Source organism: Haemorhous mexicanus, chromosome 5 (assembly GCF_027477595.1).
Source record: "Haemorhous mexicanus isolate bHaeMex1 chromosome 5, bHaeMex1.pri, whole genome shotgun sequence".
NCBI classification, from domain to species: Eukaryota; Metazoa; Chordata; class Aves; order Passeriformes; family Fringillidae; genus Haemorhous; species Haemorhous mexicanus.
This window is the reverse complement of record NC_082345.1, coordinates 70991735-71135913: the sequence shown is the minus strand read 5'-3', so window position 1 is coordinate 71135913 and position 144179 is coordinate 70991735. Positions and strand designations below refer to the sequence as shown.

Here is a 144179-nt window from a genome sequence, read left to right as displayed (position 1 = left end):
GGCCAGAGAACAGAAGGTTTGAGGTGGTGGGGGGGTGTTGATGCTGCCATATTTCCTCATGCAAGGTCATTGTGGTTGATTTATCAGCAAACACTGTTAATCCTGCAGAGGAACAGCCTGGCAGCTGAAGGATTTGTAATGCTCAGGGCACCAACAGCAGCTTTGGGCAGCAAAGTGAGGGTTTGCTATAAGGGTATAAGGGTTTGCTATAAATGGGCAATTTCCACAATATTGGAGTCAGTGAGAATAATTCTAGTGAGCTTTGGGAGTTTAACTTCTGTGTCAGAATAGTCCAATAGGAAGAATACAAGTGACAACAATAGAAAGTTCATAAGCTAATTGAATATGTATTTCATAGAAAAACCCCCCACATCTAACATTCTTTCCAGGAAACATACACAAGAATAATGATCTAGATATTAACTTATGAAATGTTGCCTACAATAAGTTACTGTTGCGTGTCGTTTTACTGCAGGCAAAATGAATGGGAGGCTTTGACTTAATATAATGAAAATTTTCTGTATTTTCCTCAGTTGAGAAGCTTCATTGAGACTTTATATTAGTGTTTCATTATATGTGAGATGGGAGAGAAATCTACCTGCTTTTCACTGCCAAGTCTTTTATCAGACGAGTACATGTATTTCTGCAGTCGTGTGAAACAGAATTGCAGATGTTCAGAGCCTGTATCCAGAAGTCACCCTTTTCTTGAGGACCCAGCACAGATTTCTATCATATCTATCAGCAGCTATTTTAGTGCTAGCAGGGACACATTAGGACATGTCAGGGTGATAATGTGTTGCGTCAGCCCTGGCAGTTGTGTAAATGTGTGTGAAAAAAAAAACCCAATAAAACCAAATCAAACAAAAAAGATTCTGCTTAAATTTCCATCACTGCAGAGTCATGCTCTGAGGATTTTGAAGAGAATAAGAACCAAGTGTTGAATAAAAATATGGTAAATTAAACCTCATTTATACTTGGCAAATTCTGCATGGTTTTATTCATATTAAGAAATATTACTGGCTGCTCACATTGAGCAATGTGCCATTTTCTTCTCAGAAAAAAAAAAATCTAAATATCTTTAAACTTTGCAAATTGCAGGCTTTGTAGTAAACTTCCCTCAAGTGTAAACAATTAACAATTAACTGCATCTATCCAGCTTGTATTTATTACCTATTTGTATAGTTCGGAAGTAATAGTTGATAGGGCACTTTATTAATACATAAATAATAATGGGATGGAAGAAGTTTTTCATGCTAAAGTCATTCCCACACACAGTGCTGTTAAATTTTGTAGTGTGATTTGAAGATCGTAATAAAAACTGCTTTTATTAAAACATATGTTTTTTGTTTTCCAACAAGCAGACACTCCGTTTAGGCTTCCTTGTTGTCTTCAAACCACCTGATTTGACTTGCTAAGCTGTAAATGGTGAGGAGTCAGAAACTGCTTCACAACAAGAAGTGCTGGACACCTTGAAATCAGTAACTTTTATCAGCTCACCTGGGTAAGCCAATATCCTTTGTACACCCAATTTCAGAGCAATTTTAAAATGAGTTTTTCAAATCAGGACTTCCAAAGCATCCAGGAAAATTCAGCATCCAAATGACACCAAATTTCAGTGCAAGCTCTGAAAATGTTTCTGTGCCTGGGGTTTATGTGGCAAGGCTTTAGTACCAGAGGAGGCAGGAGTGGCACCTGTGAGATGACACCAGAAGCTGCCTGAATGTTGGACAAAGTCAGTTCCAGACATCACCAGGACAGACCCAGAGCTGTCCAAAGCTGAGCCTTTCACAGCCATGGCAACACTTCTGTGGTAACATATTTAAGGGGGAAATAAGAATGACAAAATGTGAGAGTCACCCATGTCAGTGAGGAAAGAGGGGCAGGAGCTGCTCCAGGGGTCAGAGCAGAGATTCTCCTGTAGCCCACGGTGAGGCAGCTGTGCCCTGCAGGCCATGGGGGTCCATGGGGGAGCAGAGATCCACCTGCAGCCCATGGAGGAGCCCACATCAGAGCTGGTGGATGTGCCCTGAAGGAAGCTGTAGGTCAAACTATAGTGGATTCCCAGCAGGAACTGCAACCTGTGGAGAGGAGCCCATGCAGGAGCAGGTGTTCTGGAAGGGTTTTTGTTGAAGAAGTGCAGCCCATGGGGAGGACCCACACTGGAGAAGTTCATGAAGGACTGTTTCATGGAAAGGAACCCACTCTGGAGCAGCTGAAGAGTGTGAGGAGGCCTGTGCAGCAGGGGAGAAGAATCATGAGCTGAACACAACCTCCATCCCCATTCCCCTGTGTTGCTCAGGGGTAGAAGAGTTGGGAGTGAAGCTGAAGCTGGGAAGAATAGAGGGAGGAGGGAAAGGTATTTTTAGTTTTGTTCTCATTTCTCCACTTCCACTGTTTCAGTGGCAATAAACTACATGAATGTCTCTAAGTCAAATCTGTTTTGTCTGTGACAGTAATTTCTGAGTGATCTCACTCTCCTTACCTCAAACCATAAGCTTTTCATTGTTTTATCTCTCCCTGTCCTATTGAGAAAGGGCAGTGACAGGGCAGCTTGATGACCACCTGATTAACAGCCAAGGTCAAACCCACTACCTTACCTTAGAATTCAATGAAATCTCTTCCTCAACCCTTCCTCTCTCCCACAAATCTCTAACCACATCACTGGCTGAGCCAAGCTGGACCCTGCTTGTCCTGCAGATGCTGAGACAGAGGGGGATCCTCTGCAGGTGTGCTCCAGCCTGCTGGGCATGAGGAGCACAGGGTGGCTCTGCTCCCATTCCAGCTGATTCATGGAATTAATTGCCCAGGCAGTGGAGTGAAAACGAGCCCTGGTGCTTTCATGGGCACCCCCTGGACTTTCACAGGATGCAGTGTTGGGTGCTCACCTCAGTCCCACAGAAGACACTCACTGCCCCAACCCCTCTGAAGGCAGAGGGAGCCTCATGACTGTTGTCATCTTTAATAATTCAGATTGCAGATTATGTCAGGATACCACCATTCATTACACCAGTGTATTTGATTCAGTTATTCCACTAGCTGTGCCTTAAAAAGGCAAGTGGGAACACACTGCCCTGTCAAAAATACACATTTTTTGGTAATTTATCTTTGAGACACTACAGTATTTAATTACACATTCAGCTACTGCATCTCAAAAAACCAAACAAAAAAAAAAAAAAAGAAAAAAACCCAAAAAAACCCAAAAAAAAACCCAACCAAACAAAAGTGCCCAGCACTACCAGAAGGAAGGGAGAGCACATACAAATATCACTATTCATCTACTAGACCTGAAACTGTGCTTGGTTTGTCTGGTATTTCTGCCTCCAACACAATATATGAGCTGCATTAACATACTATTACTAAAAATATAAGGCATCTCACATAATGGGAATAGAACTCATAATCTTAAAACCTGCCCAAGTCTTAAAATATTTAAATCATTAAATCTATCTCCATCTCTCACTCTTTCAGCAGGTAGTAAGATGTATACCCACACTGTGAATGTGTTAAGCAAAGAAAAGAAACACAAAATTAAAAGTTAAAGATATTTGCAAAGCCCAAAAGGAGCCATTTATTGCTGTAGGAGAGAGAACAAATTGCTGACATTTTTTTTCTTTTTTTTTTTTTTTTTTTTTACAAATGGCTGGGAATGTTATAATGTATTTGATTTTTTTTTTTTTTTCTAGAGGTAATCTTAGATGTGGAGTGAATGAAGTGAAGTCTGTTATCAATCCATAACATCTGCTGCAGTGTCAAGTGATGAAATGGGTGACTCCAGAGCCCAAGACAGCTGGGATGGCTTTCTTAATGCAGTAGGGTATTGTGCAAACAAACAGGCACTGATACCGTCTATGGTTGTCACAATTATTCAAGCTGGTGATACATCTTCCTGTATTAGCTGCTTGAGAAGCCCTATTTCTTTTAAAAGTAAACTACTGTATAACAATCACCCATTCTGGTCTCTACCTCAGCTGAGTGCAAACATAATAAAACATTGGAAATAAAAATAAATTAAAATTTGCCACCAGAGCAGTAAAGCATAGCAATAGGTATATATGAGCTTGGAAAAAACTCAGCCTACTCACAGTTTATAGAGCTAAGAAATAATGTATACCTTTATAGCTGGATCCATACTGGCAAAATTATTCTGCTTCTATGGAGTGCCTCCCAGTTCTTGGCAAATCCAAGACATTGTTCAGAGAAGTAAAAGACCAAGAGCCAAAAAAACCAAACCCAAAAAATTATGGATGGTGACAAATATACCTTTGCCATTGCAGGATCATTACTGAGATCACTCAGGGGATTTCAGATTAAGGCCAATATACAAGTGTTGCAAACAGAAAGAAAGATAATTAATTTAGATTCAAGATCCTAATATAAATAATCATTAGTCAGTATAGCATATTCTGCTTACAGAATACATATATGTAAAAAATGCATAAAATTTCAAGAGACAGTTGTTATGAAAGAGTAAAACTTAGTAACTAGTTTTCATGAAAATCTGAAAATTATAATTTGGATTTGAATTGCATCACTTAAGTGCAGAATGTAATCAAACAGTCACTTTCATTCTCCAAAACTAAGAAATACCAGAAAGAAATTTTAAATTTTTTCCAAAATGCAACTTTTGCAAGCAAATAAAACAACACTTGCTTTTGGAAATTAAAGTCAATTTGTGAATTTTTAAAGAACAGAACTGAAAAGAGATTTTTTTCATTTGCATTTAATAATATCATCAACCTAAATATAATAAATTTAATATGTATATAATGCACATGTTATATGAATAATACATAACATATATAATTTATAACATATATGTATATGCTATTCTTAGGCTGAAATATGACAGGTTTTCTTTATTTTAGCTCAGGTATCAAATTAATTCTTTTTTTTTTTTTTTTTAATAAACCAGATATTTACTGGGTACAAAGTACCACTTCAAGAACAAAATTTTAGATTTTCAGACCAAACTTTATCTGCTCTTCTTCCTTCTTTCTCAGAAAAACAACAAATCTAGCACAACTGACCACTGTGATCATGGCATTGAACTCTCTCTTGTACATGTGGGAGAGAGGGCACACAGACCTGTGGAACTGGTTCCAGCCTCACTGGTGGTGATGAGCTTGTGGTGCAGAATGGAAGTTGCAACACCAAGGGCTGAAGGGGATGGGAGCAGGGTGCTTGCCTGGATGCTCTGCCTGATACATTTTCCACTGCCTCTCTCTTGCTCTGGATCAGACCCACACAGCCCTTTCTGGCTGAGTCCCCTCTCATCTCTGCAGGCATCTCAAAAACATTTGTGTTCAAGCACAGAGGGTTGGGGTTTTTTTCCTGTTAACTGAAGCTGGTGAATAGTTTTGAGGCTGAGGATTCTCCCTCCTGTTTCCCAAGATGATAATAAATTACCAAAATGCCATTTTTATGTTCTCATGCATTCCTGACTTAATAAAGGTGCCTTATTTGCCTAGAAGTGTAGTGTTGGCTATTGTTTACCAGGAGGCTGGAAGAACCCAAAGAAAGATTAACAGATTGTGCCAGTTTAATTTGGTGTGATCTGATTCTGTTAGATCTTCTCATCTGATTTCGTTTTTCGAAGCACTGAGTGGAGAGGGCAGTTTTCCAGCATATGACCTTTCAACAAACCTTAAGCTGCTCCTGGAACACCAAGGATTACACATCCACAGAGTGTGGTGGTTATCAGGAAATTCATCAAAGGGCTAGACAAGAATCAGGCTGGGGTGCCCCAAAATTGCTGGTCATCTGTCAGGAGCCAGAACAGTCAGTTTTGTCAGTGAGATTTGCAGGGACCATACAAAATAAAATGTTAAGGACAATATTCAGGTCTGATATGCCTCAAAATATTTTAGTATCCCTGACTGAATTTCACACTAAGTGCTTCCTAGGAAGTGGGAAAATTTCTGTTTTCCTTAAGCAGCAATGTTAAAAATTCTTCACTGGAAGAGTGAGTGGGCACTGGGATCTCCTGCCCAGGGAGGGTGTAGAGTCACCATCCCTAGACCTGTTTAAAAACAGACTGGATGTGGCACTCAGTGCCATGATTTAGTTGATAAGGTGCTGTTAGGTCATAGGTTGGACTTGATGATCTCAAAGTTCTTTTCCAGCCTAGTTCATTCTGTGATTAACCTATTGCTAAGGCAATGCTCTGGCATAAAGCAGTGAAGAAAGATGCACAGAATGTGCTGGGTCAGGGACAGGAAGGCTTGGCTCCACTCCATAGAGAAGCACAGCTCCTTCAGCTCATCCGTGAGAGAGAAGAAGTTCTCTTCCCCTGCTGAAATAAGCAAGGAGGAATCTCCAAGGACGTGCAGAATTACTCTCCTAGCTGCCAGTGAAACGGAGCAGTATCAGCCTTGTTGGCATCAGGAGAGCTTGAGGGGCTTCTGATGTAGCAAAGACTTCTTCACACTGAAGGAATAACCTTTGTGTAGAGACCTGCAGATTAAAAGAATTAATCCCTGGTTATTTTTCTTGTGTTCCTAAAGAAGTGAGATATTTGATCAGACACCTGTCTCTCTTTCCATTCATCCTCACATTTTTCTTCCAAAAACCTCTAGCCTGAAAAGAGTCAGCCAAATTCAATAGGTAAAACTTCCAAGTGTGTTGAGAGGCTCAAGGTTTTATGGAAGCTGGCAGCATGTAAGAGAGACTTCATATGAGGTTCCACATAAGGAGACTTAATTAGGGAAAAAAAGATGGCAAATTCAAAAGCTGCAGTCTGCAAAACTATTGAAATCCATACTGTTCCTCAAACCATTTATCTCTTAGAGAGACTGATTGCTGAAACTGGGAAAGTTGCAGGTAACTTCCATTATCCACTTCATCCATTCCAATCACCTAAAAAAAAAACAAAAACCCTTAAAAACAGAGCAATAACCTGCCTCATCTGAGTGAATTCTCTACTTCATTTTCTAAGCATGGCACTCCTTATATAAAAATAAAAATAAAAGCTGAGGTAAAATGAAGTAATTTCATCTCTATTCCATTTTTATCAACCATTATTGTTATATTAAATCTCAGATGGAGATGAAACCTTTAATTTTGCAGTACCTGTCCACTTCTTCTTTTTGACATGCCTCCAGCCTGTGCTCACAGCACAGTTGCTCCCACCTTGAGAAGGTGTGCCAGGGATTTCCTCAGCTGGGGATAAATGGCTGGATAAATGAAGTATCAGACCGCTCATTCTACCTTTCTTCTCTTGTTTAACAGCCTTAAAAAAAAAAAGAAATTAGGAGTGTCCTTAAAGGCTCTTAGCAAATTATGAGGGAGCTGCAAAATCTCTGCAGAATTTGGCTGGAAAATTCCAATGGGAATTCCAATGGGTATTCAATAATTTTGACACAAGTCCCTATATCAATACCAGAAGTACTCCTGAAGTTTTTAATTTCTCCATGGATACTCTCAAGTAAAAAGAGTTTGCTGGTGAAATTTTCTTGACTATTACATAGAGAAATGTTGATCTGTATTTTCCAAGGTTGTCCTTAGGTTAGTTCATACAGACCATGAGAAAAAGAAAAGCATAATTATTAGCAAGCTTTTATTGTGTTTTCATCACTCACTGCTGTGGAGACTGAATCAGATTGAGCAGCTGATCAACTCAGGTAATTAGTGGAATGGCTGAATAAGTTTGAAGATTCCCCTGTTGTGAAACCAGTATGCAGAGGGCTGGACTATCTTCTGTTCTGTGTTCTCTTTTAACAAATGTAAGGGAAACATGGCCTAGGATAAAGCCAGGATAGTGAGAAAGAGATTAAATATTACAGAAAGCTGTTAAACTGACTCCTGTGGGAGCCTCCTTGCCCAGTTGCCCACTGACCCCTCTCCCATCAACTCAGAAGTTTGCAATTTGTTTTAAAGTTTTCTTTTCCTTTTGTATCTCTTTGGAAGACAGGATTTTTCGATATGTGTCCCCAAGAAATTGAAATAAATTTCTAGTTTTTTCAATAAAAGAAAATAAAATTGTAAAGTATATTAAAGTCATGGAAGTAACATTTTCCTGTGCTTCTGTAAAATCAAACAGTCAATATTAAACAAGAAATCTGTTGTCTTTTCAGTAGACAATTTAGACTTTATAGGAGAGTTATTATCTCAGTCAAAGTCCTGTTATTTGGGCTCTCTAGTGAAGTTGAAAAATCATTCTGATATGGTACCTTGGGCACCTTATGTACTTCAGTTTTCCTGTCTGTTAATCAGGAATGTTTGCAGGACTGGCTACTTTTTTTTTTTAATATAACAAAATTTATTTCACACCCCTGAATCTTTTACATTAATTCTTTTTTGAATTTGTATTGATTTGTTTTGTCCAAACTCCCACCACCAAAAATGCCCAGAAAAGCACCAAAAAGCACATCTCAGAACTTGCAATGCTTTTGTTCTGAAATTTACTAGAATTTCACCCAACATAATGATTTTTTTTTTTTTTTTAATGTTTGGCTTTTTGAAAAAATATTAGTCATTCTCATGACTTCAAAAAGTTGGAGATAAAAAAAAGCCTCTCATAGATCCAAAGGGATCAAAACTGTCAAAAGGGGACCTGTGCTAATATCCCTGTTCTTCTGATGGTTATGGTATTTTAGCTAAGCTTCTGAGATTTCACCTGAAATCCCAACCCCCATATTTGTGGAAGAGTCACAGACTTGGTCTCTACCTCTCTGCCACATGCCAGGATGCATTCTCAGACCCTGAATCAGGTCAGGCTCATCACAGAACAAGGCAGCCATGGTTCTTGTTTTCACTCAAGACTCTGGTATAAAATAACAACTTGGCAGTTTGTGTTTGAAATTATTCTTCTTTCCAGGTAACTTCTTGGCTCTGTGTTCACAGTTCCAGTGAGTGCAAAAAGGTTCCTCAGGTGTAATTGGGAAGTAGAATTTGTCTTGGAGTGGATATACTGCAAACAAATAATTCTCCCAGTTTGCCTTGGGGCATGTTTGTGTGTTGCAACAGAGTCAATCCCAAAGCTACTTCACAGAATCACAGAATGGGTTGGGTTGGAAGGGACCTTCAAGATCACCCCTTTCCAACCTCCTGCCATGGGCAGGGACACTTTCCCAGATTGCTCCAATCCAGCCTGATCTCAAACATTTCCAGAGATGGGGCATCCACAACTTCCCTGGGCAGCCTATTCCAGTACCTCAACACCTTCCCACTTTTCCTGATATCTGAGCTACTTCATATTAATGGCCAATATTTTGGGTTCATATTCCTCCATGCTGCCTCCTACACAGTCAAATACATGATTACAATTTCAGGCTTTCCAGTAAATGCTCTTATTTGGGCAAGATATCAATTGAAGAAAGAGCAGCTGATGCCTTGTTAGGTGCTAAAATGAGGGTTTCTTTCTTGCCAAAGATTCTTTAACTTGCCCAGAGTTTCGGAATTCAAGCTCTTCCTCAACAAAAGGTAAACTTTTGGGAGATCAAGCTTTCTGCCTGGAGTACAAGAAACTATTTGTAAACCCAGATAAGCTTAAAAAAAAAAAGAAAAAAACAACCAAAAAAAACCCAAAAAAACCAACCAACCAAACAAAAATCCCCTCTGAATTTGCAAAGTACATGCTGTCATATTTTCAAAATTAATTATTTCCTTTAAAAGATCTAATTTCTCTGATATCAATATTAAAAACTAAATTTCCTGACATTTCATTTCAAAGCACTTTTTTTCCTAAAAATTGGCATATACAGAAAGGGGAAAATATGGATTTAAATCACCTAGAAGCAAAGTAGGCTTAATTAACTTTTTTGTTGATTCTGGAGCCTCACACTAGAACATCCTGCAAACACTTTAATAAATAAGACCTGATTTAGGAGGCATCCACAATGCATTTCTAGCCAACAAAATTACAACAAAGACAGATTTGGCTGGTGGCAATGATCAAATATCTTTAGGAACTCATCTTGCACAGCATAGAATAACTTATTGCAGTTATAAGCTTCAGCTGCATTAGTATCTAGTGCTCCTGGAAAAATATCTCCTTCTGCTTTATCAGCCTAGCAAGCTCCCAATGAAGATGGATTCTTGTTGGGAGCAGCAGACTGGACTGAAAAAGAATGTAGTGAGAAAGGCTGACATTTGTCTTCCAATCAGAATCCCAATAAGCACACAACCAGAGGAGGCAGGAAGGGGAGAAACAAACATAAATATTATTTTAAGAGATCTCCTAATGTGCAATATTTATATACAAATACCGACTAGTGTTGCACACAGCACTCTCAGGTTTGTGAAATATATCGAAGTACGGCAAATTGGAATGAGTCCTGAGTTTCCATTTACTTTATCTAACCAGACTTATCAATTCTTTTTACTCCAGGCTGATAAAGTAGAACTGCAGCAGACAAATGAGCTAGCAGGGCTGACATAATGTGTTGTCACGAAGAAATGGTGAATTAAAAAACCCAAACCATGACTTTGATCACCTCTAGAGCTCCTGCTTTACTCAACCCAAATTAGCTGTTTACTCATTCTTTAGGGAATGTTCGATATCACTGGGAGGTGAGCAAAGAGAAAAGGAGTGTGTGCAGGGAATTTACTTCCATTTTATCTCCAGCTTTGAAGGGGCAAAATGGAAGGGGTTGGGGGGGACTTGATGCTGGTCCCCTGTTTCATTAATAACAAAAAGTCACTGGCCTCAACAAGAAAAGGCTCAACTGCTTAAGTTTGCAGATTCTATTCCTTGAATTTAATGATGCCTTGCCTGATGCCTAGTTTAAGTAATTGTAAACATAAAGGTCTGTTTTGAATTATAAAACAGAAGTGCCAGATGAGCACTAGAAGATCACAGCTCTGGGCTTTGCTGCCAATGGTAAGGTAGGGAGCAATTATATAAATTATCATTGTATCTGATCTTCTCAAAAATTTTGGGGTGTTCATTCCTATAATTTTTTTTCTTCTCAAAATTGCATTTTACTTATAGAGAGCTGTGCCCCAAACAGTTACACTGGAAACAGGGACAGAAGTTACAGCTTTGGGATTACTGCCCTGAATGAATGGCTGGAACACCTTTTTTCTTTCCTTAAGTACTTTATGCCACATATCCAGGTAGAGAAAACAGCTATAGTTCCACTGAGATTAGGACTTTTGAGACAGGAGATATCATTCATTTGTCAGGTCCCCCATGAGTCAGATATAAAATAGATTCCTAAAATGAACTAGCAGGTGAATGAGAAATGTAAGGCAAAGAATTATGAACCACATTCTGATTTTCTTTTTTTCAAGTGTAACCCAGTTAAAATCAGCTGTGGTTTTGTTCAAGAAAAGGTTATTCAATTTGACAGCAGTCATTTAAATCAAAGTCATCTGCACTCTCTGCTGTGGAGTGCCAGGATATCTGAGCACCCTGTTGCAAACTATGTCTGTAGTGGATAGTGAAATTCTGCTCTGCACTTACAGGTATTGGGTCTCTGGTATTTACAACCATATTTCAAAACTCCTTTCTTCATCTCTCAGCTTTGATGAACCTTCCGGAGAAGCTGCTGTAAGGAAGCAAACACTGCAGGCTGTAAATCAGAGGGTGGTGTGGGCTGTAAGCACACTGGTAAACAATGCATTGAAAGGCATTTTAAAGGAGAGACAGAGTCCCATGTTTATATGTAGCTCATCAGTGTTTATCTAGGTGCTTCTCCAGGCTGTTATTCATTCCATGGAATTGCTTAGAAGAAAATTAGGGCTCTTGGCTCACTGAATAAAATGAGAAAACAACAAAAAAGAGATGTTTAATACCAGCCTTGGTCCTTCAGCACAACATTGTAGAAATATGCCATGCCTTCTCTCAATTTTTTTTTTTAAATAAAACGACTAGAAAATCCACATTTGTATTTATTTGGGGAATTATTTCACCTGGAGTTAGCATTAGGAAATGAAGTAAATAGAATTTCCTTTAGATTTACTTGGGAAAATGATTGCTGTAATACACAGCACTGTAGAAATGTAACACAGTAGAATGGCCTGAGTAACCTCCCTGAGGTACCATCCCTTTTGACATTTGGAGGAGTTAGTTTCAGAAAAAAGATTAGTAAAGTCTTGTATTTCCTCAAAACAAAAGAAGAGTGTTTTTATTTTTATTTTTCAGCTGACATTCAGAGTTTTCACCTGAGTCTGGGACCCTCATCAGAAGCAGAGGCTTGAAGAAATGCACCAAATACCAGCAAATAAATGATAAAATCTCAAATTGATGAACCTGCTACCTGCATAGCAAATTACCAATTACCAGCTGTTCAATAATAGTCAAAGGCTGCCAAATAATCCCTGTATTGAAATGAAAGGTTCAAACCATCTGAAAGAACAAACAGACCCTCCAAACAAGCCTTGAGCACAGATAACTTGCAAACAAAACAGAGCTCGTGTCCTCCAGTGGATTAATTGCTACAAGTACCTGCCATGTTCTCATCACAATTTGGATTTTGTAGCCTTAAGGAAAACAAAGCTTTCACTGCCTGCAGCAATGTCTGAGGTCGTGTCTGCTGGTGTAAGGAGGGAAGGATTATTCCAAGAGATATTGGCTTGCACATGTGTGATGGATCACAGATCCCTCTTACAGTTAGCTGGGTGGTGAATGTACAATGTGCTTCTCAGTCTGACAAAGCCAGATATGATATTAAATAATGAGATCCAATAAGAAATCAATGAACCTTTGTCTTCAAAAAATTGCATTTTCGATTTTATCATTACAAAAGAATGGCTGTGATTAGACACAGAAAGGCAGGACTATTGATTGAGCAGTCACTTACTCCAGGCTAAAAGGCAGATGGTTACAGTATTGTTTGATCTGCAATATTTTGGTGTTAAAAATCTCACTGCAACTATCCAGATAATGAAAGTAACGCAGTGCTGCCCCTTGGATACCTGACAGAGAGCCATGAACTCTACTGAGGTCGGTGCTTCCAGGGGTGAAAACTCACTGAAGGAATGGGAAACTGAATTAAGGAAAAATCTGTTCTTCCATGTAGAAAAAGGAAGTCCATATGCCAGCTTGGATTGCAAATCTGGATGTTGATGTGTTTATTTGAGCACCAGACACTCTGCTTGTTTTCACTGGTTTTGGTCAAAGCATGCATTTATAAATATTTTAAACCTGATGAAAAAGACTGAATTTGTCATTCTAAATTTTGCACAGCTGTATTCTAAAGTGCACTCTGACATCCTGTGGGCACAAGGAAAATTACCATTATTTTTCTACTGCATTTAAAGAAGCTCTTGCTGTCATAGTTAGTAGTGTTTAAACAAACATGTACACATACACACATAATATTTTGAAATATTATGTGTCCTAATGTTTGCTCTTGTGTAGGAATCTCAGAAACTTTCCATGCAGCACTGTCCTTATTCACCATTTGTAGTATCCTTTTTCTCTTCTATCTTTTGTCCAATCAGAGAAAGTAAGAGGATAAAATTTGGGGTTTAGTGTGTTAATCTTTCAAGTTTTCTCCATAAAAGCCGAGTCAATGGCTCCATTTCTCCCCAATTAAAGCAAACTCTTTAATTATGGAATGCTTTGAGTTGCATGTTCGACAATGTCTCATTTTTAATTAACTGAGTTCCTCTCAAGATACCGTGGATAATCATTGCCAGCAAACTTACCATGCCACAAACGGTAGGAAACACTGACATCTTGTGGGAAAAGAAAATAGGGGGGACAGACTGCTTTAGTGAGGAATTCAGTAGATCTACAGAATTCAGAAAGCAGATCATTCCACATATATATTAAATTACCAATAAGTATCTCACCTCATAGAATCATAGAATCACAGAATGTTTTGGGTTGAAGCAACCTTAAATATCATCCTGTTCCAACCCTTCCAACCACAGGCTAAAGGTGGAGTGTGAATATACAAATAAAAATATATCTATAAAGCTGTACACATAGACATGTTTACATATACACGCACCCACAGCAGAAATCCAGTGTTTCTAATATTTCTTTCTCTGTAGATTCTTTCAACAGTTTTTACTGCAACTTGTGGCTGCATTTCTGCTAGCTTCATGAAACACAGCATATAGTCATTCTCTGTGATTCTCAACAGGACTGATCCTAAAACTTCTGCTTTTTTATTCTCTTTTCTTTATTTTTCTGCTTAACAAGAATATCTAACATACATTTTCCCTCTGAAAGCATGTCAAAAAAGCACATCATTAAGCAAAAAGATCAGAACTATGCACATGAAGGAGCCACTGTATTGAATACATAGGCTACAAAAATTAGTTATTAAAAAGTATCACTAAAAATGTAGTTCTCAGCCTATTTAATACTTATTTCTACACCTTGTATTTCAGTCATAAATTATGCAGCCTCGTACATGCAGCAATTCACTGGTGGTGTGGAGCAGCAGTGGCATCTGCTGGCCACTATTACACCCTGAGTTCTAAAATTTCTCAATTGTTCAATTTCCTCCAGATTTAATATCTCCTACTTCCTCAGGGTTTAGCTTTTCTATTTTTCACATTCTGTGCTGCTTTAGTGTGTACATCTGAGCTTCTCATTATGGGATGGTGAGCTCTGTGCACAGAGCAGGGAGACAAAACAATTCCTGCTCCAGCTGGGCACCAAGGACAAATGAGCCAAATCTCAGCCCAAGAGCACAAACACCATGGGCTGGAGAGAGAAAAACAAGCAGGGTGGGAGTGCCTGGGCTACAGCTGGAATGGGACAATGAACTGCAAGGTGCAAATGGAAAAGAACTTATAAAAGTGAGAGGCCTCATGACTGGTCGTGCATTTTGTGACCATTTTGGTTCATCTTGGGTGCAGCCCTGGCTGGGTTCTGGTGCTGCCCAAGGTGGATCCATGGAGGCCTTTTATTAAATCCTTACTTTATTCTTTAACTCTGTCTAGTCTCTGTTCTAGGGCAGCCTTCACAAGGCATCACTACCTCTTTGTAAATGCACAATGATGAAAAAACCATGGAGCCTGGAGGAACCTTTATAAGGCATGTTCTTATAAAGGTTGTTGCAGGGGATAAGTCCATTTGAGGTAACCACGTGCTGTCAAATATAGTGGCAAAAGTACAAAGTGTTTGAAGCTTTAGGACTGAAATTTATCCATTTCTTCTTCTCTGCTCTGTGGTTGATGTTCAAAATTTAATTTTTTTGCAACTTCCAGGTGGGGTTTCATCAAAGGATACAAAAATGGTGGCAAAATGGACTTAATTTTTGGATTCACCAAGTCCACCAAGTACATCCTCTCCAGATAAGGACAGTTGTTCATAACCCAGTGCATTTCAGATAATTCCTAAGAAATAAACTCCTATTATGGGAATTTTTATTTTCTTGAGGGTTCCTCAAGTTTCCAGCAAAACCCAACAGAAATGCAATGAACCAGTTCCCCAGGGTATTTTGCAATTATTGGAAAAGCAAGGGATATTTAAACCAGCAGCCTGGGAAGGTTTGTTATGGGTCTCCTAGTCTCCAAACTCTTGACATGCAACCTGGAATTAATAAAAATTTGATTTCCCAATTTAGCTAAGAAAGTGAGAAAATTTATAAACATTTCTTGGTGTTTAATGAAGAGACACTTCAAAATGAAATAATAACAAAAGAGTTTAGATGCAAGGCAGATTTTTCTTTTTGGTTTGCTAACTGTTGAAGAAAAATAAATGCCTGGGCAAAATGACAGTAAGAATGTGTCAGAGCAGAGATTCTGCCAGCCAATCATCCCATCTCCAGCAGTGGCCAAAGGTAGAGAGCAGCCACTCCTTACACAAGGGGCTGACTGGGTTGTTTATAACACCCACGCAGTTCCACACCTTGTGTCATGAGTGGATGGTGGATCATAAAGTGATATTTTCCCAGAAAATTCTCCCAGGCTGCAGCACTCTGAGCCATAAGACATAATTCCATTGCATGAATATAAACAAAAATATGAAAACCAAAAACAATGCAAAAAATCTAAAAAATGTTATCTCTTCTTCCTTTAAACTGATATTTAAACGCATGGAAAAAATAAAACCCCCTCAACCAACAACCCCCCAACATGATTTGATTGGTGATGGTTCATTCAGGGTAGAATTGGGTAAATACTAAAGAAAACATTTCTGGCAAACTTGCATTCAGATTTCACACAGGTGCTTTGTGGTTTTCATTCCTCTGTGCACCGCTGCTCATGCAAAGAAATAATTGGAGAATATTATGGGAAACAGCTGCATTTGCATGCTAACAAGGGTATTTGCTGATGAACCCAGGTATCCATCATCCATCTCCCCAACCCACCAAAGCATTTCTGCATGGGTTTAGTTCAACTCAAAGGGAGTATTTCATTTTTAAAGCAAGGGTTTGTACCAGGATTATTCTTAACCATTCCACTCACCTTGTTGGGCCAGCCAGCCAAGGAAAAGCAGAAGACAGATGAGCAACAGATAGTGATCCATTACAGGGAACAGCTTGTGAGTCAACCAAAGTGTTCTATGGCCTCTGCTAATTTAAAGAAAATGGGAAAAGTTACATCATAAAGCAGAAATCCCCTGAACTCAGAAAATCCCCTACTGCTTTCCTGCAAAGACAACAAAATGATCCTCAGTGTGGTTATATATATTAGATGCCCAAAACTTGGTTGTATAAATCTTTGTTAGTCACCAAGGTGGTTTGTACTGTTATACATCAGCACCTTCTACAGAGGAAAGAGTATGGATTGTTTAGAACAATAAATCAAACAGAAATTTTTAATATGATAATATGTAGCAGTCATCAGAAACAATGCCTTACATAAAATACACCATCTTCACTGCCTATTTAGGAAACTCAAGAAGGATATATTATCAAGTGCTCAACTTCTTATCTACTTTAATCTAACTACACATTACTTAGTTTTTCCCTTTGTGAACAAATTTACAGGTAAAGGAAGGTGCTGTCATCATTCCTTTTTGCAAGTGATTAAATCAACACGTTTTTTCCCATATGGCATCTACATGCATTTGTGGATGAAATTTTGGAAAAAAATTAGATTATAATTTTTTTCTTCACCTCACCTTTTCCCATAATCACAGTGCACATTTTGTGTCCAGGATCTTTATTTTCATCTTTCTGTCTGCACAGAAGGAATTCAGAAAGGTTTTGTAGCACTTAAATACTTACTCTTAATGGTGTTGGTAGGTACAAGCACAAAATAAAGGTGTGAGTTTGACCCAGTTGCCTGACAACAAGTTCTACCACCATTTGAAATAATCTAGGGGTGCCAGCATGGGTTTGCATGCAGGACACAAAACCTGTGAGAGATCAGTTTTCATGTAGATGCCCACCAGAAAATCCCAGAACACCCAAGTATGTGATAAATACCACATTTTTGGAGTGAGATCCCAAAAAATCCTTGTATGCACATGGTAGAAAAGAAGGAGAAGGTTGGAGAAGGTTTAATTCCCATTAAATTACTAGGAAAATGTTAAATCCATCCTTCACAAGAGGCAAACTGTGGTTTTCTGTAGAATTCAGGGTAGCACATGAGATATTGAAGAAATACATATTGTCTGAGCCAGCAAAGAAATATGTTCCTGGGTTCCCTTCCACTCTTCTCCCAGGACAGAAATAAATATCTCAACAGTATAATCAGTTCTAGGAGATTATTTAAGGTATTTTTGGGAGGTATTGCCCATGGGAACTGCTCAGATTTGATCTTTAGAGTCAAGCCCAACAGGCCCAGAGGCTGTTGACAAATGTGAATTAACTTTGGAGTCAACTACAGTGGAATTTGAGTCAAAATAACAGGCTTGTGCCTAAGTGCCACCTGAGAAACCACAGTGAGAGCATCCACAGAAATGTGACCAAAGTGATAACTGACCTTTGAGACACCAGAGCTCACCAATTCACCAGCACCAGGCAAAACACCCCAGAATATTTCACCATTGTGTAGGCAACTGAATCAAGGTCTTTAGACAGCTGCTTTTAGAGTCTGTGTGTGGATGTTTATGGGAGTCCAGTGTCCACTCTGGATGATGGAGATTTGATCAATACCATCACAAGAGCCTAGGGAATGACTCAGTTTACCCCACTGTGGGTACTCCTGTGTGTATAGACCAAGACCCTGAGCTGTTAAAATACAAACATTTCAGACAACCTATGGAATTCAGAACTGCAGCTTGGCAGATGCCAGAGGCTTTTTGCATTCAGGAACCCTCCTGGAGCAGGAGCTGGAGGCAGCACTCTCAGACACCCTCCACATGTGCTGCTGAGCAGCTGAATTCAGGCAAAATCCTTGATTCAGGATAAGAACTACTTAGCAACAGCTAAAACATCAGACTGTTACCATTATTCCCATTAATCCAAAAACAGCTACTAGGAACAAAATTAACCCTATCCCAAACAAAACCATTTGGGCAGCATTTCAATTAAGTGCTTAAATTTCAACAGTGATAATGTTCCTAAAAGACACAATAAAAATTTCTGTGAGGAACAGAGTTCTTTGATTATGATCTGTAGGGATTTTTATGTTACCTTGAGGGAGAAGACTTTGAAGAAGTCACACAGCAGTTAGCATCTCTGCTTCTAAAAGTTTTAAGTAGAATTATTTTTTTTAATAACTCTTTCTTAAAAATATTGGTCACCTCATCTCTAAAAGAAATGTATTCCATACAGAGAAGAGAGCAGTTTGTTTTGATGTTGAATATAAGATGTTGATGTACTACTGTTGTATTACTCTTTACTTGACCTTTTCTCTGCCAGTTGATTATGCACAGTTTTAAACTCCTCCCACAATGCTTTGGGCACAGCTGAATGTTTTTAGAGCAATAAACTTCAGTCAATAACTAAAATACTTTCATACTGAAGAGCTCTTTTGGCAATGAATTAAAAATAAACTTGCAAACACGGAAGAGTCCCTAAATGCAGGAAGAGTTGTGTCTCTGTGTGTCATTTGGGTTTTGGTTTTGGTGGGCTTTGTTTGGTTGGTTTTACTATTGCTATTTCTTATTGAAAAATAAGTTTTGAGACTATCACTTTCTAGCAGATTTTTCACATAGCTTCAGCCACACAAATGATTGACTATGTGGCAAAGATCTGTTGTGGTGCTGAAACAACTTTTAGTGTACAGATTTACCTTCCTTTTCTGAAGAAAAAGTATCCAGCCCTTTACACTATCATCCTGCAGTTGCAAATATCCTACCCCTCATACACCCTATTCAATAGTTTATGGTAATCTGGAATTAAGAAACAGAGGGTTCTAGATTTTTCTCCTGAATTAGGGAGGTAGAACGTTTTCTTCTCTCAGGATAGATCCAGTTGCCTTTGTATCATCTAGAGCTGGAATAACTTAAACTTAATTTCCATCCCTTGTCTTACACAAAGCAATCTTCCTGTCTCTAAATAACACCTGTGATTTCCATCTATTCCTGGGGTGCAGGTGCTTGCAGTATTCCCACGACAATGCTGACTTTGACAGACATAAATATTGAATTTAATGGTTATATTTTAATTTGGGAAGTCAGTTTATGAGATGAGTGGTGCCTTGAGACTTTGATATGACCAGTGCCTTTTGACATGACAGATTTCAATATGGGTAATATCCCAGAAGGACTGGAAATAATCTGAGATATTGCCAGCATCAACAGCAGCGCTCCAGTTCTTTACAGAGAATTGTTTGACATGATCTAAAAGCCCCCTGTGAGGGAGATTTCATAGCAGTTGTCAACAACCTATTGTGGTTAACTTCTCATCAGAAACTTTCCTGCTATGTCAGTTAGACCTTGCTTGTTTCTTCTTCTATTCCTTGGGGTCACAGAGCACAAATTACTTTTTATGCCTTTGAAACATTTTTAGTCATATTTTGAAGCAACACTTATTTCAGAAAAATAATGTTATCTTGCCTTTCTCGACAGTTAGGGCAAAATTTTTAGAATTCTCTTGGCTTGGGTTTTCCTAAAAACTCATCCACTCTGGGAGCATCATCTGTTCAGGAAGATGAATAATTAACCAAGTGTGAATGAGAGCAGATTTTTTTCTCTAATAATTAAGTAAAGTTCTGTATACTGGAGTATAGAATTAATTTTGGTTGCATTAAAAGAAGTGGTATTAATAATTTAATGATTATTATTTTATAGTTTGAAAATAAAACTATAATAAAGTTTATATTATTTTTCACATACTGTGTATACAATATTATGTATAATAATACATTGGGAATAAGAATGAAAAATTTTGAATTTTAAAAATTTCTGGTGGTAACAGAATAGTAGCACTGTTTTAAAGAAAATTCGTGATGAGAAGATCTACTTCAGTTCTGAGAGTGGAGTGTTCAGAATCTCACTATGTCTTCAAAATAGCCAATATATTGATTTTGCTTACATTTTTCCAGGGCAATGAGACTTTCCTTCCAGTAGATGGTGATAGAGAACTTCCTTAAAAAAAAAAAAAAAAAAAAAAAAAAAAAAAAAAAAAAGGCAATCGACGACTATGGGCTTCCCTTCCCTTGTTTTTATGGAATCTGACCCCAAATCAGCACTGAAATAAACAGAACATTTTTTTCATGGCCTCATGATGGAACAGTTTACCATTAGTGAACTATTTATCTTTTCTCTATTTCCATCTTTACTCTTTTATGGTTTTGTTCCCTTGAAATACATATTTTTGCTAGATGATCTGGAAGGAAATATGAAGATATAATTATTATTATGCTGAACAATTTATGTCCTACAACCTCAGCTTTGGTTTTGGGAAACATTTCACCCTCCTCTCCCATTTTCCCTCTGAGCTGCTGGATGCTAAAGGCCAGCAATTTCTCCATCTCATTTCAGTTTGAATAGTGTGTTACAGCAATGGTATTTTTTGCTCTTAATCCCAGTCTTCATGTAACATATTTTATCAAGAGAAATAAAAGTTTGGAATTTTCAAATATGTGAGAATGAGGGAAATGGATTTTGTTATGCAAAATTCCATAGTCAAATAAATCAGTAACAATTTGTAGGGGAAAATGTCAATTATGAAACTACATTTACACATAAGATGGAACTAGGCTTTGATATTTAATTCATGTCCTTAGGATTTACAGGGGAAAAAAAATCAAGATGATTGTATTAGCTTCAGAGGAACTATTAATTTTTTGTTTAAATTTTGATTAATGCATCCAAGATCATCTCTTAGATTCTTGACTGGATATTTTGGACACTGTCTGCCAGATGTGATGTGGTGGTAGGTGACATCCAGGTCCCAGTGACATTCTCTGATGTTCACAGCATTGATGAGGATGGTGGAAAACAGAGACTGAACCTGAAAAATTTGGTGCCACTCATGTTTTAAAGCCAAACCAGAGCAAGATGGAGCTGACTGCACTGAGGGGGCATGGATACCAAACCATCAATGTTGTATCAATAATTGACACCAAACCATCAATATTGTATCAATAATTGATACCAAACCATCGATGTTGTATCTGGTGTTGCTCCCACTTGGAAATGATTATGTCTGTCTTCTGTTTGTTATTAAACAAATTGAAAGGTATAAGGTTCTCATAAACTTTGCAAAGCCTATTCTTGAACTTGTATAAAGCCACTGCTGTGAAAGAAGGATGTTAATTATTGCTGTTCACTGTAATGAATGAACTGAGAAATGTAATGTGTTTTTATCTTGCCTTTCTGAAGAAAAAAAACAACAACAAACTACAAAAAAGAAAAAAAAAAAACCCAAACCAAAACGAAAAACCCCAAGTGAAAGCTATTTCATGTCCATGAAGATTTTCCTTGGAAACATAGATTGTTTTACTTCCCCTGAAGGAACTTCAGTAATCTTACCCCAATTCACTGTGATTTGGAAAAGATTATGGGAATGCTTCAAAACAATGATAAGATCAAAATAAGATCAAAATAAAATGTCTTAGTTTACCAGCCAGGCAGAAATGTTTTACTTAAGGTCAATCTAACACTAATCTCACTCTGCCTGAGCTAACCTTTTAGGATTATAGGAACTATTTTTCATTGCCCTGGCCTTCACTTCTGTATTATTGGGTAGACTTAGAAAATTATATCTTCTAGTTGCTGCTCTAATTCTGTCCCTGAGAACAACAGCAGAGCATGATGGAAGAAAAAAAAAAAGTTTAATGGGAAAATATTGAGGACTCATTCTCCTGGTATATATATATATATTTTACTTTTTTTTTTTACTTTTTTTTTTAAGGCTTTTTAATCTTATTTGCAACCTGTAGTTTGGACACAAGGTTCTAATTCAGGAATTGTATTAGAGGGAGAAAATGCACCTACCATGACTCCCAAGCAGACAGAGAGCTGCCAGAAGATGTTTCAGCATCATTTTGAACTGAGCACTAAAAGCCAGGCTAAACAAATTAAAAAGCTTTCATTAGCAAAAACCTGCACATAAAGAAAAAAAAAAATCTATTTTGCACACCTGAGCAGATTTCCACCCTGAATTAGTAACTTCATAATTGATCAGATAAAACCCCAGCCCAAAATCCAGCTCTGTCCAGGGAAAAGCATCTTGCAAGCTGCCCAAGCGATAGGAGAACACTACTGGGGGTGAAAAATATTATGATCTTCCTGCTCTGAACATCTTCATTCTCTTCCAAATTACCATAGGAACATTAATTTGATTGTGTACTTCCTACAGCACTGCTAATTAGTTATCTCATATTAATTATAGTAATTACATACACACCTATCTATAGGATTATTAGGCAGTTCATAGGAAAAAAAACACCAACTAAGAAGTGCTTGATTCAGAGCAGCTAATCAGCCAACAGCTGTTCTCAGTCCCAGAGTTGCTAGTTAACACCCAAAATACTGCACAGAAGGGATACTTTCAAAATTCCAGCTAATAGAAACCTTTTTGAAGTCATTGCTAAACAAATGTGTTCAGCCTGTGTATTCCTCTTCATCTGCTGTCAAAGCCAGGGATCAGAATTAAATACTAATATGACTAAGCAGCAGTACAAGAATCATCAAAAGGCTGCTGTGGGAGGGAACAAACAGAATGTTTTTTAGCAGAGGAAATGTAGTCTGGGCAAATATAGGTCAGTAAATCTACTTTTAAACCAATAAAAGGAGTTTATCTGCAGTCTAGGTGTTGTTTTGCCAGGAGATTAATCATGTCTTTACCATGATTTTGTACACTGGGATGGGTGATGGAAAAAGACTCATCCTGTCACATGAACTTTCATAGCAAGTGCTCAGAAAGGAATTTTTATCAATGAACTACAAAATAGAGCCTGCTGCTAACATGTGGTTCACAGGGATGTCCACAAACTGACATCCAGAGTGTGATGTTCCTCTCCAAATGCCATGAAGTGCATTCCTTTGTTTTGCATTAGAATCTACAATAAGAAAAAAAAACCAAAACAAAAACAAAAATCAACAAAAAAACCAAAACAAAATCAAACCCAAAACCAAAATACCAAAACTTTGTCCAATTTTATGTCTCTGTTCTAAGTGGCCAAAAGTCACAGATCTGGTTCCTATCCCTTCATGTACATGAGGATGGCCTGGTACAAGAATGAGTTCTACTCCTCTAAAATTTATGGTCTGATTCACTGGTTTTAGCAGAATAAACCATTAGGTCATCTGCTCTTTCTTCCTCTGAACTACAGGCCAGCAAGCTCTACCTGCAGGTCTTACACTGATCCCATCAGGACAACTCTCTATTAAAGCAATATCTCTACTCACATCCACTCCCACAAAATATGAAGCTTCAGCTTCCATTGTTTGCTTCTGGTTCTGTTCCCTCCACCCTGCTGCAGCCTCCTATCACACCTTTCTTTCCTGTGTGGGACATAGGTCAGGGATGTTTCATCTCAAAGTCTTTACAGCACCAACTCCCTACTGGATAGCTCAACCCTTTCAATTTTTGTGGCTGTTTTCTTTCTTAATACAAAGTAATTAAATTTTTGTATAAACAAATTGAATCCCTGACTTTACTTTCCATGCAAATCAGAGTTCAATCATGGTGGAAATATTATTTATACTTAAAATTAAATTCATCACACAGTTTCCTGCCTGGAAACTGCATTGCCAACCCCATTTCAATCAGTTGCTGCATTGCCCCTATTGCAGACCTCTATTTTTTTGTATTCTCTTGACAGATTTGACAAGAATTATCCACGTTAAAAGAAACATATCCTGTTTGAAGATAAAAGAAAAAAAGAGTATGAAATTGTTTAAAAACAATGTGAAATTGTTTGGTTGTACTCAGGTCCAAGATCCAAATAAATTTCCTGCTTATGTTTCACTGACTGCCAAGGAAAGTTGGGCCATCACTTCTTTAGCTGCATGAGAAGTCTGCAGTTATGTGAGGTTCAATATTTGGATCTGAATATGCAGTAGGTCTAGTTCCAGTCCCTTGATATGTACATTCCTCATTGACAGGCTGAAATACATAGATACATAGACTGGGTGAAGTCTGAGCTAAGAAAATCCATAAGGCTGTTTATGCCCCATGAACTTCTCGCATTCCATTTAAAATTCAGTCTTCATTAAGAAAACTTTGCTCAAGTAAAGAGTTTTTAGTGGCACTATTATGGAGCCAGAATTCTTATCTTTAGCAAAATAAATTGCCAACAAAGCTGGTGAAGGGGCTGGAACACAGGTCTGATGAGGAGAAGCTGAGGGAGCTTGGGGGCTCAGCCTGGACAAAAGGAGGCTCAGGGGGGAATTTATGGCTCTTTACAACTCCCTGACAGCAGGATGCAGCTGGGGAGAATTGATCTCTTCTCCCAAATGAGTGACAGGATAAGAAGAAACACCAAGGGAGGTTTAGATTGATATTTGGAAAAATGTCTTCACTGCAAAGGTTATCAAGACCTGGCACAGGCTTCCCAGGGCAGTGGTGGAGTGACCATCCCTGGAGGGATTTAAAAGACATGTAGATGTGGCATTTGGGGACGCAGTGTAGGTAGGCTTGGCATTGTTGGGTTACATTGGACTTGATGCATTTAGAGGTCTCTCCCCACCTAAACAATTCTGTGATTTTATTATTCTAATAACAACCTTAACCAGGAATATTTTCAGAAATGTTAACAGGGGTATTTAAGCCCAATAATTGTTCATCCCAGAGAGGTGTATAGAGGCTGTGGATGCCATGCCTGCAGCATTGTTCATTTCATGTGAACTAATTGACAGGGGGGTGAAATTATGAGGCTTAATTGAAGAAAAAGAGAATTTCACATCTTTCTCTGTAGGTATAGATTAAAAGCAAGCTTGTACCATAGGGAGATTAGAAAACAAACTTTCAAGAAAAATGGTTTCCCAATGGCTTTTTATCAGTTTATTAATTAGAGTGTACCTCTATTATATTTAGATGCCCAAATTAGGCTTTACTGATCCTGCTTCAGCTGTCTCCAGCAGAGGGAGGATAATATCTACAAGGACTATCATGATGGTCAGGGCAAAACTGCAGACAGGAAAATCTTCCTGGATAAATATAAAACTGTCAAATAACTTAAAATACCACATTTATTCTCACTGGAGAATTATCCAGTGTTATCTAAGGATATTTACAAAATCAAGTTGGTATGAAGAAGCATTTTCTCTTACTACACCCATTGATATATTTTGGAAAAAAGAGATGGTCTTTGAACATAAAAGAGCTGAAGAATATGTGCTCAGAAGTTATTCTGTCTTCTATGAACATTTTAGCTGGGTAAATTATAAGAAAAGTTTATGACCTATACCCCTACAGATTAAAAGCCTCTCCCTATAAGATTTGCACCATAAAGTTTTTGCAATGAGACTAACTATGAATTTAATCCAGAGATATAAAAACTTGGGTGGTAGAATGGTATTATTCCAGGTAATTTTGGTGTATTTCATTACATAAATGTCGTTTCATTATATAAATATTCATTACATAAATTGGTCTCAAATGCAAAGTTTAGGTTAAAGTTTCTTCTGACTACACTAAAAAGCCACTGCAAGAGTTAATATCCCACCTAACATACTCTGAGTGCTTTGCTGGGTTTTAGCTGGTGTTAAATATCTGTTTGTTAGTTAATTCTCACCCACAAACAAACCTGAGGATTTTCAGTAGAATTTTGATTGATCAAGAGCATCAGAATCTGAGAAATCTAGGGTTCTTTGATGGTGATTGATGATGAAGGTAGATTTAGTAGATGCTGAAGTAGTCATTAGCAAAAGCAAGAAGTTGTAAAACCTTTTCAAGAAGTAATGTTCTGATCCTCAGCCCTTTTCTTTGAAGAGAGTAGTTGCTTTCCTACAACAGGACAAAACTTTTCACTTTCCTATAAAAGATACAAATAGAACAGGAAAGGAATGCATGGTAATAGATTTATATTCTGTTCTCCCAACTGTCACCGACTTTCTTTATGTTTCTAGGCAATTCTTTTAACCACAAATGGGGGATTTTTTTCTGAGAAATAAATAACCAGCATACTTTGCACCAGGGTATGAGCCAGCTTGAGCCAAGTGAATGCATTGCCTTTACCCCATGATTGCCCACTCCTGAGCAACCTCTCATTCTGGCACCCTCCTCCAGCAACCTCCCTCCTCAGTCAATGAGAAACTTTTGAATGAGTAAATTGACATTATGACATTTGCCAAATTTCAATTTTGTTCAGTCAATTAGCAGTAGCTTCAATCCTGTATTCCAATTGATTAGGCTGAAATTACCATGGTGAATTTCCATCCTGGAGGGTATAAAAGCCCTCAGGCACTGGGTGAACGTGAATCTTATGTGCCTCTCCAGCTTGAGCTGCTGTAGCTAACACACTAATGAAAAGGTTATGTCAGGCAAACAATATGGAAAAAAATCCTGAAATAGAAAAGTTAAATAGGTTGTTTTAAAACTCCTAATAGAAATGGGATGGAGTACTTTTTTTTTCTCCCTCTAATAGTAGCAAATGCTTTTCTGTAAGTGCTTCTTGCAGATATTTAATGTAACAAATACAACAGGGAGTGCTTTCGAAATAGCAGATGAATTGAAACAGTGGGAAGAAAAAGGAATAAGAATGGGATGGGGGATAAGATACTTCAGACTTAATATATTGCAGAAAGAGAGATAATTCTATGGGCTAAAAAATCAATCCACAAACTATCTCTTTGCTTCTCAGAATGGAGAACTCCAATCAGAAAACCAATATGAATGTACCCTCTGATGTTTTACATATGCTATTTTACTTAAATAAAGTAAAAACAAACCTCACAAGCAACCCCTTTTAAAAAAGCAGAACTGATGACTATGCAAGGGGAAGGATTTTTGCTGTGAAATCATGGATTTAAGAGAATAAAACTAGTACCTCGGGACTAAAGCAACTAGACAGAAAACACTCTCAAACCTTTGTTCTGGTTTAAACAGTATTGGAGTTTTCCATTCATCAGGAAAACTTGCTAGTGAGATTCTGTACCCTCCCAACACAACTGGAAGGAGACAGGGATGGCTGGAAAGTTTCATTATGGACCACAAAGACAGGAAGGGGCTTATCTGGCTTTGAAAGTTGACAAGACTTAAAAATACAGACTGTGTCTCTTCTGCTTTCAAAAGAAGCCCTCATTCTTAAAAATAAATAGGAGCATGGATGAGTATAATAATAGAAGAGTCTAGATCTTGCACCAGCAATGGGCTGATGTGGATCCTCAATAAAGCAGTTTAAGATGGATTTATGTGATGAGCTCAGGCAGCCAAGCTTCATGTGCCTGGAGCCATCATTGTGTGTCACTGTGAAGATCTCCACTCTTAGGAGACCACAAAATCAGGCAGAGGGGAGGATCAGATCTTGACAGCACCTTGGTTAACAACTTGCCAGCACAATTCTGGTCCCCACTGCCACACTCTCTGCTGAATGACTGAGTGCTTGTATCTTTTACAGGTTTTCATTACAAATAGCTGGAAAAGTATTTTGTGGTTTTAAGTCAATACGCAGCACTTTCCTAGAGGTTTGCAATCCTAAAAAGAACAAGAAATAGCCACGGAAAAATTTCTGGTTAGGTTTGGATAAAGATTTTTCTTTCAATTTTATTCAGCATTTGCTTTATTCACCCAAAGGGTACTGTCTCAATGACCTGTGTAGGAAAGATCTGATGCATCTATTTCTCCTTTGGAATTATTTGGTTCATTTTTAAAAAGTGTGGAGGAAAAAAAAAAATGTGAAATGTAATATGATTAAACGTTCACATAGCTGCAATGAAAAATGCCACATCTGAAATTGTCTTGGAGAAAGGCACATTTTCAGGCCCACATGCAGTTTGAGAGTGCACATGCAGAGTTTCAACTTATATTGGAGTAATTTCCATGGAGTTGATGGAAGTTCTCTAATTTCCACTCATAAAAATGGAAATGCTCCTTCCTGTCATCTTCTTGGTCACAGGAATTTCCTTTTTAGAACTTTTTTCTCCTGTTCAAATACTTTCATGTGCCCTCTCTCACTCCTTTTAGAAATCTTTCACTAGTCACTCTAGGCCCTTTCAGTGCATGAGTGGGCTGCGTGTCTAAAGTTCCTCTGTTAATATTCACATTTTTTCCTGTGGTGTTCCTGCCATGTTGTTAAATTCTGCTTTTAATACCATTAATTCCAGTGTATATTTGGAGGTGTTTTTCAGTTGTGTCTGTCCTTTATAAAAATGCTGCTGTATTTCATTCTCTGGTGCCTGCAGACCATGGCAGTTGAGTTTGCAATCCATTCAACTTCTGGAACAAAGCAGCAGAAATTAATTTGCTTACTCAGGACCTGGCTCTTTAGGTGATACCCTGACTCCAACAAAGTCAAATTAGATTTTTATATTTGCTTCAGCTGAGTTTTCTCTGCAATGATTATTAACAAGAAAATATTTCTTCCCAATTTTCCTTCTTGCTTTCCAAGCTGGAACTATTATTATTATTATTATTATTATTATTATTATTATTATTATTATTATTATTATTATTTCTATTTTCACTTTTCACAATTGCAATCAGCCTGTGCACAAGCATCCACAAAATTAAGTTGTGAAGTTGTGAAGTTGTGAAGTAGTGAACCCATAGTTTTTGATTCATCTTTTCAGATGAGCACTTTGATTTATATTCTGCCTCCCAAGTTGTCTCTGCTTCTTCAGCACAATCACCATTGCAGTTTTGTTCCCATAACCGGGTATCAGTGAGCAATTGACAATGACAGTAGACTGTTCTAGACTAAATCTTTCCAGAATCTGTGAAGATACACATCTGAGATCCAAGGTTATGGCATTGTTGCAGGAATTCAAACCTGCTTTGGGTTCTGCACAGCAAAGACTTTCTTCAGCTTCTGTTGGGCCCCATGGATAATGTGTACTGTTCACCTAAAAACTGGGATGTGGTATTTTTTTTTCCATAAAAGAGAGGTACAAATAATGAACTGCATGAAGAAGGCAGAATGGTGCTGTTGGTTGCTGAATCTGCACTGCTATTTTGGCCAATGTGCTCTGTAGGTCATTCAGAGAAAACCTCAGCAGGGATTAGGCACACAGTGAGATGTGCACTTCCACTCCCAACAGCATGATACAACCTTCAGTTGGAAGCCAAAAAATTTCTCATTCTCTGTACTTCAGGAATACCTTTTGCAGTGTTATAGTTGTATTTATAGGAAGATTTTCCAAGTACACTCAGTGGTTTGATTCTGTTGCTAATTACATCCATGGGAAGGAGTTTAGACCAGAACCATGAATTTTCTAAAGAGTTACACATGGTTCATTTTTGGTAAATGGGATGTATCCCTGAGCCCTTGACCTTGAATATGTTTTTCAACATGCCATTGGCCATGTCACAAAAGCCACTATGTTCCCACAGTATGACCATGGGAAAATTTTGATTTTTCAATATTTGTACAGAATCCTGCAAGTCATTTTCCCATGAATACTACTGTCAAGTTTCTCTCTTATAAATCTTTATTTTTAGTAATATAAAATAGTCAGTGTGCTAAAGACATGGATGTTTTTTCTTCATAAGATTTATTTCACATATTGATTTTTCTCCAATGCACTTTTAATATTTTTTTGGAAAGCTTTTCTTTGTTTTGGTAGCTGTTTTTTTCTCCCATTACAGGTTTTTGTTTTATCCTCAGATAGTCTTTGTAGCAAATGTAAAAATAAAGACAGTATTTGACACATGAGCTGAGCTCTTCAAAGTTTTCAGTCCTTACGACTGTGGCTAAAAGAAGTAGGTCAATCTCAGTTTGGAAGTGTATTTTTACCACCCTGATTTTCATTGCCTCATCAGGATAAAGTTTTAAAATAGGCTGAGCAATGGCATGACTGTCCATGATTGGACAAGTGAAAAACATCATTTGCAAAGTTTCATGCTTGTTGGGATTCATAAAAATCCCCAAAGTTTCCTTCTTCACATATCAAATACCAAAGATGCTTTTTTCTGCAACCTTTCTAAAGATGGAAAGCCAAAATGATCATGTCTAGGAGCCTGCTAATAACATATAATACAAACTTGCTAGATTTTATTATTTGTTGGCATAGAGTACTTGTGATGAGACAAGAACTGAGCACTTCCCTGTTGTTGTTTCCATCTAATCTTCCCTTCATCCTTCCAGGAGCTCTCTTGAAGCAGAGTGTCCTATACCCAAAGTTGTTCCTTACCACAAAACTCCAGATGCTGGGTGACATTAAGAACATACTCTTAGAGAAGTTTATTTATCATGAAGCCTGATATACCATTAAAGATAGACATTACACTTTTTAATGGAGCATCCTTCATCTTGCAGAGTGCCTTATCCTTTCTCATGATGAGGACTTTTCCTTTCTCTTGGCACTCCATTCTCCCACTCTGCCAACTTCCTCTGTGCACCCTGGAGCTACTGTGGCAGCTTCACACCTGCTTATCTCATGCTGTTTTTCTTGTGTGCTGTTCTCACATGTTCTTCTCATAACCTCATGCTGGCTAATCCTGAGATATATTGATTTAGTCAAAATTTTCCTGTAAGAAATTGTCACAGACGTGGGAACAGCTCTCTCCCCCTTTTCCTGCCTTTGTTTTTAAACTGTACACCATATAGTAGAGAAGAGGAAGACTTCATGAATGACTTCAATACATAAAAGCCATTTCAATAGTCCATAATTATTATCCAATAATATGCATATATGCAAAAATTTCTGTATCTTATCTTTATCAGTGCACAACATTTTATCAAAACTTGTTCAAGGGAGTGTCAGTAGGATCACAGGCAGAAATCATCAGCTGGAAGATTGTTTTTCTCCCTGGCTGGCCACTGGGGAGAATTTTCACGATCCCATTCTCCTTTCTCTTGCTCTGTTTATCATCTAAAAGTGACTTCACCATTTAAGTAATTGCATGATATCAGCAAGACACCCCATGAATACAATTTTGTCCATGGAGATCTCCCTTTTCCTTCTTTGTGCAACACTCTCAGCATCCTAGTAGGCTCAAGACAAGACCAAATCTCAGCAAGAATGTGTGAAACAAGGATCCAGATAGACAACCAATCCTGCCTCAAGCCTGGCCTGGAGATTGCATTTAAAACACAGCAAAGAGTGAGCCAGGGGAAATCCTTCTGTGATTTTGATGCATTTGGTCCTTGTTTGAGACTGGGAAAAAGCCACAATCAAATACAATGTTAACAGCAATTTATAGCACTTTTGCATCTCTCAAGTCTTAAGCTTTTATTTGTGCTTCTGATTCACACTCTTGAGGATGACAATTGCAGGACTTCTGAGTATGCATCCTATAGAAAAAAACAACCCACAAAAAACCCTTTCTCTTATTTTTCCTCATTTTAAAAAAACTGTGGTTAAGATGTATATTGCAGAATGCTCAATTATTTTCAACCATTTTTTTCCTGTTATGTAAGATGTATTCCCAACCTCTCTGAATCTATGGAAATAGCAGTGTGTGCTTGAACTATTTATATCTCTGAACATATCATTTTTCTTATCAAGTTGTCATTGCATTCTCAGAGCTGCTTGACTGGTTATTGCAGACAGAGTAAAAATATTCAGCTGCCAGGTATTTCTTAAAAAAAAAAAAAAAAGGACACACAAAGACAATAATAGCAAGTTGTTCTAAGATTCTACACTATTTGGTTTTACTCCTGCTGATTACTGACAGTGCTGTGTTTTTGAAGATATATTTCATTATATTTTTAATCCACCAGCTGTAGCCTGATGCATTAGAACACTTGCAAATGAGTTTTTTTACTTTTCCAACATATCTTGGTGGATAATCTTGTAGAGTGGCAAGATCTTTGTGCACATCAAATTGGCCACCCATTTTTGAGCAACACTAGATGATGCCTGAACTTTGATGCAGATATTAACAATCTGTGTCAATGTACTAGCCTGTGGCTGATTGGAAAGAGAAAATAAACTTGCAAGTACAAAAAGATCTGTTCTGAAGATATTCCTTGCTGACTGTCTTTTGCATTGGGTTGATCAGTGGAGATAGCACAGTGGAAGTTCTGTCAGACAACCACATTTGCACTTGCTATCACCATATGCTAAGTAGCTTGTGGAAATGCTACCCCTACGCTGAATAAATAGCCTGACTAATTATTGTACTAACTGCTTACAGTCTGAATTTGCATTCTCTCTTTCAGTCATTATCAGCTCATGGTTGCCTGCTTGATTTGCTTCCTCACAGATTAGAAATCTCTTCCTGGGTCTGACACAAAAATCTGTGCTTTGGTATAATAGTGATTGTCTGAAAATACATAAAAGAGGAGATTTCAGAAAACAGATATGCGAAAAAATAAACTGTGCTGTTTATGTGCTATAAATTAATCTCTCTGTCTTTGCTGCAAAATCTTTTGTCTTGCAAAACTAAGCAGATTTATTAGGTGTTGGGGGCTTGGCAGATCTGTGAGATAATGGTAGCTCTGGTGATGACTGCAAACAGCTGAGTTGGACTTCAAAGGAGCCAAAAATTATTGACTGGAATGAAAATATAAAGAAATCACTTCAGATTTGTTCTCACATATCAGCATCTAGCCTGACATTTTACAAGACTTGGCTAATTCTTATTCCATTAAAATCAATAGGACTTTTGCCTTTGTGGCCACCAAGATCAAGACTAGCCTATGAATTGTGTTACTGCTGTCTAGATTATAAACCTTTCCTGAAAGATTCACTACTATACAATATATTAGGGTTTAAAATTTAAAACAAATAGTGTTTTTTATTTTATGTCCTTGTTACCTTACCACAACTTGACTGTTATATTGTTGTGTTAGAGTCTACCTTCCAACAAGATATCTCTCTGTCAGGAGACAGAATATTCTCCTTGTCACAGTAATTAAACATCCTTGCTTCTTGGGAAAAAAGTGTCAAACTCTCATTGAGTTTGATCTGTTCAATGTTTGAACTTAGGGGTTTTAGTGTTTGCATGGGAGGGCACTTAGGAAGGCACCACCCTGAGGGAGGGACAGTCCACTGGCCACGTGGAAAGGGTTGAACTTCACCTGGGATACAGAAAAGACTGAGGCACTCAAAAAGCTTTTGTGTTGGTCTTTACTGACAAGTGCCCCAGTGACACTGCCTATAAAAGGCAGGTGTGGCATCGTGTGTTTTCAGAATCGGTTATTCCTTTTGTAAGTTAATAATGGTTTGGTCCTCGGTTCCCCCCATGTACTTCCCTCACAATGGTTTCTCCCTCCTATTTACTCCCTTTTGGTGCTGCCCCCCACCATCTGTCATGGTGACCACCCCCCTTATCTCGAGAATTCTCTGTGTCAACCATCCCTTTCTCTGTGTCAACCATCTGTTATTCGATGTATGATTTGCCCCCAGAGTTTCTCTCCTCCCCTGTGTGATCCTCAGTGGCTCAGCTGTAACCCACGCTCCTCCCTGGGTCCTCATTTGGTTGGCTTTGTGTCTCCTCCTGTCACACCCACTCCCTTTACCTGTGCCCTCCCCCCCCTTCCCCCAGAGACCATCTCCCTGACACCCGTCCCTAGCCCCACCAGGGAAGATTAAAAATCCTTTGTACCTACACGGGTGTCCACTTCTCCTCCTTTATCTCGGGACTTTGTAGCCACGCTCCCGCCTGCGCCGCCCACGCTGCAGACGGTAACCACTACCCAGGAGTTCCAGAGGGGACCCGGGAGTGGCACACCGTGTGGCCATCTTTGGCCATGTTCTGGGAGCTCCTAGCCGGGCACTCATCCAGCTCCTGTGGCCACAGGGAGAGGCTACAGATGGGGACTGGGAGAAGGAAGAAATGTCCCCTGTAGAAGATCAGATTTGAGAAAATCTAAGGAACCAGAAGGTGTACAAGTCCATGGGACCTGATGAGCTGCAACTGCAGGTCCTGAGGGAAATGGTGGATAAAGTGGTTAAGCCACAGTCCATCCTGTTGGAAGGTTGTAGCAGTCCTGTGAAGATCCCACTGGCTGGAAATGGGGAAGCACAATTTTAAAAAGGGATAAAAGGGAACACCTGGAGACCCACAGACTGCTCAGTCTCATCTCAGGGTCTAGCAAGATCATGGTGCAGATCATCCTGGAAATTGTTCTAAAGCACATGGAAAAAAACGAGGTGATTGGTGACAGCCAACAGGGTTTCACTAAAGGAAAATTTTGTTTGGCAAATTTGATGGCCTTCTATGAAGAGGTTACAGTTTTGTGTGGATGAGGGAAGAGCAACTGATGTCCCCTATCTGAACTTGTACAAACAATTAGCCACTGTCCCACATGGCACCTTTGTCTCTAAGCTGGAGAGAGATGGATTTGACAGATGGACTACTTGGTGGATAAGGAATTGGTTTAATGATTGCACTCAAAGAGTTGTGATCAACACCTTGATGTCCGAGTGGACACCAGTGACAAGACATGCTCCTCAGAGGTCAGTGTTGGCACTGGCATTGTTTAATATTGTCAGCAACATGGACAGGGGATTGAGGGTGGCCTCAGCCGGTTTGCTGGTGACACTGAGCTGTGTGATGTGTCTGACACACTGGAGAGAAGGGATGCCATCCTGAGGGACCTGGACAGGCTTGAGAGAGGGGCCTGGTGAGCCTCATGAAGGTCAACAAGGCCAAGTGCATCATCCTGCACCTGGGTGAGGGCAATCCAAGCACAACCACAGGTGAATGGATGGAGAGCCCTGAGGAGAAGGACTTGGAGGTGCATGTGGATAAAAAGCTCAATATGCCAACTGCATCCTGGGCTGCATCAAAGGAGAAGTGAGCAGCAAGTCAAGGGAGGTGATTCTCCCCCTGTGATTTGCTCCTGTGAGAACCCACCCAGACTTCTGAATCGAGGTCTGGGACACCTATACAAGAAATTAGTCCAGAGAAGCACTGAGTTGATCACAGCAGTGGAGCTGCTCTGCTGTGGAGACAGGCTGAGAGAGTTCATCTGTTCAGCCTGGAGAAGAGAAGGCTCCAGAGAGACCCTGTAGCAGTCCTTTCAGTACCCAAAGGGGGCTTACATGAAGGCTGGAGAAGAACTTTGCTTAAGGACATGCACTTTCACTTGCAAACTACTCTTTGTGACTTCCTCACAATTTTCTTGGCTTTCAGTCCTGATGTCAGCTCCTCTTTTTTTCTTTTGATTTTCTTCTGAAAATACTGAGTGGCATTGAGTCCTTGCAAATCTTTTTTGTCTGCTCTTCCTTCCCAGGATGATAATTCTCAACTGAATCTCTTTCTGAGAACAGACAGTCATTGAGTTCTCAACTCACCTAATGTGCTTTCTTGACAACTTTTGACCAGAAGATTGTGCAATACTAAATCCCACACTCTCCTGAAGCCTTAGGATGTTTGTAGTTATCAAGCCTGTCATTTCAAAAAATATGGGTTTTTTTGGTTTGATTGCATTGATTTTCCTGTGAAAAAAGTAGCATTGACTGACACTAAACACCTTCCCAGCCTGATAATTTATGAATTTATACCAGAATCAGATTTTCCTTGGATTTAGTCTGTGACAGGTCGGCTAATTGTGTCCATAGTATCCTAAACACTCTTGCTTTCTCTGAATCATAATACAGTGCTAGGATTTGTCCAGCCTGCTGCTTTTTTGCCTCTATCCCTGTCTATTCATTCTGTCTATTCAAAATTCAGAGCATGAACTAGAAATGTCCTCCATCAACTCACACAGGATCCATCCAAGCAAGTATCCTGGCCTGCTGATTTAAAATTATTTATCTCTGAGAGATGTTTAACACCCTCCACAGCTACTAATGGACTGGAAAATACTTTATCATGTTCATATGATTCAAATACATCCTCCTGCTTCTTTCAAGATACAAAACAGAAATATTGAATAAACATATATCTCATTAAAAGTTCTGCCACCCCCCTGAGCACCAGAATTTTATTATAGCTATTATTCAGAACCTACCTACTTCCAGCTAGTCAGATTTTGCTCTTTTACTGCCTTAATTTTCTACACCCTGTAACTTCCCCTCCTGGTTGATAGCTGTTGCTTCCCTTTTCTGTTTTCTAAATATTGCCTTTTAATTTCTAAGTCCTCCAGTCTTTTGCTGAGCCTAGAAGGGTTATAACTAATGTTGTCCTCTCTTTTCAATGTTCATTTATGAGATTTTAGGTACTTCAGTTATTTATAAAGAGCTCCCAAGTTTCGTTTTTTTTTTCCTAACAGTTTTTTTATATTTCCTGTCTTTATACTCCTTTTCTCTTATCAGGTGTATATATTTGTTTTGACTGATGAAATATGGTGAAGAGGTGACACTGGCCTGTGTCTTCCTTGTCTAGTGTGTACACTGACCTGTATTTCAGGTCTCAGTGCTGGAGTGTTCCCACCACTCAGTGGAAAAATGTGTAAATGGATTTACAAAGTAAATGCTGTGGTTTGAGGCAAGAGAATACAATTCTGGGCAGATCCTCCCCATTCCAGCTAAAATTTACCTGTTGAGGTCCCCACTGCTCTGGTCATGAAACATGGTGTGGCTGTGAAGCTCTTGTACTTAGATTAGATTCAGAAAATAATTTGGAAGATGGTTTTTTGGTTGTTTACACCAGTTCACAGAATGTATAGTCTTATTTCATGAGGCGACACCCAAGTTTCAGTACACTGACTAAATCCTTTATTTTCCATAGAAATAGTTCAAAATTTCTTACCCCTGAAACTTTTGAGCATGGATTTAACTTTTTTTTTTTTTTTACTGTTAAAAAATCTATTATGGCTTCAAATCATACATATGTTTTACTTCTGGCTACCTAAGGCGTACCACATTTATTTTCAACAAAGGATTTGTCTTGCACTGAGCATGGAAACAGTGCATTACCCACTTACCTGCTCCTTGTAAGCTTCACATGAGGTGTGTGTGCTGTGATGTCTATGAGGAATTGGCCAGCCTATGATGGTTTGGCTCTCAATCAGCCATGGACCATTGATTTCATTTTTTTTGCTTGTAAATAGGAACGTCATTGCCTTCAGTAGGGCATCAGCTTGCTCAGTAGCTACCAGTGTAATCTTCCTACACTTGCTGCTGTCATCCTTCTTTCTTACATTCCTGCTATTGTTATTTATGGTCAGCTGCTATCTTATTAACTTGATAGAATAGGGGGTTTATCTTCCTGTGTGTTTGTAAAGCACCTGCAGTGACAAGGACCATGGTCCTGACATGCTGCATAAATAACAGCAGGATCCCTTGCTGTTGGGATCATAGATATTGCTGAAGGCCTTCCAAAGGAGGCTGAGGGGCAACATCATTATTTTCTGCAGCTTCATGAGGAAAGAAGTGGAGAGGGAGGTGCTGATTTCTTTTCCCTGTTATCCAGTTAAAGGATGCATAGGAAGAGTTCAAAGCTGCCCCTGGGGAACTTTGCATTGGATAAGAAGAATTTCTTTACTGAGGGGATGGTAAAACACTGGAACAGACTTCCTAGAGGGAAATTTGAACAATAGCAACATACTTTAACTTGGTCAGCCCTGAATTATTCAGGCAGTCAGATTATATGATTTTTTAGATCTCCTCCAACTGAAATATTAAATTTTTGTATTCTATTCTAAATATATACCAAATCTATATTTTGGAATCCATTCATTGAGTGGATTGCTCTCTGTTTTCTTCAAATGGTGAATCCTAAATCTGCTACTGATTCCAGCAAGATTTGGATCAAGTCCTGTAGGAATACACTGTATTAAGAATTGGCAGTGTTGGTCCATTGTGGGTCCTTTTCCTCCAGGCACTTGTTTGATGTGAGTTTTTTTCCATTAGAAGGGTCAAAGTAAGGAAAACACCTAACAGCCATCAGAGACCTTTTCAGATTTTTTTGCAGAGTTGACAGAAACACCATTTCCACTTTTATTCTCTCCACGGTGTGACCTTGAGAACAGAGTGTAGTAGTGGTCTTTGCACAGGGTCTGACCCTACATCTCCCAACAATGCCAGGAGCCCTCTTCCACCTGTTCTCCAGCTGTCCAACACCTGATATCTGCCTGTCTGTTTCTTTGCCATCAGGCACCTTGTCAGGAGAGAAATAACAACTCACAGCAGCACCTGTTTTACAAAGCCCTAAACCGCAGCAGCTGAGATGTCTCAGAGTCTGTAATCTCTGAAAATCTGAGCAGGCATTGTTAAAAACTAACCAAGTTTGTTGTAAACTACTAGTTTGATATTCAGCTGCTTTGAGGAGTGTGTTATTGACATTGGAAGGTCTCTGCATTTTGCAAATCTCACAAAGTATTTCTCAGTCCCACTATATGCTTACAAATCTCAAAACAGTTTCACCAATTAAGTCAATGAATCCCGAATGGAAAACTCAAACACTTTCACTTGCAAATCCTGACTTCTTTCTACAATTCAAGGATAAGAAGGGATTTACAAAACCTGTACTGTCAAGTACTGAAGCAATTTTGATTCTCAATATGCCTTGTGGCTATGTTTGAGAGGATGAGCAAGCAAAAAGTTGCTGACACGATGTCAAAAATCTAAAGGGTAAAATTCTTCCAGTTGAAAGGAAAAGAAACAGAGAAAGAAGCCAAATACTGCCCATCAGGATTTTTCCTCACAATGATGTCCTCTCCTTGGTTAGGTCCAGATCAAGCAATAATGTATAGATCTCCTCAAAGCTGCTAAAACCAATGCTATTTTTCCCCACAAACTAAATTAGAGTAGCATAGATTAGAATATATTAGAATAGAATAGTTGCAGTTGGAAGGGATCTGCAACACTCATGTAGTACAACTGCTGATCAGTTTGGGGATGACCAGAAGATTAAACTCACTGCTGTTAAGGGCAGTGTCTAAATGCCTCTCAAACTTAACAGAAGAGATGTTAAGCACCATAGCTTGGGGTGGTTTTGTTCGAAATCTCTGAAATGTAGCCTCAAAGAATCTCTAAATATGAATCTTGAATTGCAGAACATTTATTTTCCCCAGGTTATCACTCATTTGAATTACATTAGTATGCAGCATTCAGTTCACTTTTATACTCAATGATTATTGCTATGTATTTTGGTAAATATGTATTTAATTTTGTTAAAGTCTTTTTATTGCTTAACTTCTCGAAAATTTTCAAAGCTTTAAATTAGTAGACAGTTCATAAAAATAGAAGAAAGTTCGGTATTTGTTTTCTTGGATTTGCCTGAGAATCATGGAAAGATTTTATGTCTGCCTAATTTAATGAGTTTAAAAAGCAGCTATGCATGTGTTTTGAGGCATATTCAGTATAGTACTACTCATTTTTTGTTGTGTGATGATGCCACAGATTCCATAGACCATGTTCAGATGATTTCATCAATGTGTTCAATCAGAAACTGACCTTATATATTTACATTTAATTAGATAAATCCATCATAATTTGGACTTAACTGGAAAAATGTGTAAATTCTTAAAACAGAAGACCTTCAGTATTATTTATTCTGACCAAATCTAATCAACCAGCACAGCTTGAAAGATGGATTTCAATGGCAGATTTAAATGGCATGAATGAAGCTCACATCAGAATGCCACCAAGAGTTGAAGAAATTTATTTGGTCACAGATACACTCTCAAATTATTCATCATGGGCTTTACACATAATTTTAAAAACTCCAGTCCTTAAGCCATTGGGTTCTGACGTGCTGTAGACACTTTACATGGAATCTATATTTTATTCTCCAGTACTGAAATTTTAACATTTTCCTTTTGTTATTCTCTCAGCATTGGACTCTTTTCAATGTACTCTAAATTAAAGCAGTGTAGAGATGGTTTTACCAAAATCCTAAATCCCTGAGAAACATGAACTCTCTTTCCCATCCCCTCCCTCCTAGTGGAGATGCTAAATACTGATGATTTTATTTCTAATATTGTGAAGTGAGTGCCATGTTGTGGTGACATACAGGATGAACCATCCCAGAAAACCAAGCCAGTGAGGTGCAGCACTGCTGGTTAACTTTAAGGACTTTGTAGCTATTCAGAGAATATTTGGATAACATGAAAATCTGTAGGCTATTAGGCAGCAGTGTTTAATACTGGTAATGCAGAGGGATGGGTCTTAACATTAACTGCTCAAGCAGGGCCATCCCAGAGCACATGGCACAGGATGGTATTCAGACAGTTCTGGAATATCTCCAGTGAGGGAGACTTCACAGCTCTCTGGACAATCTGTTCCAGTGCTCAGTCACTGCTCAGGACAGAAATTCTTCCTCATGTCCAGGTGGAACTTCCTAGGCATCAGTTTCTGCCCTTTGTGTCTCATCCTATTCCTTGTCACCACTGAGCAGAGCCTGGATCCATCCTCTGACACCTCCCTTAGATACTGAGGACATGGATGTGATCTCCTCTCCGCTGTCTCTTAGGGCTGACCACACCCAGCTGCCTCTGTCCTTCCTCCTAAGAGATGCTCCTGTTCCTTCATCATTTTTTTACCCTCTGCTGGGCTGTTCAGGGAGTTCCATGTCTCTCTTGTCCTGAGGAGCCCAGAACTGGACACAGCACTCCAGATACAGCCTCACTAAGGGCTGGATTAGAGGGGCAGGATCAGAGCATAAACTTTCAAAAGAAATCAATTTTATTTCCTTATACTCCATCACCTACCAATTTGTTAAATCTTAAAATATTCCTTTAGGGAAGAGAGTAATTTACTCTTGTAAAAGCATTTATTTCCTGGTATTACACAATAATCTTCAGGCATTCTTAGCAAGATTAAATAAATTTTATTTTTAATAATGAATGACTAAGTACTAACATGGCAAAAATCAAGATAACTGATGTATTATTCAAGTACATGGTTTACAGCCATTTGAAGCCCATCAGCTTATTGATCTTATCTAGTTCAATAGCATTGGATCAAACTACAGTATTTACAGGAGCTTTTATTTGCCAGGCACTTAGAAACAAGTTCAGATAAGAATTTGTAAGGGCCACGAATGTTCAGCCTACTGATAAATTTAGATGTACAGACAATGCATAAATAAAAATGTATAGGTCAGTGTTTATTGTGTTACATAAAGCAACTTTGTAGAATTTTCTGTTAATAGATTTTTCATCACAGCTATACCATTTAAAAAATGCTTTTACTTACTGCCTAATATCCAAACCGGCGGGGAATTAAACAGCAGTAGCAAAACAAAATGTTATTTGATTAGAGCAAATTATTTTCTAAGAATGTTTTCGTGTTGCTGCAGTGTTCCTACTGGTGTAATATTATGCCAAGAATATAAGACTGAACAAAGAATTTTACTGAGAAGCATTAGATGGCAGTCTTGGATGTGTTGTACAATGAGCATTTAATGTGGCAAAATTCAGAGAAATGGTATGCTGGATTAAAAGCTGCTTCTGCAGTTCTGTTTGGCATCCTTGTTTAAGTGGGTTTAGATCCCAAAACTTCTCTCATCTGTCAAAATAATAAAGCTCTGGTCTGAATAGCACAAAAGGAAACATTAGAAAAGAAATCTTCAGACACACTGAAAAAATATTCTTTAGAATAATAAGGATACTTTGCTATCATTATTATTATTATCATTGTTATTATTATTATTGGTATTGTTATTTGAGTAAATGTCTGTAGGTACTTTTCATGGACTTTTCTCTCATTTTCTTTACTTTGAATGAGCAAGATATTCTTTTCAGGTCTTCAGAAACTTTTCTGCTTCAGCCACTTAGAAAACCCTATAAATATTTGTTGTGTTGCTTCAGCCCACAGAAACTAGCTGTTTAATTTGAAATTATTTTCTTCAAAATTGTTCACAGCCCCCAATCCTATCAGAGAACAAAAATGACATTCAGAATATAGATGCAGGCAGCAAAGGCAGCCTCACACTACATTTCTGTGTGTTTAGGTTCCTCCAATTACAGCTGCTGCCAATGTCTTTAGCATCTGGTCATCACATATGGTTTCTGGCCCTGGATCTTTCTTCTTGGCTGGCATCATTGCAATAGGGATTTTGAAAAGTGGTGGACTGTCAAGCTTGGATTCTGGAATTTGGTTGTACATACAGTGTGTTCAGGCCTTGCAATAGTGATGTTCATCTGCTCTGCCCATTCTTTGATGAAATTAAATCTTGGTGTGTGATCATTTATTCCTTTTCCATGTTTTTCATTTACATGAATTTCCTGCAGAACAGTGTTTCTAGAAAACATTATCAGCTGGAACAGTGTTTTGTGATGTGACTACAGAGGTCATATTTGTGGGTCTAGAGGGAAAAGCTGTCAGATTGTCACCACCAGTTAGTGACTTAATGCTTTATGCAGTTGTGGGACCATGGAATGGTTTGGGTTGGAAAAGACCTTAAAGATGGTCTAGTTCCAGGCCCCTGCCAAGGGCAGGGAACAAATACAAATCAGAAGTAAGGTTTTAAAGTGAATCTCATCATGCACACGTTTAACTGTGCAGTGGTGTCCAGCTGTATGACCTGGACACTTCATGGATGAAACTCAAGTGGAAGATGAGCTCCACCTCACACCTGATGGGCTCAAACTTCTGTCCATTGGGCCAGGCTCAATACCCATAGAACAGAGTCAACTGTAAAAGAAGATGAGAGAAAATATTGCAAATCTATCACAATAAAATTGGTTCACTTTAAAAAAAGTAATAGCTAAATCTATATTTGGTCTCCAAAAAGTTTATTTGTTTTATTATTGTTGTATCAGCACTTAAAACTATAATAACATCTCCTAACACCTATGTAGAGGTCAGTAAGTCTCACAGTGCTTTACAAGACAAACTTCTGTTCATTGTTCCTACCATTCCTCTTCTACCAAGAACAGGAACAGGAAAGATTTAGTGACTTCAGAAAAGTGTCCTTGGAGGCATCTATTAGAGAACAAAATAAACCCAAGACCAGTGCAATTACAGCCCACTGCACTGTCTGTTAGGCCACAATCACTTTTGGCACAACCCATTTGCTTTGTCTCTTCAATAGAAAATACAATATTATTGGCATTTATGAATTTTTCATGTCAGTTAAGTAAATATTGTTTGTGTGGGGCAATCTGTAATGTTACAAAGCACAGTGTAAATCTGCATAAAGAGACCCAAATCCATCTGCATCCTGGAAGTGTAGAATCATGGGGCAATTTGGGTTGGAAGGATCCTTTAAAGCTCAGTTGGTACAAGTCCCCTTTAATGAGCAGGACATTTTCAACTAGTTTAGTCTGCTCAGAGTTTTTTCCGACCTGACCTTGAAAGTTTCTATTGATGATTGGGACAAAATGGTGGCTGAGTGCCTCGATCTTTTTCTTGTCTGCTGTTACCAGTTTGCCAGGCTTGTTCATCAGGGAGGAACACTATCTTTGGCCTCCCTCTTCTGGCTGAAAAACCATTAGAAGCCCCTCTTATTATTCTTTGCATCCTTTGCCAACTCCAGCTCCAGTACTGCATGTTTTTCAAACAGGGTGTTTTTTCAACCTGTCAAAGAATTCATAGTATTGCAGCAGCTCTATCTTTTTCTGAATTTCCTCTGGTTTGTTTCTTTTTCTTTTTTGTTTTTTTTCTTTTTTGTGTTGTTCTCCTCTTTACTATATTATCAAATAGTTTTGTGTATTTGTCATGTTCCAGTGCTCTGCAATGGCTGATACAAACTGCACTATAGAATATTTTGCCATGGGTACAAACAGCTCTGAAATAAAACATTCTCAGAGTATCTGCTCACCACGAAAATAAAGGTAAGTCTCTTTCTAGGACATTCAACTTTTCAAATAACTGAACATGCTGGATTACATTAAAAACAACATCTAATTTTAGTGCAGCAATCTTTTCATGTGATTTTAGGCATAAAAATATATAATAAGGGAAGCTGAGGAGGGGAAAATCTTGGTCAGTGATGCAGCCACTAGGTCAATGTGAGCATGGAGGAGAACTGGACAATAGAAAAAGGGATCAGAAAACATAAAAGCCTAGCAAGGTGTCAACAGGCTATGCAGTAACAGTATTTTTGTGCTGACTGAACAATAGTTTAAAGAAGATCAGTTAAAACAGAAATTCAATCTTCTTTCACGTGTGGCTTTACTGTCCAATACAGATGTGAGATTTTCTGAGCTACACCTAATTTAAAGGTGTTTGTTTTATTTTGCTTTTAGATTTCTGATTTAAGCTTGCTGTGGGAATCATGTGCAAAAAAAATAAACAGCATTCTTGTCTAAATTTTACACATGTAAAAAACTTTTCAAGTCACAAGGATGGGAAATTATTTAATTATTTTCCCTTCCCTACACCCAAACCACTGTCCAAGTACTGTTTCTTATAACTTTAACTGCCTTCATGGATAGAGCAGCACATAAGAAGATGTTCACAATCCCTCCATTATAGTCTGTGTCAATGTAGCAGGAGAAGCTGGCTCAAATTCCTGATTTGTTTTTGGATACAGGGTAGCCATAAAGTGGTGTTGCCAGTTTTAACATTTGATATGCACACTTGCCTAAACACGCCTGTTGTTAATAGACAAAAGAAAGGATTTCTGGGCATGACAGGTCTTATTGCAGAGCAGGATTTTACATCAGATGAGTTGAATCAGACTGTTAAAGTTCCTTTTCATCCACCTCTATTAACAGCAAGGTTTGGTTGTCTCAAATCCAAAACTTACACGACAGCTGATGTGCCATGAGATTAATTCCACACAAGTGACCTAATCTTGGAGCTACAGTGGGATAACATGGCTATTTTTGCAACAAAATAAATCGATTATGTACCCAAAGCTTTTTTTACTAATCAAAATTGTTATGTTCCCATGAAGGGAATTTTAGTTTTAATGACCTTTACATTTTTTTTGTGTGGTTTTTTTTTTTTTTTTTTGATAAAATAATTGTTGTGCAACTTTTTCAACAAGTATGAAAACACAGGACTGACTCATCCTCAGTAGAATTCCCAGTCCATAATATACACTCTAATGCTGTGTGTTCTGCATAACTGTGAGGAGGATGGCATAGTCCTATATTGAAATATTAATGAAGAATGTTCATATATATAGATAAAATTCTGTTAAGGTGGAGTACTCATTTTATTCCCCTGATTATAAATTTCATTTTCAGCAAATAAATATGTTTAGAGAAAAAAAAGATTTTTTTTTCCTTTTGAAAGCAACCACTAATAAAAAAGATAAATTATTTTATTTTCAGCTATTAATGAAATATTTTGCTTTCTAGTTTCCATAAATACAAAAGATGATATCTTTCAACAGCTGAAAATTTATAGAAAAAGAAAGATTATAAGAGGAAAAAAAATAGCTCTTAAGTAACAGCTATTTTTTACATTTTTAAATTCTATTTATAACAATTTTGATTGTCTAAATATAGTAACTCTCTGTGTAAACTCTACCAAGCCTTGCTAGTGCCCTGAAATTATGGAACTGTCCATACTTCTCAAAACAAAAATAAACTGAATTAGAACTCAAAAATTACTGCATATTATATAAGAGGAAGATTAAAATTATAAACTAACTAATTTAAGTTATCCTTAGTTGAAAAATTAGACCATAAAATATTGAAAATTGAGCTTAACCTCAAAAGGAACCAAATCAGATTCAAGGAATGGTCCGTGGGCCCCAGTCAATGGAGCATCTGAAATTCAAGGTATATCCAAATAGTGCCTTTTTTGTTTGTTTGAACCAGGTAAATCTCTTACTTACATATCTCAGAAACCAAAAAAAAAAAAATGGTTAGGAGAGACGGAAAACCCGTGTCAACACAACGTAGACTTAGATAATCCCCACAGATATACTAAAGCCTTCCAGATTAATGAAAAATAGAATTTTGTAACAATTTTTCATTTGCATTCTATAAACTGCAATCTCTGCTTTGTTGGCAGAAACACTTTGTATTCATGAACTATGTTTAGTTTAGTACTGCTTAGAATTTCCTTTTTCCCTCTAAATGCCAATAGAATAAAAAGACAAAGTAGCACTGTTAGGCTAACATAACGCAACGCACAAGTTTTATTTTAATTACTCATCCCTCTCTTAGGCATTATGTTTGCCCACCCTGCTACTTTCCTACTGTTTTACTTTTTACAGTCTTGTGGAACAGCCAGAACAGTCACTGATATTTCAAAGTGGTTCATAGTAGAAAAGGAAAGATTATATATAGAATAACAGCAGTGTACTTTTTGGGGGAGAAGCAAACAGTTATAGGTTTAATTCTTGTTCATAATGAGTTTTAAGGTGTAAAATAAAAGCTCATCAGTATAACAGGTCTGTGAAAACACAGAATAATTTTCCAGTTTCATGAAAGCCAATAGACATTTTTAAAGTGATGTTCTGATAGATTTGGAACAGGTGCTTAGAATGTATTATGACTTTGTTTGAAATGCTACCATGAATTTCCCCTTTGAAAGCACAACATAAATGTTTGCTGGGAAAAGAAAAAATCCTCCCTGTGTTTGGTAGGCTCAGTGTTTTCACACTGATATTCTCCAGCCTGAAAAGCCCAAATTGGATATCAAATTTCACAAGTCTCATAACTGAAGAATCTGGAATATTTGAAAATGCTAAAAAAGTTCCAGCTCTTGCTGACACACCTGAGAGTGCCTGTGTGAGCAAACAGCTCACACAGGAGAGCGGGAGCCACCCAAGCATCTCCATTTGCTACCAAACCCTGGATGTGCTTCAAAACCTGGCTGGTACAGAAAAAGAATGGTGAAGATGTGGTAGAAAAGACTCAAACTCAGATCACAAGTGAATGTCAAGCTGAAGCTTTTATGCAAGGGACCTATTTATTATTAATTCAGTAGGATTTTAAACACCCTGATGGCACTCTGTTTTATATCAGATGTGTGTTTCAAATGTTTTGGGGTGCTAGGTAGTACATTAGTCAGGCTGGCTCTACTCTTGGCTGGCTTGAAACATGTTTTCCACTGAAGAGCACATATCTGTTACTGACAGTGGTGAGCAGAAAAGTGTGAAGAACAGGTTATTTCTGCTAATAGGAACATCTCATTCCACACAAAACACTTGGCTTTGGGTTTTTTTGGTTGAAATTATTTTTCCACATCTATTCAAACATCAAGACATTCATGTTGACCTTTATTTATTTGGCAAATAGTTTCATGTGCTGGCTAATTCCTATCCTGTTTGGAAATTGCCTTCATTCCTCTACTTTCAGTGCTTTTTAATTCACCTCTCAATAAGCCATTTACTTTTCTGAAACTCAGGGCCCTGAAAATAATAAAAAAGATGATTGAGTAGTGCCTACAGGTGGAACTGCAAAATAGTTAGGCTGTATTTGAGTCAGATATATTCCTATGCCATAACAAAACCAGCTTTCATTGCATATAAATCTATGACAAAGACTTAATGAACATAATAACTTGGAAAATTGTTTACAAATCTTTTGAGTCCATTGTGAGTAATGCTGTGTCAAAGGTGATTGTAAGCAGTGAGGCAGAAAAGTAACAAATGGTAGAGGTGGTAAGAGGATGTTTCCTGGAATGTTTTTCATACACAGATTTCAATATTCACTGCAGAAGACCACAGGTAATGAATTGAGACACAACTCCCAAGAGCAGTAAGTTGACTAAAGACACATAGGAAACTAAGAGCAGAAATGTGAAAAAGGTTTTCCTCTCCTCCACTCAAGCCATGAAGTCTTCATTCTGGCTTTCAAGGCAAAACTAACACTCATGTAATTATAGTCTTCCAAGAATTTGAAGTTAATGGAGCTTGGAGATTGATCTCCCAGACTTCAGAATTGAGGCTGTAATGCCAAATTGTCAACTTGTCTGACAACTGCTTTTCAGACCTAAAGTGAAGATAACATCATAAATGGGGAGAACAAAATGACCACGATGTTTTTGCAGACTTGGGTGCTGCAGTCCAGTGTTTGATTGGCAGTGAAATATTTTAGAATTTGTCAAGAGGTAGTGCTTTTTTAAGTTTCAGCAGGCATACCATGATCCTATTGCCCATGTAATTAAAAAGGTGTTATAATACCTTAACAGCTGTCTCATAAGTTCATTATTCATTTAACATTACACCTACCCCAGTACTTTATCCCCTACACAAAGCAAGTTCCTGTTGGAAAAATGCTGAAGTGTAGATTGAGTGACACACAGGAGCTTTTGCTATTGAGTGAACTCTTGACACTCAGTAATGAAACCAGTCTTCAATGTTTGCACAAAAAGAACATTCAATTTTCCAGGAAATGTCAGTATGATTATTTTCTTTTCATCTCTTTTAATTTTTTTTATTTTTATTTTGCCCAAGGTTTTATCATCACTTAACTCCAATATGTACATCAGGAGTTGCATTTTCAGATAACAATGAACAATTCTGAAAAAAAATATATTGCATTTTTGACATTTTTTTCTTATCTTTTGAATGATTTTGCTTGCAGATAAGAACGGTGAGGAGGGAGGTTAGGAAAATGCATGCAAACAATAAATATGCCTCTCTAGTAGTCATAAATTGACATTTCACATGTGAAGAATGCCTACCTATGTGTGCTTTCAGGTGAAGGAACCCATCCTTGCAGCTCACAGGGGAGATCACAAATATGTGGGACCTGCATTAAGGCTGTGCTCACACACAAACACCGAAACAAACCCTGCTGCTCAGGATGTATGTAGAGCTATAAAAATGGAATTAGTCCTTAGTGGCAGTGGTGATTTTAGAAATGATTTCCAGGAACTCTTTAGCCATTCTTTGGGAATCTAATCATGACGATTAGAGCCTGCTCAAAGTAGGGACCTTTTGGTGTGGCTGCTGAACTGAGAAAGGGGAAGGGAGAGAAGACAGAGTTGTAAAACCTGCATTTTAGTTTGGGTTTGTTGTTTCCCATTGAAGAAAATCTGAACTATGTAACCGCTCTGCAAAGAAAAAAAATAATCACTAAGATACTTGCAAAAATGAAAGCCAAATGAAGTCTTGATTCATCATGGTCTGCAGGTAAAGACAGTCACCCTGCTGAAAGAAATAGTGAGTTCAAATTTCCATCAGGGAGATGAAGGAAACATCTCAAGCCTCCTGTCTGCATTCCCACTATGTTGTATTTTGTGCACTTCTGGGAAGATTGTTATCCTTTTTGGTTTCCCCTATGGCTGGTGTCCTACTCTCTGCAAATTAAATGTTCACTAACATTGAAATAAAAAAAAAACCCAGGTGTCCCACTTCTAGAGCACATGTCCTGATTACCCTGCTAAGCACCAATTCACTTTGTCTCCAAAGACTTTTGAACATTAAATGCAAAGTAGAACAGCACTAGTGGGAAGAACTGAGGAAGAATGACATCTGAGCATCCTTGTGTCAAGTTCATTCTTCTGAGAAGCCAGACACCTGCATTCTAGCCTATTTTTCTAGGGGAATATGAGGATTTTAATAAAATGGAGCAATGTCAGCAGGAGACCCCAAACACATCCCTCCTTTAGAAGAGTCTTTTACATAATTCCTGTAGGATGTGCTCATTGAAGTGTCTCTGGATGGGGGGATGTCTGCACTGGGAGATATCACTAGGAACAGTTAATTCTGCATTTAAAAAGTTCCATATCATATATGATTTTGAAAAGAGCTTCAGTGTCTTTTTCTGGGGAGAGGAAAGATGCTAAGTGAAAAGCAAACCCTCTGGATGTAATGATCATAATATGAGCTGCATTTATTGCAGATATTATTTAGAGTCCCTTTGCTGGTACACAGAGAGATGAGAAATGGAATCCTGATCTCAGATTTAATTTTAGAAAAAGAGGCACTTCTTTAGCTTGGGCCCAGAACAGTTTAACTTGTTCATGAATGACTTGGGTGACTGGGTAGATGCCTCCTCAGCAAGGTCCCTGGTGACACAAAGCTGGGAGCAGTGGCCAACAGCCCAGAGTGCTGTGCAACCCTTCAGAAGGACCTCAGCAGGTTGGAGAGATGGGCAAAGAGGGGCTGAACAGAGTGCAGCAAAGGCAAGTGCAAGGTTCAAGAACCAAATGGACTCAGTCCTGTGCCATGGGCTCTGGGATGACCCTTCTTGAGCAGGGAGGTGGGAATAGATCCACTGATGTCCCTTACAACCTGAGCATCCTGCAGTTCTGTGGCTCAGATAACCTCTCAGCTCTCCAAATCACAATGACATGGACTGAGGCCTTTCATTGCCTGTCTCCCTTGATTACTCAGAGTTTGTATTTGTAGACAAGATGTTGAAGATGGATCTGTGTAGGAAAAGTGCAGCCATGAAGCCCACAGCCACTACTTCATCCCCTGGGTTTCAACCAAATGTCTTACTTATCCTTCCTTCTGTGAGGAATACCTCAAAGCTGACTGGAAAATCAGGTCTCTCACACACACACTTTGGAGGTCTGTGCAGTCCCAAGACATTTCTGGTACTTTGAGCAGATTCCTGGTTTTGACCAAAGGTCGTCTTGCCTGATATCTACTTAATATCCCAACATATCTGAAGTTCAGTGGAACAAGAGCTGGAGCAGAGTAGAAACTTAAACTGAAACAGATAAAGACAGGATATTTCTTGCAGGAAATGTTTTCAAAACAAGGGATAATGGGAGGTGAATAGAGTAACCAAAAGAAAACATAACAAAGGGGAGTTATAATTGCTGAATAAACAACTTCCCTGCCTAAGGAGTTGAGTAAGGCAATAAATATACTTCCAGTGGGAAAAATATCCTTCCTAACCTTGTGTTAATGACACCCAAGAGCAAATAGATAAGTGTGTTCAGTGTTTATTTTAATTTAATTTAGAGCTTGGCCACTGCTATAATCCTTATGAGAAGTATCCCATTAGCTGGAAAACATTGTAGGCTCAAAATGAAGTGTATACATGTGTTTGTAAGAAGAAATGGATCCAAATGAATGGCAAACCAGGACCTGATAGACAGCAGCAGCAACTTCTTGTTTATTTCTCTGTACTTCAGAAGTAACATAGCACCTTTATAGTATGACCCTGAATCATTGGAATCAGAGGGAATGTGACTAATAACTTCAGCACACAGAGAAACTCTCCATTTAGGGTTGATTAAAACTCATTCAAATTGCAAAACTCTTGTTAGCACCAAGTTTCATGCTGTCAGCAAATTGGTTGGGAAAGAGCCCCTCGTTTAGCTGTGATATTTCAATGTATTTCACAGAGAGACAATCAGAGAAGTGCTCGTGCATTCATCACACACTGAGATTCTCAGCAATCCCAAGGGTTGGGTGGTGCTCGTTTTTGATGTGAAGAACACTTCACAAACAGAAGCAAGCAGCACAAGTCCAGGCCACACAGGTACAAATGCCATGATTTCACATTGCCACCTCAGATTGTCTTGTTGCATCTTGCTAGTCAGGATAAAGGAAATATAAGGTGTACAGAAATACTGTTTTCTTTTGCTCAGGGAAGGCAGGGTCCAGACAAGACTGCATATCATAGTTTCACAAGTTAAATTAGTTATTCCCACAGTCCTCAGTGGCTGACATTTCTATTGACCCTCAGTTAAGAGGGAAAAATACTGATTCCAATCCTGTGAGGCATTAAAAATTCAGAATTATCTACTGCAATCTTGAAATGCCTTTCTACCATTTCATCTTTACTATTTTTTAACAAAGTTTTTAATCTTGTGGAGGTTTCTTTTTTGCACCTTAATTGATCTTCACTAGCTGCTTTACATAAACATCAATGTATTTCCAATTCTGTCAGTCTTTCCAAAAAGGACAGGTGTTCCCCTTCACCTGCTGTAGTTCAAATACAGAATGAACATATATATGATCTATGACTCCCCCTCAGACATCCCACCCCAAATGTGTTTTTAGTTTTGTTCATGTTTATCATTGCAGCATCTCATTGTGGGAGATTACAAAGTCATTGCAGCACCTAAGAAATTACTTTCTTCAATCCTAAATACTTGATTAAATTCTGAAGACCGAGGTAGAATTAGCTGCAAATTTGGGCCAGGATGCTCCAAGAGATCAAATTGAGATTTAATTGAAAGCTACTGGCACAGCACAAATTATAGGCATTCACCTCTTGATGTAACCCTTCCAGTGTATAATTATTTAAAGCAAATTTGAGAGTTCATGGTGTTTAACCATTGCCAAGCTAGCCAAAGCCACCTAGAGATGTAAGGGAAGAAGTGGCACACTGGGAATTTAATATCAAACATGTTGATATTGTCTTTCTTCTGGCCTCACAGATTGTAAGGAAATGCAGTTGGGAAAGAGTAAACAGTCAAGAAAGTAAAGATCTTTCCCTGCTGCAGATGGATACAGAGACCTTCATAGAATTTTGGACACTTACCTTTGAGTGGGGAGAGGGGAAGGGGAAAATAGGAAATAGGCAGGAAGGACAATTCTGTTCTTTGTTTTCCTTAGTTCCAAAAAATACTTGAGGCTCTGATGTTCCCTGTGCTAATATGCACAGATGAATTCACAATCCAGTATTTTCAGTGCTGGAATCAACAAGTCAAGATGAAGCTCCTGCTAAGTGTACTATTCCCTGCTTTAGTCCTGCAAGTAGACAGATACCTTGCAAAGCTATTACAGCAAATCTGATTTAAAAAAAAAATGTATAATGTTCTTACCAAACCACCCACAGTTCTTTATAGCCCTTGTGAGTAAGACCATTGTCCTTTTATTTAGTTTGAAAAATCCACTCGTTTTTTATCATGACATATAGAAAAAGTTGAATTTATTGATAGAATTGTTCTCTAAATTTTACCACACACAAGTTCTAAGATGAGAGAAGTAATGGATAAATTATATTTTTAAAAAATATAAATATTTTTTTTTTCTTTTTGTAAATTTCTTCCTGCCCAAGTTTTCTAGTAAACAATATTTTTTAAGAATTGGCCCTAATATTTGTAGCATTTTGGACTAAAATGGTCCTCAACTCAAAGCTTGTGTACTTTATTAAACTAAGTCACTCTGTTTATCACATGCAGAGCCAGTGACTGCCTCTGTGCAGTGAATAATGAACTGGTGATTTCAGTTCTTTTACATCTGCTGGACTACTTTTGTTTGGTAAATTTAGTTTGTATGTCATCCCTCAAGTACAAGATGGAAACTATATCACTGCATGCTAGAAAGAATAAAGAGGATCCAGGCTCTGCTGTCAAACTGGAGTTCATAATTCTAAATTATGTGGTGAAGAAAGAATGGAAGGAGGAGAACAGAATTCCCTGAGAGAGCAAAAGCTGGGTTGCACCTGTGAGAGGCACCTGTGGGAAGCTGGTCTCAGCAGCAATGTCACTCCACTGGATTTGCATGCCAAGGTTTTGTCAGTGGCAGGGCAGGCAGGGCTAAAGGCTGGCTTCTGAGAAGCCTCCCCTGTGTCCTACAGATCCAAGGCCAGCCAGCTCCAAGACAGACCCACGGCCCCCATTGCCCACATCCCTGCTCTGCTGTGGGAGAAGAGGAGGTAAAGAATTCAGGAATAAAGTTAAACCCATTAAGAAGGGTAGGGGGAAGGTGTTTTAAGATTAAATTTAAGTTTTCATCATCCTATTCTGATTTGATTGGTAATACATTGAATTATTTTCCCCAAGTCTGTCTTGCCTGTGACAGTAATTGCTGAGTGATCCCTCCCTGTCCTTACCTCAACCTTTTGCAGAAGCCTTTTGGTATATTTTCTCTCCCCTTTCCAGCTGAGGAGGGAGGTGGCAGAGTAGTTTTGTTGGGCATTCATCCAGGGTCAATCCACCATGGTCACACCACAACATGGCCAGGAGAGAAGCTGAAAGGAAACTAAAGATGTGCACTTTTACTCTAACCTCAGAAACCTTGGAAAACCCAGTATCACAGAAAAACACATCATTATACTTACATTAAAAAAAAAGAAGCCTGAAAGGATACTGAACGACAAATTCCAGGTAAATTCCATAAATTTAGGAAGCATGACTTATGTGGTTATTGAGCAAACAAACCTTCAGTCCTTTTTAAGATAGTTTAAAAGGACTGAAGGTTTGGACAGCTGTGGACAGAAGAAGGGTCAGAGAATTGCTGTGATTTCAGCAATCCTCTTCTGCACCTCAGAGCAGCAGTTTGGTGTCAAATCAGGAAAAGCCACCCAGCTTACATAGGGAGAAGTGGGACAGACCTGCAATACCCATGTTAGGAGTGGGCAAACACCACTGATCTGTGTTTACCCTCAATTACACCACTGCTAAGATGAGCAGGATGTTTATGAGTGCCTACCCAGGCCATTAGTGCTGTGCACAGAGCCTGTGACAGCCCATAATGGAGATGTGAGGAGAATGCTAGAAATGCTCTATAATAAAAAAGGGATTGGATTCTGTTAAGCCTCTGCCAGCACCAGTCTTGAAAATATTAAGAGAAATAATGAATTATAATTAAAAAATAATTTTCTGCTAATGGAGCAAAATTAAACGCTAAGCTGGCACTGCTGTGTAGGAAAATAAAGTGTAGGAGTGTCAGCACCAGGATGGCTCAGTGCTTTGGGGAGGAGCAGGGTCAGGCATTAAGTTCAGTCAGGCTGCTCACATCCACACCCAGGAAGGGTACAGAGGTGAGAGGCTGGACCAGCCCCAGTGAGGAGAGGCTGTAAAATGCACAGACCAGGGCTGGATGCTCACAAGCTGAGCCTGATGCCTCAGCTTTGCTGCCAACCCTTTCTTGTGCTGTTAAGCAAACCTTTCCTCTCCTCCTTTCTATCCTAAAGCTGCTGAGAGTTACAGACTGCTGGATTCAATCATCAGAGTTTGTGTAGTCACACAAAAGTCAAAGAAATGTCATTTCAGCAAGGATTTGGAGCACGTAATATCCTTTAAGAATGAGCAGAACAATCATGGTGGGTCCCTTATGTCCTCCATGATGAGCTGAGCTGCTCCAGTTTTTGTCCTATTTATTTCATTTGTCATTTAAAGTATGGAGGTGGAGAGCACAGGCACTCTTCTTCTGTCCTTACAGCACTGTAGTGTAACACTGCCTTAATCCTAAACAAATCCTTTACATATGAAAGCAGATGTAGGACTTCCTATTCTAAGTATAGAAAAAAACATCTATGCAGATGTCATGAACCACATTGAAAAGCATTATCTATATTTTTTGTGTTTTTAAAAGCTTCACATTTCCTACTAATTATCCTCAGGGAAAAATGAATGATCATTTTTAGCATGAACCTGATTAAACACATTTAATGGTACCTGGCTTTGGAATGTTGGCTCCTTAGGGGCAAAACCATGAATTTAATAGCATTTGAATCAGATTTAAGATGGGAATTAGCAAGCATTCTATTCTTCTTGCTCACTGACACAGCCTTGAATTCTTGCAGAAAAGCTTTGAGTAGAGACTACAATTCCCACAGAGATCAGTGATGCAGGGTAAGGCCCTCACACTATTTCTGGGACTGAGTTAAAAAAACACACGTACCCAAAGCACATCTACAAATCCTTGCCTGAATCTCCCACTTTCCAAAATAGGTGAATAATACATCTGGAAAAAAAAATCTTTTAGAGGAAATGATGATCCAAAAGAGATTCACATAGAAATAAATGGTTACATCCCATGTTTCTTTTGTCAGCGAAGACCTGTAACATCTCTCTCTTGGAACTCTGACCATGGCAGCAGAAGAGTAATATAAGTAAAAACACAAATTTTAGTGAGGACTGTGGTAAATCCTCCTGAATACAAGGAGAATAAAAGGCTTGCAAATTTCAGCTATTTCAATTTAATGTAAGCAGATTGATGAAAAAAATGAAACTGTGCTCTACATCTGTGGACATAATGCAGTCCTGATCCCAGAAGCCATTGATTTCTCATTTAAATTAAGCCAGTCCAGTCCTGGATGTCATTGCACTGTTTGTTTCCAGCATAATGGGAAATGGTCCCCATGGCCCTCATGTGATGCAGATCAAACTGGTGAATCTGTGAGTGACTCCATCATCCAGATTTCTTTTGGCAGCTCTCAGAAGGTCTCAGTGGAAGTTGCCCTGCTGATTACAGCCACATCCACACAGCCACATTGGATGTGGATACTCCAAATGATTCACCAGCCACTGGGGTTGCTGGCAGAGAGGAGGTTTATGTTATTTCAAGATATAATTTATAATTTTCATAACAGAAGTTATGGAATTATCAGTGATAAAGGACAGTATTTTAAGTTTGGGAAGTTTTTAGCTGGGATATAAACAAGGCCTGGCCTTACTTAATTTCTTCATTAATAAAAGAGAGAGAAGCAATGAGTTAAACATAATCACTACCTCTGTGAAACTGAGAGTTACTGACAGCTCCAGCAAGGACAGAAGCACTCTGGAAAGGGACCAAAAAAACATGAAGATAGAATGGGAAAAGATGATTTTTCAGGCTCGAGAGAGGAAGAGAAGAAATAACCCAAAATTGCCTGCAATAGAGGAACAGTACAAAATAGGATTAAAATGTATAAAAGGAGTTTGCAATACTATGGGTGAGAAAAATAACAATAATAATACTAGAAGTAAAATTGAGCCAAGGCATATTTTGCTTAGCTGAACTAGAAATGTTCAAATATCCAAATCTGGAATAGCTTGTGCTTTATAAATGTTACTGTCTGGATAGAGCTGAAGACTTCCCTCCTTCCCTTCCTTTTTTCCGTTCCCTCACTCCCTGTCTCTCCTCCTTAAATAATTTCTTCTTTTTCTTTCCTTCCTCCCTTTCTTCCACGTTGCCTGCTGATCCTTGGACAGGTTTTTTTCCTCTTCCAAACATTAATATATTCAAATTTTCAGCATGAAAAGTGTGCAATCTACCTGTTCCCTCTCAAGCTGGGGGACCTGACAAAGGTCCTGAGACAGAAAGTGGAAGCACTTGGAGAATGCAGTGAAATGTCTGAAAACACTGTCAGAGAAGGAAGCTCTCCACAACAGAAAGGTGCTAAATCCAGGCCTAAATGGAGGTGAAGGTTTGGAATTAGCACAGCAGAGAAGATTCCACTGTGGAGGCTGTAGGATCCTGTGATGAGAGCAGATGGCAACAACAGGAAGCCAGGCCTGGTGAGTCAGCTCTGGGTGCCCTAGACAGACAAAAATTCCCTCCATGGCAAACTGTGAGAAAGGAAGAAATTCCTTATGGAGATGCTAGAAGAGGTTGTGGGAATGGCACCTACACCCTGTGGCTATCTGGGACCTGGACTCTATAAAAGTGGCACCTCCAGAAGAACACTCTGGGACCCACACCACTGGGAAGGCCAAAAGGAGGACCAATGGGTGCTGTTGGAATCCATGTGGTTGTGATACCTTTGTTTAATCTGTCTCCCTCTCCTCTCCTCTCCTCTCCTCTCCTCTCCTCTCCTCTCCTCTCCTCTCCTCTCCTCTCCTCTCCTCTCCTCTCCTCTCCTCTCCTCTCCTCTCCTCTCCTCTCCTCTCCTCTCCTCTCCTCTCCTCTCCTCTCCTCTCCTCTCCTCTCCTCTCCTCTCCTCTCCTCTCCTCTCCTCTCCTCTCCTCTCCTCTCCTCTCCTCTCCTCTCCTCTCCTCTCCTCTCCTCTCCTCTCCTCTCCTCTCCTCCCCTCTCCTCCCCTCCCCTCTCCCTATTTCTATCTCTCTGCCTCACATTTGCTGTTAAATAAAATCTGCACAATTAATTTTAGCCTATGGTCTTGTTTGCACTTTAATTCTGGCAGAGGCATCTCTTAATAATTCGATCCTTACAGAGGGGTCTCCCTTTTCCTGCCTCAATAGATTCCTGCCTCTCCTGGTTTAAGGTAGCAATTGTCAATTTTTTTTGGAGCAGCTGCTGTTGATCACTGTAAACTTTTTGCAGAATTATCTGCAAAACTCAAATGTGATTAGAATAATTGAGTAAATGTGTGTGACTATGTGTTACGTTTCTCTAATTATTTTGCATGGGCAAACCCACAGCATAATTATTACAGGGTGGCTTTCAGAATTAGCTTTATTACTTTTTAATTTCTTTGTATTGGAAGGAGTCACTGCCATTGGCACTTGTGGCAGGTGGCCTCCACATTCTGAGTCCAAGAGGTTACCAAGTCCTGTTAAAGAAGAGTTTAAACAAACAATCAAAATAAAAAAGGTACAGTGACAAAGAGGAACCAAAGCTGTCAGAATTCTGTGTTACTGATGGTGTGCAGTCTGTTCAAGTCCTCTTAAACTGAACTAAAGCAAAATTTGGAGAAAAGATCAGGTGGGGTCCTACCAGGTGGATCTGCATTTAGTCCATTGGAGCAAGAACATCCTTTTAAAGCTGTGACAGGCACTGGTTCACAGCCAAGCAGAATTTGTCTCAAGTGTTGGTTTATGGCATTTCTATGAGAATTTTTAATGAATACCACTACATTTATAGGGCTCAGTCTGAAGCTTAATTTCTATGAACCATTGAAATTAATAGGGAATTTGAAATTTTGCTGTTTGTAAGAAAAACATCACTGTTTAAGAATAAACAATACCTTTAGTTTTGACTTGCCTAATTTAAATATACCATTAGCTAAATTTTTATTTATATCTCACTTTTAGCTGCTAAAGTAGGTGTTTGTCACTTGGTTCTTAAATTTGTTTTTAAATTTACTTGGCATTTCATATAATGCAGAGTGGGAGTTGTTTTCTCTATGTCTTTTTGTTTGTTTTTCTGTTTTCATTTACCTTTGTATTTTTTTTAATTTGGTATGAAATTTTTAAATCTATCTTGAGTAATATAAAGTAGATTCTGAGACTTGTTGATTACCTCAGTGTGTAAACTCCATCACAATTCAAACACAGAAGTATTGCAAATCCAACAGATTGAGTCTATGGAGTCATCCTGATTTTCTATGCCAGGGTACTCCTATAATGAAGAAAATCAAAATACTTACTCTAAGATTTATTAATCCATCAGAAGTCTGTGTTTGAGGGAAGCAGAATTACCTTTTGGACAGATTGTTTTATGGCTGATTTTGCTGTCTAGATGCAGGATTTGGAGTTCTTAAAGTTCTTGCTGATCAAAGTTTAGGTCTTATATGTGTAAAACTTCCTAATAACTCATAAATTGATGAGAATTAGGATCCACCTGCTGCAGCTGGGACATCTTAACAGCATGTTCTATGCCTGAGTTTGACCCTACTTGAGGAAAGGACATAATGGACAGAAAAAGGGAAAAATAAAGAGTAAACTAGTATTCTAAAACTGGAGATGAGACAGATTTTATGAATCATCCTCTGAAAATGCCTATTTTTCATTACTGACTATCAAGAGAGGTCAGGGTGACCTGCTCAGATGTAGTTATTTATTTTTCAGATTTCCAGATATTGAAATGAGCTGCACATTAAATGACTAACATGGATTTTTAAACATTTTTTTGGATTGCCAGAATTCTAAAAATGAGAATTTTGAGCATAAATGCAGCCTTAACAAATTTCCTGAAAACTTGTTACTGCAGAGTCTGAATAAAATCAACACCTCTAATAATAATAAGTTATTCACTTGTTTTCACACTCTTGAGAAGGATCAGTCCAGCCTATGCAAAACCTGTTAGTACCTAGAATAGCAGAGTTGTGGGAATTTATAGAGCTGATTAGTCATTACATACAAACAGTAAAATAAAAGTTGGTATTTTGTTGACTTTTTATTATGTTTGATACTTTTTTTTTTTTGGCAGACTATACAAAACTATGAAAACATGGAGGTTGAAACAAATGTTAAATGTGCTTCTTTAAGAATAATTCTTCCTGGAAAAGAAGGGGAGGTTATAGTTATACTGAATTAGTGGATGAGGCAGTGCTAGCTCTAGGGTCATAATTTAGCTTTCAATATTTACTTGAAATTCTTCCCTTATATTAGACTGGTACATGCTGAAGACACCAGTGCAGTTGTGACATTTCACAATGTTTAGTGTAATGAATTGGTTCTTTTTAGCCAATTTAATGGAGACAATAACTCAAATTTTAAAAGCAGTTTTATAAAGCCTTCTCCTGAGTTAAAGCCACAGGTGCAGATAATCAAGCAATGTTAAATCAGATCATGTGAGATACTTTGGAAATATTCTTGGGCCACACACCACTGCCTTTTCTTGTGCAAGAAAACCACAATTCTCATACCTTTCCCATTCAACTTTGCAGTGCCAATAAACTCATCTCCCCTAGCAAAGAACTCCATCCTTCTCTCCATGTTAATCTTTGCACTTGGGGAAAACATTCCCCAGAAATGAAATTATCAAGTAAACTCCGTGGTGTCAAAATTTATCATGAAGTATCACTTTTCTTGAGAAGCATAAGGGGGAGAATGGGGAGTGAGCACAGGAGTGATGGGTTGTCTTCATGCAGGCATTTCACTCTTGGTGAGCAAATGTCGATTTTCCCTTTGACACCCTGAAATTGTGTGAGGCATTTCACAAAGCAAACTTGCTTTTTTTTTTTTTTTGTCACTAGCTGGAATTCAAGCTAAATTCAATATGACACAGTCAAAGTCTAAAGACAGACAAGAGTAAAGGTAGAGAAAAAAGGTGAGGAAAATGACAGGAATAATTCACTGGCATGATCAAGGAGCTAAGAGGGGCAAGATGTAGTCTGTCTGAGCAGCTGAACTTGTGTACTGATTGTAGATAGCAGGAATAACATTTAAGCAGATGTTAAATAAGATTGATATGACATTGGCCCCTGTGGAGAACTTTCACTCTGAATTACTGGCTTTGTCATAGAAGCATACCCAAAAACTTTGATTAGAGATCAGCAGACCAACTTTTGGTGCTGTTCAGAGTGACAGCAGCTCTGATATTTTCATCAAAACTCTCACATGACTTATAGTCTCATACAACTCCTGGATCAATACAAATACATGCTGGTCTCCAGTGGTGATTGAAAGATTCTCTGTGTGAGCTGCTGCTGTGAAAACCTTTTCAGTGGTGCTGGGGTGGAGAAACAGGCTCAGTGAAGGGTAAATGAGCTGTTCATTGTCAGGTGAATTTGATTCATTATTAGTCATTCCAAAAGCTCATACTCTGGAGATAGGTGAATGCCTAATGTGACAGATTGGCTCACTCTCTCATTTTGGGTAGAGAAACCATTCCTGGCTTTCATTGTGGCTTGGCACAAACTCTCATCCTGGGAAAATGTCCTCTGAAGAAATGAGCAACCTGGTCTAGTGGGAGGTGTCCCAGACAAAGGCAGGTGGTTTGGAAACTGAAGATCCTTCCAATCCCTTCAAATCTAAAGCTTTTGATGATTCCAATACTCTGTGAAACATATCTGCACTTTGCAAAGAAATCCCCAACATCAGAGAACCACACATCCATCTTGAGGTACCCTCCTGTGTGGCATTCACGTTCTCTGAAAATATTCCTTCTCCCAGGGTTTTCTCCTGGGAAGCTGAAAGGCAGCCAGAGGTCTTAGAGAAAAGGAAAACAATTCTTATCTCACTTGCTTCTCCTGTGTTGTGCTCATGTGGAATGTGGAGATTGTTTACCCACAGGTGATTGTTTCATTGGATTCTGCTGTGAGTTGTTTTCACTCATTGGCCAATTATGGCCAAGCTGTGTCCGGACTCTGGAAAGAGCCAGGAGTTTTCATTATCTCTTTAGCATTCAGTATCTTTGACTCTGGAAAGAGTGAGGAGTTTTCATTATCTCTTTAGCATTCAGTATCTTTGACTCTGGAAAGAGTGAGGAGTTTTCATTATCTCTTCAGCATTCAGTATCTTTGACTCTGGAAAGAGTGAGGAGTTTTCATTATCTCTTCAGCATTCAGTATCTTTTCTGTATTCTTTAGTATAGCATAGTATAGTATTATTTAAGATAAGATAGTATTATAAAGTAATAAATTAGCCTTCTGAGAACATGGAGGGAGATTCATCACTCCTGCCTTCATCGGGGCACCTTGTTTACAATACTTCTGAGGAATTTTTATCTTAAAACTCATTCAATGACATTTTCACATATATGGAGATGGAGATCTGTCTACATTTTCACATATATGGAGATGGAGATCTGTCAACCTACAAGGCAATTTAGGAAGCTGTTAGAGGGCTCTTTGTTTCGAGGAATTTCCTGCTCCTTTTGGAGTGCAAACCTCACATCATTTACAGTCCTAACAGGAAGGGAAACGTGCAGCTCAGTCTCCAGGTGATAAATTTTTCTATGTGAATGTCATATGCACGTGCATTCACTGCCATATGAAAAGCTTTGAGGTAGTCAAAAACACTTCATAAGGGTGACAGAAATAACACTGGACCTCTGGGGGATCCATGCCCAACCAGAACAGTGAGTGGTTCAGATAAGTGAGATCTCAGCCTGGAGATCAGCTTGAGAGCAAGAGAGCCATGTTTTGGTGTCTCTGGATGGACATGAAAAGGTCTTCTTTTAGTCAGGAGAGATCTAAACAAGTTAGAGAACACATCCTGGAGAACAGTTCAGCTCACTCTTGGATGACTAGTGATGGATTCAGTTGACTTTTAGTACCACTGGATAATAATATAAATAATAATAATAGAAGAAGGAGGAGAAGGAGGAGAAGGAGGAGAAGAAGAAGAAGAAGAAGAAGAAGAAGAAGAAGAAGAAGAAGAAGAAGAAGAAGAAGAAGAAGAAGAGGAAGAAGAAGTAGAAGAAGAAGAAGAAGAAGAAGAAGAAGAAGAAGAAGAAGAAGAAGTTGTTGTCTCCTAGCTATTAAAAGATTCTGATATTTCTTTCCTATCTTCTGGCCAGTGATTCAGTTTTCCAAATACTAACACGTGGGGCACTGTTTCAGATGCCTCATTGATCTTGCCTCATCTCCATTTCTCCATTTCTGTCACACTGGCCTGACCTTTGCAGATACTAGGAATGGCATAAGGCAACTCCAGTTTTTCTAGAGAAGTATATTTTGGCAACTGAATGAAGTTTCCCCTTTCCAGGTAAAGCAAACCTTGCACATGCACAGTAGCTTTCTAGATCTTTCATTGCCCTTCTCTTGATCTTCTTATTTTCTATTCAGTGCCCTGTAAAAAAGGCTCCAGCTGAGCATTTGAGAGCAGTTTGCTCCTGAGACTGACATATAACCATCCCATTAAAACACCCAGAAGGGAATGTGCCCTTTTCTGCTCCGTGGTTGCACCATCCACCCCCATGCTTGTAAAATGTCAACTTCTATGTTGTTTTCTCATGCTACTGTCTAGTAATTTACTTCCATGTTACATGAATTTTATTTCCTACCCAGAAATGTCACAGTTTATACTGGGTTTTATTAGTATTGAAACTCCCCATGAATCACAATTCAAACTGTTTCTCCAAATTTTTAATGCAACCTTCCACTCTGGTCTCTCCAGGACTCACAACCTCTGCATTTTTCCCCTTTCATCATTTGAGCCCTTCGTTCAGATCAACACTGAAAAGGATACAAGGCTCTGGTTTAGCACACACTTATTTATTGGTGTCCTGCCAGTATTGCAGAGATTCTCTCACCAGAGTCCTGTGAGACGTGTTGATCAACTGCTGAAAATTCAAGCCTGACCAACACAGAGGAAAAGGAGCAGAGAGACATGAAACAAATTGCCTAAAAGTAAACAACAGAGCCTCTTGATGGAGACTAGTAGCTAAAATGAAACTTTAGCTGGAAATCAAGGTTCAACCTTAGCACTGCATCAGCTGTCACTTCTTCATTCTTTTATGATTCACTGCTGTGCTGTTGCTGAGGGGAAATTACCCAAAACAAGATTTTATAAAGGATAAAGTAGTGCTTAAAGGAAGCTCCACTACAACTGGGCATCCTTACAAGCAAGATCTATTCAACCACTCATTTCTGCTCTGCACAGGCAGAAAAAATCAGAATAAATATTAAGCAAAGATTATTAATTTGGATCTATCATAGTAATGATGGCAAAGCTTAACATACACAGCAAACCAAATGCAGTGGGTTGCTTTATTCCAGGGTATTTTTCCTCCCTTCTGTTTGGTGCTGAACCAGAAAGTTTGTTCTTTCTGGACAGAGATGCATTATTTTGCTGGTAGCAAATGCTGTCAGTCTTCTTATGCAATCATAATATTTTGAAATTGAAAAATTCTACAAGATCAGCAAGTCCATTTTGGTTTATCCACAAAAAAGGTATGTTCTCCCAAGAGTGGCATGTCTTACACTAAAACAAGGCTACCTGTGGATTGCAGCAGACTCTGGTGATGTCTGCCTGTGTTACAGTTTGCTTTACCCCATCAAAGTCCTGCTGAATTCACTCCTGGAAAAATTTTGTCATGGTCTATGTGTGTTCAAGTTCTGTTGGACTGACTGCAGGAAAAGGAACAGAGAGAACACAGGCATCTCCTCCTACCTCTCTCTGGGGTAAATCAGGTTGCAGAAGCTCTGATTTTTTCTGAAGGCTCATCCCATTAGACTCTTGCCTATCTTGTACCCCAGGTGATGGCTCTGGGCATGCAAAGTAAAGTCCTGCAGCACACATTCCACATGCCTGCTGATTCTCCACGTGGCCAGATTTACCACCCACATGCAAACTGACTTTCCCCTGAATTTCTGTTCCAGGCAGGATGAATTTGGCACACTTTCACATTCAGTCTAGAGCTTTGAGATAAGTACCAGTGTAACTTCTGGCTTTGCACTGAAGATGAAGGAAGCTCATCAGTCTGAGCAGCACAGGCTGGGATAGTTCTTTCCAAGGGCAAAAATCTCTGCCATTCAGCAGATAAAACCTGGTGTGTAAACTGTCCTCATTGTACCTCAGAGCCAGCAGCAGTCAGACAGCCCACACGGGGTCTTTTGGTTAGGAAATTCTATGAAAGATGAAAAGTGTTAATTTAAATGTCTCAGGCTTTAAGGATGAACCTTGGGGTCTCACATCTGGGTGAAATTAGGAGGAGCAGCAGGAAGAAAATGCAATCCAATGGCTTCTGTGTAAAAGCTGGGCCATGACCAGGAGTTATTTGCAATGTACATTCACTCCCACTGTGAAATGACCCTCAGGTATTCAGTTGTCAAAATCCAAACATATCTTAGTTACCAGATGGGGAGTGAAAGTAGATGTTCTGCAGTATTCCCCATTCTGCACAATAAACATGAGTTAATTCAGAAATGCCTGTGTTTTTAAGCTGAAGAAGATCACAGAGAAAACTAACAACTGCAGTCACAGAATCACAGAATGGTTTGCATTGGAGGGAACATTAAAGATGATCCAGTTCCAACACCCTGCTGTGGGCAGGGACACCTTCCAATATCCCAGGTTTCTCCAAGCCCCATCCAACCTCGCCTTGAACATTTTGTCCTATTTTATATTTTTTTTTTTTTTTCACAGAATGGCAGAATTTGGCTTAAATAGGAATATATATCCAAAACAGTAAAAAGGAAATCTGACTTATGATTTCATGTGCCCTCTACTAGGACCTGGTGTGAAAAGCTACTGCTGATAGTCTTAATTGACAGGTGAGTTCTCTTTTAGTAGAGCTAATCTCCAATGGAAGGTGATACAGAGTGTTTCAGAACAGAACTGTGATAAAAGATGATGTGCTGGAAAGATCTCAATTTATTAAAAAGAGGTCAAGGCCAGAAATCAGCCTAATAGCAGTGATTAACAATTGTTAGTGAGCAGTCGGCAAAATAGCAACAAATAATTATTATTTTCCACTGAGGCCTCTAGATGACGCAGGTTACAATGAATTTTAGGTCTCATTCCCTTCATTTGCTGATCATCCTGCATTCAAACACTCAAGCAAGTTAAACTCTTTCATCATATCCATGCACCTTGCTGACTCTCTGAAGATAACCTGTCAGTTTGCTCTGTTCACCACTTAAATTATCAGAACTTCCTTAGATCTTATGCCTTTTTGTTGCTATCAGGAGTCAGCAGTGATTTTTTTTCCTTATCACTCTAGCACCAAGAAATGCTGGGAAATATAATCTGCTCTGTCTGCAGGGAAAAGAAATGATAGCTGTCAGTCTGCCCTGTATTCTAGAAAGCTCTTTTGCACTCCAGAAACAAAGAATCTTCTGGCATTTTGACAAGCTCTTTTCTTTTAGCTGAAAGGAAAACTAATCAAAAGAGATCAATATGAAGTGTGAAATGCATGGATTTTAGTGAATTGGGATTTTATGTTTGTGTCACTGCAGGCAGAGAATGCCTACAGACACACAAGGATTTAACTGCAGCTTTGGGCAAGGAAGTGCTGTTCAGAGGAGCAATCCTTGGAAATTAGGGGTGGCAGAGGAGGATGAAGTGAAAGCTCAGATTTTGTAGCCTTTGTACTCTGGAGAAGCCTTCAATCAGGAGATGTCCACTGGCACAAGATGTTAAACACACTTCTTGTATTTGTCTGAGCAGGAGGTGTAGGGAACATTCCCATGGACACTTCCTCCTGCATCCCTTTTCAAGTCCATCAAGACCATGGGCCTCATGAACCTGAGACCAAGTCTCTGGGGTCCTGAGGATGGCAGTTAATAAAGATGGAGCTGATTATTATTGTTCATTATTAAATTTAAAAAATGTTTCTTTTTTTCAATTATTAGGAACATCAGTAAAATAAAGTTTAAGACAACTGAAATCGCCTGCCTGTGCAGTTAGAATCTGGGTATGGCTGCAGATGGGAAAGGAAAGAATTCATGCAACAGGATGAAAATACACTTTTCTTGAATAAAACTTATGCAGAAAGGGCAATAAGAACTCAAACACACCTACAGAAGTTTTGCCTCAAATACAGTACTGTGCATTGATCCAAAAGTCATTTTTTCCTTATTCTGGAAATAATGTTCTTTTTCCCCTTATTTTTACTTCTGTGTCTGCCTTATCCAACCCTTAACCTGGGCACCCTTTTCTATTTTCAAACATATTATTATAGTGACAGCTATTTACTGAAAGATTAGGCCTCCACAGGTGCTATTTAAACATGGTCCACACCCACTAAAGAGCTTTTTCTGAGTAATGTAGAGAAAAAAGCTATAAACAAGCAGCATCCTACACAGAAGTGATATTCTGCATCCTTGTACTTTCTCCATGTCCCTGATTACCCAGTTCTTTACTTTTATGCTGGGCACAGATTTCTTTAGAAGAACTTTACTAGAAAAAATGCTGTTGTTAATTGCTTCTTTGACAATTATAAACTGAGGAATAGTCCTTTCACTGGAGCAGGTACTCAGCATTGTCACAGCTGTTAACACTTTCCTTTGTTTCTAAACATTCTGCTGGAGTCTGCAGGCTTACAAATATTCAACTTTTGTGCATTTATTTTGTGCAAACCTTGTGCAGAAATATTCTCCTTAAAGAACAAACAATGCAAGACACAGCAGTAGCAGAGGTTAAAGGAAATATTCATCTGGCTGACTAATGGAAGGAAAAATCAATTATATGGACAGCTAAAAATCCAAAGCCCTCTGTGATTTTTTTATTTTAATTTTTTTTTTTTGTCCTTGGGGGAGTTTTATCACATGTAACATTGTTCTTAGAGAACATCAGCTCAATGGAAAATAGTATTGACTTGTGTATTGAGTGTATTGTAAACTCTTCTGAGTTAGCACCATATTTGTCTTTATGTCCAAGGAACCTAATTGTTATTAAGGCCCCTGGCTTGTGCTTCTAGATAAATAGAAGTGCACCCTTGTAAGACAGAAGGAAATTTGAACAATAACTTCTGAATATGGCAGGAAATAATAGTAAATCTCTGTAAATTGTGATGTTTTCATATGAAAGCGGGGATGCAAAATGAGAATCAGCTCAGTGGAGGTGGGAAACTGCAATGAGAAACTTTTCTGTTCTCTCAGCATTCTGAATTGCTGGCCAGCAAACAAGTTGCTGAACTTTGTTCCTGGAAACACAAAGCCAGTACTAAAATCATAACATTCACCATGGAGGCAACCAAATGTCCCTTCAGGGCCCACCTTCCTTTGTGGTCTTTCTCAGCAGACTTATGCCCTTTTTCTCTTTATGTTTAGTCAATTAATTTCTTAAGTTCCTGAAATTGCTCAGAGTCACTGTAAATTTTCTGACTTAATTTTTCTTCTAAGACAAAATGCTGAGTTTCCAAAATCCCCACAATCTTCCAAAAAATCTGCTTTCAAAAATAGGATGCTTAGGCAAAAAACTGAAACAGTGCTTTTCAGTCTCATCAAAAGAGAATTGTTTTTCCCTTAACATTTGGATTTTTTGCCCAACTAAATCACCAATTATAATTTTTTAATATAAAAGGGAAATAATGTTCCTATGATTTATCAGATGGGATAACATGTACATAATTGAACATTAAACCTTGAAAAGGAAATCAACAGCAGCTATTAGATTAAAAAAAAATTTAGAAATCAGAATCTATTAAGGGAGACTGAAGAAAAGAATATGTTTAGTAGAGGTGTCTTTGGATGTATGAAAGATTGTTGAAAAGGCAAAGAGAATACAATACCTTTTTTTTATTTTTACTGGATAGTCCATTATAAACACCAAAATAAGGACAAAGTTTGCAATAAGATGAAGGTTAAATGTCATCCAGGTCAAATGTGAAGGAATAACCTTAACATTGGAAAGGCTAACACTGAAATAAGTTATTATTTCCATAGATGTGGAATTTCAGGTTGCTTTGAAAATTTGGTCAGAAAAACTGAATGTGAGAAATGACAGAAGACACTAAACTTCCACTTGAACTAAGGAGTTAACAAGACTTTTGCTTGATTTTCTTTGATATTATTTTATTATTACAATGCATATATGACAATGACCATTCATCACAAGCCTTTGCAGTTCTTTTGATTTTAAATGGAATCAAAATGTGATTTTTTAAACCACTTCTAAAGGTGCTGTTAGGCACCTAAAGACAGAAAGAAGGGTCAAAGTGTTACATGCATCTAAATAAAGGAGGGTTTCCTGAGGAGACTTTCTTGCCAGCAAGAGAATTAAAAGTCACTGCATGGAAGGCTTTAGCAACCCTTGTTATTCATTAATAGTAAAAAGAATATTTATGCTGTGCAAAGACGGTTAAAAGGTCATGCAATAACACTACTGGGAAAAGTAATTTTATGTATTTATAAATATGTCACATTGCATGGCAAAAGAAATCTCTCTGCAATCCTAAAGATTAGTAAAAGCTTTGACTGAATTCCAAAATTTATTACTTCTTAGATCATTACATCACCCATGAAACTTCACATTGAATTTCCAGGGGAATAAAAAAGGAAAGTGGTGGATGTTCAGAAGCAGTTTTATCAATTGTTCTCTGGAGCCCAAACATTCATTTACTCTGCAAATAAAGTTAGTGCTAATTGCCCCACAAAACAGACTTTTAAAATTTGGATTGGGTCGAAAGCACTGGTGTTATCCCCGGTCCACTCTGTTGCAAACTGGTCTGGTTCCTGCCTGGGTACAAACATCAAGGGTGCTGCTTCTTCTCCTTCTCAATCTCTTGTTTTGCACTGGGGTCTGGAACTGGGCCCCTCCATACAAGACAGACATTGAGGGGCTGGAGCATGTCCAGAGAAGAGCAACAGAGCTGGGGAAGGGTCTGGAATACCAGGAGCAGCTGGAGGAGCTGGGAAAGGGGCTCAGCCTGGAGAAAAGGAGGCTTGGAGGGACCTTCTTGCTCTGCACAGCTCCCTGAGAGGACTTTGTGAGGGTCAGCTTCCTACCAGGTAACAAATGGTGGGACAAAAGAAGAAACAGCCTCAAGTTGCACCAGGAGAGATTTAGATTGAATGTGAGGGAAAATTTCTTCACTGAAGTGGTCGTCAAACATTGTAACAGGCTGACCAGAGAAGTGATGGTGATGCCTCCTGAAAGCTGACCTAGAACAGAGACTAGATGGAGTTAAAGAATAAAGTAGGGATTTATTAGGGGGCCTCAACTGATACACCTTGGTCAGCACAAGAGCCCAGCCAGGGCTGCACCCAAGATGAACCAAAATGGTCACTAAATTGGATGACTGGTCACAGGGTCTCACACTTTTATAAGTTTTGGTCCATTAGCATATTGGAGTTAATTGTCCAATTATTAGCTTTAGATTATGAAGTCCCATCCTTCTTGTTTTTCTCTCTTCAGCCCAAGTTGTTTTTATGCTCTTGGGCCTGAAATTTGTATTGCTTGTCCTTGATCCCCAGCTAGAGAAGGAATTTTTTTGTCTCCCTGCTCTGTGCAGAGAGCTCACCATCCCCTAATATGATGCCCAGATCCACACACTAAAGCCCAGACTGCACAGAATCTGAAAAATATAAAAGCTAAAACCTGAGGCATCAATGGAACTGCTGTCCCTTGGAAGTGTTCAAAAATGAGTAGATGTGACACTTGGGGACATGGCTTAGTGGTGGGTTTGGTTAATGGTTGAACTCAATGGCCAATACTCTTGGAGGTCTCTTCCAGACTTAATGATCCTGTGATTCAGAAAAAGACTGGGAAACAGATATTATGTGTCCAATAAACACAGAATTAATATTATTGATGCATCTTTATATTGTGTCACCCTATCTTTAGACAGAAAGTTACAAGGAGAGTTGTAAAAACGTCACTATTACTCCTGTTTTCAACTAAAGCTAAAGCTCGTGGATGGCCAAAACAGGGAGCATCTGCAAACACCACACAGATTAGGATGTGCACATTGACCTTAAACTATCTCTTGTCTCAGAGTTGATTTTTCTCTTTGGGGAGTTTTCTATTTCCAAATTATCTAAGTATCGAAGCAGTGAATTTAGACCTGTTGCCAATTATTATTCATATTGTGGTAGAACAAAGTGACCCCCACTAAGTACAAGACTTCTGTATGACAGGGGGTCCCAGGCACAGAACAGAAGATTCTCACTTCTCTCATGCATGAAGTAATGGTGGAATTAAATAACAGATGCTTTGCAAATACATGGGATAATTTCATTTTTTTTTTCTTGAAGTTGTCTTTTAAAGAGCTAGGAGTTGGACTTTGATGATCCCTGTGTATCTCTCCAAACTCAGGATGTTATATGACTCATGAATTATGACTAAATTACTTTCAGATTTTATTGTGAATATATTTTAAAGCCTTTTGCTTCTCTTTATGTGTTTCGCTTATCTACTAAAAAGCTAACAAAGGGAAAATTGCCTCTTTTCCAATATGTTCATCATATGGAAAAAAAACTGCTTCCTTGGCTTCCTTTTAGCAGCAGTCATTAATTAATTCTCATAACACTCCTGTAAGTGCCAGCATCTGTTAAACATTAGCACACATATACAGATGAATCCTTTGGGGTTTTCTTTTGCATATTTGTTTTTCCTCAAAGATGCTTGATAGTTATAATTTTTTTTTAGTTCTTGGACACTAGATGTTCTGTCCAGATTTTTACCTTACCTAATGCTGGAACTCTGAAGCAGCATGTTTTTGTTTTCCCTCCTTGAAATATGGGTCACTGTAATAACAGAAACATTAAAAAACATATATTTATGTGTAAACTTTTCTCCATTCTGACAGCAGCCCCTCTTCTCCTTGTCTGAGCTCTCCTCACTTTGCACTTAGTTTTTTTTCAGTTTCCGTGCATAAAGGAGGCTTAAGGCTCATTTATTATTATTATTATTATTATTATTATTATTATTATTATTATTATTATTATTATTATTCCATTTTTTCCACAGGCACACCTCTCCTGTTCCTCATCTTTCCCAGTAACAGACCCCACAGACCTCAGTTAAGCCATCACTGTCCCAGCATCCCAACTACATAAACATCTTTGAGATTCTTATGAAAGTCTACATCCTTTTTTCTGAGTTAAATACCTGAATTTCTTTTACAGTTATTAGGAAAAATAAAATTCCTATTTATAGAGCATTATTTATCTCATTCTTCTGATCTGAACAGGGGACTCATGCCCTAAAAATTTCTCCCCATCACTGTGTAGTTTCAGCTCACCAGCTGAGCTAAGAGTGTCATTCACACCACTGAGTCTTCACAACAGCCCCAAAAGCATCCTGGTTAATTTAGTTACCCAAGGGAAAATCCAAAATTAGATGAGGAAAAACACAAAAACAACAACAACAACAACAAAAACAATTAAGACTTTTCTTCCAGGCTCATTTTTTTCTGATCTTTCCTTGAACTTTCATCAAGACTCTTATTGCTCTCCTGTACATGGGTTTTCTTTCTAATTATGACAGTGAGCTGAAGTCATATTCTCCCAACAGTAAACTTTTTTTTTTTTTTTTTTTGCTTCCTGAGCTGGTAAAAAAAATTAGAAAAAAGAAACACCAAACAACCAGATTTTTTTGTCATTCTGTTGTCCTTTTCTATTTTCTGTATCTCTGACCACTGTGCTCTGTTCTTATCAACCAATCATAGGAATCTATTACTCTATTATTTTGTTACTGCATTTTTCAGAGCAAAGAAATTACAGAAATCAGATTAATTTATGCAATTAAAAAAAAAAAAGTTTTTTGGTCCTCCCAAGGAAGGGACATTCAGGAGACTTTAGTCTTTACTGTTATTCTGTTCACATAACTCTCTGAAATCCAATCTTTTTTTCTCCTCCCTCTGACCATGACGAAGTAAAACATAGGGGAAGATAGCCAGAAAGAATCAGGATCCACACTGTTCCAAAAATGAAACTGAAAATCCTAAACAAACACTGTGTAAGGTTATCTTGGGCTTTATTTGTGCAGTTTGGTGGCACAAGAGGGTTGAAGCTAGAAACAAAACTGAGTTCCAGCTATGAAACTCATATGGCTGGGTTTTCGTTATGCCACACCTTTAAACCTCCAAGACCTTCCTGTCAAGGAAACTAAAATAAAAATAAAATAAAATAAAATAAAATAAATAAAATAAAATAAAATAAAATAAAATAAAATAAAATAAAATAAAATAAAATCTTGGAGATAAGCACAAAACATCTCTCTTAAAAGACACCTTAACTTTTCTGTAGTTTTATACTAAGATGATTCCAAATGAAGGTAAGGCAATGCAATTCTATTTTTTTGCATGGAAACAATACAGTCCTCACCAGTGCTTTAACCATGCACAGTGAGGGATATTTGCAGCTTTTCTGACCAGCAGAACCTTACATTTATTTTAAAGACAAGGATAAGTTTTTAATTACTACTGAAACAGTATGAGAAGTTGTAAAGCAGCTGTGTTCCCAAAAGCTGCAAACAGGCTTTTGGACTATCTGTTGCTGTATTCCAACAGTAACACTTTTACTTCTGTAACAAAACTCCTAGCATTTCTAAATTCACATTTTTATCTTTCACACCACCTGAGAAGCCCATCTGCTGTTTATCTCAAATACATCCAACTTTCCAGCATATTTCTTTGGGATGTTCTCAAATTCCATTTGGGTTGGACTTTGTTTTTCGTTTTGTTTTATTTCTGGCTTGTTTATTTAGAGATGAAACTGTGCACAGTGCAAGGCAGAGGTGGGTTTTGCTGCAATGTCTCAGGCAGTGTGTTTCAAACAAAAAGGATGCTCCTTTGTTCAAGCTACTGGTCACAATTCTTATTAGCAACCATGAAGGGGAGGGTTCACAGGGATTAAAGCAACTTTTGAAATGTGAATTCTTGACTTGTGATCCAGCCAGGGCACAGCCAAGGAGAATGCTACCTGGAGCAGTCACCATGAGTTTCCTGCAGGAAATACTGACTTGCCAAGCAGAATACTTTCCAAAACATTTTCCTAGGAGATGGTGACTTTTTGACAGTGAGGGCTTTTGGGAAATTGCTGGGGTTTTCTTTGGGATTTTTTTTGTTTTGTTTTCTTTTTTGCTTTTTTTTTTTTTTTTTCCCCCTTAAAATTGTCAGACAAATGAGTTGATTTCATAAGAAGTTTTGTTAGGAAACCTTTCCAAACTCCATGTGGAAATCCAGACAGAGTGGAAACTGATTATGGCACACTTCACATCAGAGTTAAATGCTGATGAGTGCTTTGCTCCTGAGGGATTTTGATGTGGACCCTTCTCAATCTATTGCTCTAGTGATAGCTCAATTTAATTCTTTAAAGGGTGACATTCATCTAACCCAGCTGTATTTTCTAAAATCTAGCTGCCTAACCATAGTAATCAAGGCTTCAGCCACAGTGAATGAAAAGAAATAACTGGGTAGGGCAGAGCCTGTGTTCTAGTATGACACAGATCTTCTTCTACCTGTCCTGTGGCTTTACAGGAAACTTGGACCACTCCCTTGATAAAACATTTTAGATGGCTGTATTTAAAAAAAAAAAAATTATATGAGAACTGAAACTAAAGATTAGTCACTTTTGATGTGCTCCTAACTGCAATATTTGGGCTAATATTCTTTAATACCTTAATTTATGACCTGAATGATGGGCAGGAGTGAATGCTCAGTGGTTGACAGATGAGATGATTGTATCACCTTTTTAATAGGCTATAAAATGGGTCAGCAGGAAAGTAAAGAAGTTTGGCAAAGGGGAATGAAAAGTCCAGAACACGGGGAGGAACAAGCCCATTCACCAGTGCATGCTGAATTTCTTGTACTTTTTCCTTCATTTCAGTGGACAGACACTTCAGCCAACATCTAAACTGTGCACTTCTGAAAATATTTCTTTAAATAATATGCAAAATCAATGAGAACACAAAGATTTCAGGCTTGGGGCAGGAAGGATTATCTAGTGGTTAGAACATAAGCCTGGAAATGAGGGGACACAGGTTTAGCTTCTTTCTCTGTCACAGGTATTTTATGTTATCCTAGATAAGTCATTTTGCCTTTCTGTGCCTCTTGCTCCCAGTTGTCAAATAACTCTTCCTTCTTTGCCTCTGTGGGATATCATAAAACATGTGAAGTGTCCAGATTTTATAGTATTAGTTGCCATAAATGTATCTTAGCCTGTCAATTTTATGCTGGTGAGGGTACATTTTGTTAGAGAATCCAGCAGAGTTATTTTGTCATTATGCTGTATAACAGAGCAGAGTCAGCTCACAATTTTGCAGAAATATAGTTGGGGGCTTTATGGTGTTTTGGTTTAGTTTCAATGTTTGTTTTAACAAAGGCTGAGTAACTTCTAGCAAAATTAGGAGAGGATGAGGGGAGGCAGTGGAGCGGGACATAGCCTAATGTTTTTTGGTTGGCCCAGGGTACCAGTGGATAGATTATTGAAGCAGAACCTAATTCTTATATTTGTATAATTTATATGAAATAAATTCCATAGAGCACATGTTGTATGATTGCTGCTATCTGCTCTTAATTGAAAAGTGTGGTTTCACTCAGAGCATCAGTTATAATGCTCATTTCTCATTTTTGGTGCAGCTAATTTTTGGGCCTGGACTGTTCTTCAGCACAATAATTAACATTTTGCAGAACTATCAGAAAACATGATTATTTGGGGATGGATTTTATGGGCCATTAGATGTCTTTGGTATATAAAAACCTAACTAGAATCAGAAATCTAAACACTTTTGTGACTCCATCTCTTTTTAGTCCAGTATTTTGGAGCTCACTTAAGAAGAAGAACTGAGAAAAAAAAACTCACAAAAAAAACCTCTGTTAATGTAATAACTTGCACCAGCCAGAACAAACAAACAAAAAATCCAATTTCAAATAATCTCTAGTGGAGTTTTCTAGTCTAATTTGCTCATGATAATGGTTGAGTGGTTCTTCCCTAATTGGTAGTTTGGGGTGGGATTATGGGCTTTTATTTGTTCTCTGATCACCTCGGACATTGCTAGAGTAATGTTTCAATTGATAGCCTGACACTTCCCTCCCAATTTTTTTCCTCATACTACAATTTCAGAGTCAGTTAAGCCATCTGATGATGCTGTTTAATTCTCTTATAAATAACAGGTTTGCAAAATGGGAGAACTGCTGCTAAGAAATTACAGCCCAACAGAACAATTTGGGCATTATTTTGGATGACACACACACATCTATTATTTCAAAATTATCATTGTGGTGTTTTCATATAATCTTTGATTAAATTGAGTAGTTATCTTCAGAAGAACTACCATAACTGTAACCTAGTCCTGTAAAAACTCATTTGCTAGTGGCAGTGTGTAACTCTAAGTGGTTCGGTTTCAGCTTTATTTTTTTTTTTCTCAGTTTATTAAAAAAACAAACTTACATAAAATAAATTGAATTGGTTTTCATGCAGAAAAACTTTTGTGTGACAAAAATCACATATTTTCAAGGAACACAGTTGACTCTCTTTGTGCTAAGAGATCAGTGCAAATATCTTGAAACATCAAAGTTACATGGAGCAAATCACCTCTATCCAAAAGGTGGCAGGTCTTTCTCTTCTCCCACCTCAAAGCCACATTAGATGACTCTTGCAGAGTTTCTTTAAAACATGAATTACCTTGGAGATATTTTTCTGTGCTAGAAAAATTACTGGGCTAATGGTAAATCTGCAATGCATGCATAATGAATAGCATCAGTTTTCCATTCAAAAGTCTTTACAAACTCTGTGGGGTAAGTGATTATCACACCAGCAAGTGTGCATTTCCTTTGAAAACTCATCAGCTGCTCTTCTGCTTTTGGTCTCTGTCTGTCCCTGTCTTTAGCACTTTGGGATAATAAAGGGGCTAAAACTGAACATCTCCTGCCTTGGTTTTGCATGTCTGTACTTTATCTTGTAACATTCCTAACTTGGGAGAGGAAGTGACCTGTATTTGTGCAACAAATTGCACTAAGTGCAGTTATGACCCTCCCAGGGTACCCAAGGCCAGTGAATCTGACATTGGACCCACTGGGGAGCAGTGGCTCTCTGGAGAAGCACCAGAAGCCCCCACAGGTTTCCCTGAGATATCTCAGATAAAGCCAGGCATCCTATGAGACTAACAGAATCACTTCCAGGGAATTATTCTTCTGGACTACTTCATATGCCTACAATGAGTTGAAATTAATCTTATCTTAGATCTTTATCAACTTCTAAAGAAGGATTGAGTAATTAACTTCTTACTGACATTGAAACTATAACCCTATGTTTCAGTCTGCAGATGAGATATCTACAGGTAGATGCATATAAATGAAGTTCTCACAAGTGATTAATGAGCCTGAACTCTCTGTTTGAGAATTTGATTCTCTTTAGTCAATGAAAATCTGAAGCCATGTTCAGCTCCCTCAAAAGTAGCTGGTTCTGATTCAGATGATCAATGATTTCCCACAAGTCCCACCACTGCCACGTAGGACAGGTCAGTCAAACTTCGGAGTTTCAGTAAAATTCAGAGACAGAGAAGAATTTTGATTTCTGCTGACCCACAGGGTCACAGAATAATTTGGATAAAAGGGATCTCTGGAAGCCATTGATTCCAGCCCCCTGCTCAAAACATCAGCCTGTAGAAGCCTAAAAAGCCTACACCAAGAGATAAGTAGAAAGGGTCAGTGAATAAAAACTGCAATAATATCATCCTCCATACCTCTTTTGGGGTACTTCAATTGGACATTTCCTGATAGATGAGCTGTAGTTAATCATTTTGATTTAAGCCAAATCCTTTCTTCACTGTAAAACAAAGCTCTGAAGCCTTAATGGACTCCCTTTGCCACCCTAGTAATGTCAGTATGAAGCAGCCCTTTTTATAAGAGCACAAATTTTAATTTATGGTGGAGTTTTTAAGAGGGTGGGAGGATACATTTGCAATAGAATAAACAAAAGAGAAATAACAGAAGATTTGCACCACACACTTCAATGTACACTGAAAGATGGACGAGTTTAGGAGCAGCAGACATTTCTTTGCCTGAATGAAACTTCATTTAAGAGGGGCTGGGAAAATAAGGAAAATTATTTGCTAATGTTTAGTCTTATGTAGTCATCATATGCAGGTACAAAATCTTTTAATTGTGTAGCAAAATATAAAGGAAAAACAAACTTCAGTTTTTACTAAAAATGAATAAAATTTTAGGCACAAACTGGTGTAAATTCAGCTTTTTATGCACAGATTACCAGCAGAATTTCCCAAGCTCTATTGTAATCTCTAGCAATGACATCTCTGAGTGAGAATTTTTACTCATAACCTATACTGCAATTATTTTTTAATAGGAGAATGCTTATATTTTTATGCCATTTTTTTCTAGGAACAAAATTCTGGTGTTGTTTTTCTATTTTGAGCTGACCATTTCATGGGTGTACTTATTCTTGTATAACTCAGGTATTTAGTTGAAGTATATTATAGATTTATGCATATAGATAACATATTTGGCTCGAAAGCAGAACTTTTTGATTTTCAGCACAAAAAAGTTAAGTGCTTCATTCTGTGAAGAAAAGTGTATAAAAGGAATTATTCTGAGGAAAATGCCACAAACATTTTCTGACCATGTCTATTAATAGAAACTGTTTTTCCTATTTGAAATATACATGGGATTTCTCAGATGCAAAATGCAAAGGGTTTTTTTTATTCATAAGAAATTTCAGGAGACAAATGGCTTCTTTGCATTTCACCAATGAGAGGCAGATCAAAACTGTGTACTTGGAAATGTAGCACTATCTGCAGGGACTAGGTGCAAAACTCTTTGAAACTGCTCATTTCTTTTTCTGGCTTAGCAAAGCCTCTGATCATCCTGTAACTATAGCAACATAACCATAAGCTGCTCAATTTTAGACACTTTTTGTGCATTGTTTTTTTTTTCCCAGAATATAAAAAGATAATGGCAGAGAGGCACTCTGCTTTGTTTGCCTTGTTAAGCTATATTTAAATCATAAGTGATAAAGACAATGAATTAAAAATTCTCCTGTCTCTAAGTTCTTTCACTGTTAATTTTATTTACCTTGGGACTTAGAGGATGTGATCCCTTTTCCTGGGTGTAGGCACATCATTCCATTTGGGAAGCCCTCAGGGCTCCCACCTGCTCTCCAGCTGCCACAGCACTGGGGTGGATATTTGGGAGCTTTTAGTTGGTTTAGATGGAAATACACACCCACGTCCAAATAACTGAATTGCACCAAAATCTGGCCAAGGATATTCCTCAGAAGATCCTTGATTCCTGCCATCAAGATGACTGGATATTTCCTTAGTGTCAAACATCCAGATAATGCTAAGATACAGCCTGGACAGGACTATAGCAGGTCCTGTAAAAGAGGTTGCTTTTCCACCAAAATGTCTTCTCTTGGAGTCTTCTTGAAATACTTCAACCTAAAAAATCTCTACCTTCTCCAATTCAAGAATTGCTATTGCAGTTTAATCACAATTCCTCCTGGCATGGAAGACACCAGAAGGCTGTGCTCTCTGTAGTCCAGCAAAACAAAGATACAGGAACAGTGTTAGTCTTTTTAGATCTGTCAGATCCTGAGACATCTCAGATCTCTTGAAGGTAAAGTTTGGCAAAATGTGACAGAGGTAAACTAGTGCAGAAAGTTCAGCCTTCAACCCAAAGCCTGCTGAGATCCTGCAAGAAATTGTCAGAGAAGGAAGCAGGAACATAATTGGTTTGCAGGCAGAAATTGATTTAGGTCCTACTATAGGAATTTAAGGATTTTCTGCAGGTGGAACTTGAACTCAGCTGAATTGATGCAAGTTTCCTGTAGGTCTTGGGTTCTGTCTTCTTGGCCCCTACAGATGTCACAGACAACACAGAGGAACATGAAGTTCTGCAGGGGTAAATCAGTTGCCATGTGCTGGAATTGGTGGGTTCTCTTCCAACTCAGGGTGGTCTATGATTCTGTGATTCTATGGTAATGAAGACCTAATCAGAACAGCCAGGAGTCAGCCTCTAGACAAAGATATATATGACTCTCAATCTGACTGGTTTTGGTGTATAGAACTGAAAATTAAAACTAAAACTACTTGAGGCATCTTAGGAAATTGATGTATTGTCACTGAGGAGAAAAGTACAAAAAGATAATGAAGAGTTGCAGGAAAGGTAAAATAACCTCAGACATTTCAAATGCCATAAACAATTTGGAAACAGAGCCAAGCAGTGACCATTTGTGTGTGCAGCTATAAGCCAGAGAGTTTTTATTCATTCTTTTAATCCTATCAAAGAGATGCAAATGACAGGAAAAAAAAGATAGAACCTGAGAAAAATGCCTGCTATTAATACTACAGCTTAAAAAGCAGAATGAAACATTTACCAAGTATCACGCAGCACAACAAATTTCTAGTGCTAGCAAGAAAATTTGAACATTTTAGGATGGTCAAAGCAAATGCCCTGGTGTTGTATGTGTCAAGCTCATGGACAGGCCCAGTAAAAGAACTGTGTCCTCCCAAACACAGAGGTGTGAACCCTGATTAATATCTGACCACTGGAGATCCAAAGGGTCCATCAGTACATGTACAGTGAGTCTGTTCACAATTCATTTCTTGACTTTCTCTGTAGCCATTGGAAAGAAATAGAAAATCTCAGAGAGCAAATTACCACTGCTGGTCTAGGATTTTTTCAGAATAACTTGAACCATGTGTTATTAAGTTTTATTTATGTTTGTATTCATAGAGGATAGAGAGGTCAGAGCAGAGCAAATGTTTACCCTGAGCAACAAGGACCACTCCTGACGAAATAAATAAACCATTTTAAAGCATCTTCCTATATTGACCCCCAAAGTGTAAATGAGCAATACAAGTTTGAAATTAAATGAATTTTATATAACTACATAAGGACTTTTTTTTCCCCACAAAATGTCCAAACTCAAACCAATATATCTTTTGCTTTCTACAATCATTCTGATAAAAAGTATATCTCAGAGCAAAGCTGTTCAAACTTTTGCTTGGTGAGATAGTGCTTTTATCTGAAGTGATTTCCACATTATTATTATTGTGGAAAACTGCAAAAACAACTTTTTTCTTTTTTCTCAAACTTTCCAGTTTTTGAATCGACTACTCCAGATAAATTGGATGGAAAAATGAAAACCTCTTCTCCCTCCTTTTTACTTTTACTTTTAGATATTTTTCTTTGCACACACACAAAAAAACTTTAAAAAAAATCCAAGTCCTTAATTTTTAAATAATAAAATATTACCTTGAACTTATTTCTTGGCTGTGAGTCTAAAAATAGGATTACTCTTATGAAATTCAGCAAGAATATAAATTCTTGCAAGACAAGGATATAACCATAACAGCATCCTTTTCAGATAAAGTTTTTCTAACTCCCTTTTTATGTCCTTCCTGTACTACTGAAGTTAATTACTAATATTTATAAAAATGGAGAGGGAGGAAAAACCACTTAAGTTCCAGGTCTTCTGGAAATAATTAGATTATTTAAAGGACCTGCAAAGACTGAATGTTTATAAACAAGCATTAAATAATAGCATTTCAGCCCCCCAAGTGGAAAATCCATCAGCACTCTATGATCTCACATATTCAATCATAAAATTGAATGCTTGCTCATTGATAATTATCAGAAGATCTAAAGTCACTATTTTTAGTCAAGATTACACATAATCAGATAAATAGCTGTGAGCATTGGCAGTCAAATTTCTTACTTGCTTTCACTGGTCTTGGTGACATTACAATGGTTATCAAAAAGAATAAACAGAGCTTTGGTTTCTCTCCCTATCTCAGATCTCCTAAATCATCTTATCCCAGTTGCTTGTCCCCAGAAGTGTTACTTACCTGCCTACCTGCCTTCTCCCAGTTCCCACCTCTGCAGCCTCTGAGAATTCAATTCTGCTTCCCTCAAAGACAGACAGATGAAAATACTAGCAAGAAATGCTTCCTTAGGGCAGGAAATTATTACCAAGGGTCTGCCTGATTTGATTTTCTTGCTATATTTTCTCTGTCATGAGAATGAGAAGTTGCAGAAATCCACCCCCAGACAGCTCAGGGTTCTTATTCCAGAGCACACTCCTTCTCTACTTTTCCCAAGGGACCCCAGTCCTCATATTAGCCCATACTGTGATGGATAAAACCCTCACACCATTATGAGATGTTAAATCACCTTCAGATTTTGGATATTTAAATCACTCCCACTCCAGGGTCTTTCCTGAGCAGCTAGAGAAGAGGGAAAGGCAGAAGAATTGAACACTGTGTCTACTATTGAAGTAATACTGTTGAGCAATTGGAATTGGAAAATTTAGGGCATGGGAAGGAAATAGCTCAAAAAGAGTGAACAGTTCACAAGGTAGCTTCAAGCCTGGTCTGCTTGAATTCACTATGAAGCCAGGGATTTCATGGGATGGAAAGAAGGTAGGATGACAGGAACCTTGCATGAGCTTAATTCATTATCTTCCTTGCCTAAAGTCTGTGGTCCTGAGGCTAATAAGAATAAGAAATTTTTATGTGGAAGTTCTTGCATGAAAGAGAAAAGACTTGAATAAAACTTCAATGAAGTCCTAACATACTATAGCAAATACTTCTGAGAAAAATTGGGATTTTTGTTTCAGAACAACAGTATATTCATATTATATTCATAGAATCATAGACTGGTTTGCATGGAAAGAGATTTTTAAAATCATCTCATTCCAATCCTCTACCATAGGCAGGCACACCTTCCACTAGACCAGATTGCTCAGAGCTCCATCCAGCCTGGCACTGAACCCTTCCAGGGATGGCACAGCCACAGATTCTCTGGGAAACCTGTGCCAGTGTCTAACCACCCAGATAGGGAAGAATTTCTTCCTAATATCCAATCTAAATTTACCCTCTTTCAGTTTAAAGCTGGTCTTCTGGTCCTGCTAGAATAGTTACCAACAGCAAGTAGGAAAAGAAAAAATAAATTGCCTGTTCAGTGATATTGATTTTACTAATAATCTTGTTTCAGCATGTTAGTGTTTTTTCTATAAGCTACTTTGGAACACATTTGAAAAGTCTGGCTAATGACATGTGAAATCATATATACAGTAGAAACCATTAGACACTATGAAATGTGTCCTCGTAGTGTTATTGGGAGGCCTTGCTTCATTACAAATACAGAATAATCATCATGGCTCATGGAGTTTAAACAAGAATTCACTGCAGTTTGTTTTGGTTCACTAAAGACAGCTATGTCAGAGGTTTTGTACTTAGCTACAAACGCTCAGATTCAAGGAGAGAGTCAGAGGGTAGCCAGCATTCATGGAATATTATTTTCTTTAACAAGCACAACAGTGATTTAACAAATTCAGCAATGGTTTTGAAAACAGAACACAATGTGAAAAACTGAATATAAATACTTTAGGATTCAATCCAGAGACCTTTTAGTTCAATTTGCCTTTCAAACAGCTGCTGTACCTTATTTATGCAGTATAAACAACCTATGAAATTACAATTTAGATTAGTCTATATTCATTCCTCTCTATAGATGAAGTAGGAGTACAGAAAAGTGCTAGCTCTTGATTTTAGGTGTAAAATTCAAGTCAGGTTTTGGACTTAAACACCATCTATATTTCAGATGGGAATTCTGACTCTGTCTATTCTTCCTTTAATACTGATTTTTCTTGGTGGCTTGTGTTATTTTGTGCTTTTTCCCCCCAATGAATGACAGCAATTAAACCAGCACTAAGGGAAACTGAAGTGATTGTGCATTTCATACATTAGGAATTGATTTAGAACTCCAGTGTGGAGGAAAAGATAACTGCTGAGGGACTTATACTGGACTTTACCCCCTAAACACAGTATCAGATTTATCTCACTTTTTGTGTAGCATTATTGCCACTTAGGCTTTGTTCTCATACATGGGCCATTACTGACTCTTAGCATCCCACCTGTTCAGTTGTCCTGAGTAATGGTATAGAGAAAAGAACTACCTTCAAAGTTTAGATAATCTTCCTTAAATTAGTATCATTATGGAGTAAGAGTTTATTTCTAAAACTGAAACCAGACATTGACATTATAGTCCTTGTCAGAAACCTGCTTCAATCATGTGAAAGGAATATTTTCATATTGAATATTTTTTTAATTAGGAGAAAAGATGTAAAACATATAACTGCATCTTGAGCCCTTCCAGTCAAGGCCTTTCTGAAAGCAGCTCTGAAGTGTGTTACTTCTATATCTAAATTAAACTTAGAGTACAAGGACTTGTTTTTTTCTGAAAGCACTAGGAATCCATGTCCAAAAAAAAAAAAAAAAATCCTTTCTAGCTGTGATGAATTTATATATTGTGCCTCATTCCTGGCAGAGTTCAAGGCCAGGCTGGATGGGGCATTGAGCAACTTGGTCTAGTGGAATTTTTCCCTGCCTGTGGCAGGGGAGTTGAGATGAGATAATCTTTGTTATCCCTTCCAACTCAAACTTTTCCATGATTATATGATTCTATGGTTCTATTTCTAGAGGCTATGAACTACTGAAAACCACATGCTATGCCTTGTCCTGAGTTAGGTGGATTAAGGGGAACTGAATGCTCCAGATCCTATCTGCTTACATCTCTCTCAGAAATGTGTCACAAGAAGGAAATAAGGCAAGAAAGAAATTATTAGGGTCTGCCAAATATTTTCAGTGAAATTTCTTGTGTAGGAACTTGTGTTTTCTTTAAACCCATCCCTACAGTGTCTGATATCCTCAAACCTTAAATTTTCATCAGATAAGGAAAGCTTCAGGATTTTCATCAAAAAGGCAATTTTCTACAGGAAGGAATTCTTTTGTTTGACTGTATCTAAAAGTTGCCCATTTCAGAAGATTCCTAAGCTGTACTGCAATGTCTATAAAGATTTCTGTTAAATCTGAGCAGTCTTTAGCAAGAGCAGAACTGATGAGTGCCTGCAAGCCATGAAGTGAACAAGTCCAACACACCTTAGCATCTCCTAAAGTGCAGATGAAGATTTCCATTTCTCCTGTTGCAGTATCCATCCTGTTTTTCCCTCTCCCTAGTGCTTGGAATACTTTCTCCTCCTCTGATGTCAATATTCAATCAGAATTGGTTTGCAAATGAAAAAGCTGAGCCAGGGGAGTCTAATCTGAATAATAACCAAACCTTTAAAGTTAATTGTAATGAAAAAGTTGTTTAGCCTCTCTTTAATTCTAAAATATTAGTGCACATTGACATTTTAATAGGCCATCTTGTGGGGAAGGGATACATCTCATCTGTTGCACCACACAAAAAGGGATTTCAGGGAATGTACCATCTTGCCTACAAGTTTCATTTTAATCTTAATTAGTTTACTACTGTGAACTTTTCTTTTTGGCTGAAGGCAGAACTGGAAACTGGTATAGCAGGCACTTTTTTTCATTTCTTTTGTGTTTTAACTGTAATAAAAGAACTTTCCCAATTTCCTCATAATCTGCTACATGTCAATTCCCTCAGGTTGCTAGCTTCATTTTATTTCTATTTTTAAACTAAGGTAGTTGACTCTTGTTCTTCTCAGCTTCCCTTTGCTTAACCTCTAATTTGAGTCTGCCAGCCTTTCCTGTTTGTCACTAAGAAACTCTCTAGTAAGTAAGAAACAAGTTCATTGTGCAGAGGAGCAAAAGATTGTTTTTCCTTTACTGTTATTTCCTTTTTTTTCCATCCTGTGCATCTTGCTGAGTTTTTCACTGTACTATTGTGTCCTGCAATAAATCCATCAAACCCCAGAAAATGCAAAATTTGAGGTTGCAGGTGTAAAGATAGCTCAGGCTAGCAGTGCACAGGATTTAACCAGGGTAAAATCCAGGGCTTGTGGAAAGCAGAGCAAGGCTGGGCTTATCTAAAGCAGAGCAAGGTTCCTTTATTAGACCAGGACTTCATTTGGATCTTTATGGAAGGAGAAACATTCCTATAAAGGAACCTTTTTTTTCTCAAATTAGGCATCATTCAATACTGCAATTAAAATCAATCAATACTTCAATTGAAAAAAAAATTAAAAAACAAAAAGTACTCAGACTCTCCCAAAAGCTGTAATATCTCACATCATTACTTTAAAACCATGGCATAAGCCATTCTTTTTACTTTACTTTTAAGACTTTGGGAATCATTTGAAGCAGATATTTTAAGCAGTTTTCCTGTGTTACATATCTGAATATGGAATCTGATGTTCCTCATCTTTTGCAGTCAGGACTGTGAGTAAAACATCCTGTATTTCAAGGTTTGCAGTAACTCATGAGAGAAATCCCCCACTCAGCTAGATGAGGACTGGAGTGAGGACGAGGACAGACATACAATCATGAATTCCATGCAAGAGAAATTGGAATTACCTGTAGGGAAATGGTCTCTACCAAATGTGTATGCCATGAATCCTAGATGTGAGGAAGTAAACTTCCTCCTCTTACCTTGTGTGGCACAGCAATTTTTGCTTTCCCATGGTAAAAATGGTACCTGCAACTTTTTTGGTTTGAGTGGGGTTTTTTTTAGGTTACAGTTATTAAAATTAAATGTTTTATGCTGCTACTGATGTCCTAATTTATTAAAAACTCTTCTCTACCTCTTTGAATACAGATCTTACCTTAAGTCCATTGTTGGCAACAAAATTACTTTCCTGCTGTCCTCTAAAGGTTTGTTTCCCCCTTTATTAAATTCCCATGGAATTTTTAGCACTGGCTTAACCAAGAGTAGGTTCAGTTTTTAAATTCATATTTTTGATTTCAAATACAAATGCACATTTAATAAAAAGAGCTTTCTGCTGATAATAAATATTCTCATGCTGGAAGACACAGCAGTGCAGAAATTATATTCAAGGCAAATGAAATTCAAGTTGTTTTCCTGAGAAGAAACTTCAAGTCTGTGCTCAAAACAAAAAGGAAAAAAGAGAAAAAAGAATTAGGGAAACAATAAAACCCTACAAATCAGGTGATGGTGATTCTGATCTATCTGTATTTTAGAAGTATAGCTCAAGAGATTAAAAACATGATAACACCATGATAACAGAAATGGTGTAAACATTTCAAATAAGGAGGATTGTGTCATCTAGATATGACCTCTGAAGAAAGAGTGAGAGCAACTGCAGTTATTTAAGCTTAACAAAGTGAGGTGAGAGACTGAGATATTTTATCCCAAGTCTAGGGAAAATAATTCTGCAAGAGGGATTGGAAAACAAGAGTCTGCCATGTTCATGATGGGTGCAACACACAAACAAGATGTCAGACTTCATCAGGAAAAAAAAAAATCTGATTCTACAATAGAAGAAATTTCCTTCCATGGTGTCAAAGTACTAGAATAGATTATTTAACCTTTTCTGAACATTTCTTAGAGGAAAACAGGAGTTAAAGAGACACAGCACAGCTGATCCCATTAAGGGGCAGATGGCTGGATTACTCAATGTTTTCTGGCCTCTCAGAGCCTGCTTTCCTCTGATAAGGAAACATTTTCCTTTTACAAATATCCTCTAGAGAAACTGCTCTTGTTGAAAATGAGATGTTTTGCAGGAATATGGTACTTTGGGCAGAGATCTGTTGGGAATTTGACTTACATGATTTTGAACTGGCTTTTTCAGCTGGTATTCTGAAATGATAATTTCAATATTTAAAATAGAATATTTAAAACAGAAGAAAATGGTTTGAAATTATTTCTGGTTTTTTTTGAAATTTTTGGTGGGCTCTTATGGGTTTTTTTTTTGTTGTTGTTGTTTTAATTTTTGTTTGGTTTTGTTTGTGTGTTTTTGTTTTGTTTGGTTGGTTGGTTGGTTGGTTGGTTGATTGGTTGGTTGGCTGGTTTGGTTTTTTGGTTTTATTTTACTAAATCTACAGATCACTCAAAAGCAATGATTAATTCAGTCTTGGAAAGAAGTCATATTCTGTCACGCCATTATTTCCTGGACATTTTTGGTTTAAATTCTATCACTGTACCACAAACATATATACTTTCAGTACTTTCCTTTGCCAAAGGAATACATTTGGGGCTGTCAATTTTTAATTAAAGCTAGAGTTAAATGACATGTGAATTTTGTAGCTTTTAGGGAATATTATCTATGTAAAATCCATGAGTTCTGCTGAACTTTATGGAAGTGTCTTGTTATGTCAAAGAGCTATAAAAGTTTCACTCTTTCCTGAAGTAACCATTTATTTCAGTGATCTTGCATAACAAAACCAGACTTCACCTTTTTCTGTGAGAGACTGCACCAAAAATATCTGTACTTTGACCAGCAGTGATGTGGGGGTTTTTTGGTGTAGTGCCTCACTCTGTGTGGTACTTGTTGAGAAAATAACTTCTGGGTCAGAATTTCCTCATAGAGGAAACATTTTAATTTTTTCCTTCTAAGGCTTCAAGTAATATAATTTTTAAAAAATTAACATAATTTTTATTTGAACACATAAAGGAAAAAGCTACTTTCAGAAAAAAATTGCATAGCTCTAATAAAAGAAGAGTTTTTTTGTTGTTGATGGTAACATCCATACTCACTGATTTAGCTCAGTGTCTTGTTTCTGCTCTTGTTCAGGAGCATTCATATAACATGCAGTGCCATAAAACTGTCTTACATGAAATAAAAAAGTCTGTGTGTGTGATTTTTTTTCCCCAAGCACACAATGAGGGGAACAATTGACTGTGAGTCAAATTTGCTATTCCTAGGTGAATTCAGCAACACCTCTAAAAGTTTCTTTTGAAACTGAGATTGGAAATTAAAAATAAATATCCAGAGTTGTATTCTTGTGAAGATAATTCAAGATGAAAATTTCAGTAACATATATGTCACCTTTCCTACACAAAGCCTCATTACTCAGCATCTCATCCAGAAAAGGAAGGGGAAATAAAAAAGGAAAGGAACAAGAAAGGCTGAACACACAAAAGAAGGCAGAGTCTGCACAGTACTTTAACACCTCCCTTTCCTCCAAACTATCATTTATATCACAGAATTCATAGCAGGGAAGAGGAGAATGCAGTCAGCCACCCCAAGTGCCGTGGGTCCCTTCCAATCTATCAACAACATTGCAAGTGGAAGACAATTTTTGGCAATTTAGGTTTGGTTTCCACAGGTTCCACTGGACCTTTGCCTGTGTTTCTCCTCTGTTCAGGTCTGTTCTTCTGTTGACAGAACACCACAGCAGAATTAGACTAAGATTTGGGGGAAAGAGATGTTTTAATGTTCCTGGTAGGAGGTGTTTACAACAGTTTTCACTTATTTGCATCTCAAGGAGAGACAGGCTCTGTATGACAAAACCCTCTTAATGTTAATAATTCAACAAAAATTTCAAAAGTTCCAGGAAAACAAATTTTGCAAAATTGTTGTTATGAATAAAGATAAAAAAGGAAAGAACACAAACTAGCTTCAAACTTTAATCAGCTTGCTTAATGTCTTGCCCAGATGTATCCAGCTGCAGTTTAGAAATTGTTCAAAGAGAGATCTCCCACAACCCCTCAGGGGTGTATTCCAGCTTGTCCTTCTTGCAAAATCATCTGCCTTTACCTGGTGAGAATTTCCATTCTGACTGCCTGTAACTGCCTCCTTTAGTGTTTTTTGTGGTGCACATCCATGAAAAGCCTGATTCCATCCCCTGTGTATTCTCCATTTATGTCCACTCACTCCATACTGTCACTTTTTAAATATTTTTCTTCACAAGGAGTTTATTTAATTTTTATTTCAAGCTGTACATAACGTATGCATGTGGAGACAGAGAGAATTCAAATTATTGTGAATTTTCTCATGTGAACTTCTGCATTCTCTCCTGTGAAATAAAGGCAGTCACAGTATTATCTTCCAAAGCAAATCCCTAGGTCTAGCCCCATGTTTCATATTTATCCATCATAATGAGATCCAAGATAATTATGAAATGATGTTGAAGGAAATATTTAAGTGCAAGAGCATGGACTCTAAATGGCAATTTTTAACTCAGTGATATAATACTATATTATATGTTACACAGTCTTGTATGACTTACTTTAAGGAAATGGCTCTACATCAGCCTACATCCAAGTAAACTGAATTTCAGCTGCCCACCCTCCTTGCTACATGGGCCCGTGTAACCAGCTGGTGAGCTTGTTAAAGGATCAGACCAAGTAAAAATCATATCCTGCAAGAGGTGGATGTTCCACTGGAACTGCTGAGGAGAAGCTGATAACTGAGGCCATTCATGGCTCTTTTCCTAACTCTGGGCTGAGTTTCCAGCAATCTGTATGTTCCTAAATAAGTGTTTGGCTCCATGTCACAAAAAATATTTTACCTAACTTTTAGTGTTGTAAAGTAATTTCAGCTGTCACTAATAATGGGAGGAAACTCTAATGCTCAAAATCCCAAGATAGTAGAAAAGAATTAAGCACACTTTCCAGGGTCATTACATTAATTTCCCTCTTTTTTATGGGGTAGAAAGAAGGTATTAGGTCAGTCATAATTACTGTACCAAGAAAGATTTTCATGAAATAGAAAGGGAAAGGGTTAATCATTGCCATTGCATGGAATGTGCAGGCTTAGCATGATGAATGTCTCACTCATGTTGAAGGTGTTTTCGTTGTTATCCATGGAATAAGGCTGACTTAATTCTCCAGTGATGAGGCTTTGCTTCCATGATTAATGAACAAATTGCTGTTTTCACAAGGGCTCGTATCAGCCATTTGTTCCTCCCTGATTGTTTAGGAGACCCTTAAGGGTTTCATTGGGGACCTCATTATTTTCTATATGGCTAGAGAATGAAATAAAGAGAGCCTTAAAGGACATTTATGTATACATAAAGCAGAATAACTTATCCATCTAAGGGGAATGAGGATAAAACAAAGATGAAACCAGGAGCCATACAATCACCACCCTTCTTTAATCAAAATTATGAAGGACCTAAATGCAATCTTTAAACTTACTTTCTTTACCAGGATTTAAAATTTTATCATTATCAATAAATCAGTCAGGATTAAATCAGAGTAGAGAGCAATTTGTTTTGATGTAGATTGGGAAAGAAAGCCTAGCAGTGAACCTGATTTGCAAATTATGAAACTCAACAGAGCTAATTACAGCAATATTGATTTATTCCAGCTGAGCATCTGAACTCCAAAAACTTCATAAAGCCCTTGACTTTGTTCCATCCTGTGCTTAACCAAGTGAATGACAATATTTCATTATTGTTTGCTAATGTGCTGAACTTCACATGCCAATATTCCCTTCCCTGGCTACAGACAGAGAGAACTATATGAATACACCAGTGAGGCAAAGATTTTTATTGTAGGAGTTTGTGTAGTCAGCTCTCAGCACATATAAGTCAATGAAGCCACACTGATCCACAACAGACACACAATAACCTGTCCCACTACTTTTCATCTTGGCTTCCAGTGGATAAAGAGACTCATTTGATAAAGTAAAAATCCAGCTCTCTGTGCATCTCGTATTTTTGTGGGTTCATTAATTTTAATTATATTTGATATGTAATACAGGAGTTAAAAAAGCAGTTGATGGACTGGATGAAGAAGAGCTGAGCCATGCCTTCAAGGGGACTGCTTCTCTGAATGGTCAACACCAACCTGGAAGTACTGCAGAGCACTACTCAGTGGTTTGTCTGATGCAGAGGAATATTCATGGAAAGCCAGAAAATAGGAATGGTTTTTAATCTCAGCCTTCTATCTCCTGTCCATGCACAAGTAGTCCACAAAGTGAGAGTATTCCTGGGCCAAGGGGCACCCCATGGCAGAGGTGGAAGTAAGAAACTCTTTGGTCTAAAGGCATAAATCCTGGCCAGCTCAAAGAGAGCTTTCAATCTAAATCTTTGTTCCTGATAATTTCCTCTCCAAAATCACTTCAAACAAACAAAACAAAAGGAAACAAACAAAAGCCAAGCAAAGAGCATTATCAACTTCCATTGACATCTCTTATCATGTAATCACCTGCACACATCTCATTGCTGAGACAAAAGAGAATGAAAGATTCTGGATAAATATTATTATATGGTCAACAGAGCCATCTTTTCTGTTAAAGGAAGAAGCTGGCTCCTAAATTTTGTGATTCATGGCAGGTCAAGTGTGCCAGGCACAGCATTCTCCTATGGGCTTATCAGGCTCAAAATTATTCACAAACACTTTAAATTTTTTTTTTCAAGAAGTAGCCCTGCTAGTCAAGTACAATGCTCTTAGAAGGTGATAAGATGTATGTGGATTTTAAAAAGAAAACTTTCTGGAGAGTTCCAGCATCTCTGAAAGAAATTAAAAAGTATTTTTGACATTGTTGTTTTTTGTTTTCCTCGTAAAGGGAGAATGTTTCAATCACCTGTGAATATATGTGAAAATACATTTCAGTGGAGGTGAGATTAACATGATACCAGATAAGATTTGTGGCATCTGCTCAGCCTGCACATTTGGAAAAATTAAAAGAAATAAAAATATAGCTTTGTTATAGTTTATGCTTTCATTTGTTCAGAAGGATTTCATGGACATGCAATCCCACAGAACCTGTCACAAAGGTTTATAAAATTAGGTATAAGATAGTTTCTTTGCACCATGAGAATCAGAGTCTGCTGCTTTTAGCACCTGCATTGGACTCAGTTAACAATTTAGGATGCTTTTTTAATCAAAACAGAGAGGCAAAGTACAATTTGGTGACTGAGGAGATAATAACAGATTTGTGTCAGCGCTAAAAATATCGTAAATTAAAATTTGATTTTAGGCAGAATTAGGACTTCACCTCAATTTACCAGGGCCTAAGCAGACTTCTCAGCAGTAAAACTCTTGGTCATTCTAGAGCTGGGAAGGAAGGCACTCCTTTTATGCAATTGGGGTTAGTTCTCATCAAACCTGACATGTTTTCCCTAAATATTTTCATTTTTGTTGAACTGGGGGGCTCTGACAGAAATGTGTGTTGCTGGAACATGAGAAAACCAAGGGTGAGAGAGGAAAGGCTGCAAGGACACTTAGTGAAGGACAAAGGTTCAAAGTTTAGCAGTGATTATAAAAAAGTGAGACTGAAGGATAAATTAAAATTGCATGAAGAATCCTTACCAAATATTAGGGCTATTACAGGAATAACATTGCATTCACTCACCATGAGCACTGCATTTGAGCTTCATCATTTTATTCTAAAAACGAAGGGAAAGAAATAAAAAGAAAATCCTTAAAAAGGACAACATAAAAGATAAGGAGCATGGGTGATGGGGAAGAGTGTGTCTGTGAAAGGGAATAAACAGAACACTCTTCATTAAGTTGGATAGAAAGGCAACAAGAAAGAATTCAGTAATATAAAAAATATAATGGTAGAGAGATTAACCTGAAGCTTCTCTATGTGTTTTCTTTCTTGTTCCATTCCAGAAGTCTGAAATGGCAGGTGGTGTAGGCAGAGAAAGATCAGAGCTGTATTTAGGAATACAAATTTGTACCGTGATATTTTTTGAGACATACACATTTGAATGTTAAAAGAAAAATCATGAAGATCTGTAAAAGTCACTCATTTTGACACATGAGCCACATCTTTCCTTAAGAAATTCCATTCAAAGACATGAAAAAGCTTTCCCTTAATCCATTTTGAAAACTAAGACATGTTCTTAATATACAAAGATGAGCTTTTTTTTTTTTTTTTTTTTAGGAAACTGTGGGGATTTTTATCTCAATAGGTTAATTCAAAATCCTCTCTCGTTTCAGGTGGCATTCCCCAGAGTTTACATGCATTTTTAGAGACATCTCTGTGACCTCTGTATGTTAGACAGCACTAAAACAGTTTTCTTGAAGAAATCAAAAGCAGTTGGTATTGTACATCCCTGAAACTGCTGCACTTTTATACAGCAGGTACCATGGGCAGCTCTAGGGATAAACAACAGAGTTGCTGAGGCAGCAGCAAATCTTCCTGAACTCTTTCCTTGCAAGAGTGTAGGAAAATCAACTTAGATGCTCTGACTGATGGTACTGGAGGAGGACATTCAGCAACACAGGACAGTAATTGGTTTTGTGGTGAGTGGGTTGAACCTGTAGCAGGAAATGTTGCTGTTTCCACCCTTACCATGCTCTGGTGACAGGAGGACCAGAAAAATCTATATCCCAGTTTTTTGATTTATAGATACCTGCTTTAGTTTCACCATTTTTCCAGCTTGTGTTTTAGCTCTGTCCTGAGCCTTGGGCTGGTCCAATTCAGTATTTCCCACCCTGCTGGGAAGTGTCAAACCAGGCTGTCACATGCCTTCCCCATGTCTGACTGCTATTGCACAGTGTGAATGTCATTTTGTTAGGAGAAAGCTAATAATTGCATGCTGCAATCCCACCATGTGAGCATTTTTGCATTTTTGAAATTGCCCTCTCCTTTATGTCACAGACTTTTTTTTGCTTGTTGTGGGATTTTTATGGATTTTTTTTTTTTTTTTGTTTTGTTTCTTTGTTTGGTAGGTGTGTTTTTTTCCTTTTAATGCAGAATGACTTAAGTAGGAGCATGTGTTCTTTGCTGGCCTGGTAAAACAACAAAATGAAAAGGACTTTCATTGACTTCATGGACTTTGGATTGAACCCTCTGTATGTAAAAACTCCATCAGCCAAATTAACTTGGTCTCAGGAATGTCAAAAAAGTGAGAAGTCAGTTGGTCAGTGGGTGGAGGACTGGTGCTACATCTCAGTAAGAGAATCTGTTGAGGGTGTAGGATGAGAAAGAGGATTCTAGTGTCAAGAGAAGGACTTTTTTTAGAGCACACAGACATGCAAACTCTTGAATGGTGACAGCAATCTTTTATTCCTTTTTAATGGCTCATACGTTCTCAAGGTTAATGATGAAAACCCAGAGGTCAGCAATATCAGCTATTTTCCTGCCAGTCATGCTCCCACCTCCAAAAATGAATGTACTGTATGTCAGGTTTTGCTGCTATTAGTTTTGAACTCAGATAATTGTACCAGCTTTGGTGCAGAGCCACCCTGAAAAGAGAAAATGTCAAATGCAACCTTTTCCTTGCTGCAAGAGGAGTCTGTCTGCCTTCAGAAGGTGATATCATAACAGGCTTCAATTACAAGTTCTATTTGTAGTTATGACAGTGAAAATTATTAAAAAAAAAAAAGTTTCTGTTCATTTTTTTTCAAATAAATCTTCAGAATTTATGAGCTGTTTTGGGAGACATAGCTTATTCCACCTCCACCACAGATGAAATTAAAAGCGACAAAGTATAAACGATTTGCACAGAGCATGATTAACTCTCCAGGAAGGAGCCTGGGGCTGCAGGAAGTGGTTGAGGAGCCATTTAGTAAGATCTGGAAAAAGTTACATGAGTATGAACAAGAATAGCAGTTTTGCACTTTTGTTACAAAGCCTAATGGGTTTTTTTTGCTTTAAAACATAAACTGAGCACGATTTCGATTTGATAATTGATGGAAGATGGAGAAAAATGGAAAATGACATTGGCAGTTTGTGGCCAACATGGGAGAGAGAACCAGGAGGTATTTGGCTTGTTTAGGAACATTATCACTCAGAAATCAAATTGCAGTGAACTCACTGCTTCACTGTCCTGACACAAAGCAAGTCACAGATGCCAGCACACAGAATCGAGTGTCTGGGACATGTCTGAGTTACTCACTTGCATGCTGCAAAATAGCCTGTGACATTCCTTGCACCAAGCCTTGGTGAACAGAAAGTAAAATAAAGATGACTTTGATGAACAAAACAAGCTGTGGCAGAAACTGGGAAAATTATGATTATGTATGGTCTTTGAGAGGGCAGCACTTATCTGTAATATGAGTTTGTATCAGAACTAATGTGAAACAAAGGGTTTGTTCCAGATTGCAGCCTGTGCTGACTGATTATCTGCTCTGTGAACCTGCAGTCACAGGTCATGTGTCTGGCAGCTCAGTGAACTGTGAGCTCTCCCTGGGTTCCTTCTCCCTCTCACTCAATGTCTGTTTTCCTCTCAAACAGCTCATCATTTTTTGGCTGCTGAGGTACCTTGCTGCTATCCTATAAAAAGCAGAGTAGGTGAAAGACTGAACATGTTCTTGGAATTTTTTACTTGTTTTTTGACAGAGGTTGTGCTGAGAGTGGCAAATGTCAGCTACTGGAAATGGCACTAAGTGCTGAAAGAAATCCAGTTTCCTTAATTTGATTTTTCTTTCTCAGCCACAGATTCTTCAGCCTTGAAAGGATTGCAAAAGGCTTTCTAGAAAATTCATTTTCTTTAGATTAAATGAACCATACTTATGTCTCACTCTTCCTTTTCTGGCCTGTTTTCAAAACCTTTTGCAGAGGCAGGTGAACACTCGGTAAGCAATTGAGAAAACATAATTTGTGCTTCACTAACCTTACTAAAAAAACCTTTTGTTAACATTAAATTTTCTTTATTTTAGTCTTTATTTTAGCAATTAAACATCTATTGCACATGTCCTGACTGCTGTGGTGAAGAAAAACACTTTCTTCACTTTAACTTTGTAGCTTCTTTCCCATCTTTTTACTTTTACCAAGTATCCAGATCCTGCTCTTCTCTCAGACCATTTTAAATCAGTCTTTACTTCTTTTCTGTGGGACTTCAGACTTCTGATCATTCCATAGCTTCTCTTTGAAATTTATCTAATTGAATCAAATGATTTAATGCTTGTTGGGATCTGGAGCACAGAGCATGTTATTATTCCAATTCTAGGATGTTTTTTATCTTCTGGGTGATACTTATTACTGGATGTTATTTATTTAAAAAAAATATTTTTTTATTCTTGTCTGAAATTTCATCCCCATGTTACATGCTGAAATAATAAGAGCTGAAATAATAGTGCTGCAGGAGTGTGTGTGATTATTATCATCCATCAGTCAGGCAGTAAAAGACTTTATTTCTTTTGGAGGTTTGAGGTTTATTCCTTCAGGTCACCCCAGCAGCTGCTCATGAACCCTGTCCTCAGTTAGCAATAAGTCATAGTAGCCAGCCAGCTTGCACAGAATGGAAAAAATGAGATTTCTCAGGAAGGCTCTTCAGAAATGATGGACCATGCCAAAGTGACCCCTCTCAGAGCAGTCACCAGATGTAGGAATCAAATAGGAAATGTCCAAATATTGAAATATTAAAAATCTATTTGTGAGAAAAATAGCTGTCTATAGAAATCTGCATGATTGCCACTCTAAATTCTAAAATATTAATTTAAAACTAAATTCTTTTTTTTAAAAGTTTACTTTTGGCAAAAAGGTGCATAAGATTTCCCAGACCAATTGACTCTGTTTTAACATCCTTGCTATACACATCTAGTGTCTTTGAAAATGATGCTACAACTTCCAGAGACAGTTACTAATAACAGAGTCTTAATTACTGCAGCCAGGGTGGAATGAAGCAGAAAATTCCCTGCCATTCTTTATTTTTTTTTCTCTGTTAACTAAATAATTTAACTGTAAAAACTATATGTGTCATCAAGGAAGTGTTATTTAGATTTATGTGTCATACTTCAAATCAGCTACTTTTCAAGGTATCTCAACCTAACTTTAATGACATAAAATTATATCACTCATATGCCTAAGAGAGCATCAGTGTAACTCAGTGCAATCAAAAATTATCAAAACAAGTTGCCCTTTTACCCACACAAGCACAGATATCTTCCATATGGTTGCCTGTTTTAACATCTTTACAGTTTTCATGAATTTATTGTTACTGCCTCTCTGAGGAAAAAAAAAAGAAAAAAAGAAAAAAAATGGATGTGTTCTTTTATTCCTGGTTTAAGTTGCACAGTGGTATAGATATAGACACTCTATGCAACCTGTTAAGGAGAATGGATGAAATTTATGGTAGGACAGGTTATTGATTTTATGTTTAAGGTTGCTACTGTTGGAAATACAGCATAACACTGAAAAATGATCTTAGCTGTTCCTTGAATTCCAGCAGTCTCCATGGCCTCAGCTGTAATCCTGGGCATCTTTTTTCCAAATACCTGTGTGTAGGCTGAGCTGAGGGCTGACTCTGAATTCCAATGCAACAAATTAAATCTGTGTTCTTTTAGGAAGAACTGCTCTCCTTTCTGCAAGGAAGAACCCAAGTTATCTTCTCTCAGACACGACACCAAGGAGAGATGTCTAAAGATCCCAGGCCCATTTAGGCTGAGGTGTGAAGAGTCTCCTGTAGTTAAATCTTCTTTAGGAAAAGCTCTAGAGGTGTCCCAGCACAGAAAGGTGGCTCTTTTAGTCTTGAAGTCATGGGGGAAAAGGCACATTCTGTACAATAATACAGAGTTCACAGAGATTGTTGATCACCCTATTCTCTCCCACATACAAATCCACAATATTTGAGGCCAAAGGAATTTTTACTCAGAAGTTAGCCATTTGAGAGAGGCCAAGATTTGGAGAATTTGATTTTGAATGCAGGATGCAAAATGCCTCTACAGCCTAATACATAGAATAGATTGATATATCAGAAATGTCTTCCTATTATTGACTGAGCTACAAACAAAACTCTTCTTCTTACACCTGCCTATTCAAACTGAAAATCTATATTACCTCCTTCTTATTTCTCTAGCCTTTGAATACTACTAACTCAGTTATCATGCTGTCAAATTATGAAGAATGCTTTTATTCTTATTCAGAAGGAGGAAAAATGCATATCCGGAACTAAAGTAAGATGGATTTAGTTGATATAGTCCTTACATGGAGGTCACTTCTTTTCTCAAATCAACATTTGGCTTTATGAGGTAGTAAGGGACAATATTAGCCAATATTACTCAAAGTATATTTAATTAAACACTATTTATAGGCATGACTGCATTTGATGTTAACGATTTTGGTGTAACAATCGTTCTGTACTCCACTTATGTGTCTTAATCCTCTGATTTACAGGAACTTGAAGCTCAAACTGTATGTTCTTCAGAAGAAAGGATGCCAAAGGCAAGGTTAAAGCAAGGGAATTTAAACATTGGTTCATGTTTAAAAGCCATGCTAAATTCCAATTCAGCTCTGCTAAATTCCGATTCCCCTTCTAAAACCTCCCCATATTATTTTCCTCACTTTTCTCCTAGTCAGTTTTTGCCTTATTGTTTTGGTGTACTCTTGTTTGCAATGCTTCAAGAAAACAAGGCACCTTGCCTTTAAATATTGCTTTAAAGAACGCCTGATGATTCTGCAGCTGCTTTTCCTGGTTGAACCCTCCTTGATGGGACTGGGAGGGCAGGGAAGCCTCATTACAGAAGCTGGAAAGCAAATGCTCAGGACTTGGCTTGCCAGGCACAGCCTTCTGCTGGAGTTCACACAGCTGTGGAGTCCCCAGAAGCAGGGAAGTTTGTCTGAGGCAAGACGAAGAAAAGATAATCTAAGCCTTGTGAGAGTTATTTGGCACTTCAACATAGAAATGCTTGTACTTCCATCTGGGTTGTATGCAAAATTAGAGAAGCCAGAGCTATATCCTTCTCCTTGGGCTGTTGACAGGAGTTTGGCTCGCATTTGAATGGAATTTTTATGTTTGCCAGAAGGTTAGAACCACAAAACCTGTGCTGGAAATGGCAACCTACATTGTACATAGGAGTTCATCCTGGCAGATGGAGGACAGAAAGTCAAACCAGTTCTTTCATGTCCTTTGAGCCTTGCAGTTATAGCTCACATTGTTTCTACTTCTGAGCACCTCCTACCCCTTTCCCAATATTGTTTGCACTCACTCTTCCTGCTGTTAACCACAGGGGCTTTTTCAATACAATTCATGCCTGGCCAAAGTGCTGCCCAAGTTTCTTGAGCAACCAGCTGCTTCTTTTACTTCAGCCTTTCATTTGACAGGATTAGAACAAAATGCACATCCAATCAACCCACTGTGGTTTTCTCAGTAATTTTTCAGTATCAATGGGAGCTGCTTCTCAAGTTGAAGTCATGCTCTGTGCTGCTGACAGAATTAATGAGGATGATGTAAGACAACATCATTCCATTCTGATATAATTATCCACAAGTGGCATAATTGGATGGAGGCCCATTGACAGTTGTGTGTGTGTGTGTATGCACAGACTTGCCTGTGTATATAGAATTATAGAATTCTAGACTGGTTTGGGTGGGAAAGAACCTTAGTTCTGACTCCTGCCCTGGGCAGGAACACCTTCTGTTAGACCAGGTTGCTCCAAGCCCTGTTCAACTTGGCCTTGTACCCTTGCAGGGATGGGGCAGTCACAGCCTCTTGTGGCAGCCCATGCCAGGGCCTCACCACCCTCACAGTAATGAATTTCTTCCCAAGATCCAACCTAAATCTACTCTCCTTCAGCTTAAAACCTCTTCCTCTTGTCCTATCACTACATGCCCTAGTCCAAATTCCCTCCCCATCTCTCTTGAGGCCCCTTTAGGTACTGGAAGTCTTCTAGAAGGTCTTTCTGGAACCTTCTCTTCTCCAATATCTGTGTTATTTATATAAATTCTAGCAAGAAAAGGACTACTGAGGAAATTTCCGTGGTTGCACCCATTTCTCTCCCCTGTTTTAGTTTTCTAAATCATTACTCTTAAACTGTTCTGACTACATCCTTTACAGAGGTTTCCCAAATAACTGGGTAAACTAAGGCATAAAAGGAGAAACTGGGGAAAAGAGGTACTAAATTTATTGTACCAAATTTCTGAATATTCTGTTTTCTACTAATGTGGGAAAAAAACCATCTGATCACTCTTTAACTCAGAATAACTTCTTTGCTCCTTAATATCACATTAAAAAAAGGGGAAAAAAAGTATGAGGTTGAAGACCATTAATGCAGTGAACATAAAGGGAACTGTAATAAAACCTTAATTTAGACATTTTAGAGATTTTAGGATGGATCATTTTGATTGTGTTTTCCCCCCTGCTCAATTTATGCCAAAGTTTTCTACCCAATAGTTTCTGTCCTGAGCCACTGTGTGTGCTTTCTTTCCACTGTTTCCTGCAAACTTCACTCTAGAGATGGCAACAATAGTGGAAAAGCCAGTAATTCTGCACATAAAGCTTCTTGTTGCTCTGAAATAAGTCTTCTCAGTGAAACAATGGGACTTTCAGAGTCTTCATCCAGTTGAGACTCTCTCCCTGAAAAACTTCTCATCTATTACCAGATATTAAGCTTTGGCTTATTCACTGCCACTCTCTCAAACTCCAAGAAGGTCAGGGAAAATTAAGTTAAACCAAATTTATTTTTATTGTTATTTTTAACTATCTCTAGAATCAGAGTTTTAGCCAACATATAATATTCAATATTTTTGAATTTTCCTAATGTTTGTATAAACTTTTTTATATGTTTATAAGCTCACAAATAATATTATTTCCACTTCAAAAAATACTGCAAATGCATAAAAAAAGTGTTCCCCATGCAACAATTTATTGTTTACTTTAGAAATCAGACAAGTGTTTATCTTAGTTCAAGCTTTGTTTAATGCCTTTCAAAACACAAAGTTAACAAGAAACATATCTCTGTGGGTTTTAAGGCTTGGGTTGAAAGTGTTTCAAAATGGATTGAAATCAATTGTTGATTTTCTTCAGAAATCCACATTCTCTGGAAAATAAAGCTGGTTGACCTTGATGGAACAAGGTAATTCAAAACACTCTGAACCATCTCCATTCATTAGTGAATGCCAGGCTCTCTCTTGCCTTTCATACCTAATTCTGCTACTCATTATATTTGCAACAAAGTTTTTCTGGGGCTCCGAAGAATTAAAGGCATGAGATGTGAATTTGTAATAATTTGGAGGGATAGGAGACTACAATCTTGTGCAGAGGTAAAAGAGGTAAATAAAAAAGTTGCAAAAATTAATGTATAATTCTCTACAGCCATTAGTTTGCATAGTTAGACACATCTTTGCAAAGGTGGATGTAAAGTGAAATTTTCTGATGAATAGCATAATCCAGTGTCAAAGATGAGATGGTTTAGGTAGTAATCCCATCTTCACCTCCACTCTAGATTGTTTGTGCTTCTCCTCTGCCCCACAAAGTGCTGAGACTCTGTTTGACAAATAATGGTAAAAAGAATCTTTAGCAGAGAAAAATCCACACAGATCAATTGACTCCAGTTCACACCCCCCTCAATATCTGGCTTAGTGCTAAGAGCTGGCATTTAGAACTAAGGACAAAAAAGATTTTTGGAGGAAAAGAGATGTTATGGCTGCCTCTGGAGAGGGAGGGGAGATGGTGTTGGGGCTGGAAACAACCAGGAAACTCCTAAGGCTGTCAGAGTCTTAATCTCTCACTGGAAGCAGACCTGCATTTCAGAGAAAGAAGGAGAAAATGCTATGACTATTTTAACAGACCTCTGGACACTATCATGAGCTCTTTACCAGAGAAAGAAAAAGTGCTCTAGCACTTTCTTTTGCCTCTCTCTTCAGAGTTAGCTCTTCATTTTAATAGCCAGATTCTCAAATGCTAGTGACGCTATCTGTGGTGCCACCTGCATACAAGCAGAATTACCTGACAGACCTCCAACTGCTTTGATGGGAGCAGATTTTAAAGAGACCTCAGAACATGTGAACATAAAAGGTTTACTGCCAGGAAGCTCCAAGGCAATTAGAGCACTTCCTAAAGCAGCTTTTCTTGTATTCTGAAAAGCTTCATTTTATGGGTGAGGATGTATCAATCCACCACGGTAAGAGGGTTGGAGCTGGGTGATCTTTAAGGTCCTTTACAAGCCAAGCCATTCTATGACTCTGTTATTGTACTCCAAGAATAATTTTCAAGGGACTGGGTACTCTTCTTGCTTAGAAGTCAACTTTGTGTCTAACAGCACCACTGGTTTTTGCTGCCTTTGTTGTAAGAGTCCTGCTGAGGGGTGTTTGTCATTTTACAAAACAAGAACTAAGGACAGAACCTGGGGGACATTTGAGCATTTAAGCAATATGACCTTAGGAGACCATGTAATCTGATGAAAAATGCAGAAATCTTTTCACATTAAAAGAGTCAACAACAGTCCTGCAGGTTCTAGCTTAGAGGCATTTTTTTGCTTTCTTCACACGATGAAGAAATATTAGATGGATTTCCCACTGCCATGGAAAGATCCAGTCTCACAGTATCTCTTGAGATAGGTTGATAGGAACAAGTAAAGTTATTAATTTTGTGAGTCCAGGCTTTGTCAGAAATTCCACTACCTTCCATTTCCAGGATTTTTGTCCTATTTTGCCATTGATATTAACTTTAAGTGAAGCCCCTGAAGATCAGAATTTGGATAAGCATCTCAGCTAATGCTCAACACAACAGTAAGACCTATATGGATCTCACAATTGCTCTTCTATCCTTTTCCTACTGTTGTTTATAATGTTCATCTGAGGATGATTGGAATATTTAAAGATAATAATATTTATTTTGGAGCTCCTGGTGGCACAATATTTGAAACTGGAAGCAACAGCTAAAAGCTGGCAAATAAGTGTTGCAGTGAGAGACAAACCAACCATGTTGAGCCAAGCCCCTTTAATGATTCATGCTGCATTGGCTCACCCTGGAGAAGGATTAATAACACCCAGGCAGTTGAGGCGAGTTGGACCCATCCATTTCTAGAGCCAATTTAATCAAAACCCCTGATTGAATAGTCATTCACATAATAGTCACGTCTGGCCTTAAAATTCATACCTTTTCCTGACAATCTGACTCCTTTAGCTTGTAGAGTATTGATTTATACAGGAGCACAGGAGGTTTCCTGTTCCAGCCTTCCAGTCTGTGCCTGATCAGGGTCGCTGCATCCTTGGTCCGGCCGCTCGGCGCGTTTTATGAGCTTTGGATAATGCACAGGTCACTAACTGGAACACTGCACATTCATCTGATTTTCTAGCTGAATGCTAATAGGGCTTCAATATTTGTTCATTCAGCATTGTATTTCCAGTTCCTGCAGGTAATAAAACTTCTTTTCCCAGGAATGGTGCTGGCTAAGGGAATCAGAGCAATGTTTATTCCCATATTTATTCCCAAAGCTTTTCCTTTCAGCCCTGTCCCTCGCTGACTCAGAGGTCTGTTTTGTATGAAGAAGACAAAGAAAAGGTTATATGATTATCTACAGAAAGCCAAGAAAACATACTTGGTGGCATGCCTTTTTCATTGTTACTTGGAAACCATTAAAATATTAAAATGTCTACAAAAGCAATAAAATGATCACAGGAGTATGTGGTGATATTTAATTTTCCCACAAGTTAAATATCACTGATAATTAACTGTTAGAAGTTTATTTTGAAATGACATTTCAGTGGAATATCAGACCTTTACAACATAATTAAAGGTTTTCTCATTGTAATGGTGCCCTATTCCTGGTATGAAAGCTGTTTGGAATTATCTGTCTGCTTCATAAATGATTTTTTTTAACCTTTTTTTTTTTCCCATTTAATTTGGCCATTTCTTGTTTTGTTTCTCTTTTAACTACTGATCGCAGCCATTTCATTAGGAAATTTGGATCTCTAAGACAGGAAAATGGCTCACTTTTTTAATTTTAATTGTTTGATCTGGTGCTTTTCTCTGATTAGGTGGATTTTTCCTGCCAGTCTGGAAAGAGTCTTAGTACAGTCACTCCAGGACATGGTTTGTTTTTTCACATCAGGACTGGGGAGATTTAGGGAAATAGATTCAGAGTCAAAAAGACCCTCTGCTCTTAACCTGAAGCATGCTTTTGTCACTCCTCAGATGTCACCCAAAAGGGTCACCTATTCTGTAGAGAAAAGAGAAAACAGTCTCCTGTCTGTTGCTGTTGAAAATAGGTGTGACATAGCCAAGTGCAAATATAAAGAGATTTTATTCTAACAAGGAAGGGTTTGTGGCACAACTTCCCCATTGCAGAAGATTCTTCTCTACCCCCCCCCCCAGCAAAATTGACTAATGTCTTACAAAACAAGGAGGTTTAATCCCTATCAGAACATTTCTTGCTCTTTCATGGTATTCTATCCAGTGTAACTATGTCTTCTTCACAGCTTGACATGGTCAAGAAGCCCTAGCAGGGCATCTCAGAAATCCCAGACCCTAACATGAGTCAACAAGTGTCATGGATTAGCCATGGCAGGAGCTCAGCCCCAAACAGCTGCTCACTCACTGCACCCCCAGCAGGATGGGGGAGAGACTCAGCAGGCTTGGAGTGAGAAAACTTGTGGATTGAGAGAAAAACAGTTTAAAAAGAAAAGCAGAAGCTGCACACAAACAAAAATTGGGATTAATTCACTGGTTTCCACAGGCAGACAGGAAAGCCAGGAAAGCAGGATTTCATCATGGATGATGGTGACCTGGGGACAAAATCCATCACTCTGAATGTCCCTCACTTCCCTTTTTTCCCCCTAGCTGTTATTGCTGAGCATGGTTCCACAAGCTATGGAATATCCCTGGGGTCAGCTGGGGTCAGTTGTCCTGGCTCTGTCCCCTCCCAACTCCTTGTGCAGCCCCAGCCTCCTCACTGGTGGGGTGGGGTGAGGAGCAGAAACAGCCTGGACTGTGTGTAAACACTGCCCAGCAATAAACAAAACATCCCTGTGTTACCAGTGCAGTTTTCAGTACAAATTCAAAACACAGACCCTGAACCAGCTGCTGTGAGGAAAATGAACACTACCCCAACCAAAACCAATACAGTAATTTTCTCCTCTAACCCTACTTTTAAGTTTTAGTTGAAAATTGAGGCCAACATTTTCAACAGCAGCCACCAAAATTTCCTGTGTGTTACACAAACAGGATAGTATAAATATTATAATCATTTTATGGACCATCTTGAGCCATCTTTGTGCATTATTATCCAGTGATGTGCTCAGAAAGGGATTTCACTTGCCATGCTGCAAGGACAGGCTGGCTCCATCAACACTACTAAATGAGATTATACCAGAAAATGTTCCTCAAGCTACTAGACTGTTAAAGCAATCCCTGGCAATATTTCCAAGAGAGGAAGCAAATATCCTCCAAGCATTTCCCAAACACAGGCTGAGATCTAGCAGAGAGCAGGGACTATTTCCAATAAACAACTGGAAAGCAACTGTGCCATCTTTGAAGGAAAAGGGTTTAAGAGTGTGAATGTGAGTCATAGCATAGAGGTGGTCTTGCTGCCAGACAGCATTAAAATTTAATAGAATAGATAAAACCCCCATGTATCCAATGTTTTGACATCCCAAGAGCAAACAGGCAGTAAGGAAGAGTAATGCAAGTTTACTTCTGGCTCCTCATCACTCTGCTGTGGTATGGCTGGAAGGAAACTGGCAGTGGAGCTGTAAAAGAGTTCATCATGCACATATTGTCTCTGAGGCATCAGAGGTGATCCAAAACACTGCCAATATGGCTTCATATAAAGGAGAGAGCAGTCAGCACAGTAATTGCTGGTGGGCACTAAATTCATTTCCTACAGGTCAGAAAACAACCTTCAAAGGATGATTCCAACCAGCAACTATTGCAATAGCAGGCACTGGGGTAGGCAGAGGCTGCCCCATGCTTTTGTGGCAAGGGTGCACCTCTGAAAAATCTTCATTTTACAGATATTACTCACTAGAGTCCCCTAAGCTCCGTGACTCTCAGATATATTTCTTATCCTTCCTGTTTTATTGGTGAAAAACTGAAATATAGAAAAAAATAAAGGAAGAACGGATTATCTCAAGAGGCTGTCCATAATATTTATTTTCATCATTACTTTTGTTTCTCTTTCATCTCCTTTTAAGAGAACTTGGCCCAGAGTTTAAGCTCTGACAAGCTGAAAAGTAATGTAAAGGGCATTAACATCCTATAAATCTGTCCTGTGTCAGGTAATGGATGTCAGACAACCTCTTCCAGACTTAAATGGAAGGAAAAAGAAAAAAAAGGTACTTTTTTTTCTCCCCAGGAAATTCATGGTATTATCAGGAGGATCAACCTTTTTATTTCATTATCAAACAAAATCCTTGGGTCAAAAGCAAGTTATGAAGGAGTTATCTTCTAAGAAACTGGAAAGATTGGTGCTGAGGGAAGAGTGCTAACTCTGTTGTCTGTATTTATATTATATTCCAAACAGGAACCAGCTGGAAACATCCCATAATAACAACACACAGGATGCACAACAATGTCAGAATCATCTACTGGAGCAGACACAGATGTTTTTGGAGAAGCTGAAGAGATTTATGCTATCAAATGTGAGAACAGCAGTGCTTTATTTCTTAGATGCATTAATGAAGTTGCTTCATGGGAGCTTTCTCATGTTGACAGAAGTAGCACAGGACTGTCCAAAACACAGAAATAATCAGCCAAGTAGAGAATGAACTCAGATTTCTCAAGTATGATTAATTTTGAAGGGTCTTATTTCAACAGTGTAACTAGGGTCTTAAAAAACTTGGATGCTCAAAAACATCAGGATGCCAGGAATCTTGAAGATCTCTTACAAAGCAAGCAGCATCTTTTTCTCCATTTTGCAGGAAAACAATAAAAAGAAACTGTGAAACAGAAATAGAGATCATTTGCAATTAGCAAGTGGCAGAAATAAACCCTCTGTTTCCTGGATCCCAGCAGACCTATAGTCCAATAAACCACTGAACCCCCACAGTGCTGTTGAAAAGATATTGGCAGATAAGTTATGTCATAACTCTCTCTCTGTCTGTGAAAAAGCTAATAAGGAAAATTTCATTCTAGAGGGGAAAAAAAACAAACCCAAAAACTTAACCCCAGTCTAGCTGATCACAAGTATCTCTCAGATCTTAACACCTTTAAATAAATGTTAAGACATTTAAATTATGTGTTCTGACTCTTATGCCCTTCATCTCCACCTGCCCTTTCCTGAGGCAGTCAACCAACAGTGTGTGGGACATTCAGATGAGGACAATCAACAGAGAAAGATTAGATCTTTTAGCCTTGACTAAAAATGCTGAGACATTTCATGAAACAGCTGCACGCCACAGAAAACCAGGTTTGACTAAATGGTGGTATTGACCTAAAAGTTTTCAGCTCCTTCTCTTCTCTTTCTGCTTGTTCTTTTTCTCTGTAAGTGTCATATATCCCATCCCTGGAAATGTTCCAGGCCAAGCTGGATTGGGCTTGGAGCAGCCTGGTCTAGTGGAAGGAGTCCCTGCCCATGGCAGGGGGGTTGGAAATGGATGATATTTAAGTTCTCTTCCAACCCCAAACCATTCTGTGATTCTGTGATTCCAAGAATCTGTGACAAAGATTGCAAGGAACTGTGGATTGACAAAGATACAAATTCTCAGTTAGGAAATTCCTAAATACATAAAATATGGTGACAGGGGGGCAGAAGCCTCTCAAGGAAATTTTTTAAAGTGTTGCTGCATTTTGCCCATCTTTCCAGGACTTCACACAGGTGTTATTTAGTAGAGATAAAAAAAAAAATAGACAGAGCTGCAAACCTTGGAAGTTTCTCCTAGGCTACCTAAAAATAAAAATGCAATTGTCTTTAAAATGATTAAGAGGAGACAGGAGGATGGACTCAGTAGCTGTGCACTAGGGAAAATTTATGTGCACAGATATCCTATTCCAGCTGATAAAGAAGCATTCATAACTCACTGCTAGATATCAACTGGAATTGTCCCTTCGTAAAAGAAAACCAAAATTATCAGATGGTTATGACAAAAACAGTTGAAATCTTTTTACATAAAGATTGCCACAATAATTTCAGAAATTTAATCTGGAAAGCATTCTTTTTCATTCTTTTTCTTTTCCATTTCCTTTTTAATCCTAAATGCTGAATTCAAACTCTATTTGATTCCAATCTACCACAAGTTCATAAACAACACATACCTCACTAAGAGGATATGAGTAAAGACCAGCAAGTAATTAAATATCTTTGCTGAACTGGTTCCTGGGAACTGAGGGATTCATTATTTTTGTCTAATGAATTTTCCTAACCTTTGTTCCTGTAGCTGTGCTCCCTCCTCATTCCCCAGAGACGCTGGCAAATGGATGGAATCGACAGCAGCCGTTTGTTCTTTGACCCGGGGGGATGGCCAGGAACAAGGGCTACCAAAAGGGGTCGATAGATACACAGGTGCCAGGCTGTTAAGGTTTGTGTGTGAATAACTAGTGCTGAAAATCAATCTGAGAGTTGCCTGGTGTCAAAAGCAGCCGAGCCCATTTGCAGGTAATGTGGTGATTTTCTTTCAGGCAGGTCAGACACCACACATAAGAAGTTATGATGAAAAAGAAGAAAAAAAGGAATAAACCTATGATTATGCAAACTAAGAGAGGAATTTTGTTACAACTGAAACACAATCAGGTGTAGGCAGAGACCAGCACAAACTCTTTAAAGAAGCAGAAGAGATTTTTAACTCAGAGAGGAGAGAACTAAAATAAAAATATGTTGGGAATAACTACAAGATGCAGAGAACTCATTTGGATTTTAAATTGCAATGATAACCATGCAATGGCATTACAGGGAACTTGAAAAGTCTAATTACCATGACATCAGTCACCTAAGTGCAGAGTTATGGGCTGTAAACCTGCTTCTAATCCCTCTTTTCAGTGCTTTAACCCCCTACCCACACAAACAGAAAGGGACTAAAAGACATGGGCAGTCAATCAGTGGTGATAACACCCCCATACAATCAAGCAGCAGAGTCCAGGGGAGGATTAAGCATGGGGGAATAACAGGGTTATCAACCAGAGAAACAGCAAAACAGCCAAAGAAATTGTAAGGGCATAATAATAGCAAATAGCCTGGGAACAATTCTAAGCAATGAATTCCAGCAAACAAAACCTCACACTGTATTCAATCAATGTGTTTTAAGAAAATATAATGTGTCCAGTGGGTAGACCCCTGGTGTCAGAGTGAAATGAGTTGGTGGCATAATGAGTGTTGTTACTTCTCTTTTCTGTAAATTTGATGCAATCTGTTCCTGTTTATCTTCCTAAGCATACTCAGAGGCTGGATTTCAACAAAGATCAAGAATTCTCAACTCTGTTTTTGTACAACCAGTTAATGTATTTCTCCAAGACAGAGGTAAGAGGAAAGCTGAAATTAAAGAGATGTTTTGTCATCTACTTTGGAAAATGCCTATCTTGCTGGATCTGGTGTTAGCCTTGAAAAGTTTGTTCTGGTTTTCAGCACAAAAGAAGTTGTAGAAAATACTCTCTACCTGTGGAAAACAAAGTATTTCTCAAAGAGGAAATAGCTTTATGAATGCAGAGATCTACAGACAGGCTACAATTCCTAGAGCTAATTGGTAAGATTAATTGGTAAGTTAAGTGGCTGTTCATTAAATATCTACTATGCACAACACAACTTTGTCCAGAAGTGCTCAGAGAAACACTTTAGATAGAAAATATAACAGACACCTATGGTAAACTGGAAAGAGAATCATGCTGGAGTAGCCACCAAACACAACCAAGGCACTCCTAGATATGAAAAAAGTGCAAGATCTGTCTCTGACTGGCTCAAATTATGGAGATAGTAGCAGATCTGAAGCCTGGTGGGTGCCCTGACCTGATCAGTGAGGAACAGAGCTCTCTCATGTTTTCATTTCAGCACAGAGCAGATACACTATTGCATTCTATAGAATTTTAACAGGGCAGAAAAAAAATTACTTCTATGCTGCTCTGTTTGTCACCTCAAACTTTGAGTAGTTCTCACTCCTTAATGTAACTATCTTCATAATTTTCTGCAGGTTTGGGAAATGGTAATTATCACTGGTTTATAGTTCACCACACCTGACAAATTAAGGGGCAGGTCCAACAAAGCATGTGATCTGTATTGACTACCTTTAAGGGGTACAGATTGAAAAACAAAATCCAAGACCAAAATTACACACCTGAGTGCCTTGTTTAGTGCTGGGCAAGAGCCACATATTTTAGACCAAAAATATCAAATAAGAAGCTATGTAGAACAAGTTAGTATCACATCTACATGTTGCATCTGAACTTCAGCTCTGTGTGAAGCAGAGCATCTCAGCCAGATCACCAGAGACTCTCCATGAACCAGTTCCAGGAATTCAATCTGGAATAGGTGCTTCTTATAAAACAGCTGGAGAAGAAAGACTCAGTTCTGTCTATCTTTTATGTGTTAATGCATGTCCTGGGTAATTCACTGTTCCCAGAAGGGACAGGAGCTCATAATCCCCAACCACTCCTGCATTTGATGGAACACCAGAAAAATGAATGAGCTGAGATCTTCCTCCTCCTAAGATGAGACACCTTATTCCTCTTAAGTCTACAGTCATCAAGGAAAGGAAAGCAAGATGTGGAAGGGAATGGAGGAGAAGCAAAACTTTGAGCTGTGGTCACGTAGAAGTGGAGAGTCCTGGTTTGAACTGCCTGCTTCTGTGCTCTTTCCATTTTCATCCAATGGCTGTACAGATTGATTATCAAAGGTATGACAAAAATTCAGGACTTTCCTTCAAAGTAAATATCTTAATCAGACCTGCTGGGTTTCGGGTCTTCTTTGGCTCTTCACTTTTTGCATTCTTTTCTAGGCAGAGGCACTCAGTGCTTTCACACACACACACACACACGAATGGAAGCCAGCATGGTCTCTGGGGGTTTTTTCTGTCTGCATTTAGAAAATGAAGCAGCTACAATCACTAATGGTTCTTACAATCACTAATGGTCAGTCCCCAGCCCTATTAGCCTATACTTGCTATTTTCCTGTCTGTTGTGATGCTGTCAAGGAGCTGATGAATTACATGGTTCAGTCTTCAAATCCAAATTCAGATACAGTGACAGCAGCTCTATACCCCAGAAACCTTGAAAATAACCAGGTCTAAGGTATCTGGTTAGTTTTGAACTCTACAAAGTTTGGGTGATAAGTGCATCCACCTAAATCATATTGTACATGGCAACATCACTGGTTTTAAACATTTATAAGTGTTACTGCGAGAAATCTTGAAAGAAAGAGGAAATCAAATCACATCTTTCAGCTCCCTTGGCACAAAAAGGAGCTCTAGGTCTCTCTTGCCTCTCAGACACGTACTAATACAACTGTCTAAAAGAAACCTCTCCTTAAGAGGGCTTGACAGGAACCACTGGAAATTCAGAGCAGTAAGACATTGCTAGAATTGTATAGTGGTGCAAAGGCAATGGGCATTTTAAATTACCAAAAATTATTTGTGCAAAGTGAGAAAACTCTGCTGAGAAGCACATAAAGCCATGCTTTAATGGCTCCTAGAAAATTTCTCATAACTCAAATTTGAACTAAATGTTTGCAGTCCATAAAAAGCAACTTCTGTCTGCCTCTTGATTTAAAACCAAATCCATAATTTTTTGATTACACTAATTGCAATGCAGTTGAATTTCTCCCTTATTCCTCAGGCACTGGGGACCACAAACACATTGCCTTGGATTCTGCCTGAACAACATGCTTAACTTCAAATTATGGACATAGAGAGATTGCATTCTAAGTCATTTCCCACTGTTCATAGGCAGAATAATGAGTTTTCATTGTAAGAGATACAAAGCATAAAGTCTTCCATTTGAGACAAAGCTATGCATGATGGTGTACTGTTGACATCAGGAAGAAAAATAAAACTGGGTGGCTAAAAACTAAAGATTGATCTTATTTCAAATGGATCTTAGATCCATTTGATTTATCTTATGGCCACTGTAAAAGGTAACTGTCACATTCAGATGTTTAGGAAGAACCCTATGAGAAACTCAGGACTCTTCTTGCTAAAACTAGCTTCTTATTACCATTAGAATGTGAGCAGTCTGACTGAGATTCCTTTAACTCTCCCTGCCCAAAAGCTCTTTTTCTGTTAATTAATCTATCTGCTGTCTCCTCATAGCTGGAAGCTTTGATTCACAGTTCTTATTAATTGTCACATATTGCACTACAGACACAATACAGGACAGAACAGAACTGTGAAAGCAGAAAGTGCCTGGCAGAGAACTGAACTTAAGGAGGAGCAATGGGCACTTATGGCAGGAAGAAAAATACTCCTTCCTTGGAAAAAAAAAATCTACATTTCAGAAGCTTGATGTTGTTCAAATCTGACTGACTGCTCTGAATATTGCTCGCTGTATTCAGCAATGCACAACTCCAGTACAAAACTCTTTCTCTTCATATTAGTTTCTGTTGGTATTTGGGTTTTTTTTCTGGGTGCAGATCATAGACAGTTGCCCAAGGGTCACAAACCATGCATATACTGAGGTTGAGCTTTAATTAATATTTATTTAATTATGATAAACATCTTGCACAGATGTTTGGGTCAGGTTCCATGAGTTAGCCATGCACGTCCAGAGTGAAGCTGTATTTGTCAGAGTCAGTGCACAGCCATGATAGGAAGTCCTTAGCTCCATTTTCTGTCCTCCTGAGATTCCTTCCTCATAGTCATTGCCAAAAGTAAAAAAAATCCCTCAGTTTTCTATATCCTCCATGGTAGTTCTTTATAGAGTAGAACAACAGTACAAAAGGAGACTTTCATTCCCCTAACAAAACCTCCTCACCTTTTTTCCAGAGTTCTTCTCTCAAATTGCCCAATGAGGATCTCAAAAAACTTTATTTACTTACTCCTTGATGTTGACAACCCTCTTCCAAGCTCCACTGTCCCAGTCAGTGATGGGAGAATTAACTAGCTAAGTGTAGAGAACTGGAATTAGACATCCAGCCCTGAGTGAGGCACTCTGAGCTCCCTCCATGACCAGAGGAAATTAAGACCTGTCTTTAGGACATGGTCCATTTGGTCCATTTAATCTACTCTGACTACTAACCACATCCTGGAAATAAGAGTCTCTAGCAGAAACAGGCTTAGAAAATTAAGATTGTTCTGCCTGGAGAAGAGAAAGCTCTGGGGTAACCTTATTGAAGCCTTTCAGTATTTGGAGGGAGCCTACAAGAAATCTGGAGAGGAAATTTTTACAAGGGGGTGTGGTTACAGGACAAGGGAGAATGGCTTTAAACAGAGTGAGAATAGGTTTAGGTTGGTATTAGGAAGAAATTCTTTACTGTGAGGGTAGTGAGGTCCTGGCACAGGTTATCCAGAGAAGCTGTGGCTGCCCCATCACTGGAGGTTTTCAAGGACAGGTTGAACAAGTCTCTCAACAACCTGGTCTAGTGGAAGGTTCCCTTCTGGTGAAAAGCATCCTGTGACATTTTCCTCATTGCACTGATAATTGTACTAAAACTGAGAGCTCCCAATTTACAACAGGCAACTTCCCCATACATCCATCAGCCATCCTTACAAAGAATATGATTATTCTTTTATGTATCCTGTGTTGAAACAGCTGGATATTGATTCAGAAACAAATTTAAATTTACTTGATTATAAGTAAATTTTAAAAGACAATAGATAGTAAACTGTTCCACTAAGGATAAATAATAGCTTTCCCAATTGATAATCTGACCCACTCAGCAGACTCATCAGAGTAAAATGTGGTGGTGGTGTTTCCTCAAGGAGAGGTGGCCTTGCCTGTTAGGTTATTTTCTCTGGTTTTCCAGAATGGCCATGATAATCTTGTTGTTTTCATCAAAGTTTTCTTTTTCAGGTGCTCATCCTGTTTTGATCTGGACTTGTTGTTCATTGGAACTATGGACTTAACGACTTGGAAATCTTCTGCAAAGGCTTTGCAAGGGTTATGAAGTGACTCAGAAGCAAAGCAGGAACAGCCACTCAGTCAGCTCCAACTCATAGTCTTTCTTGGAGGCTCTTTGCCTGGCTTTAAGTACTTACATGACCATCATCACTCAATCTTTCGTAACAAGAGCATTTTTCATTACTATTATTTTTAAAGTGTTTTGTAATAACTCAGAAGTACTGGGGGAAAAAATCTGAAATGGCTCTTTTTATTTTTTTTCCCCCTTCACCCAAAATACATGTTTCCTTCCACTGTGTACAATCTGTTTCTGTGGCAGTGGCTTGAGTTTCCTTGGAAACGGCTGCAGGTCAGACCTTGATTGGTTGTGTTGTCAGCTTGATTGCAGTGTTTCAGGCAGTGGGACCTCTGAGTGCAGCTCTGAAGCAAGTAAATAGGGGGCTATCCAAGGGCTTTGCATTAGTGGTCTGAAAGAAACCACACAGATGGCATTTGGGGGAGTGTGTGACACAGGGGCACGGGTTTGAAGAGAACAGGAGACAGCAAGGGATGAAAAAAGAGCCAAATGAGAGGTGTTGGCAGGATGGCTGGGATGGAGGAGTTTGGCTGCAGTGAAAACTGCCTTAGTCTCATCTCTCTCAGAAGGGGCAGCTGACAGCAAGGTGCTGGGGTGGTCTGGACCATGAGACCCTCACTTACTGGAACTGGAATGCTTTGTTTCCTGTTTGATTCTTCCAGTTGCACTGAAAATTTTCTAAGGCATGCAGATATCTTGGTACAGTATTAGGAGGGAAAAAGAAAGGAGGATATTTCCCACAGCAGTGTCTAGGAGTCAGTAACTTAAGAGACACAATTATAGATGAGAGTAGCAGGTTTGTATCCTGCAAACTTTGTGGAGGAGAAGAGAAAATTGCCTGAAGTTGCTTAGTTTATGAATCCAAGTACAGTAAAAACACACAAGAAGGGCCTACACACTGAGAAGAAAAGTGGAAAGGTGGGAACAGTACTTCCAGAGCTTTGGCTCACCCCTTTTCCACCTGTACATGTGAAGCAGGTACTGAAAATCTTCCTGGGCTCATAAATGAACACAGTCACATAGTCAGTTTGATGGTCAAATCCCATGTGAAATTTCTAAAACATCCTTTCAGAACTTCAGAGTATCCAGAGTGAACCTAATACTTCAAGGCTTTGCCTTGCCTTTCCTTGCTTTCCCTTCTGTTCCCTCAGCTCCACATAAAATAAGGTTTCATTCTAAACTTCAACAGCACAACAGTGGGGTGCACTTCTGAACCACTCTGCCAGATAGACTTCCACATGGTTATTATGTTCTGTTCTGACTCCTTAATGTACTTGATAAATTCTTTGGCAAGCAGACATGCCCAGTGCCCAATAACCTACTGTAAACCTACAGACTTTAAAAAAAAAGGGAGAAGAGAGAAGAAAAAATAGGTTTTGCTTGTTTTCCAGTTTCATTTATTTTTCTCCCTGACACGCAAGCAGATCACTTTCTGTTAATTAAGTAAAAAGTACTTAGTGGAATCGATCTGAATTCAGGTCTAAAAGCACTTGCTAATTCTGCTGTTAGTTTTAGGAAGCTGGTGGTAAAAAGCATCTATCAAGACAAATTTGTGCAGGCACCACCAATGGCTAGAGTCACAGTCAAATGTCTGCAGTTTAACAACCTGCCTGTGTGTCACCTCAGCACCAGGGAGTGCAAACATCCTTCAGCCTATGAAAAAAATGCAAGGTAATGTCACCTGATATAACCTGCTGTGAAATAGATGAAAAAAAATCACATTTTTCATTATTTTTACGGGCCTGTACACAGATTATCTCAGCTGACTTGACACACAGTAATCAGTTAAATTATATTTAACAAGCACAGCCCATAGTGACAGACACATTTCAGCCTACTCTGGCACTTCAGGAGTTAAACAGGAAAGGGATGAAGGGGAGGTAAGACAGGGAGAGGAAGGGACCTGTCTGCTGTCACACAGAAAACATGCAACAAGTTAAAGGAGAGTAAAACCCTCTTGATTTCTTCTCCAGTGCTGTCTCCTGTTAACAGTGCTGCTCTTCTTTTAATAGTGTATCACTCTTTCTCAAGCAGATGTACAGCTCTCATTAGAGATAATCCTCCATGCTCCCTCATCTTCCCTTTCCCAGCTTTAGACAGATAACACTAGTTACTGTCCTTTTATTGCATTGTTCCATCTTGTGTACTCAAAGAACTATCTGCATTACAATAATCTATGCATGTCAAATGGGATTAGGAAGCAAATTGAATGAATTAGCCAGAGTTATACAGTAAATTATCAAGGAAATTTCTAACGGGAAAATGCATCACTATAATTATGCAGGTAACACCAAGTAATGTTTTTTATTGAAACTTTTAAAATCTTCACTGTAGACAAAATTAAATGATGCAGAAATTATTCTTTCTCCTTAATAATATCTTTCTCTGGAAGAGAAATACATATTACATGCAATGTATTTGCTAGCAACCTTTATATGGTACATAGAGGGAGCTGTTGGCATAGGTTTATTAGACCAATCACTGTGAAAATTTTCCATTATTACCAAACCCTTTATAAGATTTCATTATTACTTTAGCTGAAAAAATCATACTGTCATCATCAATATATGAATAAGAAGAATCTCACAAATTTTAGGCACATAAAGAAGATACAAAGTGTAATGCAGCATTCTGCTTTTTGCTGGACATTGGATTCATTAGTATATGAACTCCAATAAACAAAAAGTTTTTTTCTATCTATAAATAGAAAACTAGGGAATATTAGCTTTACAATTTCTAAAGTATATGAAAACACATAAATGAGACAACTGTACATATTCCAATGTGTAAGTATGAGACTCTCTTCTATTATTTCTAGTACTGCAGAACAGTCTGAAAGCTGAAATCTTTGTCCTCAGTGGAATGCAGGGAGACTGCTATCCCTGACTCTTACTCTCCTAACCTTCAGGGATCTTTTTCAGGCTGTTGCTAAAACAAGGGGCAGGAAAATATTGAAAGGGAAATCTCTTACTCTATGGATAGTTTAGATACTGTCAATTACCCATGTAAATGCAGCAGGACTCTTTTATTCTATAATTTTTTTTTCTGCACACATGAGCATCTCAAATTCTCACTAGTTTGCCCTCAGGATAAGTATAAGCATTTGAAATTTGCAAAAACAGATTAACAAACCCACACTATATGAATGGGACAGTGACAAGAGCTGTCTTTAAACTAGTTCATTAAAGATTGGTTAGGGAAAGAGTATTTTTTAATGATGAAATATGAAAAGGAATCCACTCTTTTTTTCAAAACTTACAAAAGGCTTTGTTAACTTTTTTGTCTATGACATTTCATTGCTAAAATTCTAAACGTTTCCAAATTCCTCATGGCACTTACAGTGCTGAAATCCTGAAATCATGACTAATCCCTCTGCAGCCCTAGTTCAGAAAACCTCAAACAGGAAGCTCTTGATATGATAGATGTTACTTCCCACGAGATGTTTGGCAAAACTGGTGAGACTCACAGCTTCAAAATGCAAGGCAACCTTGGCATTTTTACCCAGGTCATGGCTGACTGTTTTAAGGTTTGTATCAGAGCTGGACATCTCAAAGAAATAGCATTTCTACATTTTGTTAGATTGTCTTAGAGTTTAGAAGCATCTTAAACACTTAATGTGATTGACATGTCATACACTGAAAAGGCTGAACAATAACAGCAGGGTCACTTGATTTCCCAGTGAGCACACAGATGTTACATGGACATACATGGTCACTTACCCATTTTCCATTTGACTTGTAAATGGATTCCATTTATAAAAAGGAACTTATTTACAATGACTATTCTGTGCCCAATCTCCATTTCAGTGAGAGGTTTGACTGCCTTTGATATATACAAGAAGGAGCCCTTCGTTTCAGCTCACGTGTAAATGCAATTTTGTTTGCTGTTCTACCTTAATAGCTGGAATAACAAGGACTACTGAATGATTTGTGTCTACCTCAAATTTTATATCTATCTGATACTTTAAATTAAAAATTGCATTTCTTACTTGTGGCCCCAATTCAGCACGATACTTAAGCAGAATTTAACTTCAATGCATGCAAATTCCCAGGGATTTAAATAAAGCTATCTGTATATTTAAAGATAGCTTCACACTTTTTGAACAGCAATTGCAGCTGTTGCCAAGATTTCTTTAACAAGCACACAATGTCTGAAGAGCCCATTTATTTATTCAGCAACTTGTTTTTAGACCAAGTGCTTTTAAATTATACAAATGGGTGCTGCATTTGTTTTGTATTTTCATTGCTAATACAATATTTGGAACCATAGTTCCCCCAGAGCAATTTAAGAAGAAGGAGAAGGGGCTATTTGGTTTAGTATAGAAATATCAAAAAATAAAAAATGGAAATTTTTATAATCAAGCTATTCCATGTTTGCAAGAAAACTAAAAGCTAATCTTAACTAAAATGCTTTTGTTTCAGTTCATGACACTAACAGCTGCTGTAATTGTAGTGTTGAGGCAAAGAAATTCTGTATTGTGAAAAATATACCCTAAATTGTTTCTAAGTATCTCAGAAGATCTTACCTTCTTCCAGAAGATTTATACACTCACAGTGCATTTATTTTTCACTGAACTGTCCTCTCCATAGCAACGAATCACAAAAATGTATATGTAATTATTGTGGAAAAAGTCAAGATACACAGGCAGCCCATACAATTCCTTAGTTGTCCATAAAGTGAATCATAGAATCAAAAAATTATTTGGTTTGGAAGGAACCTTAAATATCACCCAGTTCTGGCACATCTGTCATGGGTAGACACACCTTCCACTGGATCAGGATGCTCCAAGCCCCATCCAACTTGATGTTGGACACACCCAGGGATGGGGCAACCACTGACCAAGAGAGAAACTTGAGCCTGAGGATCTGAAGTGTTTCAAAGCATTTATGATCAATCTGCTCCCTCCTGGGCTGGGACAGGAGCAGGTGTGAATACTGACAGACATCACAGGAGAATCCATTTTAAATTAGATGGAATTGTATGACCTGTGTCTGGGAGATACACGGTAACTGGAAGACCAATGGATAAGGATTCAGGATACTTGGAGACTGCTTTTACCAGGTTTTCCTTAGTCTTTGCTAAATAAAAGGAACTAAGATGCTGATGGTGCTTCATTTAATCTTTGGACACAAGCAGGAAACTTTCAAGACACGGCTACCCCTCATCCTGACAATTTTCTCTCCAATTTACTCAAACAATTTTCTCTCCAATTTACTCAGAGCACTTCGTTTACTCCTCGTTTCATAGAATTCCCCTTTTCCATAATTACTGTTTTATTTAATCAGAAATATAGACTGAAAAATATATAGATCTAGGGATTATCTTTGTAATCCAAAATTCTGGGCTCTGGTTGAAAGTTGTGACTTTATGTTCTTTAAAAAACTTTGGTATGGAAGAGCTCAGTTTCTCAGTTTTGCTTGTTCTTAGCAAACAGGAAAATGCTGGTACAAAATATGTATTTCAGCAAAAAGTATAAGAATCCATAGTTTATGAATTTTTTAGATTAATTCTAAATTTACCTTGATAATGCATACATTTGCTGAACAGAAATATTACACAGGAAATAGTTTACTATTCATGGAGTCTTTATTTCCCCTGGTTTTTCCAACCCAGTACAGCCTCAATATTAACTCCATTTGATGTAAACCAGGGACTTGAACTTAAAACTCCTCCAGCACCAATGAAATCACCAGACTATTGAGACAGTTCAGGTAATTCTTACTAATTTTGTCCTGTTGGAACTCTTCCACTTCAAATGAATGATACAATCACCTGTCACATTCATATTTTCTGAAAAACATCTTTACCCAGGATTTTCTCCTGGCAAGCTGAGAAGCCTCAAGAAAAAGGAAAAATTCTTATCTCATTTGTTTCTCCTGTGTTGTGCTCATGTGGAATATATTTGGAGATTGTTTACCCACAGGTGATTGTTCCATTGGATTCTGCTGTGAGTTGTTTTCACTCTTTGGCCAATCAGGGCCAAGCTGTGTCAGGACTCTGGAAAGAGTCAAGAGTTTTCATTATTATCTTTTTAGCCTTCTGTCTGTATCCTTTCTGTCTTCTTTAGTATAGTTTAGTTTAGTATTCTTTAATATAATATAGTAGCAAAAAATAATAAATTAGCTTTCTGAGAACATGGAGTCAGATTCATCATTCCTGCCTTTTTCTGGGGACCTGGCAAATACAATAATCACCTTTCTTGTAGTTAGCTAAAACAGTTATCCCAAAAGAAGAAAGATCAGAAAGTTGATGGTTTGGATGATTTTTTTTTTCCTTTTTCCTTAAACTGCTCTCAAAAATCCATAATTGGCCAGCAGATTAGAGTGGAAATACAGATTACTATTGAAAAAATTAATTCTTTTCATATGCTATTTAAAGATGAAGTTCAAGGAGACTGCTTTGCAGAGGGGAAAGCAAAATTAGGACTTTCTTAAGGCACACTGGAAATTCTTAGAATTTACTGACTTGGATGCTTTAGTGTGGAGTCTATAAATATATGTCCCATTCTGCACAATTAACAGCACCAGCTCTTCAAGAAATATAAATCACTGTCTTTGTGGTTCCCATGTTGGTGCAGTCTCCTTTCTTTAGTCTCCCATTTACAATCAGGTATGACTTAATAGAAAAATATGCATTTTTTTGGATCCTCTTTTGAGTCATATGCTTCAGAGAGAGCACAGATGGTCCAATAAAGGGCACTTTTGTACTAGTCCCAGAGTGTAAAAACTCAATTGCTTAGATAGAATTTAATGAAGACTCACAATAATCTGATACTATCCCAAAACCAGGATAAATAAATGAGAGTAAAACAAACCAATCATCTGCAATGAATTTTGCCCCAGCAATTTTGCATTTCAGTAAAGTTTGAATCCTGACTTTAAATGCATAGAACACCATTCAAATTTAATTCAGTAAACTGAAAAAGAGTCTGCAGGAAGATCCCTGCATTGAATCCAGTGCTTGTGTTCTTGTAGTATCTTTGGTTGGTGATGATACAGGTATAATACACCTGTCATTCAATTTTTGTCACTCTTTCCCTACACCACACTAAAAGTATCTTTAAAAAGTCAAATAATATCGAATCAGCTTTTTTAAACTTATAACACCCTTTCTGAAGGCTGTGTAAACTTTGACCATGATGTCACAACATCTTCTACCCTAGGAAAAAGTTAGGTTTTTGTCATTTTACACTTAGAGGAGTAAGAAAGAGATAAGATGATATGTTCAGAACTCAGATCTCACCAGCACCAATGGTAAGAATGAGTCCAAGCACGTGTAAATATTAGGCTCTTGATATTGCTGTTTCAATGTGTTACTCAAACCATTAATAAAGAACTTAATGTGACTGAGAATTCAAATTTTAAACAATCAGGAGATGCATAGGAAACTGTTATTTAGAAAATTTAGCTGGTTTTGCAGTTGTAAAGAGTAAAAAGAGGTTTATTTAGGCAAAATAGAGGCATGTAAAACACAGACATTCTCACAATGTTTGTGTAGATTCCCTAAAAGGTAATGTCAAGAGACTGGGTTGAACATTGTTGTAGGATGATGAGAACCACCAAAGTCCATTGGCCAGAACAGGACTGAATCTTGAACTAAACACTGACTATTGCACAACTAAATTTAGATGAAGGGAAAGCAGCCCCTAATAGCAACAGGAGCTTCCAAAAGAAGCTTCACCAGGTGTCTTCACTTGTTGCCAAATTCATAAGAAACTTCAAATACAGAAGAATCACAGACTGATAGAATGGGTTTGGTTGGAAGGGACCTTAAGCCCATTCAGTTCCAACCCTCTCTTGTGGGCAGGGACATTTTCCACTATCCCAGGGTGCTCAGAGCCACACCCAGCCTGGCCTTGAACACTTCCAGGGATGGGCCATCCAGAGCTTCTCTGGCCAACCTGTTCCAGGACCTCAGCACCCTCACAGTCAGGGATTTCTTCCTAATACCTGATCTAAACATTCTCTCCCTTTTAGTTTTAAACAATTCTCCCTTTTCCTGTCACTAATGACCTTGTCAAAAGTCCCTCTGTAACTCTTTTAGCACCAAAATCTGCTCCAGCTCTAAGGTTTCCCCAGAGCTTTCTCTTCTCCAGGCTGAGCAATCCCAACTTTCCTGAACTCTTCACTGAGCTTATAAACCTGAAATCTTTAAAAATCACAACAGTTTGGCTGCTCCTTGTACAATCCCTCATCTTTTAGATTATGTTAGCATCAGAGGGAGGTTATAATAAAACTCAAAATAAAATCCAAGACTCAGAGAACCTCTTAGGTGGCCCCTGCCAGCGTTTATGGTAGAGCTTGGGGCCTTGAGCTTGGATGTTTGTTAAACTTCTGAGTAAAGGATTATTTAACATGACTTGTTCAATTTTGTCCCTCTCAACAATGCTGTGATAATTTTTTTCAGAAGTGCAACCCCTAAGGAGCAGCAATACTGCAAGATATAATCCTACAATCTCCTTCTGACCTTCTGGCACCTGATTCTGTTTCCTTCATCTTCTCCCTCAATAATCCCAAAAATTGAGATTTTCCAGGAAGGAGATCTGAGTGGTACTTCAACCATTTCCTAGAAACCCACTTCACACTCAGTGCAACAGTGCTTATAAAGATGTTACTGACTTCTCATAGCTTTAGTGTTGGCACAACATTCTCAAGATATATAGCAATATATCATCCTGAATATCATCCTTAGGGTGTCACAAAATCCTCATCACTCTTGTTCTGTAATTTCCAAATTAAATTGTAAAGAAAAGTAAACTCTTCTCTTGTCACAGTAACTTCCATATCTGTGAAGGTATAGCAGCTCTTGAAAAGTTAGAAATTTCTAAATGTTAGCTCATATAGCAATATATTTCCAGGGAAATTTGTGGATAAATATATTAATTATTTTTTCTCTGAATGATCTTAAATGTTGGTAGGGTAAGTTAACATTCCAGTCTTTGACTTGTGTTAATTTCCCATCATGTGAAGAGAGCAGAACTTGCAATTCTGCTCTTGTTTTTATTTTTTTTAAGCACAAGTCCCAGGTGTTTCATTTTTTAAAAGATGTTGCAGCAATAAAAATGTTATTAAAGTGTCTTTGTTCATGCTGTTATAGTTGAGGTTGTGTCAGCATTTCCATTACAAGCTCATCTTTTTCAGAGAAAATGCTCTGGTCCATTGGGTAAATAACACATGTTTTTCTATGACACACACACAGGAAAGCTAGAAATATTAAAGGATAAAATTGTTTAGGATCCTATCTTAATTTCATACAGTGTATGTTGTGTTGTAATTTTTCCCCATGAATGAATAAATCAAGTATGACCTGTCAGTGATCACAATTTCCTTGTACCACAAACTATGTTATCACCATTTTTTATGTAGACTTTTTTTTTTTTTTTAATTAAAATCTGGAGAAAATGTATTTCCCATTATAATCATGCATACATATCATTAGGATAATGCTCTCAAAGTTCAGCTAACCCTTAGAACTGTTGTGGAAATGAAAATGTGGTAGGCCCCTAAAAGACAGATCAAAACCAAAGATTTGGGAGGTCATTTTTTGGTTTTGAGTTCTCACCACACCTGGAAGATCTTAGGTGTCTCAGACTTTATGTAGCATCATGTAACTACTCCATCTCATGGGCAACTTCTGTCTGAAGTGACACAACAAGGCTGCAGAAAGGAATCAGAAACCAGGAGAGCTTTCCTCACAGGAAACTGCTGAACAGGACACACCTCAGTCTATTAATTTATTACTTAAATCTGCTTTCTCCAGAGGCAGCTCACAGACCTTTTGCATTCAGTTTATATGTTTTCAGTCATTCCTTACAATTTCAAGACACCAGCCCCCCTGCTAACAACAACACATCTGGTAAACTGAATCCTGAGCTCTTTCCCTGCTCTGGGGCTGTGATCCTGTGCTGTGATGAGTTTTTTGGTTATTGCCATGATCCTCTCATATTTTCACACTCCTTCTGCCTCCTCTGACCCTGTAGAAGGTCACGTTCCATAAGAGCAGCTTGGAAAATAAGTGGTTTGAATTTCATGCCTGAACTCTTCCCTCAGTATTTGTTTCAAAAACAAACACTGTCTTTAGTACAAGGGATGGGTGATCTCTGAGCTTGATCTCACTTAGTAGAGGAGGCCAAAAGCTTCACAGCCTCAGGCTCATTTTTGTTGTTGTTCTTGTTTATTACTCTCTGAATCCTTTAAGACCAAGTATCTTATTGCAGCCATGTTTATTGTAGAAATACTGAGAAGTTGCTTCTGGAAATTGGGATTCAGGGGTGCCAGAAGCCGTAGAAACACAGGAGGAGATTTTTCTTATCTACCTTAGATAAGAAAAGAGTTAAGAAAGATTTTCAGTGGAGAAATAAATGGAGAAGGCAAGTGGAGGGGAATATTTCCACCACTCTTTGCACACAAGGAACAGTCATATTAGATAATACAACTTCAGCCAAATTGCAAGAGCCATACAAATGCCCATGTTCCTCCCATGGCCAGATCTCACCTTACCACAAAATTTCATACATTTAAAGATTAAGAATTCACAAAGAAGAGATTGATTTGGCTCATTTAAACTTTTATGTCTATCATCAGACTGTGATTTCCTAATTTTAGCATTATTTGCCCTTGTCCAAGACATGTTTTCCAGGGTCATCATTCATCTAGTGTACTGATTAAAAAGCCTTTCCTTTGTCTGTTCATTTCAATATTTAATACCAAGATCTGTGATGAGGTGCAGCTACTTTTTCTTACCTCCTCAGAAATTTTGTTATGAATGGATAACTCCTCAGTTTGAGGATACAGATTGCTGTTTTCTTGCTCCAGATTAAGTCCTGTCCTAAGCATAAGGTGTCAGCACTAATAATGGGCCAAAGGGGTCAATCTTTTTCCAGAGATTCACAGATGTTTTGAGCAAGGTCCTCCTATCTCTGGATAACTTAATTTGCAGGTGCTTAAAAACAACAAATTCAAAGCAAACTCTTCATGACTTAAATATAAGTTGTTTTGAATATTTTTCTTTAAATCCAGTTTTCTGGAATGAATTATTTTTGGCATTGACAGTTCTCATAAAGAAAAAGCTAATGATTTTCTTCTGAGAATAATATGTGGATAATTAAGATAATTTTTTTAGCAATCTGAAGTGTGTAACTGCCTTCATACAACGTAAATCATTCTTGGTTTGCTGAGTTCTTGTTTTGTTGTTTGGGGTTTTTTTGCACCTATATTTAATTTAACTGTGCAACAAAAGAGTAGAAAGAAATAGGATGGTTTGCATAATTACACAGCTACTTCAACATTATATTTTGAGTCTTTTTAAATCTTTCACTTGGAAAATTTCTCCATAACTGAGCCTTTTAGGCTCTTTCCTTTTCTTCCCTCCTAGCTACATTAATTGTCATCTGTGTCTAAGAAGGAAGCATTTGCTTTTGCTTTATAAAGGTGTCTGGAAACAGTGAGGCACAGAAAAATGTGCAGAGCTGTGTATGTTCTCTGTATAACTTGCAGGTGGATTTATATGTGTGAATACATAAGCACATTTGCACATAGAAGAAGTATTTAATCAACTGTTAGACCTTGAAAGCATAATCATATTAAAAAGTCACTTATTTGGAAGTTACACTGGAGAGTGGTTATTAATAACTTTGATAAATTGAGGGAAGCTCTGATAGCATAAAGGAAGTGGAGGGATTTTTTCTGATGAGTTTCTGAACACTGGTGGAGAATAAACCTTTTTTTGGGGGGTGGGGGGTTATGTGTCACTCCTGATCTTATTTAGCAAGAATTTCAAGGACCAATGCTCAGTTTAACACATATTTTATTGGTGAAAGAGAGGAAAAATGACAGAAACAACTCCAATTGAAAATGCTGCTTTAGTCTCTCAAACATTTTGCTCTAGATCCTGGTGCCCCTCGTGCACCTTAATCCAGTGCAGTTGCTCAGAGCTGTTTGTGAGAAGCTGATACAGGACAAATCTGACTTGGCAGCTGTGCAAGGGCCAACCTGCATCACTCAGCTGAAGCATTCAGCTTCAGAGAGGAAGGATGTTTCTGCTCTCAGCTTACACTCATTGCTGTAGGGAAGGGAGTTCCTGGTCTCAGCTTTTGCTCAGAGATGTGAAACAAGAGAGCAAACCTTGAGAAACTGCTACACAAAGCTCTAGTTGTCCCTACATTGGACAAAATGTCTGAGCACCATCCATTCTACTTCTGCATCAGACAACCTGATGTAGTGTATAAAATTAGTGGTAATATTTCCACCCACTTTTTCTAAAAGAACAATATTTTGGAGGTCTTATTTTGTGTAAAGTGTCTGCATATCTATTTTTTTTCCCTGTAAACTGTCTAAAACCTGGGCTTTAAGGTACTTTCCTACCCAAACCATTCTGATTCTGTGATCCTTAGTGCAAGCACAGCAGCATTCCCATGGATTTCATGGTACACTGGATGCATATGAAAGAAATTACAAACACTCAAGGAATCTTTTGTCTTCAAAGTGAGTAGCTTAAAATTAAATCATTTTAAATCAAACTTTTGCATTTCTGAGCAAAGAGAAAGATTGGTAATCCATGCTGGTAGCTGCCAACATTCAGCCTTGTCTTGGAAGGGGTCATGTTTTGTATCTGTCAGATCCTGCCTCACATAAAGCTTGCTGTAACTCCAGAGCATTTTAGATCTTGTAGATAAACTGGATTTAGAAGCAGCTTAGACATAGAGGTGTAATTTTAGTGTAGTTTTGCTGATTTTTGTACCATTCTGTTACAATGAATGACAAAGCTGAACTCAGAGTGATTTATTGAGAATTTAGATCATATTCAGTATTTCCACTTACAAAAGTCAATTTATCCATAGGTGTCTCTGGGTACCTTTCAGAGAAGAAAATGAGTTGTTTTCCGTATTTCATAAACAGGTGATGTTTGAAAGCATCCAAATAGGTGATTTCTTCCCACATTTACACCAAATGTCATCAATTTTGTCCCTGCCCATGGCCCAGGGGCTTGAAAGAGATGATCTTTTAGGTCCCTTTCAACCCAAACCTTTATATGATTCAATGAACCAGGGCTGAGAGCAGAAACTTTGGCCTCTTTATCTGTACAGGCTCCAGATAGACAATTGTGTTGGCTGTATAAACAGCCAAGACTATTTAGATTTAAAATTATTAACCCTCCTGCTTGCAATTCCTCTACTAACAAAGCATATACACAGTGTTCAACTGGAAAACTGCAGAGCATGACAGTCAATGTGTTGCTATAATACTTGTTGTTATGAATTAATTAGCTGATTTACATTTATATAGCACACTTCATGCAGAAGCAACACATGGCATTATACACTTAAACTACATTACAATTAAGCAGAAACTCTGCTAGAGAAGTCAAGACAAGGCATCCAAAATAAACCACCCAAAAAGCTCAAAAAATTATGTTTCTCATAGCTCTTATGGGAAGGAGTTTAATTTAAAAAAAATCAAATCTTTAAGAAAGGGCAAGTACTAGCCTCAATTACAAGGACAGTGACTGATCAGCTGTTCAGGGAGGTAAGTGGAGATGGAAACAAGATTTGAAGAGTCTACAAGTACTGTAAAAGTAATTATGCATTTGACAGGAAGCCTGTGCAGCATCCTCCACCTCCATGTGATAAGCCAATGTATGCAAGGGGCTGCTCTAGGGGCTGAATTTTGTGGAAACCAGGGATTTAGAGGATGCATGGTCAAGGAAGGCTGCAAACATAAAGTGGCAGTAATCCAGCTGTGATGCTACATAATGTGAGTCAGGAGCTGTGCATCCCACTGAGACACAAATGTTCTTAACCCACTAAATTCCTGAGATGACTAAAATGAAGTCTGAACATCACAGCTCACTTCAGATGATTAGGAAATTAAAATTCCACTCCCAGCCAAACAATGAGTGAAGAATCTTTGTTGAAAGGGTTATTGGATGTAAGCAAAAGAGTGAGGAAGAAAACCCATTTCATTTGCTCTGACATAGAAAGCTAGGAAAGAAAAATGTAAAAGATCCAAAGTTTGACTTCTGACAAAAGGCATTAATAAACAAAAGGTACATTGCTAGAGGATAAAATTATTTTTAGTGATTTCACCATTAAAATATGAGGATGCTGTGTGTTCTTTAACTCTCAGGAAAAGTGAGGTCTATGAGACATCTGTTTCAGTTTCTGGAACCAGAGGACTGTTCCAGGCAGGAGATCTCAGGTGTTAGCACTGATTGAGCCTTTTCTCCAGAAATGTGCTTCTCTGGGTTCTTCCAGTGTCATATATTCTTAAGAACAATTTTTGACTGATTGAAATTTCCCTTTTCTACCAAACCCAGTTCCCTCATTTACCATTTACTCTTACCATTTCATTAAGTTCTTGTTCCAGTGAGTGCTAATTTTACACACAAGAAATAAAAGGTATTAAAGTATATGACCCTAAACAATATTACTTTTCCAAGGTACAAAGTGAACTTCTAATTAACCATATTTGGAGTGAAAACTGAGAATGTGTTTTTCAGAAAGCAAGTGTTCCTCAAGAGTTGTTTTTCTTTTCAGTCAAGCACATCTAGATTTACAAAAAATTGTGAAAATGTACAGAAAAAAAATTAAAAACAAACAAAACCAAGCAGAGTTCTGAAAAAAGTATTTAAGCAGCTAACTTCATTCAAAACATATCAGGTTTTGGTGGCCTGGTAATCACAAAAGAGTTCCTATTTTCTGTTTTTTTTTTTTTTTTCTTTTATCTTTTCATAACAAAAGCTCTGTCATCAGTGGGCAGAGAGTGCAAGCCAAAGCTCAGCCTCCAAAGCTGAAGATAATTCGTGGTGCTGCAGTTTGAATATTTAGTGAAGATTTTCACTTGGACCTCATGGATCACATGCATTCCATCCATCACATCACATCCCTCATGTCCTTCAGATTGCACAAGTTGCCTGCAGGGTTTTGCAAATGTGGATTTCATCCTCTGGCATTATAAATTTTGGAGTTGTCATTACCTGAAACACCTTCTCTTTCCTCAGCTCATGCTCAGCTCTGATCCTAGGAGCAAGAAAAGGGTAACAGGTCATTCCCAGTGTGTCCAAACTCATTCTCTGTTTCTGTGCCACAATCCAGGAAAGCTGCACAAATGCTGCAGTGGGGATTTCTTTCCTGGGGCACTGGTATAAGAAATACACTGTGGGAACGTGGGAGAGCTTAAGGTATTTGGCCAAAATGAAATTATAGCTGTATCAGTGGTCAGCAATAAATTTGAGCAGCCTAGTGTAAATGTTGACAGCTATAAATTACACATGAATGGATCAGTCATATCAGGGGATTGGATGAAACAAAAAAATGAAATAAATAAATATATCAGAGAGAAGAAGGGAAAAAAAAATAAAAAAGAAAGAAAAAAGGGGTGGGGGGAGAAGGAGAAAGTAGCAATCTATACCCAGGAAAAACATGTCAGTGTTCCTCCAGCCACACTGGCAGTTTAGACATGGAAAAATTACTGAAGGCAGATCATCATTATCAGAGCAAGAAAAAGATGTCTCTAATAACTGTGTTATCTGCCCTCAAATCTCCAGAGACAAAAATAGACTCATTTGCTCCAAGGTTTCAAGGGTTACAGAGTGAGGCAGGAACCACAGAAAAAGAGATTGATACCAGGGATTAAAGATCACAGCTGCACAGAGAGGAGGTGGAAACAAATTGGCACTGTTTCTAAAGCCCTGATGAAAGAAAATGGTGCCTTGCTAGGGAAGGTGACAACTGAAAGATAAAAGCAGGAAGGAAATGTTTTAATATTAGAGCTGAGCAAAATGTTGGTAATGAAACAGAGCTGCAGTTTTGCTTAGTTTTGCACTCCCTCACAGAGTGAGAGCTTGGATCACTTTCTCAAGGTGAGCAATCCCAAGCCAATTTATTCTATCTTCTGGTGGAAAAGATACAGGGGAAATTGTGATTGCCCTGGCTGAGATACAAACCCAGCCATATGGTTATCCAGCCTGGTGCACCAGAGTGTTTCACTCCCTTATTGAGTTACCTCAGGCCTGACCAGGCAGAGCTTGGTTCTCTCCCGGGCAGGGATGGAGCTCCCAAGCTGTGCAAAGCTTGGGCTGAGCCACAAGGTAGCCAAGCAAAGAGCTGCTGTAATGGCCATCAAATCCCCCAGCAGAGCAGGTATTAAATGACAAGCCATTAAGGATTAGCCCAGGAGCTGCTGCAGGAAGTGCTACAGACAGAGATTTCTGCAGGCTCCTTTCTCTCGTGGGCAGGATGGGATGGATGGACACAAAGCACACAGTTAAGTTTGTTAAGCTTCCTCACAAAATGGAAATCTTCTTGTCTTAGCACTTGACCCTGAGAATTGCTAAGCAGGCATCCCCTCCTCAGACTGGTGAGAGCTGAGAACAGGGGGAAAAAAAAATTAAGGATCTTCCTTAAATCTGTCTGCTTAGTTGAGATTTTTAATATAGAAACCTAATTTTAGCTTCTCCAGTTCTAAATTACAAATAGAGATGAACAAAACCTGAAAGAAACATTTCAGAAGCTGTGGTATTTGCTGGGTCCCCAAGATGAAGGAGGAATTGAGAACATGACTCCGTGTTCTTAGAAGGCTAATTTATTATTTTATGACATTATATTATATTAAAGAATGCTGTACTAAAACCATACTAAAGAATAGAGAAAGGATACTTGCAGAAGGCTTAACAAGATAAGATACTAATAAAAAACCCATTACTTGCCAGAGCCCTGACACAGCCTGACCATGATTGGTCATCAAGTAAAAACAATTCACCTGTTGGATAAACAATTTCCAAACCACATTCCAAAGCAGCAAAACACATGAGAAGCAAATGAGTTAATTTTTTCCTATTTCTCTGAGGTTTTTCATCTTCCCAGGAGAAGAATCCTGGGCAAGGGGATTTTTCCAGAAAATATGACAGTGACAAGAAGCTTTCTCCCATTTGTTTTCATACATTTTATTACCAAAATGTCAAAATTTCCTGAATTATTAGCCACTGTTGATTTTGACTGCCTGCTGGTAATGATGCATTGATGCTGATTCATTAAAGCAATCAGAAGTTTAAATATATATATATAAAATCTAGTTTGTATTAGATGTGCACAGTCAAGGCATCTTGATACCAAATCTTTGTCTCTGCAAAACTGTTTTTTGTTCTTGGAGCCCCACCATGGCTGTCCACGTGGCAAGAATACATTGTTGTGCTGGAGGGGAATTTGGAAGAATTTAACATATTTCTGAGTATTTCATCCTGAAAAGACATTCTTCTGTAAGTACCCAAGCAGCTTCAGTGAACTCATTTCTTTTATATGTATGGATAAAGACTTTATGTGTATGGATATATAGCCTGTAGTAAAGAAGTGTCCATACAGTAATTTAGAATTAAAATCATGGTGGTACAGTACATTAGCTGTGACATTTTCTTCAGTGAATGATAATGACAGGATTGGCAGTGGATTAGGCCAAAGAAAGAAAAGAAATGTCCCCAGGTTGTAAGGAGCAATTTATCCCTATATCAGGCTGGGAATCCCAGAGCAGAAGAGGACAATTTGTTATTTTAAGTGAGGTGTTGAAAGTCTTTGGAGCAGAGAAGTGTGTTCTGTCTGCTGCCAATAAAGGTTAAATGGCTAAAAATTCTTATGAATTCTTGTGAAAGTGCTTATGAGATTTAGTTCTTTTTAAGGTGCTGAAAAACACAGAACAAATCTTTTATGGTGCTCAATCAACATCCATTGGACTGCAAAGAAATTACTTAAAATAAAACAGAGTTTGTCATTCCTTGCAACCAGACACTATTGGCCCAAAGAAGTTAACTGAGGACAAAAATATTGCTGCTCACTACTCCTCTAGATCAATGTAAAATTAAAAAGTAATAAAAAGTATTAGAAACTTTTAAAAAATGTATATATATATACTCTTTTGACTGTTTGGCCTTCTGCTGTCACTTTCTTGTCATACTGTCTGCAAATCCAGAAGATGCAAATATTGCCCTCCCTACTGTAAGAAATGCAAAATAATTAGAAGGGAATTTGAAACTCTTGTTTGATCATTTATTTCTAGCTGATGGTTTGGAGGAAGTTTAGTTGAGCCAAGTGAAGTTTCAGCCACTTTTGCTGTTAAGATGAGGAGGGGCAACTCTCATTTCCAGTGCTGTTTTATCTGCATTCTCTGCCTGCAGAAACACAAACTCTGATTAAAACATTCCAAGAGCCTTTCCCTTAAAGCTTTCCCCTGCATAAATGAGCTGGTGTTGGATTTCTCCTGAACAGTTTTGAAGCATCTCTGCAGCTGAGTTCCCAGCATCCAGGATCATCCAGACTCACAACTTCAGCCCAAGCTGCTCCATGAATTATTTTAAATGACGAGTGTCACTCACAGATCATTAGTTCACCAGAAGTTGGATCTAGTGTGAAAGTTTTCAGGGAAAACACTGTAAAAGGAAGAATTCTGAATAATTATTCATGTTATATAGCTTCCTAGAGATTAGTCACCATTAAGCAGATTTAGGTCTTGTTAACCACTGGTAAGGAATTGCTGAAATTGTTTACATGTACATAGGGACACACTTGGTCCTTGTAAAGTGCCTCGTGTGTTTGTTAGTGCTACTTCTAGCATACAGTAATTAAGATTTATACTGCTTGAGGATATTTGATGTTAACACTGGAAATTATGTTTTTCTGTAATCAGAATATAAATGGGGGTAAAAACAAAGGTACACTTGGGACCCCTATTTGGGAGTGTGGAACTGTCATTTATATTTGGTTTAGCACAGCAGTTTAAAGGTGTTGATCTCAGAGCAGCCAGGACCATATCCAAATGCTGAATCCACAAAGATTTAGGGAGTTCTGTATTTTCAAATGGGATTTATTAACAGCAGACACATCTCAGTTATCCAGAGTGAATGTAATCCTTGTTTCTACATCCTAGAACTTACTGTGTAATGGCAAGGTTTCTATAGGGGGAATACACAGGCTGCTAAAAAGGTTAAAAATATTTTAGGAAAATTCTGCTATGTCAATTTTTTTTTGTGACATTATTGTTTTGGAGTAACAGTCTCTCTGCCATGAAAAATATGCAGTAATAAGAAGGAAAAAAATTGAAAATATAATAAAATCGGCTCCCCATTTTTCTGAGGCACTGCAGTCATGAACCCCAAGGAAGGACAGAGAGAGACAGAAGGGAGATTCAAACATATTTTGATTGACATGGTCAGGATGCATCCTGCATCACCCTTTCTCTTTCCAGACATCCTAGTCAGAGGGGCAAGAATCTATGCATTGCTAATGATGGCAACACAGCAATAACAGACTTCTTCCTGGTAAATAAATATCACTTTTCTCAGCAAAGTGAGAAAACATTTTTACTATTAAATTGCAGAAAAATACAGAACTGGAAAATGGAGAACAGAAATCAGATGTGACCTGAGAGATTTATGACTGAGGGAGCAGCCTGGAGTGACCACAGTTCCACTAAATTCACACTGGAAAGAGGAAAATGGAATTCTTTCAGAAGAGAAGTACATTTACAATAATGGGCTTGCTTCCCAATTCAAGACAAATACTATATTCATCTAGTTGCCAGAATTTGAGTTGTGCTTAATTTGAAAGATAGTTATGGATAGATATATTGATATAGATTCTGCTTTTTCTCCCCTTTTTTAAACTTTTTCTCTCTTTTCTAATTTTTTTAACAGAAGAACTGAAAAGTGAACATCAATACAAAGAAGCACACTGTGGTGATGTTTGGTTTTTTGTTCACTATATCAAGGCAGGGTGCTCTCATACCTGTCATTTTAAACTAGCCACAATGAAAGCTGAGTTTAATAAAGTTTTTTTGGGTGCTCAAGTGATATTAATGTTTCAAAAATGAAACCCTAAAAATTATAACCTCCAGTGCCACAAATATGCACCTGACATCCTGACATTTATTTTTTGAGCATGCATTAGCTTGGAAGTGGTTTAGCTGAAATAATTTCCCTTTATAGACTACTTTCCAATGCAAGAATAAACAATTCAATTGAATTTATCCAGCTGTTAGGTTGCCTCACCCCAACAAACTTTGAGCACACTGGCTGCTTTCAACCAAAATTTGTCAGGAGCACTGTTATTTAAAAGAGAATTAGATTTGTGTGACTCTCAGCAATCAAATAGAAGACCTAGGTTCAAATTAGTGAGAGAAAAAGCAGAAAGGGCTCAGCTGGTGAATATTCTTTTTGCCCAATGGGCACATGAAGAGCTCCCAACCAGCCTCACCCTTCCTCTCATGTTTACCCATGGAAATATCCAAGGGATACAGGGCAGAGCTGGAGATGTCAGTGTTGGAGTCAAAGATGGAATAAATAAAAAAGACACAGGGAAGTTCATCAGAAGAAAAGGTTTCATCAACTCTACTGCCCAGAGAGCTCCTTGGTTTTGATAGTAAGAAGCAATTTCCTGCATTTCAGAGTGTCACTTGGCTGGAGGTGTAAATCAGTGCAGCTTATGGAATTCCAAGGTGTGCAAATTATATCATCCCTGATCCTCTCTGGCATTAAAATCCCTCCTAGGAAGAATTCACCCTGTGATGAGTTCTTTGATTTAGAGCCTAGGAAATAATAATAACCATAATGTAACAGTACAACTTGAAAAATAGTGTCAGGTATTATTTACTAGCAAGCAAATGCTTTAAAAAAATGACAATAATGTAAGAACTCCTGAAGAATAAGTCAAAGGTAGGAGATAAATAGTATTTATCTAAAACCATAATTATTCCTTCTTAATATGAATCCTGGAACAACATAAAATATGCACAGAATAACTGTGATTCTTGTCATCTTGAAATTTTTTAATGCATTACTCAGTATTTTGGATGGAGAGCAAAAGAACCATTCATTGTAAAAATCACAAGAAAAGGGATATCCTGTCTTAAGAAAATGCCATAAACTCCAAGGAAAAGACTTTTCACTTCCTCCTATTAGGATTGCTAAATTAGTGAATGAGCATCCTCTGGAACCCAGATGTGCAGTGACTTGAATATGTCATGTTCTGGGCTGTTACAATCATTAAGTTGCTTAGCACAAACAGGTTTTTGCATTGCCAGTGTCTTCCTTACAAAGTTTTATGAATCCAACTTTTCATTTCCCATTTCTTTTGCCTATTCTTCAAAACCAAAACGTTTCACCTGAAGCTGAATAGAGTTTCATATGCCACTGACTTTCCTTTTAACAATTCGCTTAGGAAAAACAACAAAACAAATTTCAGACTCTGTAAAACCTTTTTTTTTTTTTTTTTTCTCCTCCCCTGGTTTGACTAAGTGAGGAATAATCTATTATTTATATTCCTATCCACTACACACAGAGCTCTCTCTGGGGAGAAGATGAGATAAAGAGCAAACCACCTGCCACAGATGTTGCTCATATTCTCTCGTGCGCTATGGGAAGGTGCTCAGATTCTGCCATGGTGAAAGTGGCAGCTGGAAAATAGAGAGAAGGGAAACTCTAATGGTGTTCTGAGGAGGGGAAATAGTTTATGTAAAGCATTCTGCCTCTCACAGATCATCTTAGAAGGTGTTGCATCAAAGTAGGCAAACCACTGGGACATAACTTCACATTTTACACCTTCATTCTTGAATGTGCCTCCTGCACAAACTAGCTACAGGACTCTGCTGCTCCCAGCACTGTGTCTGAATTCAAATCACAGAGAGGAGAAGCAATGAGAGCCTTAAAAACAGGAATTATTGGAAAACAGGAAGGAAAAATGTATTTTTCTTAATGCAGAAAACAATTCAATTGATGAAAGTGGAGGAAATGTAGTAATGTAAATTACTGTGACAGTACCTTGTACATACATCTGTCTTCAAATTGCCTTTGAGGGGCTGTGATTTTCTAGTTGGGAAATCTACAGGTAACCAAGATTATTCTGTGCTCTCTTCTAAACAGAATGTCTGCTCTTCCTTCAGTACTCACTTTCTGCATATTTTCTTTCAGAAGAAAGAAAATATGCAGAACGTTTTTTTTGAGCAAAAACCTTAAAAGTATTTAGAAACCTACTACACAACTGGAACACTGATGTCTGAGAGAACCAGGCTTGGAAATATGGAGGATTTGAGTATGAAAACCCTTTTGATCAACCGAGTTCTTGATGGTATTGTCATAAATAATGTTCAATAAACCAAGATTCTGTGTTATGATGGTCTATGTGGGAAAATTTGCTATAGTCCTGGCTTGACTGGAGCAGCTCAACAGATGCACATCAAATGTTTCAGAAGTGTGGGAGATGGAATGGTTTGGAATGGCTCTAGGATTGTTTTGCAGGAAGGAAATGAAAAAATGAAAACCACTTCTGAATGGGAGCCTTTTTTTTTTTTTCCTTTTTTTTTTTTTTTTGTCAGCTCTGGGATGAAAATACATATTACATATCCCATATTAATTTGGGATTCAAACGTTTCTCACGAACCATGTCAGCATCAGAAGCTGCTTCCTGCTTAATTCCTCCCCCAGAGAGAGATTTGATTATCCATCTGTACTCATTTGTCCTCTCAAAAATGTGCTGGAGAAATGGAAAAAAATTCTTGGAATCCCTGGAAAGTCCTTGCTGACAAAACTTGAGCTGCTTATCTTTTTACAGAATAGAATAGAAAAGATACTTGTTTTTTTAAGTTTTTTGTTTATGTGAACACCTGTATCTCAGTTGCTGCACTGCCATTCTCCTCCCTTCCTCCAGCTTCTGAAAGATCAGCAGATCAAAAAAAATTTCCAAGTTAGGCAATGCAATGCAGGTTTTTTTCTAGAAGCTCTTCTTTTCTCTGTGTGTTCCCAGTCTTCAATGGAGCCAATATCAAGTGGAGTTTATATGTGTTAATATGAGACAAATAATGGATTAACAAAAAAATATTTACTAGTCAACATTTGAGAAAATGTTGTTATGCATCTTGCAGTGCTTCAGTCTGGAAAATTTTTTAAATCTTGAAGAAAAATACAACAATGCAAGGGAATTTTTCTATGCTGGAAAATCAAGCTTTCCCTACTTACTTAAAAAGATATAAAAAAGAATGTTTTGGATTGGTAAAGAGCTCCTTACTTTTCTATAACTGCCTCCCTCTTATTTTTATGAACTACAAAGTGAGAGGCACAGCAAGTACTACAAAGAATTCAGCTGATCAGAATCTTTAGTTTTATGCTAAAATCCATTTATTCTTGGGCAAAATGTAAGGAAAAAGAGAGTGTGCATAAGTATGTAGAACCCTAGTAATTTAGTCTTCAGTAGGTCATGTTGCTGCACAGGCTTTAGAGCTAGTTCACACTGTTATTGAATAAAAGCAAAAAGTGTAGTTACCATAGCAACGGCCACAACACATGATGCTGATTTTTCCCTCTGAGATTTTCAAGTCCCTCACATTTTTAAGGAAACATGCATCAAAATATCTCATCTGCACTTGAAGGCCTTGGTGGTTTTTACTGAAATGCACCAGATTTGATGTATTCAGCAGCAGCTCTTTTTCCTGAGCGATTTTGAAGAAGGCCAAGTTGCAAGAGCACTAATAGGTTGAACATAGACCCTATACAGGTTTTTTGTCACTAGCTGCTGGAAAGACAAACTTTCATGTCTTCCTGGGTTTGCAAACAGAAGGGAAACAGTAAGCTGTAAAAAGGAGGTCAGATTTCCAAAATCAAGTAAACATTGTGTTGTGATCCTTTCCTCTGGAATGGTGGGTCTAAAACAAGTGTGACAAATTCTGTGTCCTGGACTATCTTGGATGAAGAATCTCTGTGTCCATCCTATCACTTCCCTACTTTCCCATGAACCACCTCAGAATGGAAGAGTGGAGAGTATGTGGCATGGGTTTACATCCTAGTTTAGAAGGAGGTAGGAGTTTTGAAGAATTAATCTTGCTGCAGTTAATGATATACATATATATTTCAATGGTTTATGTGGCACAAACTCTAATTATAAACCAGCTATTGTAAAAATTTCTCTCTGTTGTTTTTTTAAGAAACCTTCCAGCTGATCCTTAATTCTGGAAGAAATTTTAGGGAGGTAATCCAAAATTGTTTTGTCTTGGCATACAGGAATTCCTGCTGGCAAAGAAAGGTATTATGAAGCATATTTCTACTGGTGGCACAGGCTTCTGAAAGAAACTTAAATGGAATCTTTTAGAACAGTTCAGCCTTCAGAGATCCTGTATTGTTTCCTCACAGAGCAGGTTTAGTATTCACTGAATTCACTGAATTCACTGAAATTTTATTTAATTTCCATTGGCTATGTAAGCACTTTCCTTCAGTTCCTACCTGATGAGTCCTTCCTTTTTATTCTTCATGTTAAACCAGTGGTGCTGGATCTTTTTATGGACCTCTGAGAAAATATCACTGTTGATATACAAATACCTGTGTAGGGAATATCAGCCTAGAAAATCAGTTAGTTTTTCTCAGTTAACTTTTCTGAGGGTCTCAAAAGCATCACACATTCTGCAGGTAGAAAGCAGATGCCCTGAAATATTAAAAAGCTTTGCTGTAGTCTGTGAAATAATTATTACTTTTTTCCTCTGCAGTTGATGCAGATGAAATCATGTATAGGGATCTTATAGTTGATGTATCAATGGAAGATACTATTATTTAATTTTAATAATAATCCAGTGTAGAAGACAGTCATATAGAGACAGCGCAGTAAAAGTCTGCCAAAGCAGTTGGGTCAGGTAGAAATCACTGACAGTGAGTAATGGTTTCATATAACACAAAATGCCAAAAGAATAATTTACAGATAATATTAGGAAGGGTAAATGAGAAGACAATGGTTCAAAGTGAAAATAAGCTCAGGGTGCAGTGATCCAAAAATTGTGTTTGAAGGCGATGCAATGCAAATACAAAGCTGGCAGTGCTGCATCCCTTTGAAATCAAGGGAAGTCTGCAGCCTAATTGTAAAATATGGCTCCATTTACTGAACAAAGAATGTTATCAGCAGGACAAGAGGAAAGCTGAGAGGAAAGCACTGGTTTATTCTGTGGGTAGTCACCTGTCTACAAAAGGGCAGAACAAAGAGTATGGATTTGTACAGTCCCATTTAGGTACTTAGGGATTATCTTGTACAAGGGCCATATCATTTTTCATATCTGTACCTACAATGCTGAAAATGATGATTTGGTTGTTCAGCCTATAATGCCAATGCATAAATTTCCTTCCCCTTCTGAATGGAGGTGCCTTCTTAATTACATTCATCTGTACATCTCTGATCTGTGTAATGGGTTTATTTTTGAGTCACTCATTTAACAGGTGCTTGAAAGCAGTACAAAGATACCATGAAAATGGTGATGGCATTTAGTACCAAAAACATTCATCAGACCCAATCAGGGATCAACAGGCAGAAGGAGATAAATTTTGGATCAAAGGACTGTTGGTGGAAAACAGAAGCACTTTTGTTTTTTCTTGTTGGTATATAGGACTAGACCACTGGGGTCAGTTACCTGGCAGTTCTGGCAAGTATGTAGCTCATCTGTAAATGCAATAACCTCAGTTTTGAAAGCAATTGAGGGACTGTCTTCCCCTTTTCATATTGGAAAAATGCCACAGAACTTCATGACTCTGATGTTTAGAATTTTACTTTCTGTTTCTAGTCTCTATTCCTGACCAACACTGGAATGTGCCACTATTATTCTGCAACCTTTCTCCTCTCCTTTGTAGTGTTTTGAAGTGTGACTTTTGGTTCAGTCTTTAAGTTTCCTCATTATGCTGGAGACTTTTAATCTCTGTGTAAAGAGTACAGATATTTTTGTTCATCAACCTACTTTCCTAGTCATGTGTGTGTTAAAGCCTGGTTTCAACTTTTTAGCACATATTTATTTTTCTAATTAAAAAAAAAAAAAACAACCCTTGAGGAAGAGACTAACATTAGACTTCTCTAGCATGAGTACAGTCTGTTATGATCAGCTCAGGAGTTGCAGTTGTTTACAAGGTGAGATCAACACAACCCCTCACATTTTAGAGTAGACTGAGAGAGCTTTCTTTTAATTAGCCATACAGATGTTGGCCAGAATCTCACCATTTACTGTTCTTTCATGGTCCATTTACAACAAAATGTTAGGCCCCTCTTGTTCTGGTTTCCTTGATTTTGCAGCCACTGAACCAACCAGCACAGTTGCTATCCCTTTAACACACTGCTTCTGTCCCAGTATACATACTATGTTTTTATTAAATCCATAATTCATATTTCCAAGTTTCTTTTCTCACATCAGGAGTTGTAAGCAAGAATAGTAAAGACACACATCAGGAGTTATAAGCAAGGATGGTAATGATATAAGGATGCTGCAACAAACAAAATGTTGTGCAGGAGCAGGGCTGCTCCCCATGAGCCTCCATATAACTCCCCTGCCTGTGTGCTGGAGAATCACAGACTGAAAATGCTTCCAGCTAGACAAATGTTTTGGGGATTTGGATCTTTAGAATGAAAGGATCAGTTTGTGTGTTTTCAAGTTCTCGCTGGCCATTGTGAACTGCACAAAGACGCCGAGGAAACTGTTAGGTAGGGAAAGATTTGTTGCAGGCTGTTTTCTTCAGCTACTGTTGCAGCAGGTTAAAAAGATGAAATGCACTGAATTTTATAGAAATGGTGCAAAAAATGTTTAAATATTTAACCTCAAAATCTTTGTTGTAGAAGTGGATGATCACACATACTTATTTACTCTTTTTCTGCTACTAAAAAATGACTTCCACAAAAAAAAAAAGAGAAAAACATGGAGATATGTGCATTACTATGTAGGTCAACTATTAATTGGTTTCAAAGGGCTTTATTCTTTAAAAGAAATGATCCTTTTATACTTACAGAAGACATTTGTTCCATTTGCAGTATAAATTGGGACACATGCAGTTCCCTTTGTTGTTCTCCAAACCATGATGATTAAGCAAGCCCATTAACTCGACGAGCAATACAGTAAGACCTTTTGCAAACTACTTCAGAAGAAAAGCAGAAAAATCTCTATAAACACAGGTGAGCAATAAAATACCAATAAGGCAAAAGTATTGTTTGCAGTATACCCTTCATCAGTGGCTATTCTTTTTACATCTCAGCATGAAATCTCCACATCTCTGAAGTTAGTTTCCTAAGAAATAATCAGGAGAACTGTATAAAACCTAAATGCCACTAAGAATTAGATTTTTCCTATACAAAATATCTATTAGATATTCATGTATTTAGATACCCACATTCAATAAATGAACCCACTTGTATTTTAAAATATTTTGGCTTTCTGTCAAAACTCAAAATTGTCCAAGCAGTGAGGGATCAGGATAGGAATGCTAAAGCCTGTATAAAATAAAATCTGACCAGGGATGTCAAGGGAAAAAAAGAAAAGCTTCTTTAGGTGTGGTGGAGATAAAAGGTAGACTAGAGAAAATGTGGATCCTCTTCAGAAGGAAATAGGAGATCTGCTTCCCTGAGCCATGGAGAAAGTTGACGTAATCACACTCTATTGGCCTTATTTTCTGGTGGCTACTAGCAAAGCCTCCTAATGATGAGGAAAATGCATGAAAAAGCAGAAGGACATTGGGCTGCACACACCTTTTCTATCTAATTCATAAAGCAGGTCATAAATTACATTATTTTACTGCTCTCACTACCACTGTTTTGCTCCACCAGTGTCCAGTATTACCTGCTAGTTCCTTCAGGAGAAATCTGGAAATGGTTGAGAACAGACTTCCAAGTTAATAAATTAACATCTGCAGTCCTGTAACTGGCACAGAAAACCAGACAGGCTCTGTTCAGGCTGGTTTTTTGCTACACCAAAACAACAGGCATCAATGTTGCAGTATTACAACAGCACTGTAGTTGAGATATAGAATCTGGTTATATTTATTCTTTCTTCAAGTTGAAGAAATATTTGCCCATGTTGTTAGAAGCAATCATTTATGTCAAAGCCACTTGGTACTAATAGTTATAAAGAAAAGATAAATAAATCAAGTCTTGGCCAGTGCTACATATCAGAGAGTAAAGTGTAAATTAGTCTTGTGGAACATCATGAGAACTCAGCCTCATGGAAAAGTACTTTCCAGATTGAAATTATCAAAGACTTTGAAAACAGAATGATCTGTCCACAAAGTATTTACAAAGTGTGGAAATATCTCAGGCATTTATAACATTTCTGTTTCCTTTCTTTCATAAGCTTCACTTAACCTAGACTTGCAGTCCATAGGAGATAACTGAGCTCAATACAGCAGTGACCAAGCTGACCCAGAAATACACAAAGTTCCTCAGTGACTATTCAAGTATTACTCTTTTTCTATACTTAGATTATAAATTTTTGGGGGGAAGAAATATTAACACCACTGTGTTTTATACAATTAAATCATAGGTATAGTCAAAGATAACTAACTTAGGTAATAATTTAGGTATTAATAATTTAGGTATTATAATTTCTAGTTATTGTTTCTGCTAGAATATTTTCTACTCTCTCTGTAACTTTGTGCTTACCTCCCCTGATAGCTAGGTTCTGATGATGTATTTTTAAAGTAAACACTTCTTTTCAAAACCAAGAATTTTTCCCAGAGTGATTTAAAACATTTTAGTTGCCTCATTTTCCAGCATCACTCAAAAAACTTACCTTCATTTGCAAACATTACTGTGTGAAATATTGCAACAGTGAAGTCAGCAAAATGACTCTGGGCTGCAGGGGGCTGAAATTCCCACATCCTCCTCCCTGACTGCTACAGAGCCAGGATTTGTCCCCTGATGTGTTTATGCTGAATGGAATGGAGCCTGTAAATTATTTGCCCCTGTGTAAATGTTTCAGTAACAAAACTCCAAGAATTTCCTATAACAGGGAGAGTAACTAAGGTTTAAGAGAGGAGTGGTGAGTTATTTGTAAATGCAATAAGTGAATCTTATTCTAATGTAAGCACACTATTTCCTGTTTTGTTGTTGTCACTGTTCAATTTATGATGGTTTGGTATTATGCTATATCAGTTTATCCAGTTTGCAGTTATCTAAGTGTGCCTTTGTAGTGACACAAAGTTCTGAAGAAACACTATGTGTACAGGCTGGACAGATGCCCAGAGAAAACTACACTAACAAACCTAAGTGAAAAAGATAATATGAATTGGTGATATGGGCACACTTTCCTTGAGAAGGACTTCAACCCATTCCTGACCAAAACACCAACAATTTTTCTTCAAGTCAATCATTTCTCCAAATTTAAGTAATAGGAAGGACAAATTCTATTTCTTATTATGGTATCATCCAATTTTAGGACCAAAAAATGATTGGAAAAGTACAATCCTTCAACTAATTGTCATCATTTTAATAATTGTCTGCAATTAAGTACATAAAATTCAAGAAAAAAAAAATTCAGGCAGGATTCACTATCACGGAATCACAGAATGGATTAAGGTGAAAGGGACTACAGTGGGCCATCTGGTCCAACCTCTGAGCTCATGTAGGGCTGTCCTAAAGCACAAGGCACAGGATTGTGTCCAACCAACTCCGGAATATCTCCAGAGAGGGAGACCCCACACCTCTCTGGACAATCTCTTCCAATACTTAGTCACACACTGAATAAAGTTTTTCCTTGTGTTCAAGTGGAACTTCCTGGGCATCAGTTTCTAGCTGCTGCTTCCTCTCCTAATCCTTGGCACCACTGGGCAGAGCCTGGTCCACCCTCTGACACCTCCCTGCAGACACTGATGAGGTCCCTTCTCAGTCCTCTCTTCTTGAGCAGGCTCAGCTCCCTCAGCCCTTCCTCCCTTCATCATCTTTGCTGCCTTACACTGAGCCCTCTCCAGTAGCTCCATGTCTCCCTTGTCCTGAGGTGCTCAGGAGTGCACAGAGCACTCCAGCTGTGGCCTCACCAGGGCTGAGTGGAGAGGCAGGGTCACCTCCCTGGCCCTGCTGGCAGAGCTTTTTCCAATGCACCCCAGAATCCCACTGGCCTTCTTGGCCACAAGGACACACTGATCACTGGTCATGTGTATTTAAACTGAAATTTCTGCAGGAAAGGCAGGTCAGGGGCTCATACCACGTATGTGAATGCATGGCAAATTTGAACATCCACAAGCTGAGCCACAAAGAACAACAATTATGCAGTCAGCAAAAATAATACCTTTCTAGAAAATGCTTAGCCATGGCATCTTAATGCATTTTTAAGAGCAATATCTCCCTGGAGAAAGGTCTCACTGTACCACTAGTCTTCCCTAGTGCTGGTTATTAAAGTGAAGGTACTTGCTAAGTAACATCCTACTGCAAACCTTTGTAATTCTGAGTCTTTTATACCCAGAAGCCAGTACTGCTACAAATGACAAGTCACAGAAGCTCAAATGGCTCTTTCACTGCGTGCAGAG

The 144179-nt window shown here is 38.1% G+C and overlaps 1 long non-coding RNA gene across 3 annotated transcripts; it reads right to left on the bottom strand.

Annotated features, from left to right (window-relative positions):
• Window positions 1–45834: 45834 nt before the first annotated feature.
• LOC132327872 (uncharacterized) lies at window positions 45835–103147 on the bottom strand. Of its 3 annotated transcripts, none has more exons than XR_009486637.1 (3): window positions 103010–103147; window positions 58809–58907; window positions 45835–53882 (listed from the first exon to the last, which is right to left on the bottom strand). It is a non-coding gene; the product is annotated as an uncharacterized LOC132327872 (long non-coding RNA). The 3 variants fall into 3 exon arrangements; XR_009486638.1 differs by having other exon boundaries at window positions 45835–53871; XR_009486636.1 differs by lacking the exon at window positions 45835–53882 and adding an exon at window positions 57725–58119.
• Between the last annotated feature and the right edge of the window lie 41032 nt (window positions 103148–144179).